Source organism: Canis aureus, chromosome 10, assembly GCF_053574225.1.
Source record: "Canis aureus isolate CA01 chromosome 10, VMU_Caureus_v.1.0, whole genome shotgun sequence".
Lineage (NCBI taxonomy): Eukaryota > Metazoa > Chordata > Mammalia > Carnivora > Canidae > Canis > Canis aureus.
The window spans coordinates 6,392,760-6,536,938 of NC_135620.1; the positions used below are offsets into that span (position 1 = coordinate 6,392,760).

Below are 144,179 nucleotides of genomic sequence, written 5' to 3' on the forward strand. Positions count from 1 at the left end.
CGGACAGTCGTGTCAACAGCCCATGAACTAAAAGGCTTTAGTGACCACCCAGAAACAACTTTCAGAAGCAATCCACACTTAGGAGATGAATCCTTGCAAGTCCTAACCTCAAACAGCCCTCAATTCAGGGAAACGTAGAGACTCGCACAAGCACATATGTTTCACGGAGAACAGACTTGCACTGGGTCTTGAAGAATGGGTAGGATTTGGATGGAAAGCTGGGAAGGCAGAGAAGCAGGAACACACATAGAGGCAAGGAGTCTGGAATAGATGTAGGGACCACAGCCTCCAAACAGATGCAGAAACCACAGCCTCTAGAAGAGGCAACACATGGGCGATTCTAGAAAGGAATTTGAGCATCCAGATTAACTCTCCATTACTGAGGCTGACTTTCCCTTTATTTAAAAAAATGTCCTCTTTCTTTTCTGATGTGTCTCAGCACAAGCCAGAGCACAAGCCAGAAACCCATGCTTTCACTAAAATGTCAGGGCTTGCAGGGGGCAGGTGTGTGCTAACATAGAGTTAAGGCACGCTGTCACCAGGAGACACGCCAGATCAGTGGGATCCCTTGTAAGCCAAGATCAGAATCCATTGTCACCCAGGAGAGAGCAAGCGAGGGCCTGGGGGATTGAGGCACAGGACAGGTAGGAGGTGGGGAAGGAAGAGCTAAGGAAAAGGCTGAGAACAAAGGAGTCTGGGAAGGGCCGTAAAATGGAAAGCACACATAGTGATAAAACACAGGCTTGGAATCCAAAAACCTCAGTTTGATTACAAGGTCCAAATTTTTAGTTATAAGATGAGATGATGGATATCTTCATTTACGTGATTGTGGTAATCATGTTGTAATATATGTATTGAATCATCATGTTGTATACCATTAAAAAAAATCATGTTGCAGAACCTAAAAAAAAAAAAAAAAAAAATCGCAGTTTGAATCTCACACTTAGTAGCTGGGAGGCCAAACTCGATCTCTTTAAACTACAGGTTCCCCATCGAGAAAACAAGGATAATCAAACCTGTACTTTAAAGCAATTAGTATTAATAAAGATGAAGGAATTATCATTGTTCTGCCATTTCCTTGCTGTGGGTCCTTGGACAGGTTGACTTCTCTGAGCTACAATTTCCTTATCTGTAAAGCAGAAATGGTAGAAATGGATCCAGGATTAAATGAGATAATTCATGTTCAAAATCAGCATGATGACTGGCAGCAGTGAGCACTTAGGGGGTGTAAGCAATGGTGGTGGTGATGCCAATGATATCAATCGTATCATGCAGGATGCTTGCAACTCTATGGGACAGAAAACCCAAACAGAAGTGACTGAAACAGTAAGAAAATATTATTCCCATGACAAGTCCTGAGGCCAAGAGGTTCCAGGTTGGGTGATTCATTGGCTCAAAAATGTCATCAAGGGTCTAAGCTCTTTCCTGCCTTCACTCTGAGTTTCTTGGTGTGTTGGCTCTTTCCCGCCTTGGGCTGTCCCCTCATGGGTGCAGGATGGCTGCCACCACTCCAGACATCACATCATCTCCTAACAAACTCCAAAGGCAGAGGAGATCACATCTTTCCTTTTTAAGGGAAAGGGAAATTTTTCTGGAAACCACCCTGTAGCAGCAACCTTTCTCTCATTACCTCATTACTCGAAACAGCATAGACACACTAAGGCCTAAACCTATCCCTGGCCTCATGAGAGGGGAATAGAATCATGGCTCTGTTAGCAAGGAAGAAGGTGAGTGCAGATGGCTGTAGAGACCACCCAACCAACATCAGTCACCTTGTTAATGATGAGGACAACGCTGGACACCAAGCACTGGGAGGGGAGAGAGAGAGGTAACCGGGGTGGAGGGGAAGAGGGTACGTTAGCTACGGAGTTCTCAAGAGAGGAGTCTTTGGAGTCACAAAGTTGGATCCCAGATTTTTGGCTCTGCCACTGTCTACCTGTTGAACCCGGCCATGATTTACCCTCCATGGCTTCTTCCCACAGCTGCTAAAAGCCAGCATCGAGGGATGCTTGAGAGGAACACTAAGCCATGTAGAGTATGTGCTCAATAAAAAATGAAGCTACCACTAGTACCTCCAGCCTGGTGACAAGCACAGAAGCCACGTCAGTTGCTAGGCCAATAATCACTGCAGCCCTTGAATGCAAATGTGTGTGTGTAGACTTTCTTCTCTGTGACTGCAAGAGCATGTTCAGAACAAGGGGGGGACATTAGGAGTGTGGTTGAACAAACGGACCAGGATCTGCTTCCGTGGCAACATTTGGATGCTTCGTAATCCTGGGAAAGTTGCTGATCCACCTCATGCCTCAGTTTCCCCATCTGCAAAATGGAATGATAGCTCATTACATCACAAGATCAAGCAAGCCCACCCGAGTGCTGCCGTATAAACTGTCAGGAAAGATGGGCTACTGTTGGCAGATTTTCTCTTTTTGCCATAAAGACGCAGCTCTTCATTCTGTCTCTCACTCACTTGGCAAGTTGGCGCTACTTGAGCAATGGTGAGAAACTTGGCTTTCAATCCTTGCTCCTTCTCTTAAAGCCACGTTGCTCTGAGCATCAGGTGTTTTTTTCAGCAATGTGATCAGCCCACCTATCTCTCCAGAGATGAGACACTCCAAATAAAAAGTTGTGAAGACTGACACTCCACCTACAATGTCATTTCGTTTATGCTTACTTGCCACAGTTCTGGTTTTTGTCTTGTTCTTTCTTATCACGCACACTTTTCTTTGACATCCTGCCTGAGACTTCTTCCTAGGCTAGGGTCACTACTTAGCATCATCCCCCAAATTTCTCTATTTTCCCTTCTACCCAAATCTTTATGCATCATTATCAGTAACCTTTTAAGTGTGCCTCAAACTTTTCATTATAAGACAGTGACAAATATAAATGTATTCTTTTAAAAGATTTATTTATTTGAGAGAGAGAGAGAGTGTGTGTGTGTGTGTGTGTGTGTGTGTGTGTGTGTGTGTGAACAGGGAGAGGGAGAGAATCCTCAAGCAGACTCCCTGCTGAGCACTGAGCCTGATGCTGGGCTCCATCCCAGGACCCTGAGATCATGACCTGAGCCAAAATCAAGAGTCAGCTGCTTAACCAATTGTGCCACCTGGGCACCCCATTAGTTATTTTAAATTTAATCTATTTTCCACAGCCCAAAGGTACTGGTACTGAATTAGAATGTGAAAAATGCCAACTACACACACAGTGCTTATTACAAATTCTAAATAAAATATGTGATTTTAGTAAATGCAAATATACCTTGGAGATATTGTAGGTTTAGTTCCAGACCAGCACAGTAAAGCAAATATTGCAATAAAGTGAGTCAAATAAACTTTGGGATCCCCAGTGCATAGAAAAGTTATGTTCTGCACTGTACTGTGGTCTATTCAGACTGTGGTCTATTCAGCGTGCACTAGCATTGTCCCTAAGGAAACAATGTACATAACTTAATTAAAAATACTTTATTGCTAAAAAATGCTAACCATCATCTGAGCTTTCAGGGAACTATAATCATTATGATTATAATGGAAAACTTTGGAATATTGCAAGAATTACCGAAATGTGACACAGACACAAAAATGGTGCCAATAGATTCGCTCAATGTCAGGTTGCTGCAAACCTTCAATTTGTAAAACCTGCAGTATCTGTGAAGTTTGATAAAGCAGAGCACAAGAGAATGAGGTGTGCCCATCTTTGCTGAGGTCCTACTGTGTGTTGCATCGGGCCACAGGATGCCTGAGACACAGTTCCTGCCCTCAGAGAGCTGACTCCAGTTTGGGAGGAAAGACCTGCTGCTAAGTAAACATTATACATATAAACACTTCTAAAATCAATATTCAAGTAGTGAAGGCCTTTTAGAAAGAATGGTGGCTTTTGAAAGCTCTGAAGTGAACATCACTGGAAAAAATAAAACATCAAAAGATGAATTTTCTTTAGCGGCCTTTAGCCACTACATTACATCACAAGATCAAGCAAGCCCACCCGAGTGCTGCTGTATAAACTGTCAGGAAAGATGGGCTACTGTTGGCAGATTTATTTTTATTTTATTTTATTTATTTATTTATTTATTTATTTATATTTATATTTTATTTTTTAAAATATTTATTTATTTATTCATAAGAGACACAGAGAGAGAGGCAGAGACACAGGCAGAGGGAGAAGCAGGCTTCCTGCAGGGAGCCCAACGTGAGATTCAATCCTGGGACCCCAGGGTCAAGACCTCAGCTGAGGCAGACACTCAACCACTGAGCCACCCAGGCGCTCCACCTCTAACATTTTAAATGTCCAAGATTCTATCATTTTCCCCAAACAGATGGATCCTGAATGATGACACACTAAAGGTATGATTACTTATCAGTTTGATTTGTTCAGGTTTTTCTGATCCTCCCTGAGAATGAAGCCAAGGCTGAGTGTGAGTCAGAGGCTGAGGGCCACAGCCTCTCCTTTAGGTGTTTAACCCCATGAAATGGGATGCTAACTAGGGTGGTGCTTTCACTGAATGGAAGGGATGAAATTTCCTTTTAGATTTCTGTTTCAGAGAGCAGTCTTCAAGGCAAAGGGCAGAAACCAACTCTGCCTCTAGTAAAAGCACTGAGAAAGTTATTAGGGGCTCACGGAGTCTACAGAAGGCTGAGGACCAGGCTTGGAAAAAAGGCTGGAATCCAGGGTGTTCCAGAGGTCAAGGCACCAGGACCACTGCCAACTAGATCTTACATTCAGAGATGGAGGCAAGCCCACAGAGAGGGCCCAGGGCCTGTGCCCAGCCCTTCCTCTACACACCACCCTCTCTCCAAAACAGATGCTCTTGGCCACCCCTAGGACTTGGGAGCATAGACACCAGTGGCTTGATCTGCCCTCACAGGCTTGGGGCCCTTTGAGTAGGGTGCCCAGAGTATGGTCTAAAAAGGTTGATACAGGCTCTGGCTGGGCAGAGGTGAAGCCAGAGGGATCAAAGTAGAGCCTTCCAAAACTCAGGGGGCCCTGGTGCCCAGGTCTAGGGGAGATACCACTTACAGCAAAGGTCTATCCCTCTGCAAGACTCATCTGGCCACCTGGCACCACTGCTGGCATGTACTTCCACTCTAATCCAGCCACACCTCTCTCTCAAGAGGCCAGGCCCAGGTGACACCATCCAACGGTCAAGCCCAAGTCACCTGCCTTCCCCAAGGCTATTCCAGATGGTAGGAAGCCCCATCTGGACCCTGGGGCTTCCTCCCAAGGCCACACACACAGAAGTGGAAAGGAAATCTACAGAAGAAAATCTGGGTGCTGCAGGCAGAGATGATTGGTCAGATAGCCCTAAAGCAGCAAGCACTTCTGGCTACCTCTCAAGATGCTTGACTTTTCAACTCATGATAGCCATGCACTCTGTGCTTGATGGAAAATCATGACCATTACCAGTCCCATCCAAAAGAAAACAAGTCACTAGTCAATAGTACATTTTTGTTGGTACCCCAATCCATAATATCAGAGGACAAAAAGTTGCTTATTTAATCATGACTGGCATCACACTAGTTGACCTTCCTGCTTCTTTCCACATGTTCTCAAACTCCACCCCAAAAGTCTCCACTTTCTTGGAACTTAGGTAAATAAGCAAGAGTACTAAGAAAGCTATCATGGACTATCAGTTTAAAAATTCCTCAGGTTGGGGGGCACCTGGGTGGGTCAGATGGTTAAGCGTCTGCCTTCAGCTCAGGTAATGATCCCAGGGTCCTGGCATCGAGCCCTGCATCAGGCTGCCTGCTCAGTGGGGAGTGTGCTTCTCCCCCTGCCTCTCCTCCATGCTCATGTTCTCTCTCTCTCTCTCTCTCTCCTAAATAAATAAAGAAAATCTTAAATAAATAAATAACTCAGATGGGCAAGAAGGAGTAATCTATCGCTAGGACAGGATGGTGCTAGAACGGCACTCAAAGCAGACACTTCTACTGTGGCACCCTCCTGATGACAGTACCTGCCTGAGGACACCTGCCTGAGGCCCAAAGCAGGGAAGACAACAGCAGAAAGGCAACTCAGAGCATCAAAGAATCCTTTCAGACACCTTAAGTTTCTAGGTCTATTCCTCTATTTATTAAAAGAGGCATTACATGTGTAAAAAGATTATTTAATAAAACCTTTGCATTCACATGCACAAGGAGGGGAAGAAAACCATCCTTATAGAAACACAGAAACCTATGTGTGCTGACTTGTAGTAATGGCCAAGGCATAGTGTTACATGAAAAATGCAAGCTGTTGAACATTGTAATGGGTTTGGTGCTGAGTGCATAATGAACAGGAATTACATCCACAGCAGACCCTTGAACAACTTAGGGGTTGGGGCATTGGAGTCCCTCCTGGTTGAAAATCCACATATAACTTTTGACTCCCCCAAACTGAACTGTTAATAGTCTACAGTAGACCAGAAGCCTAATGATCATGTAAATAGTCAATTAACACATATGTTGTATGTTCTATGTATTATACACTGTATTCTTAGGATAAAGTAGGCTAAAGAAAAGAGAATGTTATTAAGAAAATCATAAGGGGGATGCCTGGGTGGCTCAGCAGTTCGTCTGCCTTTGGCTCAGGGTGTGATCCCAGGGTCCTGGGATTGAGTCCCACATCGGGCTCCCCGCAGGGAGCCTGCTTCTCCCTCTGCCTATGTCTCTGCCTCTCTCTGTGCCTCTCATGAATAAATAAATAAAATATTTTTTTAAAAAGAAAGAAAATCATAAAGAAGAGAAAATACATTTACACTGTTGAAGTGTATTTATTGAAATGAATATGTGTGCAAGTGGACCCTCAGAGTTTAAACCCAGGTTGTTCAAGGGTCATTATACATACACATTATACTATACTATACCTACTTGTATATGCTTAAAGTGTCTCGGATGGGTATACAAATAACGTAATGAAAGTGGTAGCAGGGACTTGTGTGTGTAGGGGGGGTGCTGAGAATGGAGGGGTGATTTAAGCAATTTGTCTGGTTCAGTTCTTCCTGAAAGAAAGTGTTATGAGAACAAAAGAAACAAAAGCAGGGATGCACCGGCTTATGATATTACCCCATAGATCCACAAATGAATTAAACATGTGCATGTACTATTCAAATAGTTCAATAACTGAATAATAATTCAATAATACAGAGAATTTGAATACAATTCTATGGAAAATTGAAAAAGGTAAAAATAGAGAAATGGATTTCATAGTGAAGCAAATAGCAAAGGAACTTGCAGTGCTGAGGGGTTAACAAAGATGATTTGACCCCTTTCAGAGAACACAATCCTTTTACTCCAGCCTCCCAGGAGCGAATCTGTGTGCAAATGGGATATTTTTATTTATTATTATTAGTTTTTAAAGTCGACTCCATGCCTAACATGGAGCCCACTGCAGGGTGTAAACTCACAATCCTGACACTGACATCAAGACCTGAGCTGGAAAAAAAACAAAACAAAACAAAAAACCAAAAAACAAAAAAAGACCTGAGCTGAGATCATTAGTTGGATGCTTAACTGACTGAGCCACCAGGTGCCCCAAATGGGACTTTTTAAAAGAAAGAAATCATTGAAAAATCCCAAATGGCTTGATTGATGAATGGTTGATTGAGACCTGGAATTTGCTTCAAGAATTTTGTTTCCTTTCTTTCTCTTGCTTTCTACAGACTCTTTCTGTAGTAGAAACATAAGAGCCAGAATTATTTTCTAACAAAGAAACAATTAAACAAGGGCCAAGGAGATTCCAAGAAGCCAAGAGGCATGAGAAAGATAAAGCACACAAATACTTTAGGCGACTTCTTGAAAATTTCTGAAACATGCTCAGAAATGTAGAATTGCAGATTTGTTAGAAAGAAAGGAAATGTGGGAGAAAGGCAAAGGTGAACAAAGACCCTCATGAAAGAGAAACCAAAGTCTACATTCTTCCCAAAAGGGAAAGAGACTAGGAATTCAAATAATTGTTTGATTTTTTTTTTTAAGATTTTATTTATTTACTTGAGAGAAAGAGTGAGAAAGAGCTGAGAGGGAGAGGGAGAAGCAGGTTCCCCACTGAGCAGGAAGCCCAATGTGAGGCTCAATCTCAGGACCCTGAGATCATGACCCCAGCAGAAGGCAGATGTTTAACTGAGTAAGCCACCCAGGCTCCCCTGATTTTCTTTTTAAGCAGGCTTCTCACCAGCATGTAGCCCAATGTGGGGCTTGGACTCGTGACCCTGAGATCAGGACTCGAGCTGAAATCAAGAATTGGACACTCAGTCAACTGAGCCACCCAGGTGCACTTCAAATTGTTCTATTATTTAAATACTCTCCGTAATTGCAAAATAAAGAGTTGCAGGGATGTTGTCGACCTTCCAAATATGTTTAAGCAAATATATTTTTAATTTGGAAAAAGACAAGAGATATCAGTTAATTTGGAAAGAGACAAGAGATATCAGTTATTTGAAAAAACACAGGAGTCCTTCAGCACTGCCTGAAAAAATGTTTTAAAAGATTTGCTCTCATCTGCTAAAAATGGAATTTAAGGAATGAAAGGACCCTTGGGTGCTTTGCTTCAGAAGAAGTCATAAGTCAAGGAGGTCAAGAATGCTTCTAGAACACCACAATGGTCACAGACGAGACCACCCTGACTTGATCTTGAAGCTTCCCCAGACTCCCTGATCACCTAACCATGATTTCTACCCCTTGTCATGGTCAACCAGAACCATGGGATTTTGAGTTCAGTGTTAGCACGTAGCCCTCTTCTCTCAAGGGAATATTATCTGATGCATCCACTCTTCTTCATTCCACTGGAGGAAAATGTGGGTATAGAGAAAAGTGGAAAACACAGATAAAGCCAGCTAGGAAGTAATGCACTCAAGAAGCAAGGGGAGGGAGGAGGTAACGTTCTTTGCCGACACTCCTGTGTGTGGGCACTTCCCAAACATCATCGTCTGATTTAATCCTTACAACCACTCAGGGAGATAGGTACTTTCCTCTCCCTTCTTTCCAAATGAGGAACAGGCATCAGGAGATTAAGGACTTGCCCCAAGCCACTCAGCTCCAGCAAGTGGCTCTGTGGGGATAGGGGGAGGGGGTGCCAAGCAGTGATGATGGGGGGGAGAGGGTTGCAGCTCAAACTCTCCCACTGTCTCCTAACCTCACTTCTATTGGGGCCAACCTAATTTCACACTTGGCCTGAATTCCCTTGTGCCCAAGTTAATTTGTAAGATTGCCCTACTTTTTTTTTTTTAGACAGTGACTCTATTTGAAGGCTCTTCGTCACAAGGGCACAAACATCTTTTCTAAGTGAGTACTGTTTCTACTATTTATGGAAGACTGGAATAAGCAGGAGGGCAGTCTCTGACTCACCCTCTGTGGCTCCATCTATGAAAACAGACCCCGGAGATTCCAAAGAAGAGTGATGGTGAAAGGCATGGCTCAGGCACTACCCTCCAGTTGGCTGCAAACATGTGATCCTGGCTTCTGACTGACCCAGAAATAAGGCTTCTACAAGTGAAATCTGTTGAGACCCTCATCAAAAAATATCTCTGCCTCTCCTCTCTCACAAAGTGCCTTTGGAGCCTCAGTAGATCTCGGCTCAAATATTCCAGAACACCTCCTCCCATTGGCAAAGGAGGACTGAAGCTGTCTAATTTTAGGGTCTAACAGTTGGCATGCAATTAAAACTGTATTTATTATGGGCTTCAGAGGAGAATAATTTATTTATGGGTAAATTAGGATCATTGCAATACAAACATGCTCCCACGGATCAGGAATTCGCTATGCTCAAGCAGGGACTGTGAGAACTCTGCCATTTTTACAATATGGGGCTTACTGTCACAGAGCAGAAGATCCGACACTTCTAGTCTACTTTCAGTATCAGTCCTGAATGCTAAAGCGGGGTTCCAGTCAAGACTATTTTTTAGCATTGCTAAGGATTTGAAGTAATTCATCAGAGGAAACTATAAACAAGAAAATCTCTTCCTCTTCCTGAAACAAAAAAAAATTACGTTAGTTTTAATAGTTCAGAAAAGCAAATTGAGAGCATTTTGGGTTTGATTTGCTTTAAAAATTTTTGCTGACCAGAAATAGGTGAGTCTAATTATGCTGGCTCTTTTGATGATGCTGATTTGCTAAAATAGAGAAAATCATGCTTTATTATTTAAACAATGAGAAATCAAAGAAAAAAATTGATCACACTAAGCTACACTTCCACTGTCCTCCTGAGAACAAGGTTTCTGCATTATTCCTCTCTGTCAATTCAGTATTGCCTTCAATGTCCTGTCTCAGAGTCTTCCAACCTAGAGTATGTCCTCACCTCCACCACTGCCATTTTACAAAAAGGTATAAAGCATAAAAATACACACAAGCATGAGTCCCTTCCAACTCAAAAACTGTATCACACTGTTCTATGTGGCGTAGGGCAGTTTGTTTTTAACTTGTTTTTAAGTTCTGATGTAGAAAAAAGTCTAAACCCTAAAGCTAGGATGTAGTTGTATAGCCTTCCACTATATCGTCTACTTCCTCAGGTTGAAGACAGATTGGTAACCCGGGACTATATATATACCCTTGGGGTTATGTATTTCACCTCCTTCTTTTAGAGAGAGAGAGAGCGAGCAGGTGGGGAGGGGCAGTGGGAGAGGGAGAGAGAGAATGCCAAGCAGGTGCCATGCCCAGTTTGATTTCACCACCCAAAGATCATGACTTGAACCGAAACCAAGAGTCGGACGCTTAAGTGACTGAGCTACCTAGGGAACACTCTGTGTCTTCTTTTCCTGCCCACTCACTACTACATGGTAGCCCGGGCATGAATACTTACATATGATTTGCAACTAGTCCCTGTATGATCAAACCCATTCAGCATGAAGAGAAATGCAGAGCTGATCATCACTCCCAACTGCCTGTCCTAAATGAGTACACAGAAGACACCCTCCCCACTTGGGTCAGTCTTCATCACAGAGCATGTTTTGTTTTGTTTTGTTTTGTTTTGTTTTCATGGAAACATTCATTACTATAGGAAATGATCTTGCTCATTTGATAACTTGTTTGTTGCTGGTCTCTTTTTATTCCAACATGCTTTTCATGACATTAGGAAACCTCTCTTTTTTAATTCATTGCTGTGTTCCAAACACCTAAAAGAGAGACTGGTGCGTGATAGAGATTCAGCAAACATCTGCCAAAGGAATGAATGCCCTAATGATTTTGGAAAGGACGAACAATGAGTCTGTGAGTCCCTAAAGATAGTACTCAAGAACTCTAGAATCCTCTAGATGATAGGTCATTTAGAGTTGGCAAAGTTTTGTAAAAAGACCAGATAGCAAATATTTTAGGGTTGGTGGGCCACATGGTCTCTGCCATGACTACTCAAGTCTGCCATGGTAGCGTGAAAGCTCCATAGACATTCTGTCATGAAAGGGCATGTGTTCCAATGAAGTGGTATGAATAAAAATGGTCAACGGTGTAATTCAAAAAGGTATCTGTACCCCTACGTTTAGTGCAGCATTATTTATAGTAGCCAAGATGGGAAGCAACCTAAGTGCTCACAGACAGATCAATGGATAAAGAAGATGTGATATATGTGCACATATAGTATATAAGATGTGATATATGTAAACATACAGTATGTAGTATATATATACTATGCTGCAGTGCATATAAATACATATATATATATACACACCTCATATATACACCATATGGTGTGTGTGTATACATACACACACCCACTAGAATATTACTCAGCCATAAAAAAGAATGAAATCTTGTCATTTGCGACATGGATAGATCTAGAGGGTATTGTGCTAAGCAAAAAATATTCAGACTGAGAAAGACATACACCATATGATTTCACTTATACATAAAATCTAAAGGACAAAACCAGTGAAAAACAGACTCCTAATACAGAGAATAAACTGGTGGTTTCCAGAGGGAGGTGGGTGAGGGGATGCACAAGATAAATGAAGGGGACGAAGAGGTACACACTTCCAGTCACAAAATAAATAAGTCATAAATAAATTAATTAATTTTAAGTTTAAAAATTTGTATATGTGTGTGTGTATAAATTTTTTAAGTAGGCTCTACACCCAGCAAGGACCCCAACATGGGGCCCAAACTCACACCCCTGAGATCAAGACCTCAGCTGAGATCAAGAATCAGAAGCTTAAACTAGTACAGCACCCAGCCGCCTACCTTTGTTTTTTGTCTTTTTTTTTTTTTTAGTATCTGCCCTTCCTTTTTTTTTTTTTTTATCATCAGAACATTTCTTCAAATAAATCATGGTGATACTAAATTGATTTCGTAGTGTTAATACCCTTTTTTGGAACAACAAAAGCAGGCATGCCAAGGTATGCTTCGGACATTTTTCTTCTCCCAGAAATCCCAACAGCTGAGAAGTGCCATGATGCTCTCCCATTCATCCATCGCCTTCCACAGCCAGGGCCTCATTTACAGTCAAGAGAGCCCTTTCTCTTTGGAAGAAGAGGACTTCAGAAGTTGACAGAATCACAGAGATACTGAGAACGAAAGCACCAGGACAAAGCCGTCCCTCCCCACATGAGCGTCCTGGGAGAACACAGACTCCCCACCTGTCTGCTGCACCTCGCCTGCCTTAGCAGGGACTGAATGCCAGAAACAACCTTGTGGGCCCCATAGAACAGATGCTTCTAGTGCCCTGCATGTCAAAAGAACTGTCCCCTCCCACTCTGGTGCCAAGGCACCGCCTTACTCCATCTCATGCTCCCCTGAGCCTTGCAGAGCCCCCTGGGGTTAGCAGAAGCAAGGTTGCCCACAGAAATGAGTGTTTAGCCCTTCAGCCACTTTAAACAGCAAATTAAGACAGGAGGGGATTATGGAACGAGTGCTGAGGAAGCCAGGAAGCCAGCTAATAGCATCTTCCCTGACAATCCTGAGCTCCAGAGCTCTTTACCTTTCTCTATACACTGGTCCAGACTACTCCAGAGGACAAGGGAGCTCGGGCCTGAGGGTCTGCAGCATAATGACATTTTTTTGGAAGAGAAGTCGCCTCTTGCAAGGTTGCCAGAGGGTTAACATCACAGTGACACATTCAGTCTGTTGGTGAAAGCCACACACGTAGACAAGTGGAGAACTGGGATATAATTATCCAGATAATTCAGAAATCGAAACAACTTTGCCCAAACACTAAGGCAAAAGGTGAGAAACAAAGACCCTCACAATTCAAATGATTGCTTCAGTCATTTTTTTGCACTTGCAGACATGTCTTTAAGCCCTAGAGTTGAGTAGGGTGGGGCTGGGAGTTGCTTCTAAGCACACACTGGCTTCTACATGCAGCTCTCAGACCCGAGCAGTAATGTCAATGAAGCAACTTACCCCGGGTACAGAGAGAGGATTCTATTTAAACAAAACAAACCAAAGCATCACATTAGCTTCCTTTTATCTGTCAGTAGATCACTACGGGGCACCTGGGTAGCTCAGTTGGTTAAGCATCAGATTCTTGATTTCAGCTCAGGTCATGATCTCAGGGTTGTGAGATCAAGCCCTGTGTCGGCTCCATGCTGGAGGTGGAGGCTGCTTAAGTTTCTCTCTCTCTGCCCCATCTCTTCTCTCACTCTCTCTTAAAAAAAAAAAAAATCATTGCTTTGAGGTAAGAGCCGGAAACCGCACACTTATACAAGGAAAGTTTGACTTAAATAAAAGTTGTTTGATGGGCTACTTCCAGTAATCCAAGACCTAAGTAAACACTCCAAAATGTCAATAGTGGTTATGTCTGGATAGTGGAATGGCAATGGCATTCATTCTTTCCAAATTTTCAGAATTACGCATATACTATGTATTTAATCCTTTTTAATTCTTTATAGATTTATTTTAGAGATAGAGAGAGATCACAAGTGAGGAGAGGAGCAGTGTAAGAGAATCTTCAAGCAGACTCCCCACTGAGTGCAGAGCCCCACACAGGGCTCGATCTCATGACCCAGGAGATTATGACCTGAGCCAAAACCAAGAGTCGGATGCTTAACTGACTGAACCACCCCGGGGCCCCTGTATTTAATCCTTTTTAAAACCAGAACAATTTACTCTCAAATGGCATATCAGTATATAGGTATTTCTCCTTAATGCATTTTAAGTTTCTACCTCTTCAGTAAATATTTAGATTATCTCTAGCTAGGTTACAACGTAATCACATTAATCACTCACTTAATACTAACTAAATGGAGTGCATATGTACTGACCTAGATGTAGGCTGACCACCCCCCACACACACCAAAAAAAGGAGGCGTGTTTACAGTTGGGTTCAGACGCACACAGACAGGGCTGGCAGCCTTTGGGCTCTGCGAGAAGCCAGCTTGTGGGGTCAGAGAAGCCTCCGAGAGCAGATTCACCATCTAGAAGCAGCCTGGCCGACTTGGCAATAAGGCTTGAGCATCAGGAGATAAAGTGGTTGCAGAGAAACAACACTTGAATCCCTCCCAAACTTACGACTTGGGTGGTATATCTATGCTGTGAGGAGGAAAAGCCTTTTATTTTGGGACTGACAAAGCTCTCCCTTGAGCCCTGCAAGGTTCCAGAACTTTTGGGGTGGGGGTGGCGTGTGGCAAAGTTAGCATTCTTCTCACCTGCTAGGGGAGACTGAGAGTTAGGCTTAGTGGGGAAGACTTTTGTTCAATAGAAGGATAAATTTTTTTTTAATAAATAGAGAATAATATTTATAGAACTGTTTAATCTTACAAAGTAGTGAGTTCCCTAGCACTGGGAGAAAAGACTGAAGGATCAACACTGAATGCAAAGCAGCCGGGTTAGCCTCTGAGGTCCCTTCTGGGGTCCTATGCCTCAAGCTAAAACGTGGGCTGGAATGTGCTGGGATGTGCCATTTTTGTTTGCCATGTCTGTTCAGCTCTCATGCATATGCATGAGAAACTGTTAAGAGCATGCCAAGAAGCTGACTTTCCTACCCCACTGTATTGCTGTGCTGGTTAATTCCATGTCAACTTGACTAGGCTATGGGATGCCCAGATATTTGGTCAAATGTTACTCTAGGTGTTTCTGTGAGGGTGCTGTGGATGAAATTAACACTTAAGGCAGTAGACTCTAACATTTGATTAAATTAAAATTTTAATCAGTAAAGCAGATTTCTCCCTCTATAATGTGGGTGGGCCTCATCCAATCAGTTGAAGGCCTGACTAGAACAAAGAGACTGACCCTCCTCACAGGTGAAAGAGAACTTTCCAGCAGACTGCCTTTGGACCTCATTTGCACCAGCTCTCCTAGATCTTCCACCTGCTGGGCCCCACTGCAGCTTTGGACTTGCCACCCTCTGTAACTGCAAGAGCCAATTCCTTATAAACCTCATTCTCTCTCTCTCTATATATATATATATATGCAAATGTTACCAGTTTTGTTTCTCCAGAGATGAATACAACTTGCCTTATCAGTCTCCTGTGCTGACCGAGTCTCCGCTTTCCCATCTCTAAGCGTTGGAAGCATTCCAAAGCTCAGTCCTCAGTCATCTTTCCTATGTGCCTCTCTCTGGAGGGGAGACCAGTCAGGCTGTGGCTCTAAATACCATCCCCTATAAACTGTTGGCTTTAGAGCCGGCTCCAACCTCCCTGTGGACATGCAGACCGGACCACACTTCCGATTTCTTCTTTGATGTCCAAAAAAAATCTCAAATTTAACATATCTGAAACAGAACTCTGCCCTCCACTACCCCTTTCTTCCTTCACTCCTCCATCATCATTAATGGCACCATCCTTCGCCCAGCTGCCCAGGCTCAAAACCTAGAAGGCGTCCTTGATTCTTTCTTTTTCCTTCATATCCAACCTTTAGCAAGACGTAGGAGCTATTCCAAAACAGAGGCCACATCTGTCCACTACCCATCGTCTTCACTACAAGACTTTGCTTCTGCCCTTGGTTCCCTCTCTTTCTTTTTTCTTTTTTTTTTTCCCCTCTCTTTCTTCTCCTTACAGTGTAGTGGTATTTTTAAACAATGAACCTGATCACATGACCTCTGTACTCAACACCCTCCCATGGTTTCCTGTTTTGCTCAAAATGAAATCCAAATTCCTTCCCAGGGCCTCAAACGGTGCCTCTGCTTCTCCCCCTGACTCCACATCTTATGGCCCTCCCGCCCTGGCCTTCCTGCTATTCCTGGAACACTCAAGCTAGATCTTACCTCAAGGCCTTTACACGTGCCATATCCTTGTCTGAAATACTCTGTCCCCAAACCTTCATGCTGGTTTTCTCCTTCACAGCATTTCTGTCTCAGCTTCCATGTCACCTCCTTGGAGGTCTTCCCTAACCAAGGGTCTATCTCCTTTTCTTCCCTAACTCCCACCCCCAACTCTGCTTTCATTTCTTTACAGTACCTATATTTGGTTGGAACTAGGTTGACCTCCAGGAGGAATCCCTACTGCTCACTTCCTTGATCTGGATCTGGGGCTCCACCTGTAGAGGAGACCAGGCCTCCAGACTACCCAAGACTTACCCAGTGAGTGCCACAGGAAACGGCCACCTCATAACCCTCCCAGATCTCAACAGGAAGGACAAGGAGCCACAGGTCTCCAGAAGGTACATAGAAGTTGGGATCTGGGCCTGACCAAGGCGTGCTTGCTGCACGGGGGAAAGGAGTGTAAGCACAGTGCTCCCATCTTAGGGCAGGCTGGCCCGGGGGTGAGCGGGAGGCCTGACAGGGATGATCCACCAACTCTATCATCAGAAACAATTTTTCCTTGGGAGTAAGGGATGGAGAGAAGGCCTGCTAGTGGAAGATCCTTCATGGACACCCGAGGCCTGGGGAGGAGGGATCCCTCAATGAAAGTAATAAAAATATTATTGGAGGTAATGGGCTGAAAAGCAAGTAAGTTGACTGGTTTGTCTACCAAACAGGACTCAGTGCTGAAAGAGATGTAGGCTCGGTGGTGGCTTTCAACACCATAATTTTTTCATACGGAGCATTGCTCACTCTTCACTGGTGCCTTACCGATGGCAGATGAAAGCTCATACCTGCCTTCCTCTCACCCTCAACACCTCTTTTACAGGAATTTGGTTACATAAGTTAATTATCTTCCTACTTCTCCTGTCTTCTCATGTCATTTGCAAACTAACTTGCTTTTCTCTCTAGTGGCTTTATTATCCTTCTGTATCTCTGTGAATATCTTGCTTAAATTGTAGGTTCTGATTTCAACCAAGGAAGCAACATGGAAGCAACAGACTTGCCATGCCGAATGGTACCATGTTGGAGGTGCTAGAGAAAAAAAAAAAGGGAAAAAGAAGAAAACAGAACACCTTCTTCTCCCATCCTCCCAAATGCACCCTCATCATTTTCCACGTGTTGAATGCCAGGCTAGGCCCCACTCAGTGACTCTGCCAACATGATCACCCTGGCCCTGGTTTGATCTGGACTTGCAGCATTTCTCCTAACAGCAACTCACAGGTTAAAGAGTAGCATGTTGGGACACCTGGGTGGCTCAGCGACTTAGCACCTGCCTTTGGCCCAGGGCAGGGTCCTGGAGACCCAGGATCAAGTCCCACGTCCGGCTCCCTGCATGGAGCCTGCTTCTCCCTCTGCCTGTGTCTCTGCCTCTCTCTCTCTCTTTCTCTCTCTGTGTGTGTGTGTGTGTGTGTCTCTGATGAATAAATGAATAAAATCTTTTAAAAAGTAGCATTTTAATGAATTGTGAACATGTTTCAAGACAGAAAGGGCAACATAGACTGAATATGGGTCTTCAAAAAATGCACAAGACAGGTAGTTGTTGGTTTATTTTTTACAATTTTTATTTATGTATTCATGAGAGACACACAGAGAGAGGCAGAGACATAGGCAGAGGGAGAAGCAGGCTCCCTGTAGGGAGCCTGATGTGGGACTTGATCTCAGGACCCCGGGATCATGCCCTGAGCCAAAGGCAGACACTCAACTGCTGAGCCACCCAGGTTCCCTAGGTAGTTGTTGTTTTAAAGCTGATACCAAAAAAAAAAAAAAAAAAAAAATGTGTAGGAAAGAGAGCAGCATCACCTTGAATGGGTATCTGTATCACATCGAGTGTCCATCTGAGAAAGTCATGGGAACGGATGTGCCATCTCAAGCCATTTCTAAATACACAAAATCTCCGCACAATCACCATCTGAAGTCTTGGCTCTGAGTAGTTAAAGAACATGAGAGCTCTTCTATCTTTCTTTTGCTAAATAGTCAAGCTGGAATTTTACTAAAACCAGGATTTGCTAATAAAAAGATAATTTAACTGTTTCAGCTAGGATTCCTCCATCATAAGCCTAGGTAACTAACACCAACCAGCTTAGCAGGAAAAGGGATTTATTGTGAGGAGATGGTAGCTGATGCAAGGACAAGCTGAAGCACTAGGTCTCAACAGGGACGGGAACTGGGCTACGCTGGGGATCTAAGTAATCAAAATCACCAGGGAGTCTCTTCAAGATGCCATTGAGTTCAAGGAGTTCCAGGCATTTTTCCTTTGTATTCAATCCACAGAGACAGCGAATCTGATTGCCCTACTTTAGTCAATGTAAGCAGAACGGTCCCACGAGGGGCGGAACCAGTGAGAGAGGGGTAGGTCTCCCAAATAGCATCATGAAGCTGCCGCCAAGACAAGCACGGTGGTGCTAGAGGGTGGGGATAAGGGAGGGATGGGGGACGGGTGACCAAAGTCCATTCTAGTGCACCAAGCAACTTACTCACGGAAGATGTTTCAACTCAATCAGGTACTTTCAAGTATTAATTCGATGTCAGTGACTAATTTCATACATTAAGAAAAGCCTCTTTGGCTATGCATTGGCTCAGCAATGAGGAACAGCTGCTCTGCACGGGGACTGTCTTGAATTTGCCCCGGAGGGAATAGGCTAGGTGCCCCTTTCTTATTACCTGGAAAATTCTCTTCATCTGCTTTTCATGGTGGGCGCGCCACATACTTCTTTTGTGTTTCTCTTTCTCTGTTATATGATTCAGTGTACCTAATCCATGCACTCCTTAAAGAGCCATAAGTTGAATATCGTTACTTTTTCCCCCCTTTTGCACTTTTGTTATTTTAGGGAGAAAAATGTATTCTACACATGGATGGTTAGACTGCCTTAATATTCCTTCTCATCACTCTCTCAATAGGCCAACTTTATTTAGCTAACTAGCTATCCTCTATCTATCTATCTATCTAGCAGGCCCCAACATGGGGCTTGAACCCATGATTCTGAGATCAAGATTTGAGCTGAGATCAAGAGTCTCAATTGACTGAGCCACCTAGGTGTTCTGGCCAACACATTTTTTTAAATTTTTTTAAAGATTATTTATTTATTTATTCATAAGACACACACACAGAGAAAGAGAGAGAGAGACAGAGACACAGGCAGAGGGAGAAGCAGGCTCCACACAGGGAGCCTGATGTGGGACTCAATCCCAGGTCTCCAGGATCACCCCCTGGGCTGAAGGCGGTGCTAAACCGCTGAGCCACCAGAGCTGCCCTGGCCAACATTTTTTAAATTGGCTTTTTCAGGGGCATTTGGGTGGCTCCTCGGTTAAGAGTATGCCTCTGGCTCAGGTCATGATCTCAGGGTCCTGGGATCAAGCCTTGTGTCGAGCTCACTGCTCAGGCAAGGAGCCTGCTTCTCCCTCTCCCTCTGCCCCTGCTCCTGCTTGCTAGCTCTCTCTCTCTTTCAAATAAATAAATAAAATCTTTAAAATAAGTAAATAAAACAAATTGGCTTTTTCATTGTGCACTTTATTTTTACTCTCTCCATGAATCAATAGCATTTGTAGTGCCCATTTACTTGTGCCTTTAGGTTTCTTTCTCCCTTTTCAAAGACTCTGACAGCTGAGGGGAGAGTTGCTCTCCCCCTTTTTGCAACAAGACTACAATGGTCACTTAAGAGGAAGCATTGGAAAGCTTCAATTTTTAAGGCCCTGTCGTCACTCCCTGGCACCCAGTGTCCAGCCAGCGGCTGCTGTTGTGTTTCCATGTGAGGGCCTGGACTGGGGAGGAATCATCTGCAGGGGTGGGTTTTGTTTCGTAACTGCCGAGGAAGTGACAAGTCGCCAAGCTCTATGTTTAGAGTCCCCGGGTGAGTTCTCTTCCCCACCCACTCATCCTCCAACCATCAGCAATTCTTTAGGGGCTCCCTGTGAATGTCCGCCTGCACCCTTCTCCTTCTATCTCTGTGACCAGGACCCTGGGCATGGCCACCGCCATCTCCCATCTGGACGGTAGTGACAGCCTCCTCTTTTGAGACCTGCCCGCTCGGCTCACCACCACCACTTCTCAGGGCAGCAGTGCAGTTATCTTTCACTAACACACAGCCTGTCAACAGGAGGTCAGGCCCCTCCAGTGGCCTCCCATCACACCCAGAATAAAATCCAACCTTTCCACCACCATGCCCAACCTGCCGGCCCAATGGCCACCAGTGCACCTGACAACCTCTTCCAGTCCTGGGTGGTGTCCTTGCCATTCCTTAAATAACCAAGCCAGAGCCCCCCTCAGGGCCTTGCTCTTCAGTCTCCCAAGGGCTGGACAGTTCTCCCCTTTCTCTCTCTCTCTCTCTCTCTCTCTCATCTCAGGGAAGATGGCCCATCCTCAGAGCAGCTATAGTGATCGCCCGCCCTGAACTGCCGGTCCTCCTCACTCTCTCTCTACGTGGCTCTTATTTTTGGGGCAATAATATATATATATAAATATCCATCTTCCACCGGGAGAGGAGAGCCAGGGGATCAGTAACATTGTGCACATTACTGCCGATCCCCCAGCACCTGGGATCCCCCCCACCCCCGATCACCTCAGATGCTCTCGGTGGAGACTTGGGGTAATCGGTTCTCTCACTTCTGACTATGATGGTTTTTCCTATGAGCTACTTCGGGGCCCCATCACCCTGAGAGAAAGGAGAGTTTCTTGGGCTCTGGAAGGAGAGAAGGGATGGCTGACAGCGTGGCGGTATAACAGGAACACCATTGGCAGTCACCCTGGAAGTCCCAGTGAGGTCGCAGTGTGTCCCACCAGGCGGCACTGTCCGTGAGGCTGTTAGTCATTCCCTGCTCTCCACACCTGAAAAGTCCTCGGCAGGAGTGCACCCTCGCTGGAGAGCACTTCGGAAGCCCCTGTTCTGTTCAGCAAAGGAAACCAGAAATCAAGGCCTCCTGAAATATCCAGGCCTGCATGGTGACATGATAGAATGTGCCCTGTCTCCTCAGCCCCCTGGGGCCTAACACTGACCCCACTCCAGTCTCTAAAAACGGGGAGGCCACCAGGGGTAAGTACGATGCCAAGAACTGTGCATTTCAAGTCAGAAAATAGAGATTTGAAGTCGTGAGCACTGACATTTCACAGCCTGCTGACTCCAGCCAAGTTTTGGATGAACTTACACCCTTCTCTGCGCAGGGGAGATAATGGCACCTACTTCAGGGGTTATCCTGGGGAGTCGGCAAGAAAGATAGGGCTCTGGTGGACCCAGCCCACAGCCTGTGTCTTCCCATCCTTTAAACTCTGTACTCTTGTCTCTCTCAAAAGGATTTGGCATGCCCTGTATGCTTTTTCAAGCCTCTGTATACAGGCTTTCAAGGTTTGTTTTCTTCACCTCACATAATCAGATGAGTTAGGCCTAATCAGCCGGAGATGTGGTCTTCTTTGGATAGTAACAGCTTTAGATTTTGCAAACACTGCTTCTGCTGCATTAGAGTCTCAGCGCATCACTAAAATGACAAGCTGCTTTCCTCAGAATGTATCAGGAATTCTGTTTCTTAGCAACACCCCTCCCACAGGCAATAAAAGACGGAACATAATTCCCTTCGGGCATTGGGAGCCTGCTCAGAATACTGAAAATGTGGCCAGTTTCCCCCGTGGAGGCAGAATCAGAAATCAGTTCTCCGCCTTTGAAAGACAATGCAGTCAGGACCCTTCAAAGTAAAGCTTGCAAAAAGTTTAGCGCATTTCTCATCTCAGCACCTGCTGTTACGGGGCTTAGTTGTCAAGGTAGTACGGAATTTTAATGTATTAGCTCTAGCCTTGCTCTGCCTGATTCAAAATTAAGAAGGAAGCTTTTCTTTCTTTCTTTCTTTTTTTTTTTTTTAAGATTTCATTTATTTATTCATGAGAGACTCACAGAGGGAGGCAGAGACATAGGCAGAGGAAGAAGCAGGTTCCCTGTGGGGAGCCCAATGCAGGACTCGATCCCAGGACCCCAGGATCACGACCTAAGCCAAAGGCAGATGCTCAACCACTGAGCCACCCAGGTGCCCAAGAAGGAAGCTTTTCTAAATGCTCAGCTCTTTCCTGTTAACTACCTTCAAGTCCAACTTCCTGGAAAGTATAACAACTTACTAGCTGCCAATACCAGCTGCCCTCTTCAGTTTTATATTGTAGATTTCAGAAAATATTTTACATTTTTGGGTCAGGTATACAGTAAGCTCACTGGGCATGTCAAGTTCATTTAAAGGTTAAAATCCAAGCAGATCTAGTATTTAGCTTCTCACCTACTTTTCCACCAGACAATAATATTAGCTACTGAATTTATGAACAAATTACTATGTGCCAGGTGTGCTCCTGGGCACTTTAAGTGCTTTATTGATTCTTTGTAAAATCTTTGTGAGATAGGTATTATTAATTCTCATTAATTGTAGAACTGAGGCTTAGAAAAGTAAAGTAACCAGCTCAAGGTCACATTGCCAGTAAGAGAGACTAATGCACTTAAGTAATACATTAATCTTTACTCGACTATTTTACTCATAAGTTTCCTTTGTGATTTTTGTGTTATGCTCATTAATGCCTTTGATCTAGTTTGCTGAATCTGAGTGAATAAAACCACCTGTAATTTTACATTTCTAGAAAAGGCAGTGTTCAGTCATCACCTAAAGACACGTAAACACATGTATCATTAATACTAACCCCTTTAATGCTGCAATTGTATGCTACAGAGAGGATATATTGAATGAATCCAGGGCAGTAAACAACCAACCAAACAGGCAAAGAACTCCCAATGAGCTCTGACTTATTTTCTGAACAGATAAGTTTCTCAGCCACCAGAGCCAAACTATTTTTTCAGCTGTTTGATGATGGGGGTAATTTACTATGTCTTCTCTGTGTCTGTGCTTCTGTCATGCCCTGTGGGTAGCTAGGAGACTGGCAAAACAAATGTGGTCACAATTATTTCAAGTGTGTTCCCATCTGATGGATCTAATTTTTTCTTAGACACCTGACATTTGAATGGCTATCATATTCTGTGAGTAAAAACAGTCTTGTCATTATCATTTCATAAGCCATCCTTAACTTTAGCAGGAATACTCCAGCAAGTATGTTATCTGGTATGCTGTCGACACAATCTAACAAAGTGCATTTAGCTCTATACTAAATAGTGTCTTGGGAGGGATCTCTCTTTCTCTCTCTCTATCTCTGCATATCTATTTAGATATATCTGTAGGTCTCTCTATATGTAAAACATATGTGTGTATATATATTTACATATATATATACATTATATGTAAATTCCAGTATTCTGGCACAAATGGAATAATGAAAGATCCATTAAATGCACATTTCTTTTAGCTACCTCAAGATATCAGTCCACTGTTAGTGGCGTATGACATTCTCTTAAAGGGTCATGAGACACTAAATGCTTCACAAACATGTAAATAAGAATAAAAATAGAACTTGTACTTTGCACAAGAAAATAACCCATGAGTGAATGTTTCTAGTAAAGGAGAGAAAATGTGCTATATCAAATTTTCACCCTCTCTTTTACCCTGGACATTATAAGCAGGTTTACTTGAGCTGGGTCTACAGTCTGTGACAACAAAATGAAGACCTCTCTGTGGCTCAAAAAGTTCTTAGCCCCAGATCTGGGCCTCATTACGGGTTGTTCTAAGGAACTTTGTTTTTTCTATGGTGGCAGAGGAAAAACAATGTTTACATTCAGAAGTGAATCCCAAGGGCATTCCCAAGGTTATATTTATACAACTTTCAGCACAATTATAATTCTATGCCTTTCTGACCCACTAACAAAATATAACTGAACTCTGGAAAGAATATCAATATAAGAATGACCTTGATTCACCTCTAACTTATAAAACTTAAAACCCTCTAATAACTCTTGGACTTGTGACCCATCAGTTTGAAAAGGAGGCTGGCATCTTGCTGAGTGTGGACTGCTCTCGAATCACAAACACATGGAGATGGACGTAATACCTACATGGATGGGGTAGGAGTATCTCATGGCTGGGGACTCTGTACCCAGAAAAGGCAGCTCCTTGAGTCTCAGTTACACATGACATCAGGACCCCGAATGAGTAGTTCACAAGAAAACCTCAGCCTCCTCGTCCAGAAAGGCAGCTAGGAGCCTTTGTTGTCTGCCCATTACTCCGCATCAGGTGAAATAACTAAATGCTCTCACATGAAACTAACCAGAAGCCCACACACTGGACATAGGATCCAAATTAATTTCACCCTCTTCCTGTAGGATGATCAAGCTGAAAATTTAATGTAAAATATGAATTCTAGAATCCTTGGAACCCTGATTGCTCTGTAGGGATATTCCCTGAACTCCTAGGTCTCAGTCCTGAAGAATGGCCACCCACTGAGGACAGCTATAAAAATAAAATTAAAGGTGCACCTGGGTGGCTCAGTTGGTTAAGCATCAACTCTTGATTTCGGCTCAGGTCATGATCTCAGGGTCTTGAGATCGAGCCCCACATGAGGCTCCATGCCCAGCTTAAGATTCTCTCTCTTCCTCTCACCCTCCCCCGACCCGTGCTCTCTCTCTCTCTCTAAAATAAATAAATTTTAAATAAATAAATAAAATTACAACCTCCAGGAGGAGAGAAGGCTTATCAAGAGGGAGCACCATACACAGGAGGATTGGCAGCCCCTGAACTCGAGACAGCCTGCTGAAAAGGAATCATGAAGTAAGAATATTAGCACAGTGCTTGAGAGAAACTGAAAAAGGAACAAGGCTACTTGTACAAAAGAGAACTGCTGGAAATAAAAACAGAGGCGGTAGAAATTTCAAAACTAAATAGGCTGGACAGCAGGTGTAGGGAGAATTAGTGAAGACAGAGGAATGGTTCTGGAAGATGAGAGTCTAGGACAGAGACAGTGAAGAGTTAAGAAAACAGACAAAGAAGAAACCAGAAAAGTCTAACAGTGGGTCCAACTAGAGTCCCAGAAGGGAAGAATCCAGAGAATGAGGAAGAGTCAACACACAAAGATACAATGGGCGATAACTTTCCAGAACGGAAAAAAAGATGGGAATCCACAGATTGAAGAACCATACTGAGTCACAAGCAGGATAAAGAGATTAGTCGCAACCTAGTCACATCATAAAAGAAACTGCAAAATGCTGAAGATAGAAGATCTCAAAGTAAGTGGGAGAAGAAAAAAAAAACCAAACTGATCACCCACAAGGGAACAAAGAATGACACAACTTCTCAGCAGCACTGGACACCAGAAGACAATGGAAGAGTAGCTTCAAAATGCTGAGGGGCAGCACTGTCCATAGAAAAGCTGTTAACATACATCTTTGAAGTGTCTTCTGTATGTTAGGAAGAATTTTCCTGGGGCACCTGGGTGACTCAGCAGTTGAGTGCCTTCGGCCAAGTCATGATCCCCAGGTCCTGGTATCAAGTTTAGCGTCAGGCTCCCCACAGGGAGCCTGCTTCTCCCTCTGCCTTTGTCTCTGCCTCTCTCTGTGTCTCTCATGAATAAATAAATACAATCTTAAAAAAAAAAAAAAAAAGAATTTTTCCCCAAAGGAAGAAAAGTAGGCTGCAGGTAATGAACAGTGCTATTTGTGAAACTGGTAAATATAAGTCCCTTGGAGCACAAGTAAAATGAGAAAATGATTCACTCATATGGGAGAAGCGTTAAAATCCAGGGTGAGCCATCCTCTTAGGTGTGTAATGACCAGAAATTCAAGAGGTAAGAGAGAGGAGGGAAAACATCCCAAGGTCTGTGGAGCTCCATCAAGCCGGCATGCATGCTATATTCGTCTTCTGGGCCTACTCCAGTGGTTTACCATAAACTTGGCTTCAAATGACAGCAGTTGCAGCAGGCAAAGTCCAAAAGCCAAGTGTCAACAGGATCAGCTCCTTCGGAAGATCTGAGGAAGAATCTGTCTCCGCACCTCTCCCAACTACTGGTGGCTGCCACCAGCCCTTGGCTTTCTGTAACCTGTGGCTACAACCCTCTGATCTCTGCTCCCATCTTCACATGGCCTCCCTGCAGTGTGGTTCTGTCCTCACGTGGCCGTCTCCCTACTAGTCTCTTAAAAGGAAACACTCTTCATTGGATTTAGAGCCCATCCTAATCCAGGATGACCTCATCTTGAAATCCTTGCCCTATAAATATATCTGCAAGGACCCTATTCCAAATAAGGTCACATTCTGAGGTTCTGGGTGTACATATGTTTTGGGACTACAATTCAACCTGGTATACATGTTAAAAAATGTAAAAGTAGTCACTAACAACGTTTTTTTGTTTGTTTGTTTTTTTGTCTTAAGAATTCTAAACAAATGGAGAGAATAAGAAATAAAGAGAACAATCTCCCTGAAGGTAGGAAAGGAAGTAATATGGTAGAAATCCAAATGAATTAGAAATTACTTTAAATGTAAATAATTTAAAATGCAATTGTTAAAAGACGGAGTCAGATTAGAAAAATGAAACAAACCCAAATCAACATATACCATTGCTGATGAAAACATTTACAGACTTGAGTAATATCCTATTTACCATCTTTCTCAGGGCCATAGCTCAGACAAAAATACCACATTCTTACTGGATTAATGTCCTGAAATCATTTTCACTTGTGTCAACATTAAAAACAGATGATAAGGCCACCTGGGTGGCATAGTTGTTTAAGCATCTGACTCGGTTTTGGCTCAGGTCGTGATCTCAGGCTCCTGAGATGAAACCCCATGTCGGGCTCTGCACTCAGCATGGAGTCTGCTTGAGATTCCCTCTCCCTCCCCCTCTACCCCTCCCTCTGCAAGCTCTCTTCCCCCTTTCTCAAATAAATAATAGACCTTTAAAAAACAAAGACTATAAACAGAGGCTAGAGTACAGAAAAAAGGAAAAACATTGCTTTCAAACCAAATTTCCCCCATTCTAATGGTAGCAAAGAAGTTAATTAAGTTAAATTTTCTGGATAAGTTTCAAGGTTTTTTTAAAAGTAGTTTTAGATGACTTAAAAGATTAACAGAAGGTTAAAGCAGTGAAATATATTTTTTGATCCATCCCTCACTCATCTTTATTCTTCTTTCAATTTTATATCTTCGTTTAAAAAAAAATTCTCTGAAATTCCAGACTTCAGAGAACAGATCTTGTTATGAAACCTGGTAGACTGACTGATTTTCAATCATGGTGAGCACACATTCTGAATGCACAGTATGGGCCAGATTTAACGAGTTCAGAATACAAAAAAGGTCACTTGCCTGCATGCGCACACACATATTCAAAGGATAGCTCCTTCAATTTTCTGTAAGAAAAAGTACATATTTCAAATAAGATATAAAGTACAAATTTTAACACAATAATGGTGTCAAAAAGATGAAGAAAATTCAGCCAATGGACTATGTACGTTCTAAACCTCATTTTGATAAAAAGATGAAATAGCCAGTCCTGGTGAGGGGAAAAGGTATACAATGTTATATTTTTTAAAAGATCTTATTTATTTGAGAATGAGAGAGAAAACACAAGAGGTAGGAGGGTCAAAGGGAGAAGCAGCCAACCTGCTGAGCAGGGAGCCCGTTGTGGGCCTCGAACCCAAGACCCCGGAATCATGACCTGAGCCGAAGGCAGACATTTAACCTACTGAGCCACCCTGGTGCCCTTGTACAGTGTAATATACAAGAGATTTTAATTTAAGATTGATCTCAATTTTTATTAAACCTAAAAGTCAGAAAAACTCTCTGCCCCTCCAGAACAGCTAAAAAGTGGCTTTGTTTGCCTTTCCCAAAATACTGCTCACTCTTCAAATGGCAGGGTTGTAAGGTTCGTATTTGTAAGGTTTATACCCCTGGCTCACTGTATAGTGCCTGATGGTCAACGCATTTACTGAACGTGTGAATTCATGTGATAAATTGCCCCCAGATTTATTTTCCTTCTGCCATAAAGCCTCTTTTAACTTTTCAGAACACTGGCAGGCTGGAGTTGCTTAAGCTCTTGAGAGTCAGACCTAACTGTGTCCCTTCAAGTCATGGTGTCTACGAGGTATGCATAGCTGGAGTCTAAAGAAAAGCCAGTTCAGTCAATACAGAGCACTATGTGTTACAAGAGTTGCCAGCAACCCTCTTATTTTGGCTTTCAGCACAAATTGATTAAGGTGTGTGAACATGTGATCATGGAGAATACCATCTTAATGCAATGAAAAGCTAATGAAGGACTCTTCCATAACCTTGCCCCTCACCGACTCGTAACAGACCTCGAATCTTACGTCCTCTTTAAGGCCGATTCAAATGGTGAGAAGATCAATTTCGGAACTTGTGATTCTATTTCGGTAATTGCAACTTCTAATTTTAACGTGAAAAAGCTAGAAAATCAGCAAAAGCAGTGAAAAAGATAACTAGAGTCCGATCTGCTGAACCATCAGCTGAGACAGAAAGAGGAGAACAGTGTTAGTTGGCAACAGGTTAAATGTTTACATTTCTACGTGAGCATTTTATACATGATGTCTCTTAGACATTTCCTTGTTTTTGAGGGTGAGCCACAGCTTGCAGTCAGAATCTTCCACCACACTCAAGTTTTGTTGAGCACAAATGGTGTTGCCTTAAGTAACCTTGGAAAATGATCATTTGGATTATTATAAGGCTGAGGATAAAAAGAAATTTAAAAAGAAGTGTATATAAGCCCTGTATTCTGCTAGGTCAATTTCTTGCATGACTACTGGGGTTAGCATTTCTGAAACTACTTTAGATGGACACCAGGGTTGAAAAAATAGGCAAATAAATGATAGATAATAGGAGTCAGGTTTCTTACAGACAGAGAAAGAAGTTGCAAATAAAGCCAAGGGAGAAAGCCAGAAAGAATCCCAGGGGGCTGGATGAAGTGGATAAAGAGTTGGAGGCAGAAGCATGAACTCAGGTTTATTTTCAGCACAACAGAGAAGTAACTGTAGGTATGTGTATGTCCTGTGTCAATATACATTCAACCAGTGCATCCGACCATCAAGCCTTGCGTTCTGAGTATCATTCCCCAATAAAAGGGAACAAGGCTCCTTGGAGAAATACAAGATGAACCTGGAATATTTTGTGGTGTCAGGAAGTAAGGAAGCCTCAAGAGAGAAAAAAAGTTTAAATGATGTGGCTCCCAATGGTGAAAACGAGAATGATCTGAGGGATGAAACATTACTTTACAGTATTTGATTGTAACACACAAAAATACATATCCATAAGCCTATGCTGAAAAATGACCGATGAGGGAGAAGGGGCAAATCTCCCTTCTATTAAGAATTCCAAATAATAGCAGCGCCTGGGTGGTTCAGCCAGTTGGGCATCTAACTCTTGATCTCAGCTCAGGTCTTGATCTCAGGGTCGTGAGTTCAAGCCTCGTGTTGGGCTCCATACTGGGTGTGAAGGCTACTTGAAAAAAAAAAAAAAAGAATTTCAAATAATATATGCAGATACCCCCTCTAGGAAGAGGAGCTTAATTTCCCTTCTCCATGAGCAAGACTTGGGCTTAGTGACTTACTTCCAACAAATAGAATATGGAATGGAAAAATGGTAAGTCTCCAACAGTGAAAGAAACCTGGCAGACACCATCGTAACCAAATGTTCAAGGTTAATATCACCAGTGGTAAGTCACATTGGCATCAGGTACCCCCGGTGAGCGTAGTGAGAACAGTGTACCACTTCTGGTATTCTTCCCTAGAAAATCACAATCCAAATACTCACAATTCAACTATATATCAAATCTCTGAGAGGGCGTGGGGAACATCACTAATGTTCTCTTAACTCTCCAGGATAAACGGGTCACACTCATTTAAATTCATTCTTGACCTAATTCTATTTTCAGCATCTCCTGAATTTTAGCTACCTCCCACTATTTTAAGAATGTGCTTGTCTTGAAAGAATTGAAGATTTAAAACAGAACAAAAGACAGAAAACATACGTTAGCATTAACTGCGTATAACTGGGAGGCAAAGTTGGTGGTCTTCTTTTTGCTGATTTCCCAAAGTCTTCAATAGTAAACGGATATAAAAATCGTCATTTGGCATAGTACCTGGTACAGCAAGAAATTCATTATCAGTTCCACTGAACTGGTATGACAGGTACTGGTAAAGACTCAAGGTGGGGATGGTTCCCAGAACTGTGCCCCAGCTTCCAGCCATAAAGGACAGACCCCTGGGGGTGGGAAAGGTGCCATCAGGACTCTGGGGACCAGAGCTGATGATGCTCACAAAGTACAGCAACAAGGGAATCTCTGCCTTCCCTCCATCAGACCATCCCTGCAAATGGGTGGGGACCATCCATGGTAGCAGCTCTCCCTGGGGGTTCCCAGTGGCTGCTGTCACAGTGCGTCAGTGGGGAAAGCCCCCAGGCCCTGCAACCCCAGCCACAGGGACACCACGGTCCCTGGACATCCTGAGAAGAGGGGCCTGCCCTGTGTTAATGTCAAGGACCATCCAGCTCTCCAAGCAGAGCCCACTGGGAGGACCCAACACTGGCAGCCCTTTTGAATACAGGCTGCTAAACTCTAGAAACACAACCTTGAAGTAGCCGCAAGAAACAACTTCAGTGCAGGTGTCCCTGTAAGAGTCCTGACCCTGGCTGTCCAGCCTCACTCTGTGTTGTCTTTTATTTTTCCCTAGATGGTCTGCACAGGACTCTTGTGACTTCAAGCTATGGTATAATTTTTCTTCTTGGCTTTTTAGTAATCTCCAGTTGAGCCCTTGTAACGAATATATTGAATAAGCACATTTTTAAAAACAGAGAATCAAGGTGTCTGCTAAGTTTAATTTTTTAAAAAGATTTACTTGAGTGAGAGGAGCACATGTGTGGGGGAGGGGCAGAGGCAGAGAGAGGCGAATCTCCAGCAGGGTCCACACTCATGGCAGAGCCGGACAGGGGGCCCGATCTCAAGATCTGAGATCAAGACCTGAGCCCAAATCAAGAGTCCGACGCTTAAACGACCGTACCACCCAGGCACCCCCATGGTGCCTGCTAAGTTTTAGAACTAAGTATCATCACAAATGATATTATCATCTACAAAGACATTCAATGATAAGGATGAAAAGATTTTTAAAAATATCACTCCAAGGATCAACTAGTCCTGGTTATCTGTTCTGTGAACAAGGGAAATCTGCCAGTAACAAAGTTATATTTGGTCTTTCCAAAAAGTAAAAGAGTAAATTAAAAGGTAAGGCTCAAATAGGTCTAAAAGAACCAAGTAGACCTCACATAACAAGAGACTAATTACTGGGAAGTTTTGTATATTTTAATTTTTCTGTAATAGACACATTGTTTTTCCACTTTTGTTTTTAGTAATAATGTCAAATTCTTTAAAGCACTCTACTCCCCGACTCACACCGAAGTATACAGTTGGTTCATAAGTACCTAGGATGTTTCAGGAGAACTACTACTCCTTGAATCCTTCTTCAATATGAATGTGCATCTTAAATGTATCCTTTTTAAGTTTAAATTTTCAATTTCTTAAGGACAGGGAACTGGATTCACTTTTGCAATCAGACAAATATTAGATTAGGAAAATAAAATTTAGATTTCTATTAAGCTAAGTTAATTTTAGGAGAGCCAATCTTATTTAAAAGTACCTTTATAATAAAATGTAACAGGGTGGCACCCAGAAACCAATTATTTTACAACTCTCATGACCCCAAATTACTTAAGGAAACATTCTGGAGGGTATTGTGCCAAGTGAAGTAAGTCAGAGGAAGACGAATACCGCATGACTTCAACTCTACGTGAAATCTAAACAAAACACACAGATTCTTAAATGCAGAGAACATACTGGTAGTTGCTAGAGGCAAGGAGGGTGGGGGTTGGGCAAAATAGATAAGAAGGAAAAAAAGAACAGTCTGATAGTACAGACATGGAAAAAATAAAAATTAAAAAGTATGTTGAAGAAACAATGTCCTTAGGACTTAAGGCTTTTTCTTGTTCGAATCTTTAAAAATAGAACTTTCTTATCCTTATAAATTTGGAAGATTTCCTCTTAACTACTGGTGGTGGTGGTGGTGGTGGTGGTCAGGGGACATTGAACCAAGGATAAGCAAGACTAAGGTTGAAAAGGGTCCTGTTGGAAAGACAAGTCTGTACTTGTTACTGGCAAGGCAGGTTAATGATTCAAGTAGGGAGAGCCTATACAATTGGTTATTTCAATTTATGTTTAGAGTCTAGAAATTACAGCCAGAGTATTTTCTGGACCTACCAAAAAAACCTACATACAAGAAAAAAACAAAGACTACCCAGATGTTATGATTAAGAAGTGATGGAAATAAATCATGACACCTGCCTTCATAGTAATATAATTATTGACACACTTCTGATACCTAATACCAAACTGGTTAAAATACAAGACTTACAAGCAGCCCCTCTCCTGGTTAAAATACAAGACTTACAAGCAGCCGTCTCCTATGCACTGAATAAGTCTTTCTGTATCTTAGTTTCTGTGGTCCTCACTAGAAAAGAAATTAGAACTGTAGAAAAACCATCTTTGTTTTTAAAATACAAGTATGAACAATGTTCTAACAGTTCTGACCTTAAATTACCAAGTGGGCATTTTTTTGAAACAGGAGCACACTATCAAAGTATTAAGATATTATCAATCAAGTATTAAGAGTTAATACAAGGAGTACCCGGGTGGCTCAGTCAGTTGAGTGTTGGTTTCAGCTCAGATCATGATTTCAGAGTTGAGGGATTGAGCCTGGGGGTATAGAGAGCTCCGCACTCAGTGGGGAATCTGCTTGAGATTCTTTCCCTCTGCAACCCCCCCACCCGGTATCTTTCTAACAAAATCTTAAAAGAGTTAATACAAATACGCTTGTATTTGGTGCAAATTTAATTTTATTAAACCTTACAATGAATGTTGTGGCATATCATTTTCCATTATGTGACAATTTATTGGCTGGCATCTGAGTACAGTACTTCTTCTGAAAAATACACAATGGGAAGTGACGAAAGGGAGAAACTAGTTGTTTAGTGATATATAAGGGTGGGGGAAAAAAAGAAAAAAAGAAATAAGAAAAAGGATGACGACCAATTAGTATCTTTAGGATCTAACTCTAAAATGGTTAAAGTTCCAAGCAATAATGCTGCCGTTGCAGTGCATAAGAATATGGTTATCATCTCATCTGGCCCCCACAATTCTGATAATTACAAGGACTATTTTACCTGTAAAATTCAACCTAAGGTTTCAGCCGGGTGATATGATTTTAAAGAGCAATTTTTTCATACATAAAGAGTTTTCTCAAGTCACAGTAGATGGGGGTCTCTTAAATACTATACATTAAGGTAGTCATTTTACAAGTAAGCAATCACTTAACTTCAAAATCGTAATGGGCACCAAGTTACTTTTTTGCTGATTTGGGTTTTATGCCCTTGTCAGATTTATGGATAAGAAAATGACCCTTTTTTAAAAATCTACAATCCACTTGTCTGTATAAAGTAGACTGATATCTAATCTGAGTAAATGGAGTAAAATGACCGTTTCTTCTCCAGGAATGGTCAGTAGTGGAACATCTAAAATTCAGCAGGTCTGACAGAGCATTTTTACAGAAATGGCATCAACTTATAAATTCCAGCCAACATCACCGTGCTAAAGTGGATAGTTTAGTTCGACCCACAGGAGCACAATTAGCTCATTCAGTTTTAAAGGACTCGTAGTTTAAAAAAAAAAAAAAGTAACACAATTTTTTTTTTTTTAATTCAGTCAACAATTTTGAGAATACTTTCTAACAAAAGCCTTAACAGTGTCTGGGGTCACATTCATTAACCAACCTCCTCCAAAATAAAATCATGGACAGTTCAGAGCTATCAAATCAAATCACTTGTTAAGAACTAACAGTGTTTGGGGAGATGGCCAATGAAGTAGAATTGTATCCCAACTGAAATAAGACAGTTCAGTTCTCAACACTGACGAACAGTTTTAAGCAATCAATATTTAGTGGTGGAAGATGCTAGATGTAAAGAAATCTTTAGTTCCACTAGAGTCGTACAAGTTAAGTTCACCTGTCAAGTAGAGGGAGGTGCACCTAACCATAAAAACATGAAAGCTTTCTTATTCCCTCCCAAAAAAGGAGAGGAAAATATTAAGTCACTGAAAAACCCAATTGCTCAGCTTTTACCCTCAAATTACTGGGATCTACTAGACTAGATTTACTGAACTTACAGTTTCCCTTTTTAGAAAAAAGCAGTTCATGCATATGTACTCCTTATATCACAAGGTTAGAGGCAAATGATTTCAAAATCTCAATGTCTGATATTTCTAGAATGTGTGTCTAATCACAAACTCTTAATATATGTGATAACTCAAACATTCCAACAAATCTGCCCATGGTAAATACAGGTTTAAAGTCTCTTCATCAAAAGGCTGGAGAGTGACCACGACTAGTTACATCCCATTCTACCCTTTTTAATGGTGAAATGCAATTCACAACCTAGCAAAATAAGGATAGTTTAAAAAAGATTAAATCTCAATTATTTAACTAGAAAAGTAAGTCTAACGCTTTTTTTAAATTTACTACTATTCGTGAGTTGGGCTTTTTTTTTTTGTTTTTTTGTGTGTTTTTTTTTTAACTGAATAAAGATGAAATAAACCTAAGGTGATTCTTTGCAGTGATGACTCTGTAAATACCATGACATCAACCCTCAGGAGAAAATGCAAGCAAAAACCCAAGTGATCCAGCTCATTCAACTCACAGGTAAACTTGAGGTTTTTTTCCTCAAATAAGGAGCTTTTTATTCAGAACAATTTCTTTAAGACATTTGCAGGGCAAATGTGCTGTCATAAATTTTATTCTGAATAACAATAAAGTGCTGAATGATAATTACCTGAATCTTTTTTAGTACTTTTCACTTATCTTTTCTTAAAAGAGCCCTTTCTGTGGCATTAGCAAAGCTGTTGGGAAGAAAAAACAAAAACAAAAAACCGTAAAAAAAAAAAAAAGAAAAGCAGAGTCAAGCTAATAACTTTCAGTAGGGGAATAGGAAGCACTGCGACCTTTTTGTGTTTAACTGTGGTGACAAATAACTGAGACCAAAGTAATTCATGCAAGTTATCTTTAAAGGTATACGTAAGCTGGAAGAAAGGACACTGTTACTGACCTTTAATACTACGGCAGTAAATTGCGTACTAAAATACCTTAATTATCCTAGATGCCTAGATCTGGCTTGGCAAGCATCATGCCACTGACATGCTTTAGCTCTTTTTGTAACTAAAAGTGATCTGCGGTTCAATCACTGTGTATTTCACTGTGACTCATTAAAGCTGTGTGATAAACTTGGAGGTTAAATTTCAGCAAATTCTCTACACCTAATCACATCATCAGCACAAGCAGGACAACGCTGGTGCAGCATGAAAGGTGGGTCACTTTGTAAAGAGTCTTCCTTTTACTGCATGATATATTAAGATGACAGACCTAAATTTCAACTGGGTTAATGAGTTAGAAGAGATTTGTTTCCCAAATTTAGCACACAATAATTTCAGTGGATTAGAGAGAGAAACCTCAGAAAGAAGAAAAAAAAAAAAAAAAAACAGAAAAGCTTGAGCTCAGGTAGCCAACCTGCAGCTCTAAAAATTGTCATGCTACAAGAGTACTACTTTCAAAAAAATGAGCTTTATAACAAACTTAAGAGTGTTCTGAGTTGAAGTTGACCAACTGCTGCATAGAAAATGTGCTAACATACAACAGTCCAGTTTAAGCCGGTGCATAGAGAAGATAAAGCACTTATGGTAATTGCAAATGGTAACAGGTCCATAAAGGGTATGCAACCTAGCATGGGTCCGTTAAGAGGGGAGAAAGTGGTAAGTAGAAATGGTTAGGAAAAAAATCAAGTGGAAATAGGGAAGAAGCTTGGACAAGAGAAGCAGGGGAAAAAAAAAAAAAGAAGACCTTCAATTGTATAAAATTCACAAACCAATAAAGTATAAAGACACCACTGAAAAACAGTGAACTCTGTCCCAAACACCCAACAGCAAATAGAACCAGAACAGATAAGCCTTTGGCAGACAATTTTAGAAATTCAAATGACATTACATTTCTCAATAATTCACAAATATATTATATGGTATATTTATATTAAATACTGGGAAACCAATCCTGTAAATTTGATGCTTCTAATGCTTTAGCCAATGAGAGCACGAGGATATCAAGCTAAGTGAATGCTGGTGTTCTCACAACAGTGCTCGTTTATGAGGCAACTGTCAGCGATCCGTGCTTTAAACAGTGCTAAAAGATAGTTGGGTTATCATCTGTGAAGTGAAACAAAGGTCTCTAGCTTTTCTGGGATATGCCCTTTATAATATATTCTATGATTCACTATGACACGTGCAGCAAGACACTGCAATGTGGTATGATTTATGGGCTGGATCAAATTTTTAGCGATTTCCTTCTCGTCCAGCAAGTCACTAGCAGTTTGTTTATGCAAGTTTGTGGCATCAAAATGTGCACCTGATTTAATAAGGAGATTCATGATGTCGGGATGGTTGTTCAGAGCAGCGATGTGCAGGGGGCTGTTGTCATCAGAGTCTCTGACGTTGACGTCAGCACCACACTCTATCAGTATGGCCGTGACTTGCAGAGATGGAAATTTACACACAGGGTACCGCCCTACGCAGGTAGTATTCTTGTCCACAGCCAGGTGAAGGGGGCTGAAGTTATTCTTTCCCCTTGGATGCAGCTTAAGAAACCTATAGATAGTCTGCTTTTTGAAATGGTCCTGTTCTAGAGTACAAGGAACTTTTTCTAACAAGCAAATCAAGTGCAAAATAATGGAAAGAGCCTTATTTAACTGTAACGGGTCAGCTGGACACTGAGTTTGTTTGATGGCTCGCTCTATTTCAAGGACACTTTTGCACAGGATGCCCATGAGATCATCAAATGTAACGGTGGTGCCCAGCAGGCCTTTAGCTCTATCCTGGAGCATAAAGGAGAACAATTCAGCAAAAGACAACAAGCTGCTGGCGGTCATGGGGCTTAATGGGTCCAAATTGTTCTGCTGCATATCCAAAGCGTACTTCCAGAGGTTGATGCATCGTTTGAAATTTCCAGAATCCGCATAGACAGCGCCTCTGTATCTAATATAGTAGGAGGTATCAGGATGAGAAGGACCCAGAATACGTTCTCTAATTAATAGTGCCTGCATTCTCATCTCATCAGGGTCAGCGATAAGACCTTCTAGCTCTTCTGCACTATTAACCTCCTTGGCGTAATCATAAGCCATTATTAGCGTCTGTGGTACTGGTTTGCTAATTATGTTAGTCCTATCGCTGTACCTCATGTTCATTGCCTTTTTCCAGTATTTTAAGGCCCCAAGTAGATCTCTTTTTTTGTCTACAAATGTAGCTCCCAGAAGCTCTAGAGCATTGATCCGTTCTGTCTTGCTGGTCTGTGCATGGTGAGTCAGAAAATCCACAATATTCGTGTGACCAGTAACACTTGCTGAGAGGAGAGGAGTCATTCCATAACCATCCTTTTCCATCTTGGCACAATACATAAGAAGCATCTTCATGATGTCCAAACTTCCAGATTCTGCGCAATCATGCAATGCAGTATTACCTTAAGGAGAAGGGAGTAAAAAGAAACATACTTTGAGGGACCAGAAGACCACATAGCACATAAATGTCGCTTAGCAATCTCAAAAAAGGCAGTTCTAGGCTGACCTTCATGGGACAGGCATACTTTAATCTGAACACAAATGAGAAAAAAATGATTCTCAGCACCTAAAACTAGTGTGACACATTGCAGGGGTTACATAAGTACTTGTTGAGTTTGTTAACTAAATGGCCAAATTAGGCATATAAGAAGATCATGAAAGACACTAAGTGAAAATTCCAAATGAATCCATGGCCTCTTGGGTTTTTTCAATAACGTTTTCAAGTGTGTATTCTGTGACTAAAAAGCAATGAAATGAAATTAACCAGCTATTCAACTTTGCAGACAGTTACTTAACTTTCTGGGTCAGCTTCCACATTTATAAACGAGAAATCTAATCTATAATATCTAAGATTCTAACAGTAGTCAAACTATTTTTTCAATATTTCTGATTGCCAAATGAACCTCAGCTGTCTTAATCAAAATTCTCAGTGACAACATACTTTCCTCAGAAAGCACCCATAAGAAAAACAAGTCCAGTAAAAAGTGAAAAAATATGTGGGTGGTTCAACTGGAAGTTTAAAAGGAGCCATCTGAAGTATCCTTTCGTAATGGATTATTTCCCTTTGTAATTTAATTTTTTAAACATTCTTTTAAGATGTACTAAATGTTCCAATGCTGTCTTCTTCTTCCCACACATGGATTAAAATGGACAACAAGCTCTGACACATTAGGAAAAGCCCATATGCAACATATTAAGACATTATAACCACCCAAGTATTTTAGCTGCCCAGCTTTAATGCCAAACATTTTACTACTTTTCGTAACAAAAATTATCACACAGACCTTTGATGTTTACCTATGGTGTTTGCGGAAAATGAAAATTTCAACGGTGAGTCATTTTAGGCACATGTGCAGCAAAGAGTTAACACAGCTGGACAACAATGGCATCTTTAGAAAGAGCTACTTGCAGAGAACTCCCAATGTCAACAGATCAGAAAACTTTCCCTCCCATTATAAGGGCAGCCCACTGTTTGTATAAACAATATAGTTTGTGCTGCATACCTGCTTTTCTTCCTGGAGTATGGATTTTGGGGGTATTTCAGCAGAAGGTGCCTATGTGAACGATATCCAATAGAAACCCTGGGCTCCGAGTCTCCTAATGGATTTCCCTGGGCAGACACTGCTCTGTGTAACCTCTTACGAAGAGACAGTGTAAAAAAGCCTGCACACAGATTCTTCTAGGCCCCACCTGTGCCTTTCCCCTTAGGATCCAGCTGCACATCCTTATTATATCACTGTAATAAACATTAGCCATGGCTATAATTATATGTGGACTCACCTCCAGACACGTGAATGGCCTTGGGAGACCCCTGACACAGTATGTGTCCTAGAAACTAGTATATTTTTTTTTATTAAATTAAAGAACTTTTATTTTATTATTTTTTTAAGTTAGCTCCATGCGCAGCATAGAGCCCAATGCAGAGTTTGAACTCATGGCTCTGAGACCAAGACCTGAACTGAGATCAAGGGTTAGATGCTTAACCGACTGAGCCATCCAGGTGCCACTAGAAAGTAGTTTAAACCTCAATATTTCACACAACAAATCTATAACTAAAATTTGAAAAAGCCAGTTATTACCCATTGGGGCTTGAATCTCTCCATAGGTTCATCCTGGTTAGTCTCCCATGACACCTACAGGAAGTACATGATTATCTGCATACATTTATTCTAACTCAGGATTTCAAAGGTCTACAACAGAACAGCGTCTGATGAAATTTTTTAGCAATTTGTCTATAAGCCAAGCACTAAGAATAAGAAAGCCCAGAACTTCTGACTACTCGTGTTCATTGGTTCAAAATGATTTCAATTAAACACAGACTCTACCAAATGATTTCGATTAAACACAGACTCTACCAAATTAATCTCCTTTAGGAATCCCTTACCTTCTCCCTTTCCTCTAAGAGACAATATAAGAGAAATAGGTTTAGATGGCATTCTTCTCCATTCAGAGTCACATAAAATCAAGGGTAGGAATGCAAGAGAAGCCAGTTTTTTAATTAACCAAACTGCTGTATTAGAACAACCATACATTAGAAAAAAAGTTTTCTTAAGTAAAAAACCTATAGAATAGTTTCACATCTAGTAATGGTTGAAGTATTAGGATCACCCTCCTGGTAATAACTAAAAAGCTGAAAAATTTATTTTTAAAAATCTGACCACAGGTAGAGAGCTAAAAAGACCATACCCAGGAGAAGAAAGAAAATCAGACATGTCCAGAATTTGGGGAAGCTTCCCCCAGTGGCCTCTTCTGATTCTGGAAGCAGCAGCTAAGAAACTGAGTTTCTGACAGCTGGGCAGGGCCAGAGGAGAAAACCAGAGTCCAGAGTCCCCCAAGAAGGGAACTTTGAAGGCCCCCACACATTTGAGTTTTAGCTCTGAGGTGGCTGCACTCAAGTAGTTGAAGACAAACTACAGACAGACCAGCCACTGGAGGAACCAAAATCCAATTTAAGATCATGTTGATATTGAATTAAAGAAATTCAGGATTGCTAGTGAAAGTAGTCAAAAGGCAGGAGCAAATACAAATATTATTTACAAAAAATAGTATCTAGATATTATCTATTTATTTACTAGGGTTCAAATTACTGTTTTACATTCTTTATATATAACACTTGGTATCCAAACAAAGGAGCCACAACACAAAAAGCAAATAAGAACTGATGGGAAAGCCCTACAGAAGACCCCGATAATACAGTTATTGGACTTTAAAATAGTATTATGCTTAGCAAAGTAAGAGAGACTAAAAAACAATTCTGAGAATTAGGCAGAAAACTGGAAAATACAAAAAAAGAAGAAGATGGATGTTCTAGAACTGAAAATCTCAGTGGGTGGCTTTACAAGCACATTACACACAGCTGAATAGAGAATGAGTGACCGGAAAATCAGTCCGATGAAAATACACAGAAAGAAGCATGGAGATGACAGGCTGGCAAAGCAGAGACAGTGAAGACTCAGAAGGAAACATGTCAGAAGACTAATGCTCTCAAAGCCAGAATTCTAGAGGAAGAAACTGGGCCCAAAGCAATACACAGAAGATAAAATCTAAGAATTTTCTGAAGCTGGTAAAATATTAAAACTATAAATTTAGTAAGTTTTACAAACACCCAGAAAGATAAAGTCAAAGAAAACCACCTCGAGGCAGACTACAGCAAAACTGCAGAGTGCTCAAAGAGAAAACTACTACAGGCAGAGAATGACCTGCACAAGAGCAACAGCTGGGCTGACAGCAAAGCTCTCACCAGGAACAAGAAGCCAGAGGACAACACAATGGCATTATGAAAGCACTATAGAAAAATAACTGCCAACTGAGAATTTTATATCCACAGCAAGAATACATGTGAATGAGGGGCTGTTTCAGTTAAGAACAAAACGAGAAAAACCAATGTATTTATTACCAGCAGATCTAATACTAGAGGGTGTTCTCCAGGCTAAAAGAAGAGGAGTCACATGGAAGCACGGAACTATGATCATAAGCATCAACAAAAGCAGTAAATTTGGGAGAAATACTAACTTTGAAAATAACAAGTGTCTCACAGGGCCTGAAATTCATATAGAAATAAAATGCATGACAGCAAGAGCATAAAAGTAAGAAGGGGAATTAGAATTAAAGTATTCTAATGATTTTTGCATTGCTTGGACAGTGGTAAACTCAGAAATGTATGTTACTCCTTTGGCAAGCCAAAGTAGTATGGTAACCACTAAAATAATAGAGGGATGCATACTCTGTTACTACAGTGAAAAAATGAAATAAGGAAAAATAATCCAAAAGCCAGCAAAAAGTGAGAGACAAAGAACACAAACCAGGTAGAACAAATAAAAATCAGAAAGTAGGAGGTAAAAACCCAAATGTATCAGTAATTACATTAAATGCAAGCAAACTCAATGTTCTCATTAAAAGACACAAACCATCAGACTGAAAATAGAAATACATAAAACTCAACTACATGCTGCTTACAGGACACACATCTTTTCTTCAAGACAGAAAAAGGCTGCAGTGAAAAAAAATAGAAATAAATGTATACCCTATGTAGAAATGAACCATAATAAGTAAGGAAGCTGTCTGACAGTTAAGGCAAGAAGTATGGTTAGAGTAAAGGAAAACATTTTACAAGGATATAAAATTCAAAACAACATAAAGATACAGTATTTCCAAATTTGCTTTTACTGAAAAGCATAGGTCTGAATTATATAGAGCAAAAATCAACAGAACTACAAGGAGAATCAGACAAACCTGCCATCATGTGACTTGCACACCTCTTTCAGTAGAGAACAAAACCAATCCGGGTAGAGAAGATGTGAACACAATTAACAAACTTGATTTAAACTGACATATATATGGGAACACGTGTAGAATACCGTTTTCTTTCCAGGATATATGAAAGAATACACATACCACATCCTGGCCATAAAGCAAGGTTCACAGAAATGTCAAGGGACTGGTATCACTGATTATGCTCGAAGTCCACAATGCAAGTTAGAAATGAAAGAAAAGAAAGAAAAGAAAGAAAAAAGAAAAGAAAAGAAAAGATCTCTCACACATACACACACCAACAGCAGCAACAACAAAACATTAGGAAAATCTCCATAAATGTGAATTTTTTTTAAGATTTTTTAAATTTTTTATTATTTTTTATTTTTTATTTATTCATGATAGACATAGAGGGAGAGAGAGAGGCAGAGACACAGGCAGAGGGAGAAGCAGGCTCCAAGCCGGGAGCCCAATGTGGGACTCGATCCGGGGACTCCAGGATCGCGCCCTGGGCAGGTGCCAAACCGCTGAGCCACCCAGGGATCCCCAGATTTGAATTTTTAAGTACGTACTTCTAAATAACCCATGGGTCAAAGAAGAAATCCCAATGGAAATTTGTGGCTGTGTGAATATGAAAACCTTAAGTAACAAATCCTGTGGGACGTGGCTAAAACTGTGCTTCAAACGTGCACAATAGAAAAGAAAGGCTTTAAAAAGATGGCTCAGTTTTCATCTCAGGAAACTAAAGGCGAAAAACAGTAAAATTGAACCCAGAGAAAATAGAAGCAAATCATAAAAGCAGACATTAATGGAGAAGAAAAAGGTAGCCATACGTTAGCGCAGCATTTCTTCTTTTCCTGAATGTTACTTATTAGCGATTGCCTCCTTGTGATCTTATATTTGCAATTCTGCAAAGTAGAGAAAATACTTATTCTACAAATAGAAAGCAGGGAAATTGGTAGTAAAACACAAACCCATGTCTCCCAACGGCAACTGCAGTGTACTGCTCATTCCTGGGGTCACATTCTAAATGTTAGTTGTACTAGAATCTGATGAATAAGCTGTAGCTAATATAAGCCAAACCTCATAATGAAACTCCCCCGATCACGTTCCTTTCCAACTCCAACACTTTCATGCTTCCTCTGAAGAAACCGTTGAAAACCTTTTAGATGGCTTTCAAAATGCTACAACACTAATTCCCAAAGCACTATCCGTGGAAGGTGGGAGGGCAATGAAGAAAAATCCATAGTTTCAGAACATGTTATGTGAAGTAAAGCTTCATCTTGGTTACTGAGAACACACAGAAAATACACTATGAGAAATGGATTTTTAAAAGACTGAGATATTATTTGACTCCCTACTTGTCCAGCTTCATTTCTCATCATGTCCAATGTAAACGCCACACTGGGAGTTTCACCAGGAGTTGGCAAACTTTTTCTATAAAGGGCCTGATGTATTTTTAGGTTTTGCAAGCTGTAATTGTCTCTACTGTAACCACTCAACTCTACCATGGCAAGAAGCGTCTGTTGACAATACATTAAATGGAGGCAATCGCTTTCCAACAAAACCTGACTTACAGACATTGAAATACGATTTTCATGGCATTTTTATGTATCACTGAGTACTATTCTCCTTGAATTTTTCCCCTATTAAACTATTTTAAACTATTAAAATATAAAACATCTTAGCTGTCAGACAACACAAAAACAGCAGGTGGGCAGGATTTGACCCCTGGGCCAGTTTGCCAACACCTTCTATAAGGCATTGTCAATACCTGCCATTCACATGGCAGAGACCCTACTTACGCTTCATATTATGCTATCCTAAGTACTGCTCCTAGCACCAGGAACCGTCCTGCTCACATCCACCTCCATGCCTCTGCTTTTCATTTTTCTCTAATACATTCTCTCTTCTTTACCATTTTAATCTCTTGTCCTTCAAGTTTCTACAGAAACTTCAGCTGCCTGAAGACACTTCCTTGTTTCTACCATACCAATGTGTCATTGTGAGGATGCCTGGTGAATGAACGTGTCCCTCGTCCTGGTAGGTATTCCTATTACACCTACTATTATGGTATTATGTAACACCTTGTAATAGTCCAATGTTACTGCCACACAAATCTGTTTTCTTACCTAAATGGTCTATTCCTAGAGTACCAAAATCCTATATAATATGCCAACTAGCAGCACACTGCTAAGGCTAATGTAAGAATCTTAAATTTTTAATACTTGATTATCATACAAAATGATTCAAATTTAGCTTCTGAGGATAAGTTTAAAAAGTAAAGTCTTAGGAGAGGATTTTAACTGCTGTAGCAAGTGTATGAGCATCACACTTTCATGCCCTAGAGGCCCTAAAACAGTGCTTCTGAATTGTAGCCTAGACCTTGACTCAAAAGTTTAGATAAGCTTAAAAAACAAACAAAAACATCATTTTAAAGCAATGATAATTTTTGTCTCTCTATATAGAGGTTTTGAGAAAGTTGTAAATCAGTCCATATAAAACCGTTTCCTGCTTTTTGCCTACATCCTGGGCATTTTCTCACGTTAAGTGATGAGTACAGTCTACACAAACTCCAGATACTACAGTCATTCTCAGTGGCTTTATGGTGACAGTTCAAGTAAGGAGGCATGTCCAAGTTTACATACACACTTCCCTGTTGACATACATGTGCACTGCTTCAGAATTTTCACTATTCAAATTAATGCCTAAAAAACTAATGGTAACAGGTGATTGCTGGGGCGGGGGGATTCTGGGAGAGAGGCCAACTACAGAGGAGCATGCAGGAACTTTCCATTCTATCTTTATTATACTGGTGGATAAACTATAGTGTATGTTTACCAAAACTTACAGAACTATATACTGAGAAGGATGGATTTTATGGTGTATAAATTTTACTTCAATAACTGAATGACAAAAAAATTAATGCCTAATTTAAGACAGAATCACAAATGTGTGAGAACTTAAAATACATCTTTAATTCATCCCAAAGGAATTAGGTAATCTTTAAAAGATCTACTTTTATTGTATTCCTTCTGGTACCAGAATTAATTTTTGAATTTTAATTTATATTACTTCTGTACCAAGGCGTATAGGACATTTTTACAGGTCTGTTCACAAACTTTATTTTATGACAAGTCTATTTACCTTCCAATTTCTGGGCTTCTTAGTCTGACTTTCTCCATGCATTTTATAAAATGACAATCAGTTATCTGCTATATTTGCTCTATTAACTGTTTCATTCAAGAGAAAGATGCTTTCAGGATTAAATACAGGTTCTTGTGAAAAAATATAACAAGCTGAATTTAAAAATCAAGTTACTATGTTCTTGGGACTAGTCTGTGCTAAGTTACATGCCAAAGACCAATAAAATCACCTGAAATTTTTGCTAGGTAACATCAGTGTTAAACTTCTGGTGCACAATATCACATGCCAAGTACTACTGAATATTCAACTCAAGCATTTTCCTGAGGTTATATGCCTCTTAAAAATGTTTCCATAGTGCGATGGAAGATTTGGTATCAGTACCTCATAATGTCTTGATTTTCTATCCTCCAAGTGAGAGGGACAATTAAAAATAGAACACAAAATACAAAAATAAATACTTATTAGGCATCTTAGATGAAATTAAGGATATTTAGCATTGAAATTTAATTAATTTACCTTTAACTAAAGAAAAAAAGTAAATAAACAGTGTACTATACAATTCTCAGTGCCTGACTCAGAACACGTTCATTTGAAGAAAAAGTAAAATTTCTGACACTGAATTCATTATGGAAAATTCTCATGATTTCTTAAAAGACATGTTTGTTAAATGGACATTCCTTAAAAATCAAGCTAATGGGGGCGCTTGGGTGGCTCAGTGGGTTAAGCTTCTGCCTTTGGCTCAGGTCATAATCTCAGGATCTTGGGATCAAGCCCCCCCCCCCCAAACATGGGGCTCCCTGCTCAGCAGGGAGTCTGCCTCTCCCTCTGCTTGTACTCCCTCTCTTTCTCTCTCAATAATTAATTAATTAATTAATTCTTTAAAAAATCAAGCTAATGGTCCATGAAGTGTTAATTCAGTTCAAGTATTTATACAGAAAGTTAAAATAGTAAGCTCTAAAGATATTAATTTTCAACTACTGTAACTTAACCTTGAAACAGGGCTAAGAAAATCTGGAAGGATAAAAAGTAGCCATATTCCTTGGAAACAATGCAAATGCGCCTGCACAAAAATATGGTTATGAGGATGGATGAAATAGGTCATGGGGATTAACCAGTCACTTGTGATGTATGAAAGTGCTGACTCACTATATGGTACACCCAAAACTAATATTACACTTTATGTTTGTACTGGAATTATAATAAAAACAATAAAACAACAAATAAACAACATGGTAGTCTTTCTCAAGAAGACCTAAAAGTGCCAATCTTAAAAAGAAATAAAGGGGGCAGCCCGGGTGGTTCAGTGGTTTAGCGCGGCCCTCAGCCCAGGGCCTGATCCTGGGGACCGGGGATCAAGTCCAACGTTGGGCTCCCTGCATGGAGCCTGCTTCTCCCTTTGCCCCCCTCTCTCTCTCTCTGTGTCTCTCATGAATAAATAAATTTTAAAAATAAATAAATAAATAAATAAATAAAGGAATGAATGAATGAATGAATGAATGAATGTGCCAATCTTAGTTGCTGTTAATTCTAAAGAGACCTGTAATCTTTTGATAGTAGGCACATAAAAGACAGGAATTCGTGCTCAACTGTGAAAGTTTAGGTGCCTAACAAAGGAGTCAAGGGTTTAAAAAATCCAAAAATTTACTATTATTTTGAGTAATAACTAGTAGGAGCCCTAAGAGTGCCCAGGCTACACACAAGATGTTTTGGATTTGACTAAACAGTAAGTGACTGTTTGCAAGAAATTGCTACCAATCAACTAACTACTTAAATCCTACAAGACCTTCAACACAGAATTTATAAATATCTCAATTTGAATAGGATTACTCAGGTTCTCCAGGATCAGAATTTAGTCCATTTTTAAACCACTCCCAATTTATATTTTTTAATGAAATAAAAATGTTCTTACAAAGTCTGTAAAATATTTTACAAATACAAAATGTCTATTATAATTTAAACGTTTTCTAGAAATATCAATTCAACAGATTCTGTTATTTTGTAAAGTCCTCACACAGGTCAAGTTTTAGTGTGTTTTAGTCAAATACAGTTGTGCTTATCAAACACAGTCTGACCCACAGAAACCTTCCTGTCTATGTAGCAAAGGGTATCAGTAAAGCCCCCAATTGTCTTAAGTCAATTCTAAGTGGTCTACAGTTGAATATTTCAAAAATAAGCTTGTAAAATAAAATCCAAGTTGCTATAAATAATATCATCAAAAGAGTGGAAAAAAAACAAGGCAAACTGGTACAACCACTGTGGAAAAGAGTATGAAGTTTCCTCAGAAAGTCAGAAATAGAAATACCACACAACCCAGTAATTCCACTTCCCCAAAAAATCCAAAAACAATAATTCAAAAAGATACATGCACTCCTCTGTTTATGGTAGTAATATGTAATAGTAGTAATACGTCCAGATATGGAAATAACCTAAGTGTCCATCGACAGACTAACAGATAAAGGAGATATGCAGTGTGTGTTTGTGTGTGTGTGTGTGCGCACACATAATGAAGTAATACTCAACTATAAAAAAGAACTGAAATCTTGTCATTTGTGACAAATAGATGGGCCAAAAGGTATTACGCTAAGTGAAATAAGTCACACAAGCAAAAAACAAATATATGATTTCACCTAAATGTGCAATCTGAAAAACAAAATGAACAACCAAACCAAAACAGAAACGCATATATAGAGAACTGATGGTTTCCAGAGGGAGGCTGTGAGAGGGGATGGGTGAAATAGGCGATGGGCTGTAATAGGTACAAACTTCTAGTTATAAAATAAGTCATGAGGATGAAAACTACAGCATAGGGAATACAGCCAATAATACTGTAATAACATGGTATGGTGACAGATGGTAACTACACTCATTATGGTGAACACCGCATATGTTTAACTCAAATTACTATGCTGTATACCTGAAACTAATACAATATTGTATGTCAACTATACTTCAATAAAAAGGAAAGAAAAGAAATGGAAGACATTTTATAATTACTTCAGTTTTTACAAAAAAAATTAAGTTTGTGATCAGCACTCATTTTACTTGCTCCTCTTATTTTTACTGGTATACCTGACTCCCTTTTTGTTACTCTTAACTTCCCCCATTTTCTTAAAAAAAAAAAAATTAAATTTACTTAAAAAAAAAGTGAAAAAACAATGTACAGAATGGGAGAAAATATCTGCAAATCATGTATCTGATAAAGGATTTGTATTCAGAATATATAAATTACTCTTACAACTCAGTAATAAAATAAATAACCCAATTTTAAAACATGCAAACAATACAAAGACATCTCTCCAAAGCCGATCAACAAATAGCCAATAAACACATGAACAGATGCTGAACATCACAGCCCTGAAGAAAAAAAAATCCAAACCACAATGAGATACCACTTCATATCCAGTAAGATGGCAGTCTCAGGGAGGAAGAGTAATACCAAATGTTGGTGAGGGTGTGAAAAAACTGGAACTCTCCTGCACTGCTGACAGGAATGTAAAATGGTGCAGCCACTTTGGGAAACAGCTGAGCTATTCCTTAAAAGGTTAAACAGAGGGATCCCTGGGTGGCGCAGCGGTTTAGCACCTGCCTTTGGCCCAGGGCGCAATCCTGGAGACCCGGGATCGAGTCCCACGTCGGGCTCCCAGTGCATGGAGCCTGCTTCTCCCTCTGCCTGTGTCTCTGCCTCTCTCTCTCTCTGTGCCTATCATAAATAAATAAAAATTAAAAAAAAAAATAAAGTCCTGGTTGACCTGTGTTTAAAAAAAAAAAAGGTTAAACAGAGAGTTGCCATGTGACCTAGCAATTCCACTCCTCCATATATACCCGACAGAAATGAAAACGTACATCCACACAAGAGCTTGTAAGTGAACATTCATACCATTCTTATTCCTAACAACCAAAAAGTAGAACCAGTCCAAATGGCCATTAACTGATAAATGGATAAATGTGGTCTATCTACACAAGGGATTATGCAATGAAAAGAATAAATCAATAAAGTACTGACGCGTGCTACAAATGGATGAGCCTTGAAAATATCACACGGAGGCAAAGAATCACAACACAAAAGAGCACATATTATGATTCCATTTATATGATGAAATGTCCAGAACAGACAAACACTTAAGGACATAAGGATTAGTGGTTGCCTAAACTTCCTGCATGCAGGCTGGGAGAGGAGGGGAAATGGGAGTGAGTAGTACTGGATATGGGTTTTGGGGTGGTGGTGTGGTAACGAAGAAAAGGTGGCGGTGGTGATGGCAGCACTGCTCTGCATACACTGATTTGAACACTTAAATGGGTGAATGGTATGTGACTTGTGTCTCAAAGCTGTTTTAAAATCAAAGTACTTGTGTTTTTGATAAAAGTATAAGTTTTGACTTTGAGAAGCAGCAATTAAAGGTCCCTTACACATTTGTTGGAAATGCACAGAGAATACACAGAAACAATTCTCACCTCTATTCTTTAGCCTCCATTCTTCAACTCTGTAGCTGGTACTCATATGAGGCCCACGTGCAAAGATGGGGAAGGGCCTGCAATTCAACTGTGGAACAATGCTGACTCCAAGTACTTTATTCCTGGGATAACTAAATGGTATGAGTTAAGGGAAGAGGTGAGAAGGGGTAGAGACTTCAGGATTCTATGGAGCACTAGAAGGTTCCTCTCCTCAGGATGCTTCCCTTCCCCCATGTATATTCTAATACCAGAGATACTCAAGGACAGGAATTTAAAAAAAAAAAAAAAGAATCAAAACAGAATCAAATACAAACTGTGCCAAGGTTACCATGTACCCTCCCTTCATGAATTCTTTGTATAAGGCACTGAGTTCAGAGCATAAGGATATTTAACCATAGAGATCCCTAAAGATCACAACAAAGTTAAACACTAAAAACATCTGCATCCAGAGTTAGGACGAATTCTTTTAACTCAAGGAGAATCAGGAAAAGCCTGGGAGATGGGTCCTGACATCTAGTAGAATTTTAAGGCTAAGAGGGCCTGAGCTAAGGGATCAGGATGAAAAGCAACCAATATCAGTGTAATCTGATGAAAATTATACAACATCAGCTGCTAGAAGCATCACCATTACAATTCAGACTTCCTGAAAATTCCTTTTCCTGGTCACTCTTCCCAAAGCACTGGGGACAAGAAGAGGAGATGTTTTTGGCAGATGTGTCCCCATGTGACTTCTTTACCTGGGCCTTTGCCCACTTCTATCTTCCGTTACATACATTCCTAATGTCTCTCAACGGCGCTCGTCTCCAGAATGCCAAGGGCTCCCTGAATTTTGTTTTTAAAGAAACAATTTGCATCCAGGGAAGTCTGATAAAAATGAACTCAGCAAGGGAACCACTGGTACCCAAAGGTCAATAAGCAAAACAACCTCTGCTGTTAGTTAGTTCGTGCAGCCGCCCACAGCCCAGAAAGGGCAGTAGAGTTCAGGATGTACTCTTCTTCCCAACTTCAGTTCAGCTGTGAGGACTTGCAGTTCAAAATCCAATTTCTGAGCCTAGAGGAACACAGTGGCTCTTTCCCCACTGCACTCAACCTACACACTTTCTATAGCTTCACTTCTCCAACTGGGTACCAAGTCTCTATGGGGACACAGAGAAGTGTGCCAGGGGACCCAAGAGGAAAAGGATGAACGTGCGACAACTTGCAGGCGCAACCCAATGAAGTGGAAACAAAATGCTCATGAATTCAACCAGTAAGTCATCTGAACATTACTGTTAAATCAAAACCAATACAGATATGCCACAGAAGTTTTAAGTCCCTCTCTCCAACTCTTCTCTGATAGTAGGTGTTGAGGTTACCAACAGCTGAGAAGAATTTTGAAAAATCAAAAAAGGATGGACAACTTCTGCTTCCAACTGGCAGAGCTTACCACCCCGCATACCAACTGCATAAGGGTCACTTTCTTTATCCCTGATCCTAACATCAACCTTTCTGAATTTATGGGGGAGCTTTTCTTATCTGAGATTCCTCTGCACTTGCAATGGGTAAAAAAATATATATAATAATATAACTTATTTTTCACACTTCCTTCATTAAAATACATCTACACCACAAATTGCCTATACGAGGCTATGGCAGAGAACTAATATAACATGCTTAGGGTTTCCTTTAAACTATTGCAGAGAAAAAAATAAAAATAAAAAAAAATAAACTACTGCAGAAAACAAAAGGAGAGGAGAGAGAAATACATTTTTTAAAACTTTGGCATATGTGGATGATGGCTGAAGAAAGGTGGTTAAGTATAAAGTGGCTCAAATCATATTCTTCTCTCCCCTTATGCAGGAATAAGAACATTTCTCTAGCAATAAGTCAAATAAAACTGCTTGAACAGGCTCTCTCTCAAACCCTTTTACAGCCAGCTATACTTATGAGCCTACATTAATTTCTTCCATTTCTGAACTCCTAGAGTTCTACCTATACTGCTCATTTTTCACAATTATGGCCTCAATGTCTTACACTGTCTTCACATATGTATTTATTTCCATAGTGAAAGAACAACACAACAGTCAACAGTCCTGGCCATCAAAGAGCTTATAATCCTCTCTTAAATCCAACCTATTTTATTCATTTACCAACTACCCACTATGGGCCAGACACTCTTTCTAACATATGGACACAAACACCAGGTCTCTAGCTTTAAAGAGCTCACAATATAATAGAACTAGAATGCACACAGGTGGGTTTCTCTAGAAAGAAAGAGAGGGAAAAAATCTCAGTTATTTCTCAACTGGAAACTTTCACTAACTTACCACTGCATAAAAAATAAAAATCAAACGCCTTTACCTAGAAGTCAGTCCTTTATAATCTAGTCCTGAGTGCCCTCTGATCCAAATATGCCTACTCTTCTACTTCCTGGACTCTCCAAGCATATTTCTCAATGTGCTTTTCCTTATGTCATTTCCTAAGCATTAAAAACTTTATCCAATGCAATCTACAGATCTGAACCCTGAGAACCCCTTCAATGTCTCCGAGTTCAACATCTCCATGACATGTCTTCTAAAATCCATCAGCACAGGCTCACACTATTCCTTTAGCAGTTAACAAATATGCCATCCTGTATCTTCTTAGAGGCCTCCACAATGTCCCACACAGGGTCTTGCCTACAGAAAATGCACAGTGATTATCTTCTTACCAACTTACCTAATTACCTTGGGTATTTACAAGATTAACCTATGTAGGAGGAGAGCCTGTATTCTAGGGTCAGTCTCTCCAAACCCAACTCAGAGAAGCTATACTACTGGTCCGTAGCACTCAAATCACTCTCAGCTGTTCAATTCCCAGCAGAATCTGGGGTATAAAAGCAGAACTGAAGGGCTAAAGTAACTTTGCCATAGATTCTATTCTGAATCCAACAACATAAAACAAAACAAGCCCAAGATGACCATAACCAGGAAGTGCTGAAATCAATGTAGTAGCTCTGAGATGGGCTTGTCTAATCACTTCTGATTTGGGGTCTGTGGTTTTTACACAGCAACCCATTCTCCTGTTTCAAAAATCACCTGCTGTGTTAAATGGGAAAAGTATTCCTAAACATCTCAAAGTTTTTCTCCTCTTTGTGAATGCCACCGGAAAACAAAGAACCCACAGGCTCCCGGGGAACGATCTGAGTGGGGATAAAGTATTCACAAATATCAAATCAAGAAAATACTACTATTGCACTTACCATACTGTGGCTCAAGTATCTGCATATGAGCCTGTCTCTCCAATCAAACCATGAGCTCAAGAGCACGGAGTCAAGGACAGGCTATCTTGTCTTAATTAGCTCTGTATATTCTAAGGTCTAACAGCCTAGTACACTGAGGGACTCAGTAAGTGCTCTCTCAATTAGGGGATGAATTCCACCTTAGGTTAAAACCTGTTCAAAATGCCAACAGTCTGTTAAAAAGTAATGAAAACAAAAGTTAAGGAATATATTCAAATGCCAACTGCCTGTTAAAAAGTAATGGAATGTAGAAGTCATGTGCATTTGGTATTTAAGAAGACCAAACATAATCTACCGGGGTTTTCTTTCTTCACAACCATTTCCAACAGCTGACACATACCATTTCCTAAGAAGTTATTCCATTTTATCCCTAATCTCATCACTCTTGTCTACTTCTTGGATAGGGGAAAAAATGTTGGGGCAGGGGGAAGGGGTGGCATCTTTCCTTGATGCTGTATCAGATAGATCCTTCTCCAATGTTCCTGCCTCAGTTTCAAATGCTTTTTAATGACACATTAACCCATAAAAAAAAAAAAAAAATCTAGAGTCAGAAAAGAGTGATTATCAAAGAATGGAAGCTTCAGGATCAGAGTGGGGGAGGGGTACATATACACTTTAAGCTGCCCCCAATTTTCATTAAGAATCACTGTAAAAATTAAAAGGCACTATAACAAATGTACTGCACACAAATATATAAATACACACACACATATGACATACATCTGTATGTATATAAAACTGAGAATACGTGAAAACAATTTCTGGCATAAAACTGTTTTCTTGGGATCCCTGGGTGGCGCAGCGGTTTAGCGCCTGCCTTTGGCCTAGGGCGTGATCCTGGAGACCCGGGATCGAATCCCACGTCAGGCTCCCGGTGCATGGAGCCTGCTTCTCCCTCTGCCTGTGTCTCTGCCTCTCTCTCTCTCTCTGTGACTATAATAAATAAATAAATAAATAAATAAATAAATAAATAAACAAACAAACAAATAAATAAATAAAAATTAAAAAAAAAACTGTTTTCTTGTGTGTAATTTTTTTGAAAGGCACAAGTACTAGATACTGATAAAGGGGCGGGGGTGGGACAGAACTACTCTAGAATTAGATCATTTGACCAAACCAACTCCAGAATTAGATCACTGGACCGTATTCTCACATACAAGGCTGTATGATGATAGTGATAAAAGAAACATTCTTCTGAAACAGCAAAGGTTATCAAGTTATATACCATTCAGTTCATCAGGGGGAAATGCTCACAAAAATATGAGCTACTTATAGTGAAGCTCTCTCGTACGTTATATCTCCAGAAGCATGGAAAGCAATTTTGAAAACCATAAGGGAAGCAGTATCAGTACTTATCTCTCCAATGACCTGAGTTTAAAACAACTTCACTTAGATATGTTAAGTTCAACAATCTGTGCATTTGGCTAATAAAAAGCCCAAAACAAAGAAACAAAAAAATCCAACAAACCTAAAAAGGTAGACGTAGATTTAACGCTTTTTCTGCTAGTTAATGGATTGCAAAGCATTCCCAATGGTAACATGGTCATGTAAGCAGTAATTGCTCCCTTTAAACAGGCATTCTTTAAAGGAATGAATGTTTTAAACAAACAAAAATGCCACGCTGTCCTCTAAGCCAACAACCCACCTCAAAGATAATCAGGAACAAACAAAAAATTTTCTAAGAATGTCCACAGAAACATTCCTTTATCCTACTGAAAAGCCAGAAGCAATAGAAAACTCTATTAGGAGAGTACACAGCTACTGAAGTTAAAGGACTATAATTAATGTAATTAAAGATATTACTGATTAAAAAAAGGTTATAGAAGAGCATATACAATAAAATTACAAATATACATAATAAATTCAGAAGTATTTTGGAAGGATTATCTCTAAGTGGCATTTTGTGAGATTTTTATATTTTCTCTAAAAAATAAATTTACAGAAAAATCAGTGAGCCCACACGATTCTAAATTAAACCTTTAAAAAAAATACTAAAATCAGTCAATTATGTCCAACAACTATGTTGTGTCTCATAACCCGTTAGCCCTTCTGAAAGGCAATCAGACACCATCACAATGATAAATACACACTTTGATTCAGCAATTCCATTTATAGGTTACCTAGCATATAGCTGTTGTCACACAAGTGTGACACACTTCTGTTCGAGAATATTTACAGAAGCATTGCTTATATTGGATGTGACCTAACTGTCCATCAACAGGGCCTAGATAAATTATGTACATTCGTACAATGAAATACTGTGTAACCGCTAAACAGAGTGAGGCAAGTTCTGTGTGTTGCAGTTGAATGACAGCCAAGATAATTTAAGGTTAAAAAAAAAAAAAAAAAAAGAAGAAAGAAAAACCCAAACAGTATATATCAACCAACAGAAGGGAAAGAGGGAGGAAGAGACATAAACAAGTGTACCTGTCTTTGCACAGACCATCTCCAGAACACACAAAAGCCCATAAACAGCAATCAAACAGTGGCTCCCAGTGGGTGGGAGGTCTGGAAATCAGAGGTGGTTAAGATTTCTCATTGTAAACACTGTCCACCAATTTGTATTGTTTGAATTTTTTTACTGTGTAGGTAGGCTACTTTTCAGTTTTAATAGTTTGGTTTTTTTTTTTTTTTTTTTTTTTTTTTAATGGGGCAGTGAATTACTCTGTTGTATAAATAAATATGCTGAAGAGAAGAGAAAAAAAAAAGGTTTCCAAGTATCAAAATACGCGATCAAAAGAGTTGTTTTTAAGAGTTTCCAAAAAAGAAATTCTCAACTACCATTTGCTGCGTTAGGTTTATTACAATCCCTGAAAATTACACACGAGAGTCAACCTGAGCTCCTCTTTTGGACAAAAATGTTTATGTTGCTAGCCACCAAATCCCCGTCTGTTTAGCCTAGTCCTTGTTTGGCTCTCAGGGCTGTAGCAGCTTTTAAAATCTCTTTTCTCTCTTGCTATGTTTAATAGGTGTTCTAGGTGAAAGGATTTTTCTACTGGCCACACGATCAATTAAGAACAAGAGGACAGATTTTCTCCTTTCCCACTGATATTAATCCTTCCAGGTCAGTGTGGCCTGGCCTTCCCTGACTGAACAACAAATGAAATGCCTAACTAAGACACATAACACAATGACTCACTAAATATAGTAGTTTCTATTCTACCAACGCTCTTAGAAAAAAAAAAAAAAAATCAAAGCTAAGACAAATACATTACATTGAAGTATATTCTCAAATGGATTAAATGCAAGCCTAAGGGCTCAGACTGACTGCTGCTAACATCCCCTGTAACTCTGGGGAACCCAGGAATTGGAAGGTACTCGAAACAAGTGACAGAAAAATGCTCCTTAATGTCGTGACTGAGGTCTTTTCATCACACTTGTTCACTGTGTTATGGGGTATCAGAGAAACGACCAGCAAGGTTAGGATGGAAGGGACACATAATCAAAACAGGTCTGTCGGTGTTGGCTGACTCAGCGCCCACTGTTTATATAGTTAGGGACCAGACTTCCTGAAAAATAATGGTAAACACTTCAAAAACCGCAACGAAGAAGGTGAACTCACCTTTAACACTTTTTCTATTAACATCCGCACCCTTTTCAAGTAAATACTGAGCAATCTCTTTGTGTCCTTTGTAGCACGAAATCATCAGGCACGTATGCCCGTGGCGGTTGGACACTTCCAAATCAGCTTTGTGTTCCACGAGGTACTTCACTATTTCCAAATGGCCATCGAAACAGGCAGCTCGCAGAGGAGTGGAGTTGGTCAGAGTTGTGTTGTTGACAGACGCTCCATGATTTAACAAAGACTGCACCACCTTCAGATGTCCTGCTGCAGAGGCGGCCCACAGCGGGGGAGCCCCCTCAATGGTTTCGCCATCAAAGTTGACAGAGCCCCCCACTTCTATGGAGGCGCTGCAGTGCTCTAGGAGGAATTCCACCATGTCAAGGTGCCCGTACCTGGCGGCCATCAGGAGCGGCGTGGCTCCATTTGTTTTTTCAGAGATCAAGGAGGAAACCTCCTCTTTGGATTTGCTTGCCAACAACTTGGTGAGAAGCCGGAGTTTGCCATCCCGAGCTGCGTTAAATACTGCTGTCTTTAGATCCATTTATGTCCGGTGGAGAGGCTGCGCTTTCTTTATCCTTCAAAGCAAAGCTCCAGCTTCACTCTATCGACACAGGCAAGAGTCACAGGAACCAAAGTTCAGTGTTAATCGCTGCACCCCGAACGGATATAAAACCACGAAAAGTATGCTGTCTTACCGCCTCCCAACATCTGACAACCAGAGCACCAAACTAGAAAGGAGAGAGAAGGGGGAAAAAAAAAAAAAAGTGGCAGTTTTGACATTTCCATAGGTAAGGGCAAAAACACTACTTAGGTCTCCTTAATTTCTCCTCCTCCGCGGCGGGAGTCGGCAGGGGGAGGAGGGGAGAGGCATACTCCAGGGACTACTCAAGCCCCCCAGACACCAGACACGGCGGGAGGAACACAAAGGGTGCACACGGGCCCTAAGGGTCCGGGGGAGGCAGTCTCTCTCCTGCACACGGTCAGCGTAAACACTCCCGGCAACCGGCTTTCTCGCCTCCTAAGCAGCCAAGCTTTGTTCTAGTTTCGGCTTCGCACACGCCCAGAGTGAGTACAACCGAAAAGAGGCAGGAGACGCGGGTTCAGAAACGTTCCTCTGGCTCCCAGCTGCAGGGGAGAGCGGGCCAAGCGCGAGGCTGAAGGCCTCACGGGGGCCAGAGGGGGTTTGGGGACGGAACAGAAAGGTCGGACACCACAGACCCGGCCGGCGCACGCACAGCGGCCGCCCCAAGGCTGCTCTGCGCTTCGCAAGTCCTCGAGCCTCTCAGGAAATCCGGCCGCCGTCCGGCTTAGCCAACTTGGCCCGCCCCACTTGGATGCCCCGGCCGCCCCCAGACCGCGGCCGCCCCTCCGTAAGCTTCCCCGCCGCCGTCTCCAGGCCCGGGCGGCCGCCTCCCCGAGCCCCCGCCACCCCCGCCCGGCCAGCCGCCGAGCCCGCGGCCTCGGCCCGCCGCCGCCTTCCCCTGCCCGCCCGGGCCTCCCCGCCGAGGGCCCCGCCGCCGCCGCTACCTGCCCGGGGGCCGGGCCTCCCCGCCGCCGCCGGCCGCTCACGCTCGGGCCGCCCCCCTTAAATGGAAACCGTTGTCCGCGCCGCCGCCGGGGCCGGCCTGCTCCGCCTGCAGCCGCACAGCTCGTCCATGCCCCGCGCCCCACAGGAATGAATCCGGCCGCGCCGCTCGCCCCGCCCCGCCCCGCCCCGCCGCGCCGAGCCGCCTCCCGCCCTCCCCGTCTGCGCGGGCTACAGCAGCTGCAGCGGATGCCGCGGCGGATGGTGTAATGGGCGGCGGGCCGGGGGCCGGACGAGCCGGAGCGAGGCTTCACATCACTGACGCGGCAGCCGCGCCATTGGGCCGGGGGAGGGCGGCGGCCGCCGCGAGCAACCGCGTAGGGGCGGGGCGGGGCGGGGCGGGGCGGGGCCGCGAGCCCGGCGGAGGACGCAGCGGCGTGAGGCACGCCGGGGGGCGGGGCGCCACGAGGGGGCGGGGCCACGCCGCGGCTCGGCTCGGCTCGGCTCGGCTCGGCTCGGCTCGGCTCGGCTCGGCTCGGCTCGGCTCGGCTCGGCGGCCCGGGGGGCGGGGGCGGGGGCGGGGGCGGGCGCCGCTCCGCCGCCTCGGGTTCCCCGCGCACGTGTCGGGAGGCTGGTGTGCGGGACCTCCGGGTCCCACGGCCAGAACTTCAGGAGCGCGGTGGCTGTGGTCACTCCCTCGCACCCACCGACGCTCCGGGAGCACCCTCTTCTCTCCTGTTGGTGGAAATACACCGAGCTCTCATGGTTAGATGTCGGAAAAACAGAACAAGAAAAAACACGGGAAATCTCAGTAAAAGATTAGTGTGGGGCGCGCTGCCAGTCATGACTTATGCCTTTTTTTTTTTTCTTTTAAAGTAAGGGCTCTAAAAAACTAAAATGTTATGAAGAGTGCTAAAATTTCAGAGCAGTGAGTCAACAAGGTCAAGCTCTTCAACTCTTTGAACAATAAAACCAGAAAATGAAAGAAAGCCAAAAAGCTAATCTGAATGAAGATCACATCATACCGCAGGGAAGGAAACTTACCAAATCTGTGGCGTTAAGGCAAGGGATGTATTAAACGAGATTGAGGAAAAGTGTAGGTATGTTTGGGGAAGAACACCCAGAGCGAATCATGAGGAGAAAATAGTGTTTGAAAAACTGATCATCAATCTTGTGAATACTTTATTTTGTACCAATTCCTTGGGTACCACTGGGGGAAAGACTATTAGGTTAGACGTTATCAGACCCCGCCTCACAAATGTAATCATTATTTTTAAAGTCAGACATTTCACACACGCCCCAAAATCACAACTTCATGTTTGCTTCTTGACTTATAGTTTTGTCTAGAAGTTTATGTAGGTTTGTAGTTGATGTAATTTTGCATAATTGAAGTCCTAATTTTCTTTTTTTTTAAGATTTTATTTATTCATGAGAGACCCACAGAGAGAGGAGATACACAGGCAGAGGGAGAAGCAGGCTCCCTGCGGGGAGCCTTATGGGGAACACCATCCTAGGACCCCGGGACCCCACCCTGAGCCAAAGGCAGATGCTCAACCACTGAGCCACCCAGGTGACTTTTGAAGTCCTAATTTTCATACAAGTACATACTTTGTTTTGTTTTTCCCTTACTGTCCTCTAAAGATTTATTGTGTCCTTATAGTCTTAATAATCCTCTTTTATTAAGTAGTCAGTATACAGGTTGCATCACAGAACCCCAGAATTGAAGCTCAGGTTACTGGCATTGAGAAGAAAATACAGAAGAACAGAATATAAAGGATCAGAGTAGTCATTTTTAACAATCCATCAACCGAGAGGTTGAGCTGCTTTATCCTTAGTGTGCAGGTCACAGGTCTATACTCCCAAGACACAGATGCCACTGTACAGAGTCCTGACCAAAGCCTAGCCTGAGCTCTTAACAAATTCAGTAAGACGACGTGAAAATTTTTATCAGTGGCCTGCAAACTGAGATGTGCACCCTCGCATTCCCTCCAAGGGATTTTCAAGGGGTAGGTGCCTACTTAAGATCATTTTAAGGCCACTTGTTTCTGAATCTTCAACTTGCATCTATACTATTTCCTGAAACTGATTTGCTGGTTTAAAGAATGCAGTCAGTGTGTCTCCCTGCTTCATTTCCCAGCCATGCCACCATAGCTATATATTTTCCAAATTGCAAAAAGAGAGGGCATAACTCATTCAATGAGATCTTAGAAGGGTGCATTATTCCAGCGTGTAAAAACTCGAGGAAACTTTTGTCAGTTTTTTATCAACTTAAAATATTGGGCTGTATTGAGAAAGTGTATACTTCTAATGGCTCTGTAACAAATTCTTCTGCAAGTCATATGATTTCCAAATAATTGCTTTCAATAAAGGATGACCTGAAGATCACTATATGAGTCTATAAAGTAGGAGTTCAAAGAATTTTAAAGTTCAAAACCTTACAGCCCCATCTACTTATTAACGGTAAAAACATTCTTACAATTTACTAAAATGAAAAATAGAAAAAACACTGATGCTAAACTATATCTCTTTCTTCTAAGAAGTAGTATTTAACAACAAACAAATGCAGTAATTGTAAAAAGTTACTTATGTCTAATACTTTAAAAGCTTTGTAATATATTTTATATTATTTTGAATAATTGATTATTTTTAATATATCTCAATCTAGAAGAAAATATTTCAGCACTTATAGTCTTTCAGACACAGGAAATGTAAAATATTAAATTTATTTATTTATTTTTTAAGATTTTATTTATTTATTCATGAGAGATACAGAGTGAGAGAGAGAGAGGCAGAGACACAGTCTCAGGGAGAAGCAGGCCTCACGCAGGGAGCCTGACATGGGAATTGATCCTGGGACTCCAGGATCATGCCCTGAGCCGAAGGCAGGCGCCAAACCGCTGAACCACCCAGGCATCCCCCAAATTTATTTTTTTTTAAGGATTATTTATTTATTCATGAAAGACACAGAAAGAGAGACGGAGTGGCAGAGACACAGGCAGAGGGAGAAGCAGGGAAGCCAGATGTGGGACTCGATCCTGGGACTCCAGGATCACACCCTGGAATGAAGGCAAACGCTCAACCGCTGAGGCACCCAGGCGTCCATCCCTAAAATATTAAATTTAAATGTATATATCTTTTCATTGCAGAGAAATATAATAGGTGATAGATAAAACACATTCAAACACAGAAATATGTGAAATTAGGATATAATCCTGAGGGGTGAGAATGTGGAATGGAGTTACAGTGTAAAGAGAAAAAATAAGTGGAATATACTGTAGATAAACAAGAGTTTTTTCATATATTTTAAAAATGGTGAATGGTAGGCATAATTGCTATGGTGTTTAGATTTCACTGGATTCATTTAAGAGAGTGACTATTCCATTTTAAAGTGTGAATGTTTACGGCATGAAGGAAATTACATCCTTTGCAAAGACTTAAACTTACGATGAAAATTTTTATTTTTTATTTTTTTAAAGATTTATTTATTTATTCATGAGAGACACAGACTGAGAGACAGGCAGAGACACAGGCAGAGGGAGAAGCAGGCTCCATGCAGGGAGCCCGATGCAGACTTGATCCCAGATACCCGGATCATGACCCAGGGAAGGCAGGCGCCCAACCGCTGAGCCACCCAGGCATCCCTATGATGACAAATTTTAAATGTTAACCTAAAAAATATGCAAGAGGGTAAATAGTACTTCATGTACTAAGCAAAAATGTTTGAGGACCACTAATTTTAGTCATCAATCCCCTATTGGAATTTGTCTCCATTTCTAAAGATTTTGGCAATGTTTGTTCTTCTAATCCTTTTTTTTCTTAGTCTTTTCTTTTCTTAAAGAACCTCAACTAAAATTCCTGCTGTTTTTTTGTTAAATGATCTTACATTATTTTTCTAAATTCCTGCCTCCTTTCTACCCTCTCTGAATGGGAAGGAGAAGGTTTGTGTTTGGCTGGGTTGGTTTGATAGGGATTCGTTCAGTTCCTAAGGCTTTGGATTCAGGTTGAATCAGCAATTATTGTCTTCCTAGAAGCCTCAGAATGCTCTGGGGGGTATAACAAGACAAACCATGGACTCAAGTCTAAGAAGTCTCTAGATGGTCCAAGTGGGAACTAGCAGACTGGAAAAATGAGGAGGGGCTGGAGAAATGGTACACAAAATGAGGAAGCCATTGCCAGGAGCCAGGGTGGATACTCGGTCTGCTCTGAGGGGAGCCTGGTGTCACTGTATCCATAGCTCTGATTGATCGGCCTTGCTTGAGACCCAAGGCTTTACCAGTACCTGTGAGAGGACCTCCCTGCGAGGCCCCCAAGACACTGGGAGCCCAGATGCACCACTACCCCATGCCTGAAAGGGTGGTAGGGACCAACTGGAGTATCAGAGAGAGGACACTCTTATGATGAGAACAACACACGTTTTCAAGCATATGCATTTTCTTCTTTTCATGTATTGCCTTTGGATAAATTTCCAGGTGTTGGATTACAGAACTTCTTTCTGGTTTCTCATACATATTGTCATTCCACTTTCCCAGAGAGTTAGGTTAGTCTGCTATACTAGCAGCAGAAGGGTATGCTGAATTCACCAAACCATGCGCCCACTGGATATTACATTTTTAAAATTCTCGCTGGAATGTGTAAAATGATGCATCAAATTTTCCCAAATTTGCCTGGCCACCCTTGTGATTTTTTTTTTTTTTTTTGTCTACATAAACTCCTGTAATTAGTAGGGTATTCTTTCTACAGTTTTCCTCCTGGGTTTTTTTTAAAAGTTCATTTATTTTTTAGTAACGTCTACACCCAACATGGGCCTCGAACTCATGACCCCAAGATCAAGAGTTACCACTGACTGAGCCAGCCAGGCACCCCTCTTCTAGGGATATTCAAGTATTTACTTCTTGCTGGTCTCTGCTTAAACTAGAAAGCTCAATGAAACAGTCTGCTTGCATGGTTTGGTAATCTTCCTTAACTTGGTCTGATTTGGGTGGAGGAAATGTTTTTGTTTTTAGTAACTAAGTGGGCAACAGTTTAATTTAGAAAAGTGGGAAAGGACCCTCCTTTAATGAATACAAAAGTGACACAAATATAGCATGTATACTCCCCATGCCATTTAGAAACGCCTTTTTTGTGTGAGAAACCTATTAACAAAAAAAAAAAAAAAGAAAGAAACCTATTAACACTGATAATTTGTTTCACCAAGGTCATGTCAACAGTTACCGAATCCGATTGTGTCCTGTATTAAATGTTAAATGAATATATGATCCCTGCTTTCAAAGAATCCATGGTCTGTGGGAGAACTGCAGCTATAAACAGATCAGAGTGAAATATGTATATAAACAACCACAAGGGCCCAAAGAATGGAGCTGCCAAGGCTCCTTTGGTGAGTCTGGGAAGGAGGTGTGGTTCAACTACATCCTAAAGAATGAGTGGGTGTAGGCCTGGCCAAAAGGCAGTGGGAGAAGGGAGGGAGCTGTCAAACAGAGGCAGATGGCTCCTCCCTTCTTCCCCACTTGCTCCTCAGACACAGGGTGGTACCTAGGCAACCTTTTGATTCTGCAAAGCCCCCATTCCCCTCCCTCAAAGTGCATCATAACTCACCATTTCCTATTTCTGCAACTGAACCAGAATTCACATTCTCTCCTTCAGCTGCCCTCTTGGAGGTTTTAGGAGGAGGGCACCCCCCCCTCCATCCTCGGTGGAAGTAATCTACTTAAAGCAAGAAAACATCTTGGGGATACTTGGCATTTTACAAAGGAAACCTGTGAGCTCCAGAGAATCTTCCAGATTCCCCCTGTGTGTGTTTTGGCCTAGCCTCTCTTTGCTTCCCCGAACAATTCAAAATGAGGGAGCAACTCGGTCACCAACACCTGATCGTTTTCTCTTGGCAGTCTCCCTTGTTGGTATGGTGCCAGCATTTTACTCATCACGTTATCACAAGCTAGAAATCTGGCATCATTGTAAAAGTATCTGGTTCTTTTCTTTGTTATCCTATTTCCTGAAGTTGTCAGGGCCCTGACTCTAGGTCTCTAGGAGCAATAGATGAGAAAGATTCTGAAGCTTCTTGGGAACTGCCTTCCACCCATTGGCAGTCTCCCCTGAGACATTCCAGCCCAGCCCACCCAGTAATGTCCAGCAGTTCCGGCACAGAAGCCTACATTTCTCGAAGACATGAGGATGTGATTGGTCACTCAGAGCAGGAGATCTGTTCTGAGATCTCGAATAGCTTAAAGGAGTCTTCCAGGTGTGGGGAGAAGAAAGAGGCCAGAGTCAGCCCAGATATGAGGACACCGTCACAAGTACAGCCCAGTTGACACATCAAGCGCAGATGGCAATGATCCCAGTGTGTTCATGACCTTTAGACTCAGCCTTGACCTTTGTCCCTGTGCCTGACTGGCTGCCCATGCCTGTGTGGGTGGCCATTAATCAACAAGGAATAGCTGCTATCTCACCAGTAATTCGTTGGCCTCAGCCCCAGTCTGTCTGACGAGTCTAGCAATTATCCAACCTGAACATTTATTCATCTTCTCTTTTTTCTTTTTCCGATTTTGGCATTTTAATTTCTTCTGGATATCTGAATATCTCCTCTTTTGCAAGCTAGACAACAGAATTAAACTCAGGTGTTCTGATCCTCTGGGATCCAGACCGAGTCTGGCTGTCTTCAGCAGAATGACATCATAATACGAGGTGCTAACAACAGGCTTCAAATCTGTAAATAATAACCACTTATTTACATTTTTTCCCCTTAGGAAACAACAAAAAGTTCGGTCCTAAAGGCATGATATACAGAACATCTTGATTTACAAAGAACAGAATGACCCAAATTATATGCTGGCTAATTTAGGGGCGGACCAAATCAACACTGACTGAGGACTGGTGAAGAGAGAAAGTGTTTACCCTTGGGAAACTCACTCTGAGGTTGAACAAAGTCCTGGCTGCTGTTAATAAGAAAGCACGTAAAAGAATAGTATAGATCACCCACACTGACACTTGATTTTGCAGACGTCTTCCACTACAGTGCAAAGTTAGTGATAAGAGTGGGGGGAAGATACTTAGATTGTTCTGAAAATAAATTACTGGTGATAGGAAATAAGACCTATTGAATTCTTCCATTTGCCACCAGAACAAACTGACCATGAGGATGCTGTAAAAGAAATGGTGCACTCTAGGGGCACGTGGGTAGCAGGCTGACTCTTAATTTCAGCTCAGGTCATGATCTCAGAGGTCTGGGATAGAGCCCCACACTGGGCTTCCTGCTCTGTGGGGAGCCTGCTTCTGCTTCTCCTTCTCCCTCTGCTCCTCCACCACTGCTCCTGCTCTCTCTCTCTCGCTCACTCTGCTCTCTCTCTCTCAAGTAAATAACCACTATTTTTTAAATCTTTTTAAAAATAAAGAAAAATAGAGCATGTCCCATTAATTAATTTGTAATTGTAAGCTCAGTTGACATCTTGAGGATGGACCCATAAACTCTGGCCATTCTTTTGTTTAACATCAGCAAATCGCAGAATTCCTTAGCCCTTCACCGTGGTTCCTGCTCAATATCTTCCACCTGGGCGCAGTCCCACCTGTGACTCTCCTCCTCAGGGTTGAAGATGGTGCTTGCCATCAAAACCTCGACTAGTGTTGTGGGAATAACCCTAGCCGCCTTTGGGTGCATAGTAGGCAATGCCCAAGTGGTAAAATCCCGGCAGGAACACCAACATGCCAATGATCAGGACGGGAATGGCCGGGCCTGCCTCCTCTTTGCTGATATAGCCCCCCCAGCAGAAGGGAGCCAAAGATAATGACAAAGGTACCAATCAAAAAGAGCAGTGTAGGGATCCCTGGGTGGCGCAGCGGTTTGGCGCCTGTCTTTGGCCCGGGGCGTGATCCTGGAGACCCGGGATCGAATCCCACGTCGGGCTCCCGGTGCATGGAGCCTGCTTCTCCCTCTGCCTGTGTCTCTGCGCCTCTCTCTCTCTCTGTGACTATCATAAATAAATAAAAATTAAAAAAAAATTAAAAAAAAAAAAACAGCAGTGTAGCAGGAGCAGTGGCCTTGTATGGGATCTTAGGAGGGCTCTTCTTTTCTTTTTCAAAAAAAGATCCATATAATAAAAAAAAATTTTTTTTAATTTAAAAAAATCTATTTTTTATTTATTCATTTATTTTAATTTAAACTTCAGTTAGTTAACATACCGTGCAATATTGGTTTCTGGAGTAGAATTCAGTGAGCTGCTTACATACAACACCCAGTGCTCATCACAACAGGTGTCTGCCTTAATGCTCATCCCCCATCTAGCCCATCCCCCACCCACCTCCCACCGTCAACCCTCAGTTTGTTCTCTATCATTAAGAGTCTCTTATAGCTTCTTTCCCTCTCTTAGGAGGGTTTTTCTCAAATTGAAGGTCCATGTAGCTATGGTCTGTGCTGGAGAGTCTTGAGTAGTTCACTTTCCTATTGGGGATTCCAGTAGCCAGGTTGGTAGGAGGTAGCATCCTAACACAGTGACACAGCTACAGTAGGAGCCCCACACCAGGGCCCTCATGCTGACAGCTCACCCATGGTGGGCAGCAGAAGCGCCGGGGGCCTCACAGTGTGCCTCACCTAACTGCTACCCCACCCCTATCCATCTTATCTCATTTTTATCAATTGTCACACAGTATGATGACCACATCTCTCCAAATCTCCTTATAGCCACATCCAGGCCATTATGAGTGAGCCAAACACAGGACAGATTTCATCCAGGCCTCATAAGATGAAAAATCCGTCTCTACTTGCTGAAGCACAATGGGCCTCTACATCAGTGTTTCATAGAATATGGTGCCCAGGTCTTTTTTTTTTTTTTTTTTTAAGATTTTATTTATTTATTCATGAGAGACACAGAGAGAGAGAAAGGCAGAGACACAGGCAGAGGGTGGTGCCCAGGTCTTAAGAATACGAACCACCAAAAAAAAAAAATTAAAATTAAAAATAAAAGTAAAAGATTACGAACCACCTACAAAGGTTATTCAAAGTAAAGATTCCTGGAATGCATTCTTGGAAATTCAGATTCACTAGCTTCGATGTGAAACACAAGAGTCTGCATTTTTGACAAATCCATTAGATGATTCTTCTATCCTCTAGATTTGAGACTGTGGTCTCAAATGAGTTCTTGTCCTCCAATTTTGGAAAGAGAATGTGACATCACCAGTGTTATGTCCTGGCCCGGTTTCTTCTGATTACTTTAGTGTCTGCTCAGTAGGACTCACTGGACAGGAAACCCAAGACAGCCATTAGCCAAGAGCAAATTCAGCCCAGGCTCATGGATGTGGCTATATGACTGACCCATGACCCCATCAATGTTGTAAGAATTGCTTATTGAAGAATTTACCAACCTGGTTTACATCTCCATGAATTAACCCCCTGGTTTATGTCTCACCTTAAGTGAGAAATCCTGCTGTTGAATCCTGGCACTGCCCAAACTGATGTCAGATAGACAGGTCAAGTTCTTGTCAGTTGTAAACATATGAGACTCCACCCAAAGTCTTAGGAGCCACACTTCATTAGAGAGGGAGGAGTCAGACAATTTCTCATCCAGTAGTCTACCTAGGTCCCCTACAGCCACCCCACCCTGGGTCTAGAGCAACTCCAACTCCCTCTCCCAGCCCCAGGAACAAAGCTACCACTCCCTAAATGCCTGCCCTTAAATACCCAAATGATTTCTGGTACCTTCCCTCTTATAGAACCTTGGAAATTAATTTGGCTCTCACCACCCTCACCCCTTTGGTGTTTTCACATCTCGCCTCAGTTCTAGACTCCACTTCAAAGCTGCCTTCTATCACACTCACGGATGCACCCCTACACAGGAGCTCTGGGGTGCCTCCTTGGACACTCAGCTGAAAGGCCCTCTTCCTCCATGCATTGGGATGACTCATTAGTGATGATTCTCTGCCAAGGTAACAACTCAAATTCCAGGGTATCTTCAACACCACCAGGTGCTCACAGCTCTAGAAACCACATGCCATCTGTCCCGCGGGTGGAACCTGCTATGTCCTAGTGTAGAATTCTGTAAGATGATTCTGCCTTAGAATCCGCCCCACCTCATTTCCTATCCCTGTGAGTGACCATGTCCACTGATCCTGGGTCTGCCACTCTGTCTTTGGGTCCTTCCTGCATGGGCCTGGATATTTCACTGCTGACCTCTCTCTGAGGAGGCCAGGGCTACAACACAGTCACTTTCCCTGACCCATCCCACTTGTTTCTGGCTTCTTTCTCCTGCCACTTACTGGTAGTTCCAACATGAACTTGTACCTACCCAAACCCTGAACTCAGCCTGGAGGCGAAGGATTCTGTTTCTTTGACTCTTGCTGAAGCCACTCATGAACACACCTTGGAAACACCCTGGCCATTGGCTGCCTGGATTGTAACCAAAGCTGCTGTGTTTCCTCAGAATAGCCGCCCCTGTCTTGCTCTCCTACTGGCATTACTCTCTGCAACGACGTTAGTTCTTCAAAGCCTGGCCCATGCCGCTAGGTAGGTCCTGTGCTAAGTCTCGGCCAGAGTAGCCTACTGTACTTACAACCCAATCTTGGGTTATGTTTCCTGGTCAGAAGGGGAGAAGGCCCTATGTGTCAGTTTTGTGAGCTCAGGGCTTTTGTGGAGCAGCCTTGAGGAACCATCTGAAGACCACATTGGTAGTAGATCTGTGCTAGAGATGGAAGGTTCTCCCATTAAGAAGTACATGTTGAATCCTCAGGAGCAGGCTGGCAGATGTGTCCTTGAAGCTGAGTGCTACTGGGCATCCATCCTATTTAGGCTCATGACAATCAGTTCTCTAGGATTTATTTTATTTTGGCTAAAATTGGTTTATAATTTATTTTATTTTATTTTATTTTATTTTATTTTATTTTATTATTTTATTTTATTTTATTATTTTATTATTTTATTTTATTTTATTTTATTTTATTTTATTTTATTTTATTTTATTTTATTTTATTTTATTTTATTTTATTTTATTTTACCTACATGTTCTCCCATGCCTTTTGGACAGGCTTCAATTCCTTAGTCTAGAACAGTCCAAGAACACCCACACACCCCTCGTCTTCTAGGTCCTTCCCTATTGAAAGTAACCCTCTGATCAGTCATTCGTGGAGGATAGGTATATTTTGCCCATCCATTCATTTATGGCTTCACTCAGTCTCTTCTTCTCTCAAGATGTATTTTTTGCTGATAAGCACTATGCCTAGTGACAAGTTCTGGGAACAGACTGTGGCATGAATAAGATCATGTCTTATGCGTCCTCCTGGAGCATCTAAAGCATCTCACTTGGGCTAGGGGTGGGCTTGGGGTAGAGCTTTCCAGAGGCAGTGATGGCTAAGCACAAGTCTGCAAGGTCAGTTGGAATTTTCACAGATGAAGAGGTGAAGAAAGTTCCAGGAAGAGTGAAAGATTCAGAAACAAGAGAGAACTCACAGAAGTTCCATATGGCTAGGAAACAACCCAAAGGGGAGTGGTGAAAAGTGAAGGTAACATTTTGAAAGAGTCAAGGGCGTGGAGCAGCTTGGGAAACCACGCAAGAAACGCTGAACCTGATGCTGTGGCCATGCAACTCTCCTCAGGGGGAAGGCAGACCTGAGCAAATTGGGTGCTGCCATGTTTAGTTTCTGCTAGCCTAGTGTGCCAGGTAACAACAGACTTCTGGTTTTTCTCAGAGCAAGCTGGACACGATGATAAAAACACTGGGCTAAGTCACTGGCTCCACAGCCAAGGGGTTGTCCCAAGTCCAAGTGGTTCACCTAGATTGGTGCTTCAGAAAACCCAATTTTTCCATATTCCACATCTCTCTCAGTCAACAACATGCTGATAACAAGCCCCCACCCAAAAGCATTTGTTCAGTAGGTTCTGGTGCTAGAATCCCATATTACTCCTGCCCAGAAGAGCCTTCTGCTTCCAAACTCTGCCTCTTCTGACCTTAGAATAAACACCAATATCCAGGGTGTGGGGTTTTGGGGTAGGGGGAAATCAGCAGACTGGGTCTCCTAGTTATAACAATGTAACTCATCTGAGTCTGAGTCTATTTCTACAGTAGGTACTGGCTGAACCATGGGCAAGGAGACCCAGTCTTGGCCCCAGTTCCCAGCCCAAACCAGATATGGGGCAGGCGAATCCAAACATCCTCCACTGAATCATCAGGAGAGGGCAGGCCCTGACCACAGGGAAGGGAAGGGACGTGGGAGCGGACATGGGAAGTAGGTGAGGAAGCTGTAGTCACGCCTGGAGAGGAGGCTGCTTCCAATGAGTACTATGGTTCGGTGCCGCTGCCCACAATGGTGGGCCTTTGTTTATTGTGTCTCAGTGTAAGGGGCTGGCCAGAAAAGCTGGCAGATGGGTGCTTTATTGGTTTTCCTAAAGCTGTAAGCACTGTGACACAGATGGGGAATCAAGAGGTAGAGTAGCTTGTACGAAATCCCATGGGCAGGAGCGCCTGGGTGGCTCAGTCGGTTAAGTGTCTGGCTTCGGCTCAGGTGATGATCCCAGGGTCCTGGGATCGAGGCCCCAGGCGCAATGGGGAGCCCATTTCTCCCTCTCCCTCTGCCCCTCCACCTTCTTGTGCTCTCTCTGTCTCTCAAATAAATCAATAAAATCTTGAAAGAAAGAAATCGCATGAGCAGTCAGCCATTGCATCAATTGGCAGGTGCAATTGATTTCCGGACAATCTGATTTCCAGATTGCCACTCTCCCTGGCCCCTAGGTGGTGAGGTCCTGGGCCTGAGCACCTGCTTTTGAGGACTGCTTCTCCCACCCCTCAGGGACTCCACCGTTGGGGGCACACCAGTGAGAACTGGCCCTCCATCTCAGTCTTGCTTGTGCTGACCCTGTCCTAGCCTCTCTGTTATGTGAACCACTGCATTCCTACCTGCCACCTCTTTTGTTTTGTGCTTCAGCCAATGTGAGCAAGATTTCATTCATTTGCTATTGAAAGAGCTTTGAAAAACAGTAACAAATACATATAACGTATGCAAGTGGAGATGTGCGCTAGGAAGGAGAAACACAGGATGTCTGTGAGTGGAGTATGACAAGGACCTGACCTATTCTCAGGTGCCAGGGTGGGCTGCCAAGGGGAAATGACATTTGATGAGAAAGCTGGAGGAACAACAGCCAACTAATGGGAACAAGCAGAGCAAGGAGCAAGAGTGGTCTGGGGGGCAAGTAAACATCATGTATTAAGGGCCTGTTGCAAAGTTAAAAAAAAAAAAAAAGAAAGAAAGAAAGGAAAGGAAAGGAAAGGAAAGGTGGGAAAAGAAAAGAAAAAAAAGAAAAGAAAAAAGAAAAGAAGAAAAGAAAAGAAAAAAGGAAAAAAGAGAAAAAAAAAAGAAAAGAAAAGAAAAACTCAAGACACCAGTGAAAGTCAAAGGAAGTCAACATGGGTGGAACATGGTGGAGGAGAGAGTCTGGAGGGACAGGCCACAGGAGTGGGCAAAGCCAGCCTGCCCACCACCCACCTCATTCCACTCTCAGGCGAAAGTGGCCAGACTTGTGATGGATGCAAAGTAGGTGTTGTCTGGCAGAGAATTAACCTGGTGATGAATGTGGTCCCATTAGCCCTCCCAGACTGAGGCATTTGTCCCCTAACCCCTAAAATGGCTCTTGCCTCTTTCGACTTATGCTCCACTCAGCTGCCCAGAGAGGCAGGCACGTAGATTAAACTGCTCCTCTATGCTCAGGAGCTTCTCGCTGCTCTTAGGGAGAAAGCTACCATTGGTGACATGGTTGATGAGGCCTCCCAGGATCCCGCCTCCACTTGCCCCACATCCTTGGTTCTCCTCCAAGTGTCCCTACCTGTCATCTTAGTATGGGGACCCCGCCTCTCGGGCACACTGTTGCTCACCATTTGGCTTCAGGCCTCATACACAACCCTTTTCCAGTTCAAGCCCACTTCACCATGCTGCCTGTAGGCCTCTTAATTGTCCTTTGTGCTTTCTCTAACTTGAAAGACTCATCTGGAGTGGGGATTCCCACACACACTCCTCGCCGTTGGCAGGCCTTCGTTACCATCTGCTGCTAATCAGTGCCTTCCGTGGGCCTCTGCCCCATGCCCTTCCATTACCTGGTGCCAAGCAGCAATGGCAGGAACATAGAACACATGCAATAACTATTTGCCCAATTTCTCTTGTTATTCTGTGTGCTCTGGAAGGGGATGGGGAGAGGAAGCTAGAAAAACAAAGAATTTCTATGATGGTGTCTCTGAATGATGTTCATGCAGTCTAGTTTCTCCTCATCAAGAATTTGCGGGGAAGAGGGGCACCTGGCTCAGTGCTGAGCGTCTGCCTTCAGCTCAGGTCGTCATCCCGGGGTCCTAGGATTGAGTCCCACATCAGGCTCCCCGCAGGGAGCCTGCTTCTCCCTCTGCCTCTGTCTCTGCCTCTCTCTATGTGTCTCTCATGAATAAATAAATAAAATATTAAATAAAAGAATTTGGGGATCCCTGGGTGGCGCAGCGGTTTGGCGCCTGCCTTTGGCCCAGGGCGCGATCCTGGAGACCCTGGATCGAATCCCACGTCGGGCTCCCGGTGCATGGAGCCTGCTTCTCCCTCTGCCTGTGTCTCTGCCTCTCTCTCTCTCTGTGACTATCATAAATAAATAAAAATTAAAAAAAAAAATAAAAATTAAAAAAAATAAAAGAATTTGCATGGATGAAGAATTCTGAGAATGACATCCTCTGAAGAGAATACAGGTCATTTCTAGAAGGCTTTCTAAAACTGTGTGCTCTGCTTACCTCCAGGCCCTAATGGTGTCCCTGCCACATTTGTACAATATTCCTACGGCTACTAAGTTTGGGAGTTGGCGCACCTGCCAGATAACAGGAGCACAGGATTTACAGGCAGACAATTCAGTTTTACACAAAATACAACAGAGTCCCCCTCCTGGGGACCTGACAGTCTAGTGTGGGTGGCAGACGTATAAACAGGTAATTTGAATTTAATGGACAAGCTATGAGAAAACCACGCAGAGCGCAACACCTCTGACTAACTGTGGATCCTTGGGCCCAACAGCAATAGCTCTCAGAGCGTCAGTCTTTTCCACTGTACAATGAAAATTCCTACTGCCAAGGGATTGTTTTGAGAACTAAATGAGAAAACATTTGTAAAACACTCAATATAGTGTTTTTCCCATGGGAGGGACTCAATAAAGAGTATCCACTGGATTATCTAAGAAGGCCAGACCCAGAGTTCTTGAGCTGGCCGTGCTGGCTAAATATGTGTGCATCTCCAACCCCACACCACATCTTCACGGAACCCTATGCCCTCTCATAATTGCAACAATAACTCACTGTCACTCTTGCCCCTGTTCATAGGAGACACTGGACCAGAAATGACGGTTATGTTAGCACCAATCCACAACTGCTACTTGAGAAATGCGTCAGAGAACATTCTGTGCTGACAATGGGCCCAGATCATTGTTTTAATATGCGAGAAACAAAATGTCCACGTTATTGCTGTCTCCTCCCCCCATCCTCTCACTCCGTCCACTGGTCCATTTTCTGCTCTGTTGCTAATGTTATTTCTGGCCTGTTATTCCAACATCATGATGCTCTCTATTCTATTCAGAAATTGTGAAGATTCCCTCTAAATCAGAATCAGATTCATAACTATATTCTAGGTTTCACTTACTAGGTGGTTCTTTCCTTCACTCTGTCTGCTCCAAATCATTAGACTAAAGATCTCTCTTTTTTTGCCTGTATCAGCCTTCTTGTGACTGTGTCCAAGGGTTCCACCCAAGACAGCTTTGCATGGAAGTGCTTTCCAATGTTATAGGATTTAAATTAATGCCACTGCCAAAATTCACCCCTAAGAGCCTTCCACGTGCTGGACACTGTGCCTAGATTAGGTCTTGATGATTTGTTATTTTATGTTAAGAAATTAACTACCCAAACTCAGATGAGAGTCAGTTGGCTTTTTCTTATCGATGATATTTCACTATTCTAGAGAAACCCTGGCTTATAGAAATGTGGAGTGGACTTTGTTTAAAGCATTTATTATAGGGACGCCTGGGTGGCTCAGTGGTTGAGCGTCTGCCTTCGCCTCAGGCCATGATCCTGGGGTCCTGGGATCCAGTCCCACATCAGGCTCCCTGTGGGGAGTCTGCTTCTCCCTTTGCCTGTGTCTCTGCCTCTCTCTCTCTCTCTCTGAATATCTCATGAATAAATAAATAAAATCTTTTAAAAAAAATAAAGCGTTTATTATAAACTTTTTTTTAAGTCTTTGATTTCCTTATGTTTCATTCTTGAAATAATAATCATCTATCAGGTGACCACTCCTGATGGATGTTCCTTACTTCAAGTCATCATCTTATGAGTATGAGCTCACTGCTGGGGGAATGACTCATAACCTGACATGGTTAATATCATTGTACTTAAAAACTAGAGTACCAGTTTATTAGCTTTATAAACATCTAGGTTGTATTCTGCTTATCACTATATCATATGTTCCTATGTCCCTGGATAAATTCCTCAAGACACCTGAAATGTGGGCTACACAAAAAATCAAATCATTGCTATGGGAGGCATCATTTCAATAATGATCTCCAACGACCCTCACCCAAAAGGGCAGAACCATGAGCCAGAAGGGAAAAATCCAGAATCTGGAGAGTGAAATAAAGTCAGGGAGGATTCCTTCCAACCCTTGAAACCCAATGAAGTTGATCAAGTTGGAAGTCAGAACTGCTTTAAACTGGGTGCCTTGGTAGGTCAACTGGTTAAGCACCTGCCTTCAGCTCAGGTCATGATCTCAGGGTCCTGGGATCGATTCCTGCATTGGGCTCCCTGCTCAGCAGGGAGTCTGCTTCTCCTTCTGCCCCTCCCCACCCTGCTTGTGCTCTCTCTCTCAAATAAATTTAAAAATATTTTTTAATTATTTTTTATTGGAGTTCAATTTGCCAACATATAGCATAACACCCAGTGCTCATCCCACCAAGTGCCCTGCTCAGTGCCCATCACCCAGTCACCCCAACTCCCCACCCACCTCCTTTTACACTACCCCTTGTTCGTTTCCCAGAGTTAGGTGTCTCATGTTTTGTCACCCTCACTGATGTTTTCACTCATTTTCTCTCCTTTCCCCTTTATTCCCTTTCACTAATTTTTATATTCCCCAAATGAATGAGACCATATAATGTTTGTCCTTCTCCAATTGACTTATTTCACTCAGCATAATACCCTCCATCCAGTTCCATCGACGTCAAAGCAAATGGTGGGTATTTGTCATTTCTAATAGCGGAGTAATATTGCATTGTATACCTAGACCACATCTTCTTTATCCATTCATCTTTCGATGGACACCAAGGCTCCTTCCACAGCTTGGCTATTGTGGACATTGCTGCTTTAAACATTGGGGTGCAGGTTCCCGGCGTTTCACTACAACTGTATCTTTGGGGTAAATCTCCAGCAGTGCAATTGCTGGGTCGTAGGGCAGATCAATTTTTAACTCTTTGAGGAACCTCCACACAGTTTTCCAGAGTGGCTGCACCAGTTCACATTCCCACCAACAGTGCAGGGGGGTTCCCCTTTCTCCACATCCTCTCCAACATCTGTTGTTTCCTCTCTTGTTAATTTTCCCCATTCTCACTGGTGTGAGGTGGTGTCTCATTGTGGTTTTGATTTGTATTTCCCTGATGGCAAGTGATGCAGAGCATTTTCTCATGTGCTTGTTGGCCATGTCTATGTCTTCCTCTGTGAGATTTCTCTTCATGTCTTTTGCCCATTTCATGATTGGATTGTTTGTTTCTTTGTTGTTGAGTTTAATAAGTTCTCTTCACAGATGACATGATACTGTACATAGAAAAACCAAAAGACTCCACTCCAAAACTGCTAGAACTCATACACCAATTCGGCAGTGTGGCAGGATACAAAATCAATGCCCAGAAATCAGTGGCACTTCTCTACACTAACAATGAGACTGAAGAAAGAGAAATTAAGGAGTCAATCCCATTTACAATTGCACCCAAAAGCATAAGATGCCTAGGAAAAAAACCTAACCAAAGACGTAAAGGATCTCTACCCTAAAAACTACAGAACACTTCTGAAAGAAATTGAGGAAGACACAAAGAGATGGAAAAATATTCCAAGCTCATGGATTGGAAGAATTAATATTGTGAAAATGTCAATGCTACCCAGGGAAATTTACACATTTAATACCATCCCTATCAAAATACCATGGACTTTCTTCAGTGAGTTGGAACAAATCATCTTAAGATTTGTGTGGAATCGGAAAAGACCCCAAATAGCCAGGGGAATATTGAAAAAGAAAACCAGAGCTGAGGGCATCACAATGCCGGATTTCAGGTTGTACTACAAAGCTGTGGTCATCAAGACAGTGTGGTACTGGCACAAAAACAGACACAGAGATCAATGGAACAGAATAGAGAACCCAGAAGTGGACTCTGAACTTTATGGTCAACCTATATTCGATAAAGGAGGAAAGACTATCCATTGGAAGAAAGACAGTCTCTTCAATAAATGGTGCTGGGAAAATTGGACATCCACATGCAGAAGAATGAAACTAGACCATTCTCTTACACCATACACAAAGATAAACTCAAAATGGATGAAAGATCTAAATGTGATACAAGAATCCATCAAAATCCTAGAGAAGAACACAGGCAACATCCTTTTTGAACTCAGCCACAGCAACTTCTTGCAAGATACATCCATGAAGGCAAAGGAAACAAAAGCAAAAATGAACTATTGGGACTTCATCAAGATAAGAAGCTTCTGCATAGCAAAAGAAGCAGTCAAAAAAACTAAAAAACAACCTACAGAATGAGAGAAGACATTTGCAAATGACCTATCAGATAAAGGGCTAGTATCCAAGATCAATTAAAAAAAAAAACTTAAAAAAACAAAAACTGCTTTAGGGATGCCTGAGTGGCTCAGCAGTTGAGCGTCTGCCTTTGGCTCAGGGCGTGATCCCAGGGTCCTGGGACCCGGTCCCACATCGGGCTCCCTGCATGGAGCCTGCTTCTCCCTCTGCCTGTGTCTCTGCCTCTCTTTCTCTCTCTCTCTCTCTCTCTCTCTCTCTCTGTCTCTCATGAATAAATAAATAAAATCTTTAATAAATAGATAAGTAAAATTTAAAAAATTTTAGAAACTGCTTTAGACTAATAGTTCCTATGTGCCTTCATTTACCTCCTTGTTGAATAGAGATGCCTGTAACTGGCATCTACTGCCTGTGTCACCACCAGGGTGTGTGGGGGCACATTACTTGTTTTTTAAATTTCACAGATCCATCAATACAAAGGAATTACACTCAGAATGAATTACATGCAGGAGGTTCATCAGCATCTGATTTAAATGATGATATTTTGGGCTTCTGAGTTGGCCTTTTTTAGATGGGATTTTGGACTTTGAAGTAATGTGTAAAGGAAAAGAGCCCCCAAAACCCTTCGAAGGAGGTACATGTATTTTGCGTGTGGGATGGACGTGAAGGACTGGAGGTTGGAGGGTGACCAAAGTAGTCAGAATTCCCACCACCCCTGCCAGCGTCCCCCAACCTTGCATGACCATCTCACCTTTGAGCGTGTGTGGGGGACGTGAGTATGATGAGATGTCATTCCCATGATTATGGTGCTTTAAATATTGACAGGGGGATTATCCAATGGGCTTAATCTAATTGCATGAGCCCTTTACCAGCTGAGAGTTTCCTCTGGCTGGTGGAAACCAGAAAGATTTGGAGTTCGAGAGATTCAAAGCAAGAGAGGATGTGATGCCAGGAAGAGTCTTGCTGACCTCAAAGGGTTCTATTGCTGCTACAACTCCAGATCGCCTGTGAAAGGGAACGCCAGCGGTCCCAGGGAGAGGAGAGTAGCACCTGGCTGACCACAAGAACGTGAGGATCACAGTCCTACAGTCACAGGGCAGTGACTTCTGCCAACAACCTGAAAGAGCCTGGAAGCAGATTCTTCCTCCAGGGAGGAAGCATGCAGCCAGCAGACTCTCTGAGGTCAGCCCTCTGTGGCTCTGAGCAGGGGACCCAGCTCCCCAGTTGGGAGCTGACACGTGGGTGTTACTTTCAGACACTCAATTTGTGGCAGTTTTTTATGCAGCAAGAGAAAAGTGACCCAATTCTTAAATACGCCTCAACTCTGCTCAGTGTAAGTTTGCCTTTGTAGAACGCAAGTCAGTTATTACTCAAATCATTCATTGCTCACTGTCCTGAAGTTATAATGATTCAACAGCTAATAGTCACACATCCTTGCATCCAAACTCAATCAAATCACACATTTCTATTTGCTTGAAATCCCCCAGGAAATTCTAATTCATTATAATAATCCCCAGAGTGGAACTGAACAGAGTCAGAATTCGATAGATGAGAAGCTCCGTGAAGGACTTCAGTGACAGCAGAACATGGCAGGCCACACATGGTTGATGCCAACAGAAGAGAGAGTGGCAGGCACCACAAGTCACGTGGGTGCAGGAGACAGGCTGGAGGTTAAGGCCAAGGGAAGACAGTTCAAGGATCCAGATCTCCAGGGACGCCTGGGTGGCTCAGTTGGTTAAGTGTCTGCCTTTGGCTCAGGTCATGATCCCGGGTTCCTGGGATAGAGCCCCACATCGGGCTCCCTGTTCAGCAAAGAGTCTGCTTCTCCCCCTCCTACTCTCTCCCCAGCTCGTTTTCTCTCTCTCTCTCTCTCTCTCAAATAAACAAATAAAAATCTTAAAAAAAAAAAAAAAAAAAAAAAAAGGATCCAGAGCCCCAGCTAAGAAATTAGAGAAACAAAGGGGCAGGACATGAGCAAAGAGCCTGCAAAACCAATCAGGAACCAGCCTGTGAAGCCTGGGATTTGGGACTCAGCCTCTAGCCAGGAGGTCCAGGAAGCCGACCCAAGGACCAGTCCAGCAGGAGACTTCACACCGGTCACCCCGAAGTGGTCTCATCATGGGGAAAGGTTAGATTAGAAAGGAGGAACATATTGCTCCCCCCCAGCTGGGGGTTTCAAGAGATGGAAATTCACCAAGGCCTTGAAGGTTTCCAAAGTGTGATCCCTGTACCAGTAGTCTCAGTACCACCCAGGAACTTGCTGGCAGGGCTACCTGCCACCTAAGGGATCAGAAACTCTCAGGTGTTGGGCTCAGCAGCCAGCATTTTAGCGCACCCATTGGGGCATTCTGATGTGCAACAAAGTCTGAGAACCACACAATGGTGTCCTCACCCTTACCTTCCACTGACAACCGACTTGAGGTCTGCAGAGCCAAGCCATGTGCCAGCTTCCTGTGTTTTCCCACTGAAGGCTTTCTGTCAGGACATGTGGAAGCGGAGGATAGCAGTCGGAGGCTCTTCATTTTGCCTTTCATCTTGGGCATATCCTAAAGCAGACTGCTGTTGAGCTGCATGCATGCATATTAATTCAAGACAGGTTTATAAGGGCTTATAAATTATTACTGCAGGGACAAGTCTAAAAGGAAGATGATCCAGAAGAGAAGGGGTGGGGGACTGAACCATCAGCAACTTACTAGATAGCCAGGCACAAAACAAACAGAGCAATGAGACAGCTCGAAGATAATCCTCGCCCTTGAGGATCTTGCATGAAAAATAGAAAGATTTTATAATATGGGTGTTCAGGTTTTCTGAATGAAGAAAATGGTTTTCGCAACAAAAATGAAATAAGAAAGGCAGCTGGATGGCTCAGTCGGCTAAGCAACCGATTCTTGATTTCAGCTCAGGTCGTGATTTCAGGGTTGTGAGATCGAGCCCCACGTTGGGCTCCATGCTCAGCTCAGAGTCGGCTTGAGAGTCTCTCTCCCTCTCCTTCTGCCCCTCCCGCTGATTGCACAAGTGGTCTCTATGAAATAAATGAATCTTTAAAAACAATTGTCCAAGTTAAAATCACATATATTAGGAGTGCTGGATGTGTGTGAGAGAGACAATTTGTGCCTATTCTGCAAATATCAACTCCCTTTATTATCCAAATACCATCTTAAAAAATTTTTTTGTTCAGAAATGACATTGACTAAAATGCTTTTATTAAGGGTCTCCTTGAATAGTTCCCAACTTGCAATCCAGAATCAAATCATAGCTTTTATTATAACTATTACTCCCATGTCCTCATCGTTCACTCTCTGTTTCCAAGTGGCCATGTGGCACTGAAGGATTACTAGAACTGAGAACTGAATTCACATCGATTGAAGCTCATCTGTGACCCATAATACCGTTCCCTATACATTAACTAACAAATTACTACTATCTTTTGTCATTTTTGGTAAATATACAAACAATAAAAACAAAGAGCAGTCAAGAACAGGCAAAGGATTTTCAAAAAAAGTAATGGATTTTTTAAAGATTTTATTTATTTATTCACGAGAGATGAGAGAGAGAGAGAGGCAGAGGCAGAGGCAGAGGGAGAAGCAGGCTCCTTGCAGGGATCCTGATGCAAGACTCGGTTCCAGGACCCCGGGATCATGCCCTGAGCCAAAGCCAGACGCTCACCCACTGAGCCACCCAGGCACCCCTGGATTTTTTTTTTTTTTAACTATGAATGACAACTGAGATTTGATTGCCAAAAACAAAGTGTGGATGCATAACATACAAATTGGGAATTCCTTTTTTATCTTTTGTACCAGGATGAAGGATATGGCCAGTCTGAGACTATACCCGTCTGAGAAAAGATCTTCATGCTCTTGTTGGGGTATTCCCAGCCTCACCTCTTTAGATCAGCCAAAGAGAGTTCTAGAATTTCCCCAGCAGGAATCAATAGAAACAACATATTGTTTCCTTTATATTAAAGTATCATTGTTTTACTGCCTTTCGTTCTGAATTTCAAAACACAGTATTACATAAAGAATGGCACGTGTGTGTCTTCTATTGTTGCACTTGGCACTGAGAAAAAAACACAGAAATGACAGCCCCTGACATTCAGAAGCTTGCCTGATGTTCACAGTGAGGCCAGGCTATTCCCCTATGAGACATAAATCATCCCACAGAACATCAGCCTCAGACAATGTCATTCTAAGATCATGATAAAGTGGAGACAAAATATAACCCCTCCATAATTTTGTCTAAGCACAGACAAAAATAAAGTCAGTGTGTTGCCTAGAAAATATCAAACATTGGGATGCCCAGGAGGCTCAAAGTGCCTCCAGCTCAGATCATGATCCCTGGGTCCTGGGATTGAGCCTCACATGGGGTTCTCTGCTCCGCAGGGCAGCCTGCTTCTCCCTCTTCCCCGGCTTATGCTCTCTCTCTCTCTCTCTCTCTCTCTCAAAAAAAAAAAAAAAAAAAGAGAATAAATAAAATTAAAAAAAAAAGAAAAAGAAAGTATCAAACATCTCCTCACCTGGCTAAGATGGCCCAATTGCTACTTATTCCAATTGCAAGTTTATCCTTGTATTAACCTCTCCTCTCTCCAGATAAGATTTATTGATTCCCAATTCTAGAATTAGCTCTGCTTTCTTACAGCATCAACCTAGGACAAACCCCTGCTTTTTAAAAAATTCTCCACTTCTTGCATATTACCCATCCCTAATCCCAGTCCTATAACAGAGTCTTTCCTTTTCTTTTTTTCTTAAAGATTTTTATTTATTTATTTACTTATTTGAGAGAGAGAAAGAGAGAGAGAGACCCATTAAGAGAGAGCACGAGCAGGGAGAGGGGCAAAAGGAGAAGCAAATTCCCTACTGAGCAGGGAGCCTGATGCAGAACTCGGTCCCAGGATTCCGGGATCATGACCTGAGCCAAAGGCAGATACTTAACTGGCTAAGCCACCCAGGCACCCTTAACAATTTCTTTCAAATACACTTTTACTGAATGAAATGCTCCATCATTCCCTAGGATGTTCTCCCTCTCTGCGGCAAGCAATAAATACAACCTAACTACAGGTGCATTTTTTTTCTCATAAACAATGCAAATTTATTTCTTACAGTTCTGGGGGTGTGAAGGCTGCTGGGGGGTGCCAGCATGGTGGAACTCAGGGGAGAGACCTCCTCTGAGTTGTAGACTGCTGATCTCTCACTATTTCCTAACTTGACAGAGAACAGAGCTACAAGTGCATTCACTTTTGTTTTTACTTTTAAGGATTTTATTTATTTATTCATGAGAGACACAAAGAGAGAGGGGCAGAGACATAGGCAGAGGGAGAAGCAGGATCCCTGCAGGGAGCCCGATGTGGGACTCCTAGGATCACACCCTGAGCAGAAGGCAGACGCCCAACCGCTGAGCCACCCAGGCATCCCTACAAGTGTGTTCCTGATGGTCAACTAGGATGTCCATTATCCTTTAACACCAATCACAGAATGAGTCTGGAAAGCAATTAGGGATTGATGCAGTGATTCATCTCATAGTTCAATACTCCGTGCCAACTCACCTAGTTGATACTGTGCACTGTTTAAGCCTTAAGAAGTCCATCAGCGTTGATTATTTGCTTCATACATTACCTACATGCTTAGATTTGGTCATTTAGTTATTAGGAAATATTAGAAACTATACTAATGGTCAAATGCTATGAAATAAAAATCATGCTAAGATAACTTTGACCAAAAAGAATATAAAAGCCTCTGTTACTGAGCACTTACTACAGGCAAATGTTATACTAAGCACTTCATACAATTTAGCTCACCTAAAACTCAGAAAAAATTTGCAATATCTATGAGTAACAGAATGCCCAAGTAGAAGTGGGCAAAAAGTTTAAAAAATGAAGAAAATGTTTTATTCACAGAGTCCATAGAGCTCCAGGATGTCAACAAGGACTGCTTTGCTTCCCTGCTTTTCTGAAGCTTTCCTCAGTGTCAGTGGCATCCCTCTTTTTGACCACAAGTTGGCTAGAGTAATTTCGGGCTTCACACCACAATGAATGAAAGGGGGAGAGACAGAGGGTGAGAGAGACTCCCAAGTAGACTCTGTGCTCAGTGTGGAGCCCGACTTGGGGCTCGATCATGACCCTGAGATCATGATGTGGGCCGAAATCAAGAGTTGGACTCTTAACCAACTGAGCCACTCGGGTGTTGCCCTAGCTTTAATTTTTATTAAAGAGAAACTCTTCCTCCCACTGATGTCCCCCTCAGGTCCCACTGGCCAGGATTCGGTCATGAGTTACCCCTAGTGGCACCGGGGTACCTGAGAACATGAACATCTGGAATTTTCAGCTTTAGTGATGGGAGGTAGGCTCCATCAGCAAGGGAGGGAGAGGGAAGAGGGGTAGGAAGGGGCAGCATTGTTCATGGGTGTTATAATTATCTCCATTTTACAGAGGAGTAAGCTCAAGCTTCAAGCTTCAAGCTTCAAGAGGTGAAGTGGTTGACCCTTGACCCACAGCAACTGGGTTAGAACGTGCATTGCTAGAATTCAAATCTAACTCTGTAGCATTTCATAGCTCTCACCCTACAGGCTGGGATGTCATGTCAGAAGGACCCAGGTCAGTCGCTCAACCTTGTGTCTTTTGGTGACTTTGTACTACGATTATTGTCCTAACCTACTTCATTGTCTGTGGTGAAGATTAAGTAGATGGTGTCCAACATGTTAGGCACAGTGTCTGGCCTTGTCACCACTGTCATCCTCCTCACCAGGCAGCAGCAACATTATTACCACAGTGCACCGAGGATGCACCCCACTGAGTGTGATTTCTAGGTGGTCATTCAGAGCCCAAGAAGTCCTCTTCTGAAGTTTTCCATAGTACTGGTACATGGCATTTACTCTGTTACTGTGGTCATACTTCCACTTGGCTTGTATTTCACTCCTACAAACACTCCTTGAGAATAGAGACCACATTGTATTTATCTTTCTATTTTCAGCCTCTGGTATAATGTTTGGCACGTAGTATGTGCTCAGTAAAAGATTCTGAACATAGGTGAGGGTAGGAATAGTTTTCTATTACAACAACTGGGAGCTCAGAGTCCTATTTCTCAACCTTAGAAAAATCATCATTGGGGCACCTGGGTGGCTCAGTGGTTGAACATCTGCCTTTGGCTCAAGTTGTGATCCCAGGGTCCTGGGATCAAGTCCTGCATCAGGCTCCCTGCAAGTAGCCTGCTTCTCTTTCTGCCTGTGTCTCTGCCCCTCTCTGTATCTCTGTCATGAATAAACGAATAAAATCTTTAAACAAAAAAAAGAAAACGAAAAATCCTCACTTCCCAGAAAATATGTGATTACAAATATCTTGTACAGGAACGTCTAAAAGACAGGCTCAGCACCGGATGAAACTACGAAACTACATATGTTCAGAGAAAATTTTTATCCTCCCAAATCCACAAACAGAAGGGCTACTGTTACATAAATCTTCTTTCATTTTAAATCTTGATGTATGTTCATTGATTAAAATTTATAATGATGCGTCAACAAAATTTTAGCTCAAAACAGTCATTCAAACTTTTTTAGGAAAAACCATGTGTATTATAAATTGAAATTATTTTTTTTAAGATTTTATTTATTCATGAGAGACAGAGAGAGAGAGGCAGAGATACAAGCAGAGGGAGAAGCAGGCTCCCCGTGGGGAGCCCGATATGGGACTAGATCCCAAAATCCCAGGATCACGACCTGAACCAAAGGCAGACGCTCAACCACTGAGCCACCCAGGCTCCCTAAATTGAAATTCTTAGAAAAATTAGGAAGAACACTTAAAAACTCAGCAATGAAATACTTTTGGACAAAGAGGAAAATGCATTCTAGAAATATTTCAAGGAAAACCAAACTTCAGAGAAATGTTCATTTTTAAAAAGATTTATCTATTTGAGATAGATCTCGCACATGAGTCGGGGAGGGGGGAGGGCAGAAGGAGAGGCAGAAGCAGGCCTTCTGCTGAGCAGGGAGTCCTATGCGGGTCTCGATCCCAGGACCCTGGGATCACGACCTGAGCCTAAGGCAGATGCCTTACCAACTGAGCCACCCGATGCCCCCAAAAATATTCCTTTCTGAAAGCTGAGTTTGAGTTCTCATGTTTCCCTGTGTCTGAGGATAGCAAATGTAATTTCTCAGCACAGGAATGAGTAGCAGACAGTTTACAACACTCAGCCCGAGAGCACAGAGACACTATGGGAAGCAGATGCTGCTCTGCATGGGATCGATATATCAAAGGTAGTGAAAGGAAGGCGGACATACGGGTATCCTCACCTGCTCATGATGCACATCACAATCAACATAATTAGCCTCTTTCTCTTTATGGATGGTTAAAATTTTCTTTGGACAGTAAAACTGTAGCAATAATTGATTTCTCTTTCTTTGTTGTTTTGTTTTGTAAGAAATACACAGAGGAGCTACTGGCAGATAAAATTGCCTAAGGGTTACTTTTCATTCTAATTATGCACATTTAATTTTACTACAGTGTTTCTTGAAAAAAAAATTTCTGTAAGCCACCATATTTAAAACTGTGATTTGTATGTATCGGTCATTAATTAATGGCACCATGATCTCAATAAGAGTTCATTCAGGAAGGACAGGTGTGTCATGAATAAAATGGAGGGTCACCCAGCATTTGTAGGCTGTTCTGACTTTAGAAAATACCTTTCAACCAGCAAAATACCTTCTGTGGCTGTTATCAACCACATTATTGTTATGCAAGAAAATTGTTAAGAATTCCATTAACAATTACAACATGTATAAAATTATACTGCCTCTTACAGGAAAGTTGGAAAATACAACAAAACTTTACCAAGAAAAATTTTAAATGATCCACAATTCGACCTTGGAGATGGCTCATACTAACATTTCAGTTTATTAAATTATTGTCTTTTTTTCAAAGTATATATAATATACACACAGTTGACTTTTCCCCCCATAGTCAACTTTTTAAAACAGAGTAGAACCATACTAAATATACTTTGATTTCCTGCTTTATAACTTAAAATTATAACTGGGATTTTTAGGTTAATAAATATCTGAGAAGAAAAATTTGAATTACTGAATGTACTTCAAGATAAGAATTACCATAATTTAATCAAACTTCTGCTGTGCATTTACATAATTTCCAATTTCTGTTATTATAAATATACTATAATAAGTGTTTTCACACTTTACAACATTTTCTATAGATCTCTATATTTTCTTGCTTTGGAACATAACTATTAGAATGGGAATTTTTGAGTTTTTTAATACATATTTATTTTTTATTTTATATATATATATTTTTAGAGACAGAGTGAACAAGTGAGAGAGCAAGCTGAGGGCAGAGGGAGAAAGAGAATCTTAAGCAGACTCCATGCTCAGCACTGAGCTCAAGACAGGGCTCCATCTCACAACCCTGAGATCATAACCTGAGCCAAGATCAAGAGTTAGATGCTTAACCAACTGAGCCACCCAGGAATCTCTTAATACATATTTTTAAATTTAAAATGATAACTATTAATTTTAGAGACATAATCACAAAACACAGATTTGAAAACTTTTCCCCAAGTCCTAAAGTAAAAATTTATGGTGCACTAGTCCAAGACCTGCTTTAGACTCTGATATACACACTGCATATAAAACTTTGGCATTTTTGCTAAAAGCTCCCAGGATGCTATATCCATGTTGCTCTTTGGCATAAGATGTTCTTAAATGGGAAGACACACATCAAATCTCCTTAAACTAACCCATAAATGTAATGAGGTCCTCATAAAAGTAATAAAAGGATTTTTGCAGGATGATAAGCATATTTTAACATTAATCTACTAAAATTAATCTTTCACACTTAGATGAAAGAGTAAATATGCATGTATAGAAGAAGAAAATTCTGAAAATGAAGAGCAGTAAGGAACTTTTGTAGTCTTATCAACATTTACTCTAATCCCTTAGCATCAGCTAGCTCTTCCCTAAAGAGTATCTGAGTTAGGATTTGCAGCATTAATGAAAGCAGGTAACTTGTATGTAGTGGATATAAGGTAACTTAAATTTGGGTTCAGGAAGCAGGGAATGCAACTGTTATACTAGAGCTGCTATGCCATACACACAGTATCTTTCTGTATCTTAGCTCTCTCAGATATTAAAGCATATTATAAAATGACAGTAATTAAAATGGTGGAATGAGTATGCGTGAATAAATTGACAGATTAACAGCAAACACTATGGAGTCTAGGAATAAGGCCCAAATACATCTATGAACACTTAATAGGTGAAGGGATAGCATTTAAAACTATTGGAGAGAATGGGGGTGTGCCTAGCTCGCTCACTCAGTAGAGCATGTGACTCTTGCTTGACCTTGGGGCTGTAGGTTCAAGCCGATTGCAGGGTGCAGAGATTACTTAAAAACAAAATCTTAAAAAAAATAAATAATCAAAATAAAACTACTGGGGAAAGATAGATTATCACAAAAGGATGTTAGAGCAACTGGAAAAAAGTTATTATACCAACATTTCACACCTTATACCAAAATAAATTCCGCAAGAGTCAAAGACTTCAATGTGAATGATAAAACCCTTTAAAGGGACTAGAAGAAACCAGATGACAATGTTTTTAGTTTTTATTTTTTTTAAGATTTTATTTTTAAGTAATCTCTATACCAAACCCAGGGCTCAGACTTACAACCTGGAGATCACAAGTCACATGCTCTTCTGGCTGAGCCCGTCAGGCACCTACAGAGGATAATTTTAATAATCTTCATATGGGGAAGTTCTTCCTAAGAATTAGAAAACAAAATAAAACTAAACAAACCTAGGGAGAGAAAACTCAGGGAAAAAAAATAAAGGAATAAATAAAGGAAAAAATGATAAATTCTATTACTTACAAATAAATGTTTACATGGGGAAAAAAATGACCATAAGCAAAGTCAAAACCTACACTGAGAAAAAATATTTTCAACTTCAGTCACAGACAAGGGCTAATTTTTCCAACACATGAAGAGCTTCTACAATCCATATGAGAGACCAATAATCCAACAGACACTTGGGCAAAAGGTGTACACAGATAGTTTACAAAAAAGGGAATACCCAAGACGCTTCTTACACATGGAAATATGTTCAACCATTTTTTAAAAATACAATTAACACTTCAATATGACAGTATTTTTAAAGATTTTTTTAACCTATTATAGACTGGCAAATATCGAAAAGTTTGTTGACATTCTTAGAAAAATCTGGGGAAATAGACCCTCTCGTATACTGTTGATGAGAGTATAAATTGGTGCAGCCTTTGTGAAGAGCACTTTGGCAGCATCCGTAAGAATTCCACATACACATGCTCATTAACTCAGCAAGCCTACTACTAGGCTTTTATTTTACTGATACACCCATTCATACATGTGCAAAATTTCACATGTATAAGATTGTCAAAGGAGCATCAGAATAGCAAAAGACTGGAAACAATTTAAAAGCTCATACATAGGGCCTGGCTAAAATAAATTCTGATACATCAAAACAATAAAATATTAGACAGTCAATAAAAAGAACAAAATCTGGAAGCTCGGGATCCCTGGGTGGCGCAGCGGTTTGGCGCCTGCCTTTGGCCCAGGGCGCGATCCTGGAGACCCGGGATCAAATCCCACGTCGGGCTCCCGGTACATGGATCCTGCTTCTCCCTCTGCCTATGTCTCTGCCTCTCTCTCTCTCTCTGTGTGACTATCATGAATAAATAAATAAAAATAAAATCTTTAAAAAAAGAAAAAATCTGGAAGCTCTTTGTGTATTGACATGGGATGACTTCTGAGCTGGACTGATTGATAGCTATGGGTAGATCCATGTGTGATATATGTAGGCATGTACATGTGTTGATGGTGTATGCATACAGTATCTTTGGAAGAACTCACACAGGGCTAGAGCTGGTGATATTAATTGGCTTCAAGAATGGAAACCAGATTGCTTCATTGTACTCTTTGCATTTGGAAGCATTTGAATGTATTATCTATTTTAAAAATTAAGTGGAACTAAATTAAACTTTTTTTAAAGAGTTTATTTATTATTTATTTGACAGAGAGAGGGAGAGCACAAGCTGGGGAAGCAGCAGGCAGAGGGAGAGGGAGAAGTAGCCTTCTCCATGGAGCAGAGAACCCGCCCTGGGACTCGATCCCCTGAGATCATGACCTGAACTAAAGACAGATGCTTAATAGACTGAGCCACCCAGACACCCCTAAAGTAAACTTTTTAAGTTGAATAGGCCTTTGTTTTTTGTTTTGTTGTATTGTGTTGGGTTTTTTGTTTTGTTTTGTGTTTTGTTTTTTGTTTTGTTTTGTTTTGTTTTGTTTGAGTAGGCCTTTGTAAGCAGAGAAAATAGCCTGGGTTCTAACAAGACAGCCCAAAAAAGAATAAAAGAACTATCTCAGCAACAGGAAATTGACCAGGACCTATTGTTCCCCTAAGTCCCTAAGTGTTGGGTTGTCTGAGTTATCTACTGCCCATGCCAACCATGTAGCGGGACAATGACCAATGCCTGAATGTTCCTGACAGCTGAAATCAGGCCTACGGCTGCCCTCACAAACCTCTCCTGATTTGCCAGGAGAAGCTACTATAGTACACACTTAGCCAGACCCATGGATGAATGGCTGGGAGCCTTCCGGGCCTTTAGCAAGTATAAAATCCAGGGAAACAAAGAAAGTGTTAGAGTCCCTGGAATCAGTGACTACTGATTCTTCTGATTCTTTGGTCGCCTCTCACTTTAGAGCATGGCCCCTAGGTTCTCTCCCTTCGCTCCGCTCCAGTGAATGGATGTCGGGACTGCATCAGCCACTAGACCCGGCAGCATAGATGAGGCCCACAATAAGGGGGGGGCTCATCTGAGACATCTTTTTTTTTTTTTTTAAGTTAAAAGCAATAAATCTGTTCTTGTTTAAGTGGCAGATGGATTGTTCCTTGGCTTTTGGCAAACTTTTCAGAGAAAAGTGAGCCCATATGGTCTGGAAGGGGGAAAAAATAAGGCCTCAACCAAGATCCAGATCTAAGTGCTTAGCTAATCATTTAGCAGTCAGCCATAAATAATGGGCCAGGTCAGGATGAAAAGTGACTTCCTAGAATGCCTCGCCCACCCTGAGCTGGGCGCTTAACCTGCGTCGCCTCACATACCTTTCACAGCAGCGCTAAGCCCCATTCATCACTATGATATCCATCTTACCCATGAGGCATCTGAAGCATAGGAAGTTGAACTCATTTGCTGGAAGTCACCAAACGAGTAAATGGCAGAACTACAGGCAAACCCAGATAACGTGGCCTCACAGGCTGTACTACCATCCCAACACATGGGCGTTCTGGGACGTGGCAGTTTTACCTACAGTGTGATCTACTCCTGAAAAATAATTTGTGTTGAAACTAGCCCGGCTTGCAGGACACCTGCACCCCAGTCGGGACACCTGCACCCCAATGTTCAGAGCAGCAAGGTCCACAATAGCCAAACTGTGGAAGGAGCCTCGAAAGATGACTGGATAAAGAAGATGTGGTCTATGTACACAATGGAATATTCCTCAGCCACCAGAAACGACGAACACCCAGCATTTGCTTCGGCATAGATGGACCTGGAGGGCATTATGCTGAGTGAAGTGAGTCAACTGGAGAAGGACAAACATCATATGGTTTGGTTTCACTCATACGGGAATATAAGAAATAGTGAAAGGGATTATAAGGGAAAGGAGGGGAACTAAGTGGGGAAAATTAGAGAGGGAGACAAACCGGGAGACTCCTGACTCTGGGAAACGAACAAGGGGTGGTGGAAGGGGAGGTGGGCGGGGGGGGGGGGTGACTGGGTGGCGGGCACTGAGGGCGGCGCTTGATGGATGAGCACTGGGGGTTATGCTCTATGGTGGCAAATCGAACCTCCCTAAAATCTACGCGCATATATACACAACTAGCCCTGCCTGAAACTCACAGATGATCGTCTACGTGAACGCCTCTGTTTCCCCATTCAACGTTTCACGACACTGCAAAAGCACCTTTTCTCCCGAAGGGCCCGCCCACGCCGCCACGGGCGCCGGGATCCCGGGGTGAGCGCCGCGGCCACTGTCTCCTCTGCCATCCGCCGCGTCCAGCGGGCGCAGAGAAAGCAAACTAGACGAGGGAGGGAAGCAGGAGTCCTAGGCCAAACCCAAGACAGCGTCTCAGCCTGATGAAGACAGAAGATGAAAATGCCAGCAAAGACAGCTCTGTGGAGTCAGGACACTATTTCCTGACTCCCAGTCATGAGTTACTCCCAGTCGGCAAAGAAGACTAAGAATAGGGCAGCCTCACCGCACACAGACACCGGGTTCTAACTCAGAAATTTCTAAAAAAAAAAAAGTTTTTTTTTTTTTCCTTCGCACCACTGACCTCTCTCCTGAGATTCTCCAGAGTGAGAAAGCAGGCAGATCCAGGGCAGAGAAACGGTTATGGAGCCTAAGAACCACCAGGCTTTGGAACCAGACGGTGGGACATTTGAATGACTCCATTGTCTTCCAGCCTTGATTCTGGGGCTTAGGACCTAATGTCTCCAGCTTCAGTTTTCTGGGATTCATATTGCATATGATCAGACTAAGCATATAGAGGCTACAGAGTATTGCACATAAAGTAAGTTAGGTGCCTGACATAGTAGGTAATAAAAAATGAAACCTATTGTTACCAGCAGATATTTTTCTAAATAACCTGTTGAGTCTTTTTTTCTCATTCCTCAAATCATTATATGTGTAAGGAAATTCCTGTAACAACATGACCACAAGTGCGTCCTAACTGAAAATAATGAATACTAGCTTTTTTCTCTTTTTATTTATTTATTTTTTTCTCTTTTTTAAAAAAGATTTTAATTATTTATTCATGAGAGACACAGAGAGAGAGGCAGAGACACAGGAAGAGGGAGAAAAAGACACCCCCCCCCCCCCCCCGCCCCGGGAGCCTGATGCAGGACACGATCCCAGGACTCCCGGATCACAACCTGAGCCAAAGGCAGGCGCTCAATCACTAAACTGCCAGGTGCCCGGATTACTAGCTTTTTCAAACACGCAGGAAAACATGGAAAATAACATACCATCACCTATGTGTGTATCCACTAAGAAAAATTATCATCTTGTGTGTTTTGAAACTTTATATAAATGGTTATTAGATGCTCCGTTATTCTATAGCTTGCTGCACACTCCCTACAACTGTTTTTGAGACTTACACATGTTGATATACGTCGCTTCGTTAGTTATTTTAAATGCTCTACAGCAGTCAATTGTAGGAACCTACCATAATAGATTTCTGAATTCCCCCACCGTTGGACATGTAGATTGCTTCCAGTCTTTCACTAGTACAAAGAATATTGGGCTGAGTGAAGTAAGTCAGTCAGAGAAGGACAAACATTATATGTTCTCATTCATGTGGGGAATATAAATAATAGTGAAAGGGAATAGAAGGGAAGGGAGAAGAAATGTGTTGGAAATATCAGAAAGGGAGACAGAACGTAAAGACTGCTAACTCTGGGAAACGAACTAGGGATGGAAGAAGGGGAGGAGGGCGGGGGGTGGGAGTGATTGTGTGACGGGCACTGGGGGTTATTCTGTATGTTGGTAAATTGAACACCAATAAAAAAATTAAAAAAAAAAAGAATATTGGAACAGACATCCTCCTTATATGTGCTTCTTTGAGTACCTGTGGGAGACTTTCTCTAGGGTGCAACTCTCCAGCTCCAGGGGAAAAATTGCTAGGTTCATGAGATAACCTCATTTTGAACATCACTCATTACTGCCAAACTGTGTTCCAAATGGCCATAGCATTTTATTGTTGCAATTTGTAGGCTTTTTTGTTTGCTTTTCATTCTTTATTAAGCTGTATCTCACACACCAGAAAATGTATGAACTCATGTAAAGTGTACAAACTCAGCAGCTTTAGTATATTTGCACAATTGTGCAACCATCACCACAATATAATTTCAGATTCATGGGATCGTGTTTTTAATGTATAAATAGAGTTGAGAAATCTGTAAAGTTGGTTATTTGTCCCAGCCAATGTAGCCGCAAAAAAATCTCCTGGGAGGAGCTAGTCCGTTGAGATTTCCTTGTTTTAAACCTGTCCTTTGAGGAGGTAGCTGGTGGGGACATTCCTAATTAGATTACAAAAAAAAAAAAAAAAAAAAAAAAAAAACCTCTTTAAATGCAGGTTCCTGTTATTTGCTTTAAAAAAGCACTTCTATTTATTCACCTCCAGTAAAGTGACTCAGAGTTAACTCTATTTGGAGACAAGGAGCGGAGTGCTACACCAGAGGAAAGCTTTATTCACCCCCCCAACCCTCCCCCCAACAATTCCTGCTCATGTCAGGAAGGGAAGGAGGTGTGAGCCGATTATGGATGTTGAGTAAACAGTTGTGAAAGCTCGTGCACCGGCAAAGAAGAGGGCAACTCTTTTATTTCTCCCCACAGCTTCACTCATTTGATCAAATAGTTGTCCATGCTCCGCGCTACTAGTTAATGGCACTTTCAAGTACTATTTACTCCCACTAGAAAATAATGTATTAACAACACGGATTGCCCAGTATGACTTAGAACACAACTTACTTTTTTTTTTAAGATTTTATTTATTTATTCATGAGAGACACAGGGAGAGAGGCAGAGACACAGGCAGAGGGAGAAGCAGGCTCCCTGCAGGGTCCCCGGGATCACTTGGGTCAAAGGCAGACACTCAGCCACTGAACCTCCCAGGTGTCCTAATACACAACTTTCTATCATCAGTATATTGTTCTTACCGGCTGCGGAAAGTTCAAAATCGAAAGTTTCTATCCGCTTGGCATCCTGGGGTTCAAGGGCGTCGGATTCTCTTGGGCACGTTCATTCCTGTCCGTCACTGGCTCAAGGATGTCAATTCTCAGACGCTCTGGTTTCACTTCATCAGGTGCTTGGCAGCTTTCTGCAATTCCCCCCTGGCCCCTTCTGACCTCCCTGAAGTACAGAGGGACAGTCACGGTTCTGGGACGGTCCCCACGGCAGGTGGCAGGACACCAAGACTGGGGCACAGACACAGGACAAAGGACGCCAAACCCCACCTCCTTGTTAGTGGCAGCTGTGGCCGCAGCTTCTCACATGTCCTGCCTGGGCAGCCCCGGCCCAGCCTTGGGTCAACAGATTTGATACCTAAAGTGGGAAATAGCTGCACTCAAGACGGTGACGTTGACTTGGGGCTTCTTTACCTGCACCAGGACAGTGCCCCGCAGTTGGATATTTTATGCTGAGCCACCACCCCTCCACCCAACTCAGATTTCTCCCTACTGAGTCTGCGAAAACCACTTGGGCCTCTCCCTTGCAGGCCATCCACTGAGGGAGGTGGTTTGGCAAAATCTCATCTGCATATGAGTTTAGGATTTTCTACTTGGAGATGAACTAATGGGGCTTTTTCAAGGCTGTGGGATGATGGCCACCATGAGTAACCGGCCTTGGCTTTAGGAGCCAGCTTTGATCCCTAAGAGGACCCAGGGAAGTTGTCCATAACTCCTCTGAACTAGTTGTATGGATCCCTTCCCTACACGCTGAGGTCCTTGCGAGAGGTCTGGGTGACCTCCAAGGCTCTGGAAAAATGAAGGACTCAAGTGGGAAATAGCTCTGACCGCCCGGCCGGGAATTACGCCCAGCCAGCAGCCTTGAACTCGGGGTAGAAATCCTTAGGACAGGAAGCAGCAAAGCAGAGGAGTGCTCTGTGCTCGCCACCCACTCTGCCCACCCCAGTGGAGAAGAGTCTGAGCTTCACGCAGCCTATAAACTCCCAAGCGAGGCTAAATTCTCGGGGAGTTCCTGAGCCCTGGAAGGGAGCTGAGCTGAACAGGGCCACCCCCGCAAATTCAAATGTATGTGAAAGTCGTCCACGTCTCCGGTGGGGTAGGAGCAGGAGAACACAGCTGGCAGCAGGCAGGCCCGGGCGGTCCCCTGACCTGGCTCTGGGTGGGCACTCCCGGGGCTTCTGGTAGACGGCCCCACTCCCCGACTGGCCTCTCTTGCCTCCTGCCTGCACCAGCCTGTCCACAGCCACGCCTACCATCAACGGCTCACACACTCTCCCGTCGGGGGCTTCCTCTCGGTTTGGGGTGAGATCTGGAATGCACGTGGACACAAGGCCTGCTTTCTTTTTAAAATCTGCTCCCCACGGGTTGCCAGGGTTCCAAAAGTAGGGCCACAGGCAAACACATTTGCCCCCCACCCGGTGTGTGCTTCACATGCATGGTTTCATTTAATCCTCAGAATAATCCTGCCAGTGAGGTATTACTATCTTACTATCTCTAATTTTGGATGAGGACAGAGATGCAGGATGGCGGGGGGGCGGGGGTGGGGGGGGGGTTGGCTTGCTTAAGATGACAATTTATAGAGGGCAAGGATGGGATCCAATCGCAGAGATCTGACTCCATAGCAGTGGTGCTTGAGGGTGTGGGGGGAAGGGGAGCAGAAGGAAGGGTCCACCTGGAGAAAGTGGAGAGAAATTTTTAAAAATAATAAAACCAGGGCACCAGGGGGTGGGGGTGGTACATATTTGGTTAAACGTCTGACTCTTGGTTTCGGCTCAGGTGGTGATCTCAGGGTTGTGGGATCGAGCCCCACTTTGGGCTTCAAGCTGGGCATGGAGCCTGCTTGGGATTCTCTCTCTCCCTCTCCCTCTGCCTCCCCCACCCACGTTAGTTCTCTAAAATCTTAATAATAATAATAATAAAACCAACGAGAAGTCAGATGGCTTATCACCACGTATGAGCAATTTTAAATAATGCAATGAGGAAATATTTTTCCTCCCGTGGGTGAGCACTTTAGGAGGCTGATGCCGCCCTAGTCATATATATGGTGCCTGACACGGGAGCGGCCAGGGCACAACTCTTGAGAGGAGTTCCACTAGAACGCTGAGGGTGGCAGGACAAAAAGGCGGTAAGAACCTGGTTTTTATTGTGATAAAATATACATAAAATCTACCATTTTAACCATACAACTCAGTGGCTGTAAGTACATTCACAATGTTGTACAACCATCATCACCGTCCATTTCCAGAATCTTTTCATCATCCCAATAAAAGCACGGTACCCATGAAACATGGCTCCTGCTCTTCCCTCCCTCCCACCCCGTGGTCACCTCTGCTCTTCCTGTCACCATGATTTTGCCTGTTCTAAGTACCTCATATGGTACAAACCTATACTATGTTTGGCTTTTGTGTCTGGCTTCTTTTTTCCACTCCACATTTTCAAGTTCATCTAATGTTGGCGCACATATCGGAATTTTATTTCTTTTTAAGGCATAGTACTATTGCATTGTTTAGAAGACCCTGGGATTTTTAAGGACACCCTGGAGATACTGTATCTTAGGGGACCTCTTGTTAAGTTAGAGAAGCTTACCTTATGGTATAGGTCATGTGGCACTGGGTTTTGTTTCTTGTGGCTAGAAGAATCCTAACTGATCTATAAGGCACAACTCAAGCACTTCTGTGGGCCTCCAGGGTGGGCGATGAGGCCCAGAGAGGACCCAACATAAAAGCTCTCCAGTATGTGGCAAAATGTTACAGAAATTCCCTGTGTGTGTGTTTAAGTCTAATCTACACATACATGTACACACACACACACAAACATATGACTATGACTAAGGCCACACTTTTACTTCTTACCATCCTCAGTTTAGTTATTTTGATAATTCTTTTCACAGCTGTTAATGTCAACAGACACAGTTATTCAGTATGTGACATTTTTCATCATCACAAAAAATATATTTAACTCCAGATTGAAGGAGAGATGTTGTGCCTGGTGCTCTATGGAGTACAGATTAATGCCTTTTTTCTTTTCTTTCTTTCTTTTTTTTTTTTGATTAATGCCTTTTTTCAAAATACGTTTCCACAATCTTCCCTAGAGTTGGAAATAATCAAGTGTAGTCAAGGGTAACAAATAAAAAGATTTATAAAAAAAAATTAAAAAAAAAAAACCACAAAAAAAACAAAAACACCATCCAGCATCAGTAGCTCCCACTTTGGTAGTAAGCATGAAGGGTGGGTTAATGTTTTTTTTAACTATATGAAATTGGAGATATATATATGTGTGTGTGTGTGTGTGTGTATAGAAAAGTGAGTAGGAAGCTACTATGATAGAGACTTTAAGTAAAGAGAATGTCATTGCGCAATGAAAAAGTCTCTTCTTCGGTAAGTACTAGTAAGAGGTTTGACTTACTTGCAGGATTGCAGAAGTTCTTCATGGAACATTTGGTCATGGCTATGAAGAGGTGGATGCAGAAAGAAGAGAGCAGACACTAGGAATAGGAAGAGACATGGAGAAGTGAGGATAAGGAGAAAGAAAAACCAAGCAGAACGTCTTTGCTCAATGGTCCTTACAAAAAAACGTATTTTAAAAGAATCTGAGTAAGCAAGTGCTGTAATTCTTTTGTGACTATGAGTGTAACGGATACCACTAGAAATCAATTTATGCTGTCAACGCATTCGAATATCCTTCCACTGTGAGCCTGTCCAAAGCCTCCTGCAATTTATGACACATCACATTACAAAACTGTTGTGTTTGTTTTGTTTTTGCTTGTACCCTTTTCTGGTTCCTGGTTGTTCACATTCTGAGAGAGGACAAAGGCCCTTAGAAATCCATCAATTCAACCCTTTCATCTCACAGATAAAGGAGGGGAAGATCACACTCAGCCTTGGTGGCAGAGATGGGACTGGAACCGGGTCTCCCGATCCCGCAGTGGGTGCTTTCCTCACTACAACATGACGTGATTCACACTCCATCCATCCCCAGTCTGTACCCCATGGGCTCTCCTTCAACCTCAGCCAGGGCAGGAGAGCATGAGGGAAAGCAATGGGGCTTTGTGGGCCTCTCTGGTGTGCTGTGAGTGTGGGACCCAGAAGAGGAGGTGACAAAATGCATCTTCCACTTCCATCCTAAGTCTACAAATAATCTAACCCCCCCGCCACACACACACACACACATACACACACACACACACACACACAGCCAAGCTACTCCTATCACCAGCTGAGAAATACCTCCGGGGTAGAGCACTGTGAGTGAGAGGAATTTTTAAAGGCTGCCATAAGAGGGATGGAGAACATGTGGCCAGGGACACATACACCTTTCAGAAGCCCTGCACACAGAGCCCTGGTTACAGATGACCTAACAAGAGCTTCAGGCTCCAGGGGACCTCACGACATGGCTCCCCGGAGTCCCTAACCACAATGCCATTGAACAGGTGGCTCATCAGTGGTAGGCACTGTCCCCAAATACTCAAATTCCAGCATAAAGCCACACAACAGTTGATTGGATTCCCCCCCCCGCCCCCCGCCGCCCATTCTCACATCTGCTCATAATTTCACAGTTATCATTGCTCAGCATTCTAAATGTTCCCAGCTGGCCCTCTGTGCTTCTGGGGGGACAATGCCAGTCGTGCTCTACTGTGACATTTCTGAGAGGCGCCTCCAGAGGAAGGGAGGTCAGATCCTCCAGAGACATTTCCTCCTGCGTGTCCTCTGAGAACCCAATGAAAGTGTCGTATTTTTAAAACGTCTCTCAGAAGTCTGTGTTCAAGGACTGGCGCAGGGAATGTGAACTACAGATACGCTGCCTAAAATTCACGGGCCAGGCAAACTGGGAGAGGAACGTTCTTGAAAGCCAGACAATCTCAAGTTTAACACGACATCAAAAAGTCTCAGTCTATGCAGTGTGCTGCAGAATCAATCAAATCTTTGTCATGCTCCCAGGCTTCTGTCAAATCCTTGCCAGAAATGTGCTGCCTCACGGAGGGCGAGGCAGCCGTGGGTAGTGGGCTCCCTCTCAGGAGACGAAGTGCCTCTGGACAGAACTCCTGGCCTCTCTCCACACAGACTGCTGGATCTTATACACAGACTCCTGGAAGATCCTTTCCACCTGGGTAGGGAAGCCCCGGCTGTCTTCCTCCAGGGCATTGATGGTTCGCAGGGCAAAGGGGGTCCGCTCCCGGGGCAGGGGCTTGTTGAGAGGCCGCATGGGGATGACGGAATTGTATTTGTGCCGCCTGTTAACGGAGTTCATCAGCGACGTGTAAAACTGGAACTTACACCACGTGTCTCGCAGGAAGTTCTCGGTCAGCAGCAGGATGGTCCACGCGGACCCGTTGACCGCGTCATCCAGGTTCTGTAGGTGCTGCCGGCCACACGGCATCTCAGCAAAGATGATGCCGGGTCGGATGCCAAAGTCATTCTGCAGCAGACTCTGGACCCTGAGGGCTTCGTCTGTGTCATCCTCTGCGTGCAGTATCACAAACTTGAGGAACACCTCTTCCTCCTCTTCCTCTTCCTCCCCCAGCGTTGTCTCTCCCAGGCCCATCGCTGCCTCGCACTGGCCTACAGGTCGCAGCGTCGTGGGGCCAGACTCCGGCAGAGCACGCAGCGACAGGTCTTCAGGTCTCTTGGAATCGGACTCAGGACGACTCTGACGCACCTCCACACTGGGGCTTTGACCCCAGGAGACAGAGAGTGGGCGGGGATCTATTTTCGACTTCCTGACACCCATCGTAAATCTCCCGGTCAGAAATGGAGAGCGCTCCTTCTTTCTTGACACTTGTTTTCATTCTACAAAGAGAAGAAATAACAAGGCAGACACGTGTTGTGAATGTCATCCAAACATTAAGAACGGAAAATACGGAGTGCCTGGGTGGCTCAGTGGTGGAGGGTCTGCCTTCGGCCCAGGGCGTGATCCCCAGGGATCAAGTCCCACATCGGGCTCCCCACGGGGAACATGCTTCTCCTTCTACCTATTTCTGCCTCTCTCTCTCTCTCTCTCTGCCTCATGAATAAATAAATAAAGTGTTTTTTAAAATAAATAAAAACGGAAGATACTTTTTTCACTTAACCTGAAAACCTCAAAGAGATTGTAACATACAGGTTTTCAGGAGGAAATGCCAGTTGGATCTTGGGGAAGGGAAATCCCTTGTCTTCTGGGAGCTTCACAAGGACTACCATGGGGAATCAAGGCGGGGACAGAGTCAGTTTAATGTAACGGGAGACATTTGGAAATCTTACGTGGTATGCTAGCACTGTAAACTTCCAGAATAAAGTCAACTGCTCTGGTATTTTAGTGAGAGGGTACCATGCCAGTCTATCCATATGGAGCTAAAATCCAACTTCTTCATTATCGAGTTATTGTGTAAACTATAAACAACAAAAACGAGAGCAACAGAATACTCAAATATTAAATCCAAACTTATTTTTATATCAAACACAAATACAAAACAGAACACAAATACAGAGAAGACTAGCTGGCAGCTCTGCTAAGTCAGCACAACGGAAGATCTGAAACATCGAATGAAATGATGCCTGCGGTTCACTGGCTGGGAGCTCTTCTGCCTTGCGGGGGTCAGGCCCTGGTGTTGGGGCTGGCAGGGCAATTATGATAAGGGTTGTGAATAGTAAGGAATACCTTTTCCTAGGTAATCCTGGGAATGCTTCAGAAAACTGAGGATTCACTTCAGGAAAAATTAACATCGTGGTTTGGGAATAAAATCTGGAAACAAAGGCTAGTGATCTTCACCAGAGAAATCAACAAAGAATCATTATAGCCCATCCTCATGCTGTTATTTTCTTCACTTATTTATTCATTTTTATTTTGAGAGAGAGAGAGAGAGAGAGAGAGAGAGAGAGAATGAGCGGGGAGGGGTAGAAGGAGAGAAAGAATTCCATGTCTGGTCCACACTGAGTGGGGCTCAATCTCATGACCTGAGATCATGACCTGAGCCAAAAATCAAGAGTCAGACACCCCTCGCTCTGTTATCTTAAAAATTCTAAAGTCAGAGTGGAAGAATTACATCAGCTATGAAAGAAAAGTGCTTCATGCGAAACTAGTTTAAACAAATCTTCAGATAATGTTGGCAATGGTGTCAATAGAACCCCTATATAGGCAGTTTCAAGAGGGATTCTTTTATCAGAAGACTATTTTCTTCAAAAAAGGCTCTATTCCAGAGCTTTTAAATTTATTTTCATGAAGAAAGACCAGAATTCAAGAATTTAATTAGGCTTAAAATCATAATAGCATAAATAACATAGCTCACATATACCAAAATAATTCAAGGTTAGAAGAAACCGTTGAGCAAAAATGATGAAAAACTGATGGGAAGAAAAGATAAGTTAAAACACAGTGAATTTCTTTCTAGAGTACCTAAAGAGCGAAAGGGTTTGCTCCTGCCTCTGAGCAGTGAGGGACTTGCTAGCTACTGCTTGTCATTTATGATGTCAACTTTAGGTTCTAATCCACAGTATATGCTGACACCTACCAAGATGTACATTAAGGCATAATTCTAAAATGCTTATACATCCACCTCAAATAACAAAACTGAATGAACTTGGATTCTCTTCACTGGTTAGGATTCACTGCAGACTGTGTTGTGGTGTTACGGGAAAAGGTGCTACTCTGCAAAGCTGCAGAAAGAAGCTTCTCCTGTATGTATATTAAAAAAATAATTTTTTTTTAAATTTTTTTTTTTTTTTTTTTTTTTATGACAGTCACACACAGAGAGAGAGAGAGAGGCAGAGACACAGGCAGAGGGAGAAGCAGGCTCCATGCACCGGGAGCCTGACGTGGGATTCGATCCCGGGTCTCCAGGATCGCGCCCTGGGCCAAAGGCAGGCGCCAAACCGCTGCGCCACCCAGGGATCCCCTAAAAAAATAATTTTTGAGTGATGTATAGAATTGTTGAATTGCTTTATAGTTTGCATGAAACTAACGCAACGCTGTATGTTGACTATATTATACTTCCAAAGAACACTGTTAAAGCATTTGGAAGAATCTATTTATAGCATCCTTTCAAGTGATCTTCACTTGGTTGGTTAAACCAACTTAACACCATTACCTTAACCACTGGCTGCTGCAGGAAGTACACTTGGATTTACAGAACAGATACTCATAAAGAGTGTCCCAAACTACTAGGGTAAAATGCTCTGTCAAGCCAGACTGACGAAATCTCTTGACGTGAATATGGATAAATAACAAAAGAATAGAACTGCAACTTTATGTCACATTTTTCTTAAATACGGGTCAGCAAAAAAGAGCAAAAGCCTCCAGAAGTCTATGATGGTGCCGTTCCAACTCCTGAGCCCTCCTACTCAGCCCCACCCTGAGCAGCCCAAAGGGAATAAAGTGAGCCACAGTGTCTGGAAACTTCACTATAACCTTCTAATTTGGAGGGAGGGAGTTAGGGAGGCGGCGACCAAGGGGAAGAGACACAGAAAGCTGTGTGCTGGCGGCTGGCCTCTCCTACCACCGCAGGGGTTCCTGGAGGGGCAAAAGGTCTCTATCCAGGGCTGTGGATGCTTCAGGAGGGAAGGACCAGAGAGAACATGACCAGAACTGCGCCCCCGAGCTGCTGACTCCATCCACCAGGGGGCTTTCCCACAACACTAGCTAGGCATGGAAGGCTGAAGAAACCCAGGAAGCCTTTGGAAGGTCCCCTCCCCATCAGGGACAGGCAGATGCAGGGTGAAAGCACCTTCTTCCCTTCCACGAAATGGGACAAGATGGAAGGTGGCCGCTGGGGAGAGGCACGTGAAATCATTGGTCACAGGAACATCTCTGCATACATTTTTTTTTTCATTTGCTTTTAAAGAAAAGGTAGTGGCTGAGATAACTAATGACCTTGAAAATGGTTATGGTGCAGGGCGGCCCAGGTGGCTCAGTGGTTTAGCGTCACCTTCGGCCCGGGATGTGATCCTGGGGACCCGGGATCGAGTCCCACGTCAGGCTCCCTGCATGGAACCTGCTTCTCTCTCTGCCTGTGTCTCTGCCTCTCTCTCTGTCTCCCATGAATAAATAAATTTTTAAAATCTTAAAAAAAAAAAAAAGAAAAGAAAAAAGCAAATGGTTATGGTGTAAATTCTCACTTTCATCCCCGGAGTCCTCCCCATCCATCCAGCTCCCTCCACGGCCTCCTACAGGTGACTGCTTTCATCAGTTTCTCCTATGTCCTTTCACTGTTTCTTTATGGATATATATTCTTTTTTTCTTTCCTGATCACAGAAAAGTATCATTATTTATATATACATATGTAAAATACACACATCCACTGCAAAACAGCAGTAGCCAGAGATCCAGCACTGTCCCCAGTAGCACGTAACTTCCTCCCTGTTCTTTATAACAAAATCTTCCACCACGTGGTTGTGCCATAATCGTTTCTTATTCTCGGGTATGTGAGTTGTTTCCAGTCTACTACCTTTAGGAGCAAAGCAACAGAGAATATCTTTGTATAAAAGTAACTTCACATGTGTACAGGTTCGTCTGCAGAATAATTTCCCCAAATGGGATTTCTGTATCAAAGGACAAATGCATTTGTAATAATGATAGATGTGGCCAAGTTACTTTCTGTAAGACTGAAACTTTTTTGTGCATGGGCTTTTAACTTGAAGGAGTGACAGCCCTACCTCCACCTCTTGTCCCAGAAAAGATCTAAAACGGAAGCTACTGATTGCCACCACTGCCGACAGCCCCCACTGAGCTAATGACATCCCCTCATGGCAATAATTATGTGGGGAAACTCAGCCCATCAGAATGGAGCCTTTGAGCTGAAGTTCTGAAAGGAATATCAGGTCCTAGATAAGAAGAAAAGAGGGTCCAGAATGCATCCACCTTTCATCTAGTGAAAGAGGATCCCAATAGGATTCCCCATATAAACAGGAGTAGGGTGAAAAGAACAGCATAACAAATGTGCATTCTTGGCAAGCAGGCACACAGAATGCAAGAAATAAAAACAAGTATTAAGAAAAATAATAGGCAAAAGACAATTTCATTTTTGTTATGACTATGTGGTCTGGTGGCATCTGGGTGGCATAATTGGTTAAGTGGCCGGCTCTTGGTTTTGACTCAGGTCATGATCCCAGGTACCTGAGATCAAACCCCACGTCGGGCTCCCTACTGAGCAGGGAATCTACTTGACATTCTCTCTCTCCCTCTCCTTCTGCCCCTTCCGCTCATGCTCTAAAATAAATGAAGAAATCCTTAAAAAATAAAAATAAAAAACTATGTGCTCTGGAATCTGACTGCCTGAACCTAAATCCCAATACCTGGCTATAAAAATACTGCGTGACTTGGTCCAAGTTACTAGGTATCTTTCTGCTTTAATTTCATCATGTGTAAAGTGATGATAATTATAGTACCTTCCCTGAGGATTTTTATGAGGATCAAAATGGCTGAGAACAGTTCTCCACACATGTTAGCAGCTGTTATGGTTATTACATACCTAGCCAAGGAGCTAAAGAAAAATTTCCCCAACCAGCTCTAGGATGGGGCTATTCCAAGTGTGGTCTACAGACAAGCTGCCAGTCTCTGAGCCATCTGGTGCTGGTCCAGGACAAGATGGGTGGGGAAACTGTGCCAGGATGTGAAATAATCATATCAGGTAAGTATGCTTTTCAGCTCAGCTGACGTTTTTCTCATAGCAAGACACTTTCTTTCTCTTTCTTTTCTTTCTTTCTTTCTTTCTTCCTTTTTTTTTTTTTTTTTTTTTTTGTAAGATTTTAAGTCATCTCCATACCCAACTTAGGGTTTGAACTCATGACCCTGAGATTAAGAGTCACATGTTCTTTCAACCAAGCCAGCAAGGTGTGTCCCTGCAGGACATTTCTGATGAAGGAAGTCAAATGGTTTACCTTCAGTGCACCCTTCTTTTATTATCATTCATGAATATAAGTGAGTGGCACTGTCCTAGGATGCACTAAAGAGAATCCTTAACCAAAGAAAAAGATCAAAGCTGGAAGAACAGAATTACCTGAAAAGAGAGACTGCAGAAGAATCAAGGGTCCAACGCCATTAGGGAAAAAACAGAAAAGGCAACCAATGGAATAAACATTATCGAAACCAAATCAGATGAACATGGTGGAACGGCTTGGAAAAAAAAAAAAAATCAGGACAGCCCAGGTGGCTCAGCGGTTTAGCGTCGCCTTTAGCCCAGGGCATGATCCTAGAGACCCAGAATCGAGTCCTACCTCGGGCTCCCTGCATGGAGCCTGCTTCTCCCTCTGCCTGTGGCTTTGCCTCTCTCTGTCTCTCATGAATAAATAGTCTTAAGGCCACGAGAGTAAAGTAATTTGAAGAGAAAAAAACATAGCTATGGAGATTGGGGGAAAAAAAGCAGAGTAAAAACCGATGCATTTGAAATAGAAAATTCGATGAATGTAACACAAAATTCAAAGATAGAACAGATTTACCACCCTCAATCAAATGCTCAGCTTTACCGATCACAACCAGACATACTGTGCCTTCTGATGTAATTCAGTATGATGTATCATCATGTGTCAAGCAGTCTTGCCAAAAATGTTTAGCCCGACTCCGACCAGGTCTTTAGATACAATTACCAGGTTACAGTAATGAGGAGGATGTGAGACATGTCCACCAAGAGGGGAATGGAGAAAAAAACGGTTTGATGTCCATGGAATACCACTCGGCACTGGAGTGAGCTACTGATAAATGCACTCATGTGGATGAATCTCAAACTCATTATGTTGTATGAAGGAAGCCAGACCCCCCAAAAAAGTACAGATTTTGATTCCATTTATATCAAAATCCAGAAATGGAAATTGATTTACAGAGACAGAGAGCATTCCTTCAGACTTGCTCAGAGGCAGCTTTATCACCCTTCTTTTTCGTAGCATTTCTTCCTTGTCCACACGGCATTTCTGAGAAACAGTTTGCCCTTTATTTTTAAAAATCTGTTGTACTTACAGAGCTATGTTCTAGACCGTTATGACTTCTAAGATTTAGGCTGCTTTCTCACAAGACTTGGGTCTATCCCTTTAGGACTACTGGGTGAGAATTTATAATTTGATGATGTGCCGAGGCTGAATCTACAAAATACAAACAAGGGCACTTGGCTGGCTGAGTTGCTGGAGCACGGGACTCTTGAACTCCGAGTCAGGAGTTCGAGTTCTTTGTGGGGCATAGAACTTACTAAAAAATAATAAACTTTAAAAAATACAAATTCCCAAAGAGGATGCCTCTTGTTCTTTTTTTAAAAGCTATTTTATTTCAGAGAGAGACCATGTGCACGTGTGTGCATAAACAGGGGGCGGGGCAGAGGGAGAAGCAGACTCCCCGTTGGGCAGGGGGCCTGATGTGGGGCTCAATCCCAAGATTCCGGGATCAAGACCTGAGCCAAAGGCAGATGCTTAACCGACTGAGCCACCCAGGTGCCCCTGGATGCCTGTTGTTCTTAAGAGTGAAAGAAAAGCATCCGTCCTGGTAAACAGTACTAGAAAGGTACTGTCTGCTTTCATTCATTTAACAAATATTAGGTTAACTATTTATGACATTTTAGAAGCTGAAGTTCAGCAGTAAACAAAGCAGAAAATAACTATGCTCTCATTGAGCTTAAATTCTGGTATGAGGAGATAGACAATAAAAAGAGAGAAATATGTGTATCGTATAACAAAGTATAAAATACTCTATAAATACGCACTCATATAATATACAAGGAGATGGTAAGTGTTAGGGAAAAAAAGATAAAGAAGAAGCTACTAAGGACTGTTGGAAGAAGTTTTATTTGTTTTTAAATGCGTTTGTCAGGGAACAAGGGACGTCATCTAAATAAAGACATGGGTGAGGGAAGTGATCTGTGCAAGTGTCTGCAGGGAGGACTATGGCCCAGAGACAGGAGAGTGCTAAGGCCTGATGAACAATGGAGGCGGGGGGGGGGGGGGGGGGGGCGGGGAGCGGGTACAGTGGGGCTGATGAGCAAGGCATCAAGAAGGAGATGCCAGGAGGAGGTTTTGAGCAGAAGGATGACAAGAGAGGACTCATCTTTCATAGGACCATTGTGTCATGTTGAGAACAGAACGAAAAGAAGCAAGAACACCAGTGAGGAGGCTGCTGCAAGAGCCAGGAGGATCATGGTGAGTGGTGGCCTGGGCCAGGGCACAGTGAAAGTGGTGACAAGTGGCTGGATCTGGGGCGTATTCTGGAGCAGAAGTGATAGGATTTACTCACGATGCTGGGTAGGCAAAGAATACAGGAGTCTCGGGGGGTTGGCGGGGAGGTCTAGCCAGGAGATGTGTATTTGGCTTTTATCAGTGTCTAGGCTGTATTTCAAACCTGAAGACTTTTTAAACCTGAAGATCGTTAAGGGAATAAGTATAAATAGAAAAAGGAAGTGGTCCAGGGGCTGAGCCCTAGGGCTCCCCCAACACTATAGGGTCAAGAACTGAAAAAAACAGCAATAAAGATAGAAAGTAAGTGGTTAGGAGGGTCGGAGGACCACCAGGAATGTGATGCTACCAAAGACACTAAATGAAGGCATCAGTTCAAGGGAAAGCGAGTGTGTGGTTGTCTTCCAGGGCTTCCAGATGCAAAACGGGCCCAGCTGCCAAAGGAGCTGTGGATGTAGGATACGGACTCAGAGAAGTGCAGCTTTGGAGGACTGGTGCTAAACGGGAGGGAAGGGGGAAAACCTCATTACATGGACTTCAAAAGAAAAGAAAAGAAATTCGAGACTGAGTATAGAGACTGACTTGGAAATATTTTGCCATTGAGGGAGAGAAACTCTTACCAAACAGGTAAGAGTTTGGGGGAAGTCTAGTACCCTAAGAGGACTCGCTATAAAGAAGACTGTTGGCGAAGGACAAGGAGCTCATGGAGAGAACAGTTCAGGGATGTTGGAGAAGGATGAGGACTGCTGAAGGGATGACCCAGGTAGGCAAGGGGTCAGGGGTGGGATCCAAGGTGGAAAGGGAGGGGTCTGCCCTTGCAGGGGAGGAGAGACTGTTTTTCCTACTGAAAATAACACACAGCGGAATGAGATGGGACAGGGACAGGTGGGTGGGTGTGGTGGGGGAGGCAGGGGACACCTGTGGACATTCCCTTCTGTCTGCTTCAACAGTCTCAGTAAAATAAGAAGCAAAACACCTTCCCAAGGACTGCCCCAAACCTCCACCTAATTCTGAAACATAAACAGTACAGGATGGAACCTGGTAGGGTGAAACTGCAGTGTCCCCACGGTTATCATTCTTTCCGAGCCCCAGAGGCAGTAAGACCTCCAACAGAAGACTTCCGGGGCAGAAGCAGAGCTGCTGGCAGCAGCTAGTGGAACCCATCCCAGGACAGCCTCTCTTCCAGCACAGACTGCCCAGGGGTGCCTCGGGGAGGTTATTGCCATCAGATGGCTCATCCTTGTCCCCAGCTAAATGCAAATAAAACTTCTCTTCCAAGCAAAGTTGACTTTTCTCACCTAGACCTCTGTGACACACCGCTATGTGTCTGCCTGGCTGGGCTCTGGTGCCCAGCTGTTGTTCAAATGCCAGCCCAGATGCTGCTGCAAAGGTATTTTTTAGATGGGATGACCAGGTAAAGTGGTATACTGTGAGTAAAGCAGGGTATCCTCCAGAACATGGGTGGGCTCCTAATCATTAGGTAAAAGCCTTAAGAGCAATAGAGGTGGTCCCCACTTTATGATGGCTTGACTGACAATTTTCTGAATTCACAATGGTGCGAAAGCAATATGCATTCAGTAGAATCCACACTTGGAATTGTGACTCTAGATCTGCTTCCAGGCTCCCAATGCGCAGTATGATCCATCCTCTTTCCTTCTCTCTCTCTCTCTCAGCTGGGTGGGGGCAGCACCACAGCTCCCAGGTAGCCACAGCCACAGCCACGTGCAGCCACAAGACTAGACGATAGATACACTTACACAACCACTCCTACCCCTGTGACCCTCGTTTCCCACTCTCAGTACAGCGTTTGAGAAATCGCGCGACCTGTTCAACATTTCATTATCAAACAGGGTTTGTGTGAGATGATTGTTCTCAACTGTAGGCTGACATAAGTATTATGAGCACACATGAGGTAGGTTGGGCTAAGATACAATGTTTGGTAGGTGGGGTGTGTTAAATGTGTTTTCGACTTAGAGTATGTTCAATTTACAACGGGTTTATTGGGATGTAACCCCAACTCGTAAGTGTAGGAAGAGCCATGCTGAGGTTCCAAGAAGAAAGAATTCTTGTCTCTAGGTCAACACAGAAGTCTGCAGAAGTCCCTGCAGACTTCAGACTCAAGGCCCTGCAGTCACTGGAGTCAATTCCTTAAAATAAATGTCCCCTCCCTGCACTCTCTACATACATCCTATTGGTCTTCCCTCTCTATAGAGAACCCTACTACAACCTTCCTTAGAAGTGTGCTGCTTTCGACTTAGGAGTTCATACTTGCATTTTTAAAACATGTTGGCCACTTGGGAAGAGGCTCCCAAAGAGCAGTAACTGAAATAACGATCAGTAATCATTTGCACATGTATGATTTTCAGTCTGTGATTTTACCCGCGGAAAGAACTTGCTGCCTCTGAAAAGGGACACATTTAAGATAAAGACATTGAGGGCTTGAATCCTTCAGCCTTGAAGAGCCTCCTTCTTTCCTATTTGAACAGCACCACCTTGTGGTGAATATGAGTAAGAGCAATGGTTTCTTGTTCAACTAGTAAGCTTCGTGGTAATGATTCTGTTTTGGAAAACTTACTCTCCACCAAGACCTCTGGGTTTTAGGGATGTGAAGCCAGAATGAGCAGACAGTACTTGGACAACTACTGCACTGGCACTCCATCCAGGACGATGGGCGCTACAGAGGCACTCGGGGTACACCTGCAGCAGAGGACACTTGCATGATTAAGGCCAAGGGAGGTGGATGCCTTCCCAGCAACGGGAGCAGCATTTGCAAAAACACCAAGGCGCCACAGAGTAAAGTACATCAGGATAGGTTCACTTAGCTGCTTATAAGGCTCCAGTGCACGTATGTGGGGGCGGGAGAGGCAAGGGTACCAGTAAGACATACAGATGGAGATAAACAGGATTAGCGGGTGAGGGGCCTGACATATTGTATTGAGGGCTTTGAATGTGATCGGGTCAGGTGGACAGAGAGCTCCTGGATGGTGGTAATTAGGAGACACGATCTAACTTGTTCAGGACAGGTTAAAATAGCTGCAGGTCAGGAGGGCAGGCTAGGGTGTGTCAGGCTCTAGTCTGGGAGAACCACCAGCTAAGAGGCACTTTGCAGTAACCCAGGGGAGGGAGTAGAGCCCTGTGCCAAAGAAGTGACAGGAGGACCCAAAGATACATCCAAAGGGAGTCATGGGGGCTCACAGAGAAGAATCAGGTATGCCTCCCAAGCCAGTGCCTGGTGTACCCTGGTGGGTGGCACTGCTGTTCGCTGATGTGAACAGGATGGGAGTGGAGGTGTGTGTGACCTGTTCATCTAGTTTGCGACCAGGGAGCTTGTCCCATGACCTAGAAGAGAAGCTGTCAGGAAGCACTCACACATGCAGGTCAGGGGCTCAGGAGATCAAATCTTGAGCACCTGAGAATAACACAGAGAGAGAGAAGAGCAGAGAGCTGAAGACAGAAGTGATGTCAGAGGGGCATCTGGAGGGAGAGGCACCATCCGGGACAGGGAAGAGTGGCAATGGAGCAGCAGGAAAATCAGACCCAGAATGGTCCTGGGAGCATGAGAAGAGTGCCTCAGGCAGGGCTCATTAGCACCTCCAGGTCCACGGAGCAAATACAGAGGAATGGTGGCATCACCAAAGTAGACTGGGGTGTCTTCAAGTGTCTCCAGCAGGTTGGGGAGCAGCCTAGCTGAGGAGGAGAGAGGAGGCCAGTTGCTACAACAGAACGCAGGGGCAGGGGGAGAGATCATAAAAAGAGAAACTTGGCAACTTCCCAGAAATGGAGGGAATTTCCTAGTAGAGAGAGGATGGCACACGTGGGCATGAGCTTCTTAGAGCTGAGCTGTTAGGCTCTTGATTGCTGAGCAGCTTGGTCTCTCCTATTCTCCACTTCTCTAGGAAAAGGGAGAGGCCACCTAATTCCCAAGTATGTGAAGTCCCAGGATAACATCTGTGATGGACACTGCAGATGATGTCGTGACCTACAGGACTTCCGGGGAGAGTGCGAGCACCCTTCTGTTTCTACGAGGGGTAGATGCCGTCCACTGGGAGATGGCGTCCTCTTATACTAGACTGCAGATTTGCTCATCCAAAATTCACTCCACCTTCCTTAGTGGACCTTCCTATATGTCCTGTAGCACAAGTGCTGAATTTCCTCGGCTCCCTTGAAGGTCAGACTCCAGGTATAATTTAAGTTCGGCCAATCAGATGTCTTACATGTCGGAGTCAACTACGGAGAGAGGCAGAGCGTGAGGCTCTGCTCCAGCAGAGATGGTGTGACTCAGGAGCTGGCAGCTTGCTGATTTGGCAGGAGCTTTCATGGCAGAAGCCCAGCTCCACTAGACCAATTCTGCTAAGTGGTGCTAGTAGGTATTCCTAGAAACTCAACCTAGAGTCTAGCTCTTCAACTCTCTAACGATACTGTAAATCCTGTAATATCCTTGAATGCATATCCTTCTGCTTCAACTAGCCAGAGCAGATTCTGTTCTATTCAACTCAACTGCAACAGATACAGCATCCAAATTCACAAGGCACTACAGGAGAGATCTGCAGTGAAACAGGACCTGCCACCTGTTTTTGTAAATAAAGTTTTATTGGAAGAAAGCCATGCATATTCACTGATGTGTTGTCTATGGCTAATCTCATGCTAGAGAAGCAGAGGTAAGTAGTTCCAACAGAAACTGTCTGGCCCATAAGAGCCTACAATATTTACTGTCTGGCTCTTTCCAGGATGAGTTAGCTGAACTACAGCAAATTCCCTCAACTACATATAGCACGGGAGTGTCAAGCTCCATCAGGTTGTGAGGATGCAAAAGAACAGACCTATGCCAGCTGGAAGAGGAACACGTGGACTTTTCTTTGACTTCTTTACATGGGAAATATTTTTGAATCTCACTAGGGTATTCAATAATTTCAGGGATACAATAAGTAGAATTTGAGGCCACTTGATCTTACACTGAGATAACATTATTGACAATCGGCTGTCTTTTATTTATTTTCTTCATTAGGGGTTGCGCAGAACCCATAAGGATGGCAAAGGCCGACATAAATAAAAGGATTAATGGTCAAATCCCCCCGTTCACATTTCTTAGAATATGTACCACCCACTGATACCTATTTATAGTCAAAGTAAACCAGTGCCTGCATTTTTTCATTTTAGGTACCAGGGTTTTTATTACAAAGGTCAGGGTTATGGGAGCCTCACACCCTGTACCTTTGTGTCATAGCACTAATCACAACTACAATTAACGATGTGTATGATTATCTGCTTAGTTTCTTTTTCCCACTAGAATGTAAACTCCACCAGAATGACAACCAGATCTGTCCTACACACCACTGTTGTTTCCAGGGTCTAGAGCATGGACAGCAGTCAAAAATACCTTCCAAATAAATGAGACAGTGTTCCAAATATAAGACTAACACAATCTTTTATTTTTAGAGAGACAACTGAACCGAGAGGTCTTCATCATCATCATCACTATCACATAAATTACTGACTTAATCAGAATAGGATCTGGCCAATCCAAACATACTTTGTTGGATTTTTTAACTGAACCATTATGTTACTTAAAAAAAAAAAAAAGAAAAAAAAAGACGTGAATATAAATGTGGTACATTCGTGTTAAGACACAGCCCAAGCAGCATATTTGGCAGAAAGCATCTCCTTTTTCCTCCAGGTTAATTATTGCTTTTTTGGATGCCCAGAATACCCCGTTCGCATTTCTTAGACTGTGTATCACCTAGCATTCTGATTTTTTTTGCTGGCCTGGGAGGTACCTCCTACCTCATCTACCCATACCCCAGACTTCATTATGGTCAGAGGCACCATCACTTGCCCAGTGACCACAGCCAGGAAGTGGAGGCATCCCTGACACCTTCCCCTTCCTCTCCTACATTTTCACTTCTGAGCTATCCCCACGTCCTGTCTGTTCAACTTCCAAAATACATTTCAAGTTCTACTTTCCCTCTCCACCACACTTTCGCTCTGGATCAACATCTTTCTACTACACTGCTTCCCGCTTAGCCTTGGTATGTGTTCTCCTGGTCAGTCTCACCCTTCCTCAGTCCAGCAGCAACAATGATCTTTATGAATACAACCATCTGGTCACATTACTCCCATTTACTGCTCTTAGAATAAAAAAAAAAAAAAGTTTTAATTATGAAGGTATCAGGTATACTGCATTATAATTCACTTCAAAGTGATCACCCCTGAAAGTCTAGTTACTGCCCACAAAATTTCTTAATATGGCAAATGAGAAGCTTCAGCTCCAACCTCATTTCATGTCTTTCTTCCTTTGCTCCTCCAGCAACCTACATATGGCCTTTTTTTTTTTTTTTTTTTTTTTTTCTTTTTTCAGTTCCTTAAGCTTGCTTAGCTCTTTCCTGTCACGGGATCTATGGGAACATATTATTGCAATTCTGAAGTCTGAAGTATAAGACTATATATATTTTTTAAAATATCTGTTTGAGAGAGAGAGAGAACAAGAAGCAGGGGGAGCAGCAGGCAGAGGGAGAAGCAGGCTGCCCGCTGAGCAGGGAGCCCAATGTGGGGCTCGATCTCAGGACCCTGAGCCAAAGGCACATATTTAACCAACTAAGCCACCCAGGTGCCCAGGACTATATTTTCTTATTATTAGAGAACATACATGTTCATAGGCTAGCCAAAATTCTATTGGAGGTAAACAATCAAAATGTCCAAACCCTAGGGAAAGACAACATAAACTATGCCACAGTGTTCATACAAGTGGATCCTATTAAATCATTAAAAATGTTTCTTAGAAATACTTTGAGAACCAGGGAAAATGTTTCCGTGATAAGTGAACAAAAGTAGACTGCACAGTCTGGTCTCATAGACAGTATGATCTCAGCTTTGTAAAACTGGCTGTAGAGAAAATAGATTGGGAAGAAGTATACCAAAAAGGTAATACTGGTTATCCGTGTCCAGGGAATGTGTGAATATACATGTTCACTAAATGCATCTCTCTATATATATCTTCTTCTATGATGATACTGCAACCTGGAAAAAAAAGTTTTTTAGTAAGTAAAAAAAAAAAAAAAAAGAAGTTTTCCAGGTTTTTTATTTTAAATAGAATTCATGTTAACTTGATGCCAGACAGTATATTCCTCATGTGCCGTATCTGCACATCCCAGATGGCTTTTAGCCCAACTCCATGATTAACTGTTTGATCTCCTGAGTTTTAATCTATATACAAACTTCCCAAGCGTCCAGGTTTGCTAATTCTAAATGCAAACAGGGTTCCTCCACTTTCTAGTTTATTGTAAAGCACTAGAAGGCAGACTATGTACCTCCCTAGTACCTAAGACAGGTATGGTCATTTAGATAACAAGAGAAACAAACACAAAAACTTTGACTTCTGTGAGGTATACACAAAATACACAGACGGATCTTCACAGGCACCCGGTTTTTCATCCGTGGAGCCTCCTTACTCCACCGCTGGGAAGCGGTGAGTAAGGAGTGAATGAGTGGGCTCACCATACAGCGGCCCGTGGCAGGTGTCCTGATCTTAACTTCACTCCCGGCTTCTCCTTAACTGACCTGCTCTTATCTCCAATTTATTTCAAATGCCCTCATTTTAAATGCTTATTCGACTTTCTATCATACATATTTATTCAAGCACCTGAAATCTCAATTCTGAAATGAGAAAAATTTTTTTCTTCTCTTTTAAAAGAAGGGAAGGTAGTACACATGCTACTAATAGCATCAAAGAATGAGTTCCTTGAGAAAAAAGCGAAAAAGCAGCATTATAAACATCTGTTATCCCTCAAAAGCCTTTCACAAAAATACTGTTTTTCACTTTAATCCTTGCATACTTTAAAAAGAGAAGTGAATTTTGCTATAAAATCTTGCTATTCTGCTAGCAACTTAGTCACCACACAACTCAAACTTGAATAACATTCCCTGAACAAGCGCCTTCATTCTTCTTCCCATTAAAACTACCTATTCTTGGTGCCATTCAGAAACAATCTCCAAGTGAGAGACTATGGTTTCCTAATGAAACAATGGAATTGAAAAAAAAAAGAAGAGGAAAAAAATTTACTGCACACTCTTTTGGGTAAAATGACGGTTTTTCTTTCATTTTCTATATTTAAAGGGTAAATCTTCTCCAAATCAGGAAGAATATTTTATCAAAATGCTGAATGTAAAAGCAAACTATATGTCTTATCAAAATGAGGCTCAAGACAAAGACGGTTGCGCATTTTTAATATTGGAGAACCCTAAACACCAACAATGATTTACAGGTGCCATAGGCTTTGTGGAATACTAGAGAATAATATTCAGTACCTAACAGCAACCTGCACCAAAGGGCAGTAGTAGCAAGGGGCTGTTAAAACCTCAAAAAAGGCAGGAACCCCTGAGATGGTATTTCAATAGGGAAGTGAGGAGAGTGAAGGTGTAAGCCTGTGATGGTCCAGCCTAGGCCCACTGCAGTCAAAAAAAAAAAAAGAAGAAGAAGAAGAAGAAGAAGAAAGAGGAGGAGGAGGAGGAGGAGAAGAAGAACAACAACAGCAGGGATCAATGGTGCTAGTGGAGTAAGCAAGGGGGAAGGTGAGAGAGATCAGAGAAGTTCTTGGAGGTTAGATCACAAAGGGCTTTGAAGCCATCCTAAGAGTTTGGTTTTTATGATTCTGATGAGAAGCTGTCAGAAAGTTTCGAAAGGAAGTGAAAGTTCTGATTATATTTCTTAAAAAAAAAAAAAAAAATCACTGCTGTTTGGAGAGAGAGCACAGAGGAACAAGGACAGAAGCAGGAAGGCCTAATCAGAGACTTACAGTCATCTAGGTAAGAGGGAACCAGAGTTGTTAGAGAGGGGTTGAGAGGTGGTCAGATTTGAGAGATCTTTTCAAGGATTGAAAGGAGTTTCAAGAGTTAACAGAATTGGCTGGATGCTTGGATGTCTGGTCTGAGCTAAAATGATGCCAATGCCGGTAACCTCTACTGTGATAAGATAAGGTCAGTGAGGAAAAGCAGAAGGGAGGACCGGGTGGGTGTGGTATCACTGGACATACTAAACTGAAATGCCCATCAGACCTTTAAGTGGAGATGCTGAGCAAACAGCTGGAAACGTGCATCTGGAACTCAGGACAGAAGTAAAGCTAAACATTTGGAAGTCACCAGCTTAGAGATGTCATATTTACAGCCATGGAACAGGGCTTGGGATGGAAGCTGCCTTGGGAGAGAGTCCGGCTAGAAAGACAGTATGTCCAAGAACTGCGCGCTGTGGCACTCCAACATTCAGCGGCTGAGAAAAGAAACAGAAACCCGGAGACACAGAAGGAGGAGCCAGGGAGATGGAAGGAAATGAGGGAGAATGTGGTGGCCTGGAAGCCAACAGAAGAAAAAAATGTGGAAGATGAGGGAGCAGCCACCTGTGGCCTGTTAGAAGAAAACCTGCCCTGACCCCAGACTTCCACAAGGGCCTTGGGGGGGACGAAGACAGCCGGAGGCAGAGGACGGAGGATGGGGGGAGGCGGGAACTACAAACTTGGAAGCAAGGCTTTCATTTAAAGACCTGATTTGTGTTTTGTTCTTAAAGAGAAGTGAGCAAAGAAATGGGTGGGACTTAGGAGGGGCTGTCTGGCCCGGGGGGTGTCAGACAAGAGATGTATTAGCAGGTGTCAGTTCAATAAACAAGAACACCGGGAGGAGCAAACGACAACAGACAAGGTGCCAAGGACCCCGCGGCCCAGACACCATTTGTTCCCAGATCCACAGGGGTGGGCAGGTGACATGTACTGCGCTTCGGAAGGAGATGACGGAGTTTTCATCTACTTTTTCTGAGATAAAGGAGACTGAATACGGAGTTCCTGAACGCCACTTATAATCAACACACTACTGCAAGTCTTAAAATGTACCATATCTTTAAAGATTATTTTTTATTTTTTTAGTTGACTGCCTAAAACCCAGCTCACAGCGGCCGGCCCCAAATTTGCTTTTAACCAAATCAGCTTTTGGCCAAGATGCCAAAGACAAAAACCAAAACCGAAAGTTTCAGCCCTGGCTCCCAGGGTCCCGCAGACGCTTCACGCAGAACCTCTCGGCCACTTGCTTACGTTCGGAGGTGGTTTTTCCCCAGAAACAGGTTTTCTGGTCAAAGGGAAACCTACGAGCAAAGCAGAAGGCTGCCCGGACTCTCCCTGAAGAGGGAGAGGGTCCGCCGGCCTCAAGCCCGCCGCAAGCCCCGCCGCAAGCCCCGCCGCCGCTCCCGCCGCCGCTCCCGCCCGGGAGCCCGCTTACTCGCCTGCACCGCGGAGGCCCGCGCCCAGGCCCGCGCCCAGCCCCGCGGCTCCCGCGTCTTCCTCTCCCCTCGGGACACCTCGCGGGCCGCGCCTTCCCCGAGACTGTGCCGGGCGCCGCGGCCCCGCCCCTCGCGTGCCCACGCCCACCGCCCGCGGGCCGCCGGGAGGAGGGCCCCGGCCCGGAGCTCAGGCCCCGCCCACCACGTGCCCACGCCCACCGCCCGCGCGCCGCCGGGAGGAGGGCCCCGGCCCGGAGCTCAGGCCCCGCCCCTCGCGTGCCCACGCCCACCGCCCGCGGGCCGCCGGGAGGAGGGCCCCGGCCCGGAGCTCAGGCCCCGCCCACCACGTGCCCACGCCCACCGCCCGCGCGCCGCCGGGAGGAGGGCCCCGGCCCGGAGCTCAGGCCCCGCCCCTCGCGTGCCCACGCCCACCGCCCGCGGGCCGCCGGGAGGAGGGCCCCGGCCCGGAGCTCAGGCCCCGCCCACCACGTGCCCACGCCCACCGCCCGCGCGCCGCCGGGAGGAGGGCCCCGGCCCGGAGCTCAGGCCCCGCCCCTCGCGTGCCCACGCCCACCGCCCGCGCGCCGCCGGGAGGAGGGCCCCGGCCCGGAGCTCAGGCCCCGCCCCTCGCGTGCCCACGCCCACCGCCCGCGGGCCGCCGGGAGGAGGGCCCCGGCCCGGAGCTCAGGCCCCGCCCACCACGTGCCCACGCCCACGCCCCTGCGCGCGCAGACCTCTGCGGTTAGGCGCTGAGCTGGTCTCGCGGCCGCCGGCCCCAGGAACCCTCCGAGGCCTCCGCGCAGAAGGGAGGGAGGCCCGGAAGGGGCCGACGACCGGCAGTGGCGCAGGGGGACTGTCACCGAGGCAGAGGCACGCTCCCTGCGCTGCTGCTGCTGCTGCGCCTTTCACTGTCCCCGGACGCCTGGGTTGGAGGCGGTGGACGGGGTCGCCGCCAGGGTGTTTGCTCGGTGCAGACTTGGGTGCTGGGGTGAGGGCTGCAGCCGCGGCTTCTCCGTCCCCGACTGGAGCGCCTAAACCCTGAATGAAGAAACCGCGGGCTTAGCCAAACCCGGCTCCTGCCGCTCCCCCTGGCTCCTTCCCGCCAGGGCCCTTCTCTGAGGTCGTGGGCCACGTCCCTGGGCAGGGATGCGCAGCGCAGCGAACCCTGCGAGAAAGCCACGCCGACAGTTTCCTCTCTAGGGCTCCTTCTGCCCAACCCAAGAAGACTGGAGTTCCGCTGAATAAAAAGGAAGAGCAAAAAGGCAATCAAGTAAAAAGTATTAAAAGCCTTACGAAGGGCAGCCCCGGCGGCCCAGCGGTTTAGCGCCGCCTTCAGCTCAGGGTGTGATCCTGGGGACGCGGGATCGGTCCCAGGTCGGGCTCCCCGCAAGGAGCCTGCTTCACACACTCTCTCTGTGCCTCTCATGAATAAATAAATAAAATCTTAAAAAAAAAAGAGGGGGGGGCGGAATCCCTGCTTCTCCGTCGGCCTGTGTCTACCTCTCTCTATATATGTCTATCATGAATAAATAAATAAAATATTTTTTTAAAAAAAGCCTTATGAAACCAAATACCTAATTCTACCCTATCAATCTCAAGTCCCCCCATCCTAGTTTTATCCTACCAACCCAGTTCAGAAATTCTGTCCACCTCCATATTTTTAATTCCCAGGCAGTCCCTACTCCCTGCCAAAATTTCCTCTGCTTGTACTTCATCTGACAACGCTTCAAATCAGTGCTTTTCCATTTATTCACTGAAATAATGCGAATTACAAGTGCGATAAACATTTCCCCATTCACCACGCCTGTGGCATGCATAAATAAACCCAGAGTCACCAACGTCAAGGGCAAATTTTACTGGAATTGCTCCATTTTATACTTTAAATTGATTCAAGGGGATCCCTGGATGGCTCAGCGGTTTAGCGCCTGCCTTCAGCCCAGGGCGCGATCCTGGAGTCCTGAGATCAAGTCCCACATCGGGCTCCCTCCATGGAGCCTGCTTCTCCCTCTGCCTGTGCCTCTGCCTCTTTCTCCCTCTAAGTCTATCATGAATAAATAAAATCTTTGAAAAAAAAATAAATTGATCCAAATTTTGCATTGTTCTTCATATTCACATGGTGTGCGAAGAAAATATGTTAAATTGGTTATGAGTTTAAGTACTTTAATTTTCTTCCCAAATTATCAAGTATACATTTCAGGAAAATGCACCGATCATTTATGCCACAAATATTTGGTATCATCTGTGTGCTCAGCAGGAGGGATATAGTGTCAAGAAAACACATGTGGTTCCAGTCCTCATGGAGATTTTGCCGTCTAGTCCAAGACAGACATAAGAACAAGTAAGGCAACTTAAGATCCATTCATTGGTAATGATGAATGAATGAAATAAGCAAAGTGGGGAGAGTGCTAATTAAATGAGAGAAGAGATGGTTTCTGTGACATGTAAAATGTTTTTCCTGTGGCTTCACACCGTTGAAATGCTTGGCATTAAATGCTGCTGTTTTCAAGGTCTTGAACCTCTGACTTCTTTAGCTTTCTCTACCATTTCTCTGGATATCTAACATATGCTCAGCACATGCACACATAACTCAGTGAAAGTAGAAATGACTTGAACATGATTAATGAACTTGACCTGATTGACCTACCTTTAAATTATAGCATCCGGGGATCCCTGGGTGGCGCAGCGGTTTAGCACCTGCCTTTGGCCCAGGGCAGGATCCTGGAGACCCGGGATCGAATCCCACGTTGGGCTCCCTGCATGGAGCCTGCTTCTCCCTCTCCCTCTCCCTCTGCCTATGTCTCTGCCTCTCTCTCTCTCTGTGACTATCATGAATAAATAAATAAAATCTTTAAAAAAAATAAAATAAATTATAGCATCCAATACAATTTCAGAACGCGTATTCAAATACACAGGGAACATTAACAAAATCAGACATTAACAAAATTAGACCATATTTCTGGCCATAGGGCACATCTCAACAAAGAAAAATCAAAACAAAAAAGAGTGAAATACAGAATTATGTTCTCTGACCACCTAGGTATTAGTGTGAAAAACAAAAAGATAACTAGAAAAATCCCTGTGTTTAAAATTAAACATTTCAAAATAACTGATGGGTCAAAAAAATCATAAAATATTTTGGTCTGGATGTTACTTAAAATACTATATATCAAACCTTGTGGGACATAACTAAAAAATATAACTAAAGGGGAATTTCTTGTCTTAAAAGTACATATTAGAAAAACAAACCCAGAGAATCAACTATCTAAGCATCTATATCAAGAAGTTGGGGAGGGGGGAGGGACAGGAAATGAAATCAAAATAAAGAAAAAAAAAATGGAAATAATGAAAATAAGACCAGAAATCAAAGAAGCAGATAAAAGTACCCGAGGATCAACAAGAGCAAAAGATGGTTCTTTGAAAAGACTAATAAAATCAATAAGCTACTGGTAAAAAGTACTCAGGAAAAAAGAGCAGAAAGGCACAAATAATACTAGAAGGAAAAAGGAAATATTGCTAAAGATCATAAGAAATTTAAAAGATGAAAGACATTAAAAATTTTATTCCAAAAAAAAAATAAATAAATAAATAAAATAAAATAAATTTAAAAAAATTTTATTCCAATCAACCAGGTAAAATGAACTGGGAGAGATAGCTGTCATGTGTCTCTTGTGTTCCTCCACGTCTTGCTGGGTGTTAAGTTTTTTAGTAACTAGATGGAAATGAGACCGCCAAGGCAAGCGAGGGTCCAAGAACAGATTTTATTGCAGGCACCCTCGGGCGAGGTTCCACGACTCACGGGGGAAAGAGAGTGAGTCGGGGAAGTCGCGCCAAGACAAGGTGGTCGGGGGTTTACATAACGTTGTAAGGCAGAACGGTTTTCTATTGGTTGGCTCATATGCAAAGGAAGGATTGCAATCCAACCAGTCAGAGTGACCCTCACTATGCAAAGGAAGGATTGCAATTCGACCAGTCAAAGGTGACTTCCTCCTCTGGGGTTTGAAGGGCATTGGGTTCGGTTGGGGAAGTCCAAAGGAGAGGTGTAAGGGTCTGCTCAAGCTGTCAGCAGGTCATTGGTCCATTGGCGTCCCAAGTGGAGGTGGTGACAGGAACCTCAGCCATTTTGCCGTATCCGCCACCTTGAGGAGTTTCCCTTCCCGCCTGGCCCCAACACTGGGTACATCAAGAATGCAAGACCATGACTGCTCTTTACCTGAACCATTTCCCAGGCTGCTGTTTTGTTGTTGTTGTTGTTGTTTTTAAAGATTTTATTTATTTATTCATGACACAGATTGAGACAGAGGCAGAGACACAGGCAGAGGATCCATGCTGGGAACCCAACGTGGGACTTAATCCCGGATCTCCAGGATCACACCCTGGGCGGAAGGCATAGCTAAACTGCTGAGCCACCGGGGCTGCCCCAGGCTGCTGTTTATAGTGAGCAATCTTGTGATATGAGGTGATGCCTACCTCCAGGACAAAGAACAGATTTGCTTACTGCTTGCTATAAAAGTGGTGGGTTCCTCAAGTGGTGGGTTCCTCAAGCTCTGTGTTCCTCAGATATGACACCCACACAGTGCATATGGAGCATCCACCTACACCTCTTCATGTCACCCCCACAGGACTTGTGAACAAGAACCACTGCAAATACACTGACAGTAGTGCTCTTTGCTGTGCCATGGGTAACCAAGTCCTTTGTTTCTGTTCTGGGAGTCTTGTGTTTTCTGCCAGCATCCATGAAACAGTAACAGGCTAATTTATTAGATGGTAAATGCGGTAAAATCAAATCCCAGACCTGACAAAATGGATAGGTGGGATTTTAGTCATGATGGAGTGAAGATGTCAACTCTCACCGCCCCACTGCCTGCACCATCAAAAAAAAAGTAAACCGGAAAAAATAGTCAAACCAATCATCCGAGGACTCTGGAAAATGACCAAAGGCAAACAACAAATTGAGGATCACTTATTCATTTTATAAAATAAATCCTGAGAATTTTGGGCAGGAATAGTGGGAGCCTAGGTATTTTGATCAACCCCTGCAGACTCCCCATTGGTGCCACATTGCTACCAGACTGAGGCTGACACTGAAAGCCAGGAGCTCCAATGCTGGAGAGAGCTAACTTGACTTGCCATGGACGGCAAAATAAAAGTCCATTCCTAATGGTACTGGTAATAAAAATTGCAAAGTTGGGAGGGAGGAATAAATAAATAAATAAATAAATAAATAAATAAATAAATATCTCTGTCAACATGGAGTCATGGACTCATTTGAAGTGAGCAGTAGACCAGTGGACTAGCCAGACATTTAACAGATCCTGGAAATGAGAGCCACTGAGGGTCAGGATAAGCTCTTCACATATCTCTGCATGACTGAGAAGCTACATATACACAAGGAGACACAAGCCTGTCCCTGTAGATACCTGCACCTCCAACCCTGGTTCTAGTGCTAATTCCGTGACTATCTGCAAACCAACTTAACTGTTCTGTGTTTCGGTTTCTCAATTGGTACAATGGTGGTCAAGCACTGTTCGGAGGAGAAAATAAATTATATAGCATGAATGTAGAACCTAGAACAGCAGGCACACGGCACCTGGGTGGCTCAGTGGTTGAATGCCTTTGACTCAGGTCTTGATCCTGGGATTCTGGGATCAAGTCCCACACTGGGCTCTCCACAGGAAGCCTGCTTCTCCCTCTGCCTGTGTCTCTGACTCTCTGTGTCTCTCATGAATAAATAAATCTTAAAAAAAAAAGAACAGTAGGCACATAGTATTACAAAAGAGTTTACTATTCTCAGAATGTAGTATAACAACACTTCATCAGAATCCTTGGGGAGATTTCTATGATTCATTCTAGAACTACTGTATCAAAGTCTCAGGGACTTTCCTCAGGAAGGAACCTGCGGAAAATCAGTATTTTACAAGTAGACTAGTTGATTCTTATATCATAAGTGTTTGAGAACTACTACTTTCAGGTAAGATAACTTTTAGAGTCTGTGCCCAGATGCCTTGAGGATAGAAATGATCATATTTATGTCAGGACCCCCATTGCCTAGCACACAGTAGACATTTAGTCAAACATCTATTGAATGGTAGAAATTTCATGTAAAGCTAATCAACACTCAGCCCTCCAATTCCCACAATGCAAGATAAATAACAAATTGGGCGTAGAATTTAAATCTTTTTATTATATGAGAAAGCTAAAATTACTCTAATATCACATAGAGCAGTGATTTTTTAAATGTACTTGAGTCACGGACTCCTTCCAGAATATGATGTAAACCACAAACTCTCCAGAAGACTGAAGGTGTATGTAAAATCTTGTCAGTCATTTGAAGGGTAAATTACCCCAGGTCAAAAACCTCTCATATGAAAACTGATTTGTCTGTCTCCTGGAAGAAAACAGGAAGCTCTTGTTTATCTGTGAATCCCTATTTCTAGGGAAAAAGCATAGAACATACTTGGCACTGAATAGTTTTTGAATGAATAAATGAGTCACTCGTTGATAAAAGGGTATGTATCATTAGGGGATCACCTGGAACTCCTTGAGTCACCTAACATTGAGGTGGAGAATCCAAGTACAGGTGTTGCACATTTGATTCATATCCGAGATGCCAAACAAAACCCAAGTGGAAAAATAAAATGAAATCATCACTTAGACACAGCATAATAAAACTGCAGAGAAGTAATATAAAGAAAACAGCCAGAGGAAAAAGATTCCATTAGTTTCAATGAACAAGAGACTAATAGTTGGTTTCTTCATAGCAACGATACAGAACCCAGAAGACAATGGGAAGAGATCTTCAAGATCTTCACCCAAAGAGAATTTTAGGCTCAGAAAAAATTTCCTGTTAAGAATGAAGGTAAAATATAGACATTAAAAAAAAAAATTTGAAGTGAATCTGCCACCAGCTGAACTGCACTAAATTATTCCAGACAGTAGCTCAAAGACACAGCCAAGGAACAGAGAGCAAAAAAGATGGCAAATATATGGGGAAACCTAAATGAATGCTGACTATACAATAGTAATGACTTATATTTAAAGATACAGAATATATGACAACATATAAATTTTTTTTAAGATTTTATCTATTAATTCATGAGACACACACACACACACACAGAGGCAGAGACACAGGCAGAGGGATAAGCAGGCTCCATGCAGGGAGCCCGACATGGGACTCGATTCCGGGTCTCCAGGATCACGCCCTGGGCCAAAGGCGGCACTAAACCGCTGAGCCACCCAGGCTGCCCGACAACATATAAATTAAGAGGGAAGTAAATGGAGTCATAAGGCAACAAGTGTCAAAGAATTCTCACACAGAGAATATGTTCTCCAATAACATTGCAATTACAGCTTAGATAGCTATCTCTGGAAATTAAGAACTATACTTCCAAATAATATCTGTGGGTCAAGTTACAAGTAATGATGAAATCAGAAAATTCTTTGAAATAAGTAACTAAAACAGATACCTAGACATGTAGGAATGGAGTTTATGAAAGGCAGAATTTCTAGGTGGCCTCTGCATTCCCTCCTCATCCCCATAACCATCCCCTCGTGAGGGCAGAACCTATTAACTTGCTTCTTACCAACAGATATGGCAAAGGTGAAAAGATTCTGGAGATGCAATTACTGTTCCTATTCTGCTGGTGTTGAGTTAGTCAAAAGGAAGATCATGGGTGGTTGTGACCTAATCAGGTGAACCCTGGCTGGCCTATCTGAAAGAGACTCCAAGCAGAGTCTCTCCTGATGGTTTGGAAGCAGCAGTCAAGACATGATCTACTTATATGGAGAGGCAGCCTCTAGTGGCGGAGGGCTGCAAGGAATTGGATTTTGTCAACAACCCAATGAGTGTGGAAAAGGGCCCCAAGCTCCAGCTGAGAACCTACCTGATGAAGCCTTGTGAGCCCCTGAACAAGGACCCAGCTAAGCCGTGGGCCGACTCTAGACCCATAGGTACTGGGTCATAATAGAAGAACGCTGTTTTTAGATGGGTAGATTGATGGTCAGACACTTGTCACAGAGCATAGATAAATGAACATACAGCTAAAGTAGCATTTAGAAGGATATCTACAGGTTTTTAAGATTTTATTTATTTATTTGAAAGAAATAGGGAGAAACAGGTTCCCTGCTGAGCAGAGAGCCTGATGTGCGCCTTGATCCCAGGATACTGAGATCATGACCTGAGCTGAAGGCAGATACTTAACCTATTGAGCCATCCAGGTGGATGGATATATATATATATATATATATATATATATATATATATATGACTAGAAAGTTGAGAACATGAGCTAAATATCCATGACAGTAATACAGAAGTGTGACGGAATATTTTGTTTAGTTGAAACTTGCACTGGGGTGCCTGGGAGGTGCAGTTGGTTAAGCATCTGCTTCTCCTCTGCCTCTCCCCACTGGCTTGTGCTCTTTCTCAGTCAGTCTCTCTCAAATAAATATATAAAATCTTAAAAAAAAAAAAAAAAAAGAAAGTTGCATTAATTCCAAACGTTGTACAAATATGCAAAGGATAGATGACAGCTCAAATCTTGGAGAAAAAGGTATAAAGACTTGTTTTACCAGACATCGAGAATTTTAAAATTTGTTGTAGTTAAGGCAATATGTTACTGATGTACAGAGAGATGGACCAATGTAACAATGAAGAGCCCAGAAACAGACTCAGGTAAAATGGGCATTTATAGATAGATGACAGAACTGGTACGGCAATCAACAGAGAAAAATGAGTTTTCAAGGAATTAAAAAAATAATAATAACCATGTTATTTACCTTATCCTATAGAACATAAAACTGTACATATTTTAGAACACAGTACAAAAGAAGATAATCATGACTCCAAGATGGAGACGAATTTCTTCAGCAAGACATAAAAATACCAACAATACAGAAAAAAACTGAAACATTTCATTAGGATTAGAAAGATAAACAGACTGAGAAAATATTTGAAAGTTATAACCAAAGGATTGGCCTCCTGAATTTATAAGGGCGTCCTGTTAACCAAAAAAGTCTCGAACAATCCCATTTTTTAAAACAAGCAAAAGATTTGAACAGGGACTTTATAAAAGAAAATCAAAGGGTAAGCAAAGCCAGGAGTAAACAAATGAATCTCATGGAAATGCAAATTACACAACACTGAGGTCAAATACACAAATGACAAATGTTGTCTTTCACAACATATACATGGCTCTAAAAAAGTAACTGAAATACATTAAAATGGTGGGATTATGGTGGATTGTATTCTTTGCATTATTATTTCTCAAATTCTTTAGTTTTGCCTTTTCATTTTATGCCCTGGAGATTTTCCAAAATCTTCAAGTCTGAGAATACCAAATGCAGAGCCTTCCCATTGCTGCTGTCAAGGCATCGATTGCTATGAGAAGAGTTAGTTAGGACCAGGTGGAGGTGAAGATACACACTTCGTATGCAAACAGTTCTACTCCTGGATGTATTCTCGAGAGATCCTACACATATGCAATAGGAGAGATATGTAAGAATGTTCTTTGAGGGGCATCTGGATGGCTCAGCTGGGTAAGTGTCGGCCTTCAGCTCACGTCATGATCCTCTGGGTTCCCAGGTCAGATAGAGCCCTTTGCTGGGCTCCCTGCTCAGTAGGGAGCCTGCTTCTCCCTCCTCCCTTTGCTCCTCCCCTCCTGCTCATGCTCACTCTCTCTTTCAAATGCATAAAATCTTTAAAAAAAATGTTCATCACTTTGTGACAGTCTAGGTGCTAGCACAGCAGAAGAGACACACACTGCAGTGTCCTCATATAATGGACAGATACACAGTAAGAGAAAACCACCACAGCCATGAGCATCAACAGGGATGACTTAGCAAAACAGTCAAAGGAAAATACATGTACTATTCTAATTATTAAATAGGATCTAATACTCTATTAAGCTTCATTAAAGGGACCCTGGGTGGCTCAGTTGGTTAAGCATCTGCCTTTGGCTCAGGTCATGATCTGAGGGTCCTGGGATGGAGCCCCAAATCAGGCTCAGCAGGGAGCTGGCTTCTCCCCTCCCTCTGCCACTCCCCCCTGCTTATGCTCTCTCTTTCACCATCTCTCTCAAATAAATAAAATCTTAAAAAAAAAAAAAAAAGAACTTTACTGAAGTTTACTTTTGCCTGATATTTTTCTTAGACTATCTTTCAGGAGCATAAACTTCAGGACTATTCAAAGTGTGGTCTACAAGGCCATACTGAACTGTTACTGGTTGAAGAAGAGATAAGCACAAAAAGAGAACAGAAATATGCCTAGAAAGTAGGCAGTTAAAAGGCTAATAGTAATTTAATAGTGCCAAAATATTCAAGCATGTGATTTTGTATTTACAAGGATCAGCTTGTGATGGTTTGGAAGTTTTTTTTAAAAAGTGGTTTCAGGGGCGCCTGGGTGGTGTAGTCACTTAAGTGCCTGACTCTTGGTTTTGGGTCTGGTCCTGATCTCAAGGTCATAGGGTGGGAGCCCCTCATCCGGCTCCTCACTCAGCACAGAATATGCTAAAGTTTCTCTCTCCCTCTCCCTCTGCCCTGCCCCCCTTCATGCTCTCTCTCAAATAAGTAATCTTTTATTTTTTTTTAAAGTATGTAACAGATTTCTTTTTTATTTACAATCAAGTTCTGTTGGGCAACATAAATAAATAAATAAAAGATGCGCCCTGGCCTGTGAATTCCACCTCCCTTGAGCTCTTGGAACAGCAGGCTGGAAAGTGGGGGAGGAGGGCTGGGGATAGAGGATGGACAGGGCGCTTCTCCTCATCGAGCTCCAGCACTCATACCCACAGCTGTCCAGAGAACAATTGTGGAAGGAAAAAAATAAAGTGCAAATTAAAAAGTCATGAAAGTATTGGTGTTTCAGTCACTCAGGAACTAAAAGGATATACACAGGTAAAATGGTAAAGATAAATGTAAAAAAAAAAAAAAAAAAAAAAAAAAAGCCACAGGCCAGTTTTTCCCTGGCCTTGATCCTAACTCCTAAAACCTAAAGAGGACATCCCCATGCTTCTTGGAATGGGCTTCTCGCACTAAAGCACCGAGGGGGTATTGCACATAGGCTTGGCAAAGGGGCAGTGACGTGGAACTGCTGGCTCCAGGCTAATACACTCGAGGCCTCCAATCTCTCGTTACCAGTGACTGTAACTGAGGTGCACCTGGGAAGAAGGTGGTGCACGCCCCACCACTTTCTGGAAGTCCACGGAAGACCCTCCACTCCTGCTCAAATAAGTAATCTAAAAAAAAAAAAAAGTAGTTTGAGAAGAACTACTACACGTAACTGATAAAAAAAAAAAAAGAAAAATAAGAAAATTATTTCTATTACCAGCCAAACATCGTTATGTCTAGTGGGGAAGTTCAGGATGTGATCAAGAAAGGACACACAGAAGCCTTCTATGGTACTGGCAATGTTGCATTTAACCTATGCATTGGTTATATGAATGTGTGCTTTATGTTCTCTTTAAATTATACATATTTAATAACTTCTGTATTATGTCAATTTCACAATTTTATGTTTAAAATTTGATTCAGGGAATATAAAACCAGTTCTTTAAAATACATACAAGTATCTATAAAGGTAACCAAAATACATCTAGGTGGATGGTGGGATTGAGTGGATTTTACTCTTTGAACCATTAATTCTCAAATTCTGGTGTTGCCTTTTCTTTTTAAAGGAATAGTAATTAACATCTAGTAATTAACATCACTAAAACAGATTGTGCCAGACCAGTGTTACTTCTATATATCTTGATTCCAGCCAAGTAATATGATCACTTCTAATATCTTATGGATAAAATGGAGAAATGGGAACTGAAAGACAGCACATTTGCTAGTTTACAGATAACATCCTTGTATTTTCCCCCAGAATCTGGAAACAACCATGACAGAGAAGTTTGATCAAACAACACTTTTATTATTAACAAAGTTAAAGAACAGTTTTTTTCAATATGTAGCAATGGAGACTGGCTAATAGTCCATATCCCTGAATTAGAGATTAATCCACTTAATCACTGGCCTAGCGAGACAACCACGGGTTCCCCTATGAGGAGACAATGTTAAACTCCTTTCTCGGGAGTAAGTCTTCTGATCCATATATTCTCTTTCACATCTAGCATCCTAGAATGTCTAAAGACTCTCCCAGTCGATTCCGCTTCACTACTTATGGAATATAAGTTGCTCATAGAGCTATCCTATCTCCCTCAACTAAGTTCCCGGTGGTCAAGACTATCTTATTCATTTTTGAAACTTCTAGCAGACTACTGAGTACATGATCGATGAATGCTTTCACGTTTGTGTTACATATTACTTAAGAGCCATATGAATAGAACCTACAGTAAAAACTTTGGAAACTAAAGATCAAGAGACTAGAATTTGACCCATGAGAAAAATATAGCTATTTATTAAGTGCTTATATTTGATAGGCACTGATCCTAAGTGTTTCATAAACACCTCATTTGATTCTCATTATAGTAGATATTACCTTAGTGATAAAGAAACAGAAATAGTTGTTAAAATCATTTGTGTGAGGTCATACAACTGTAATCTGAACTTGGCTGTGACTCTAAAGCCAAAGCCCTGAACTTCTGTTGAGCTATACTGAAATCAAGATAGCTAAGCCTTCTGAAATCTACCCTTAATTGGTGCTTGTAAGGCAGTGCTGCAGTGGTTGGAGGAGAGGCTCTGGAGCCAGACTGCTATGGTCACACTGCCTCTGCTCATTACTGAGGTGTACGAAGGCTCCTTAACCCATTTATGCCTCTGTCTCCTCATCTATGAAATGAGGAGGATATCCTTAATTCACAAGATTATTGCAAAGATGAAATGTGTGGATACAGGTAAAATACTTAGCACAGCACCTGACACATGGTAAGCTTTCAATAAATATTAGCCTATATTTACTGGGACTTCTCTGCTACTTTTGTTGAATTTTGGCCAGGAACCAGAATGTCCCGTACGACTACATTATGAAGGGAAAGAAAAAAGCTTGAGGAAACTTGGTATTAAACAACCTAAGGTTAATTTCCTTAAGAAAACAAAGGGCTTTTTAGGAACTGAGGGCTTAACTCCTATTCACCCAGCCTTTCAGTAAGAAATGCAAAAAGTTTAAAAAGGAGGTAGTTTCAAGGTGGTATTCCTCTTCTTTATCTTTCTTAGCCAGCCCCTGAGATGTTTAAATGAAATACCAAATAAAAATCACTCTCTCGGGGCACCTGGGTGGGTTAAGAGTCCAACTCTTGATTTCAGCTCAGGTCTTGACCTCAGGGTTGTGAGATCCAGCCCTGAGCTGGGTTCCACCCTGGGCGTGGAGCCTACTTAAAAAACAAAAAAACAAACAAACAAAAAACCCCACCACTCTCTTGCTACAAATTGTATCCCAAGCTGCAAGTTTGTAAGGAGCTTTACAAAGACAAATCCTGACAGAGACAAGCGAAGTTGGTTTGTTGAAAGATTATTTTTATTCTACAAGAATTGATTGGTGCAATCCTGCAGAACCAACATCTGTTTAGAGAAATTTTTCTTTTCGAAAGTAAATGAAAACCCCCTTTGAATTATTTATATATTAACTTGCTTAACTTTTTAAAACAATAGTCATAGGGTCTGCTTTGTCCTACTTAACTATAAATGTTACACATTTACAAACCAAAGCAAAAATGGATGTACAGAGATCTAAATGAAACCTTTCAAATAAAACTTCACTGTATTTTCAAAGTTGATTATCAAGTCAGGAAGAAAGCTGTGAACCACAAACCATTTGTTTCTTTAATAGAAAAAAGAATGTTCTGATTATTAGCAAAGTAATATCTTAAAATGGATCTTCACACAGTTGAAATTTTAGTAATAAACTTGTATATCAAGTCCCTTTCCATTATTTATTTTACTTTAAAAATATATACAGCTAGTGATGTTAAATATATATTCTGAGCCATCTGTCTAAACATAAATATTTGGGAACTTCAAACTGTTCCAACAACTTATGAAAGGATTAAAGAAAAAAGATGAGCTACAAATTATACAGTAGGAGGAAGAAAAAAAAAGCTCTTAACATTTAGGTCTGGATAGAGATGTATTTTCTCATTTATATATACATACTCGGTTGAATATAGACAGCCATCAAACTTGAACCAGTTACATACAGACTAGACGAAGTCTCTACTATTCTACAGTAGGTTAACCGTGGTGATTTCGAAAAATTTAATAGATCTCAATAGTTTCAAATCAAAAGTTATTTGTAGTATGATTCTAGTGAAGTTTTGATAGGCACAGAACAAATGACTGCATTACCTATGCTAAACTTGGTGCATTGGTCATACCTGACTCTGCTTAATTATGGTGGTAAGTGTCTGAATGTGACAGAGCAGACAGGCAACCAGAGAAGAACATGGAACATGCCCATGCTTATCGATCACATTACCACCAGTGTTGAAAATTTTCAAATTTAAATCTAGAGGGACTGATAAAGCTGCAGGACAATTCCATGACAAGAACCCAAGAATCTTAAACTTCAGTTCCTAATCCTCTGATAAACAGGTTAAGGAGTCACTTTTTGGTCTTCAGAAATTTTAGAATTAAAGGACTGAAAACATGTTCATTCCCTGCTACACTGTGGCATCTGAAATTAGTAAGCATGACCTTGAATCTGTTTTGCTCTTATATGCAGAAGTGTATATGCTTTTTGAAGACTGCTAGAGACAGCTTAGCATTAAGAGTTAACTTTCAGTCCATAGTGATAAATGACTAGAAATACTATCTAATCAGCATTCTACGTACCACTTATCAGAATCTCTACAATATGCCAGTCTTGTTCAGCACTCATCACTCTTGGGTGGGGGAGGGAGGCATGGCAAAAAGCAGCTGTAGTTTTTTTTTTTTTTTTACCAGCAGAAAAGCTTTAAACACCTATACAGTTTTGCATTTGTCTTGTATTCTCTTCTGAATACCTGAACAAAAATCTTATTTCAGTCAGCTCAGTCTACGCAAATTATAAAATACAAACACAGTCTAAACCCTATAGTGTATGGAATATGCACTGTTTAATATTCATTAAATGCAGTACAATTGATGAAGATTATCAAATAAGAAACACATGGCATTCTAAAGTTTTAAATCATTTTAGGGTGGCTAACCAGATTGTACAAACTACATGAGCAAGACAACAAATGAAAACCAAAAAACCAAAACAAAATTAAAGAAAGAAAGAAAGAAAGAAAAAAAAAAAAAAAACAAAGAAACTTCTCAGTGCATCACAGTCATCAGGACAAAATATATGGCACTTTTACGATACAAATACTACAAGTATTAATTTAAGCCAGGAATGACTCAGACATTGAAGCCACATTAGGGCATGAATCAGCCAATCAAAATGTTAAAATTAAACAGATCTTTTTTCTTTGTAAAAGTACTGAAAATGTAGTATGTGCAGATAACTTACTAAAACTTTTCTCATTTCATCTGCCTCCCCCTGTAGAATCTTGTGTTATTCTGGAATTGTTCTACCTCTTTTAACAGTCTGATTTTTAAGGCCTGTCATAAACTGTTATGCTATTGAAACATACTATTTTCCCTGTGGTAAGAATGTCTTCATGAAAAAAAAAAAAGAACATATCTGCTTATAAATCATAGAACAAACACAAAAAAAAACAAAAATCTGACATTTTCCAAGCTAACAAGAAATAAATTATACCATGATGCATCAATTTAAAATTATATCAATATTAATTAACATTTCCATGGTGGCTCCCCCCACCCCCAAATTAAACAGTGCAGAATAGGGCCTGGGCTTACAGTTAATCACATTTGGTTTTCGGAAAAACAAAACTTTACTATAAACAATTAAAAGGCAATTTTCTTCCTCCACAACACACAGACATTGAATTGAAGGTTTTTAAAATATCCACTACCTATAAGACAAGTACTGTTAAATGGCTAAAAGGAATCAAAATACCAAAGTTTAGTGTGCGAAGAGTAGATACAAACAACCAAGAAAAGATCATTGGTGCTGACTATTTAACATGAATAGCCCAAAATAAGTTCTGAAGTTTTTCTACCTTTACAAATAAAAAAAAGGTGTCCTTTCCACAGTTTGGGGATATGCACTGTACATCCCCCCCCAACAAGTGTATGAGTAAGGTTTAAAAATGTTGCCAATGTTAAGTTCTTCAGTACCTAAAATTAATTAGAGGACAGCAATAGTATGGTGGCAATGGTGCATCAATTCTCAAAACGTAGTTAGGATCCAACACGAGTTGTGGTGGTTCTTTTATCTGAGAAAAAGCTTTTCAGGAGAAATACCTGCCCTATGCTAACCACCAGGAGAATGAGTGCTTCTCCTACTGACCAGTAGGCCACTCTGGTATTTAGATCTTCTGCTCGGCTTCGGCCCTGAGCTTCTCTCAAACGGAAATGAGTCTGATAGTCGATGACAGACTTTAGAGCTTCGTGAATGGAGACACAGGCAGATTCCATCTAAAAAGAAATGCTTCCAGTTAGTATGTCCAATTGATCTTTCAATTTGACCTCAATGCCTCCTCTGAGTGGCACACACTACTCAGCCGGCACTTGCTCATTTACTCATGTATGCCTGTGGTCCTGGCAATGCCACACTCCTGTTCGGCCCCACTGGGATGACTTGCCCCCCAACTTGGGAAGCCATAGCTGCAGCACCTGTAAGGTCCTAACTAGATGGATGAAACGCTAAGCTAACAGTTGCAGAAACATTTTCTAGTTAAGGTTGGCGGTTACAGAGTTTCAAGTTCAGGTTCCTCAACCAGGAAAAATTAGGAGGAAGACAATGGCAGGTCAGTAAATTTGATGGATAAGAAGAATACAAACCAAAGCCCAAATACCTACAAAAATAAACCAAGTAGGACACCAAAACAAGATTGAATTAGGCAAAGTTAACTATTTTAAAAGTACTTGGGTCTGAACATGATAGGTCAGAGCATCAATGTCTTTCATGTTTTAATTTACCAATTTGCTAAATAAGTCTCCCCTCTCCTGCCATCAACCAAACCAACAGAACTACTGTCAATAGGATGGAAGTTTCAGTTTCAATGCGTCATCAGTCTGAGCCTTCACCAGGTGGCACCTTACCTTTTTACACACTGATCACACGATCTGCTTTCAGAAAGGTTAAGTGTCTAAACTTTTTTTTCTATATACATCAGAGTTTATTATTTTTCTACTGCTGAAAAAATCCTAGTGATGAAATATATACTTTATCATTAAATTATACTTATTCTCCATCACAAACCATGTGTTAAGAATTTTTAAAATAATCTAAGTGTTTTTTTCCTTATCATTAAGAAAGGAACTATTGACATATTTGTGTATGGCCATACAAAGGAAAAACATTTTTATGACACAGGACAGTGATGAGGGCCACTGAGGGTGGAAAGCAGGGGAGAAAGATGGTCAACATAACTACTTTCCTGTATTCTGAAAATTCTCCAGGAAATGAAGTTTATCTTAGCAAATCTTCCAATGTTCCTTTCTGCTTCTCTCTCTCCTTTTGGATGCCAAAACTCATTAAGCCAACTCAGTCACTATAAGACCTCTACGTCACAAAGTTATTTGGACCCATTTCTCCTAAAGTGCTTATGACTTTTACAACTTTTTTCCTCTTTTTACTAATAAATCCACAGAATCTCTCAAAAGATTCTGGGAATATTTTTTTCCTTAATTTTAGTGAAGGAATATAAACACTAGAAAAGAATTCAAGCATTTAATAAAGTTCTACCAAAGTAAGTACGAAAGCAATCATTTATAAAAATATTCCATTAAAATACATCTAGAAAGTGAGAATTATGTGGTCCATAAACTGCATGGATCTGTTAGAACACTCACGTTTTTGCTGTTCTTCCTTTTGTTTAGGTCCCTATGAAGCAAAGATTAACAAAACTGTGCCATAATGAATGATTTCTAATTTGTTGTAGAAGGCTACAGAGGTGCTTCTGGCAGATCTCTACTTTCTATGCATTCTTAAAGTGGTATGCATGCTAACCCTGGAAGTATGCATAAAAGCAAGGACACAAATTCTGAATGTTTAACAATTCCCTGAAGCCCAACATGGAGTAAGGGTTAAGATGTGCTGGATGAAAGAAAATGATAGAAATTAAGGGACTAATTGCATGGATGTATATGATTTTTGAGATAGAAAATGTAGGCAGGGGGTACCTGGGTGGCTCAGTGGTTGAGTGTCTGCCATTGGTTCAGGGTATGATCTTGGGGTTCTGGGATTGAGTCCCACATCGGGCTCCCTGTAGGAAGGCTGCTTCTCCCTCTGCCTGTGTCTCTGCCTCTCCCTCTCTCTGTGTCTCTCATGAATAAAGAAATAAAATCTTTAAAAAGAAAAGAAAATGTAGGGAAAAAGGGAAACTCTAGGTGGCAATGTCCAGAAGAGCACGGTACAATGAGGGGTCATGTCAGTAATTAACGGATGGCTAACCTTGTTTCACCAACATGTATTTTCCTATTTTCCTCCCTGTTGCAATTAACTTAAGGCAGCTCTCTGGTGTGTTACCATTTCAGTAATACTCTTATACTTTATAATTATTTCTGAAAGGCAACACTATATAACCCCAGTAGCATTATCAACATATAAAATAATAAAAAATATTTAAAGTTTTCAATATAATGTTCAAATTTCCCCAAATATTTCAAAAGTTATTTCCAAATCAGAATCCAAACAACTTTGACACAATCATTTGGTTGATGTGTCTTTTAAGTCTCTTTGAATCTTTAGGTTCTCTTCCTGCTTATTCCCTTCCCATCTGTTGAAGAAATCGGGTCCTTTGTCCTGCTGCATTTCCACTTCCTAGATTTTCCTGACTGTATCTTCACGGTGTTCCTCCATCTTATGTTTTTCTTATCCACTGCTAGTTGGAGCAAGAGACTTGAAGGAATTCAGATGTAGTGCTCTGGGTAGGAACACCTCCTGGGCAATGTTGCATACTTCGATAATGCATATTATCAGAAGATACACAATGCCCCATTCTCTCTCCATCTGGAACAGTCATTAGATTTAGGTGATATTGGTCTGATCCAGTCACTGTAAATCTCCTCCTCAGCCTTTCACCTAGGGTTTTAGCAGTGACCAGTTATCACAGTCTACCCTAGATCCATTATTTTATTAATAGGTGAAAAATGGTGATTTACAACTCTATACGTTTTCTGCATTTACCAGCTGGTAATTTTCTCTACTTTAAGGTGTGAACAGCTGCTTTGTAAGTATCGCTACCACAGCGACTTATTAGCTAAGGAGAAAAATAAGCCTAAAGTAAAGAAATGTGATATTAATAAAGGAGATTAACAGATACTAACTGCTGTATTACCACTCATTCCTTTTACCTATTAAGGTTTTTTAGGGTAAGCTACCTTCTTATACCATTAAAACTCACAAAGGTTAAGTTATAATCAAGGGTCCCAATGAAAAATCTTTTTACAAAGCAAAGTGCCATTCATACAGGATGCTAACATAAGAGAACATTTCTGAAAGTAAGAGCAAGTGAATACATCCTGCTAATGCTCACAGTAGGTCTATGAATTAAGGCTCTTACATATTATTAAAAACTGCCTCTATCACCACATGACTTTGCCAACAGACTAACTAGAACCCAGGAACAATGTAATACCTAATTTAAGGTTCTAACAAAAGGGGATTAAAAGTAATTCCTCTGAATATTGAGTATCTTTTACATACAATCTAAGCTCAGACTATATTAAAACTGAAAATAGCCGTTTTTATCACCTGAGCAGCATCTGTTCATTGACTTCGAACTTCTTTCCTTATCTTTTTGTCATTAAGGTCTTCCTCAAAATAAAATCCAATCTACCTTTACCTTAATTATTTTTTTAAAGATCTATCTATCCATCCATCCATCCATCCATCTATCTGTCTATCTATCTATCATCTATTTATTTATTTATTTAGAGGATTTAGAGGGGAAGGGCAGAGGGAGAGAGAGTCCTTAAGCAGACATCCCGCCTGGCATGCAGCCTGATGCAGGGCTCTATCCCAAGACCTCAGATTACAACCTGAGCCGAAATCAAGAGCTAACCACCCCAACCAACCGAGCCACCCGGTGCCCTTTAACTATTTGTTAGATGACTTCCTTCTAATCATTAGTATTTTACTTTAAGTTACATCAAACATTATTCTAATAGCAGCGTGAATTAACACTAAATCTTGGTTTAACACTACCCTGTGGCATATTTATTTATCATTAAAGGCATTATTTTGTTTCCAGTTATAGCAACCTGCCAGGTTATGAATTCACATTCCTCCATGAACTAAAAACAAATGTTTCAGAATGCTGGAGCACTATCCAGTCTTCCTCAACTTCCTTTCCCATTGAAGTGATCCTCCTATTTTAAGGCTTATTTTCTTCAAACTGAAAAGTTCATAAACTCTTTTAACGATTGTCTTTTTTTTTTTAGAGATTTTATTTATTTATTCATGAGAGAGAGAGACAGACAGACAGGCAGAGGGAGAAGCAGGCTCCCTGCAGGGGAGGCCTGATGTGGGCCTCGATCCTGGAGTCCAGGATCATACCCTGGGCCAAAGGCAGGCACTTAACTGCTGAGTCCAGCAGTGGATCCAAACATGCCCTAAGTTCTCTGTGAAACGCTTTTAATCTACTGTAAGAATTAAGATAGATCTTAAAAATTGTGTAAAAGTCTCAAAATTCTGTGTTCATCAATAGTGAATGCACATTAATTTATGCTTTCCCCCTCTTCAACCACACCGCTATATAGCTGACTTTTTATTTACCTGGGTAAGAGCGCTGACTCGGTTCTCGCTAGGAAACAAAGGTGGGTCTTCTCCAACTTGAAAATCAAAATACACGGTTTTGTGTGTGAAAGTAGAAAATTCATTGCTAAAACAAAATTTGTATGTCCCATTTTTGGAGGCTGTGAAGGTAAAGCTATCATACTGTTTCTTCATCTCTTTATACAACACATTACCATCGGGATCTTCTAATCGGCAGTCTACATCATAGTGACCGCCAGTAATCACCTATAAAGAGAGAGAGGAAAAAGGAAGATATCACTGCAAGTAACAAGTTTGAGAGAGTAACCAAATTTCCTCTTAAAATAACAATAAGGCTATGGGCAACAGACTTTCCTATCACACAGGCAATTTTACATTTTTTAATTTCCAGCAGTGGATGGAATGTAAGAGGCACAAGTCCGTTTAACTAAAGCTTTATAGAAACTGAACAAATTTCCTCATGACAGGAAGGAGGGAACTAGCTAATCAGCCAGATGACTGTTCTAATTAAGGGAGGTGTCTTACATCAATTGCTTTGCCCAATGACCCTACAAGAGAGGGTTTTCACCCTCCATTTCACAAACTGAGAGACAGAGTTAAGATAAGCAACCTCCCCAAGACTGCTCATCTAGCAAAAGGCGGAGGCAGAACCTGAATTCCAAAGTCATACTCATGACCCTTAAGCTCATCGTCTAGAGTATTTTCCCTCCCCAAATGTTCTCTCCTAGTTTCCTATCAGCACCATCCAAGTACACACGCACAGTGCGGTGAAGTGGTGAATTAGGTCAGTCCTTGGCTTAACACCCCAAGCATGTTTCTATCAGAGAACTTTAACTCATTTGATTGCCAAATTACAGTCAGATTTGTTTCTTCAGTGATGCTATAGGTCAGTTACATGGAATGTGACACATATTTTGTTTTGAACTACATTATGAACTGAACAGACTTGTGGGCTAGTCTAAGAGTATTACCATTATTTTAAGCTTGTTTCCCTGAGAAACATCAAGGACTAAACCATATTGTTTGTATACTTGTGATTAAAGCAAAAACAAAACCAGACAAAACAAAAGCAAACACATCTTCTGCTTATCTGGAGAGCTTGTGTTTTCGGGCAAGCACGTTTGAAAGGAAAGCCAGGGGATAAATGAAATGTTCTCAAGAGGATTCTAGAGCTGTTTTTCAAGCGCTTATGCTTAATCACTTACAATTTATAGGCCACTTGGGTTGCACAGAAGAAGCAGAGGGAGATCTCTCCTGAGGTAGCAGGGACAGGTGCAGTAGTCAGGGAGAAAAGTGGGGAGAGGGAGGGAGGGACAGGTAGGAAATGAAAAGGCACAGGGTGAAAAGCTGGGAAAGATGTAAGGAAAAGACTCGTGGTTCAGAGGGTTCCCAACCACTCCGAGATGGGGGAAGGCCACAAGTTTGTACTTTCAGGCTTGAACTCTTTCCATTAGCATAGTATTGACATTCTAGGTCCATAGAACAGGGATCAAACTGCACTTCAAAGGACTGGCTGCTAATGTGACCTTTTGTCACTTAGGAGACAGGATGAACAACTGTACTATGTCACCAGATCACCTTGATAATTAAATGAAATATAATTATGTACTTAGGAAGCTGCAAAAATATGTAAATATTAACATATGGATATAATGTTTCGACATAAAATGTGTCTTAACAATTGGGCATTTACCACTTCTCCAAATGTCAACAACCTTTCCTCTGGGTGAAGATCATGACTTCATTTTTATATACCCAAGTGTTCACGCTTGGCTGCTGTACTCTGAATAATCAAATATGTACACATACTGAACAGGACCAGAACTGATCACCATGTCACTTTTCCTCCATCAACCTTTAAAACAAATCATCTTGTTTCAGATAAAAATGAGAAGCCTTCATAATCTGTCTGGTCACGTAAATTAGAGACCAGGAATCATCCTGAACTAAGTGTCCGTAACTGTCCAGCTCTCACATTGACATTACCACCTCTCTCAAATTCAGCCATCTCTTCCATTCCTAATCCACAGTCTAGACAAGACTAAAGCCACAGCTTCCTAAAAGGTTTTCCCACAACCTGATCTCTCTTCTCTCTAACCCAGGGGTTCTCAGCCTCAGCTAACATAAGGCTGGATAATTCTTTGTGGTAAGGGGCTGTATTGCCCTGTGCATTGCAGCACATTCAGCAGCCTTTTGGGTTTCCATCCTCTGGATGTCAGTAGTGCCACCTCTCCTCACGTGTCTGGGGGAGGAGGGGCAACCTCCCCACCTCCCCATCCCCTTAAAACCTTTCACAATTCCTGTGGCCTACAGAAAAATCCAAACCTGTTAACAATGCTGTACCACTCCTCTGCACCTCCTTCAAGGGAGCCTCACCTCTCTTACTCTGTGTTCCAAAAATAGCAGACTGCCAGAAGTTCTCTGAACCAGTCTTTGTTTTACACCTGCACGAACAGCAGCAGGCTAAACAGGTCTTGTCTGCTACAGAATCAGGACCCAAAATGACAATGCTTACAAATTTACAGCTTGTTACAGGAAAAGAATATAAACTATCAGAATCGAAAGCTGTCTTACAGAAAGAGGTTGGGAGGTTAGGAGTGGGTTCTTCTGTGCTCCCTCTGTGAAGATTGGAGATTGAGCCAGACACAGATTCTCAGACTGTGAACTACCCAAGTGTGCAAGAAACATCTTGCAACTAGCAAGTCCCAAATTGAGGCTTGGCTGGGTTTTTTCTATCTGGCCGGTCACATAGATGTATTCCTGCTATATAACCAGTCTCAACAGCACTCGGGGGGGGGGGGGGGGGGGGGCAGGCAGGGTGTCACCAAGGCCAGGTGTAAATCATCAATATCACTATTACCAATTAACAATGCTGACAAACCTCTAAAGCCCCTGGACCCACAGTTACAAAGCGGCACTATTACTGTATTTCAGTGTGGGCTCAAGCTGTTTTCAGGAACTGAGTCTCATAAACATCATCTACTTGCCTATGCTGCCCTTTCCCCTATGCCATCTTGTAGAAATATGCCTATTTCTCCTAGACAAAGCTCAAACATGAGCTCAGCCACCTTTCCCTTGACGATCCCTCCCTGTTTGGCCAGCACTGTACCCAGCCTGCACTGTCGCTGTTGCATTGAACACTGCATGTGTGTTCATGGAAGCTCCCAGAGGGCAAGTTCAGTTGCTCCCACGGCAACATCTCTATGATGTGGTACATATAATAAAGGAATTAAGAATTTACTCTAGGACTGCATACTGATTCTGCTACTTGCTAAGTTTTGTGGCCTTGGGTTTAAAGCTTTCAAAGCCTCAGCTTCATAAGTAAAACAGAAGTACTACATCTATTTCCTATATCGAGTTGTCCTGAGAATTAAGTAACATACCTGAAATACTTAGCATACTGTCTGCTACGTAACAGATGCTATTTTTTTTTTTAGCCCAGAATAGAAGTGGTAGTATTCTCAGCACCAAGCACAGCGTCTGATGCTGACACTTGAAATACACTCATATTTTTATATTACAATTCCTATTCTCTTCTTTTCTGTCCATGGCTCCAGTCCGTGAAGTTAAACAAACTGAAGGGTGATCTGTAGCCTCCCTCTCTTTACTACCAGTAGCCAAATCATCATGAGGTCCTGTTGATTTCACTTACTAACTTCTCTCCAATCCCTTTACTTTTTTCTTAAAGATTTATTTATATATTATTTATTTATCTAATGCATGTATGTATGTATAATTGATTGACTGATGATGCATAGAGAGAGGCAGAGACACAGGCATAGGGAGAAGCAGACTCCCTGCAAGGAGCTCGATTCAGGACTCGATTCCAGGACCCTAGGATCACATGAGCCCAAGGTAGATGCTCAACCACTGAGCCACCCAGGCATCCCCCCTTCACATTCTCCTTCCTCACAGCTACCACGCTAGAAGCCTGGACAACTACAGTAGTCTCCTCATCAGTCTTCTACAGCTACTCTTCCAACACTCTAACACACACTCTACTTGCACAAGTTAATATCCATACAGCTACCAAAAGTACCTGGATCTCAGCACTGCACTGCTTACAACCCTTTGACGGCTTTCCTATGCTCTTACGAAAAACCAAAATTCTTAACTAGGCCAGCATGGCACATGGTCTGGCCCCTGACCTCCCTCCCTCTGACTCCTTATTCCCAACTATACTGGATTTCGATGGTCCTCAAATACCCAGTCACTCCTGCAATGGGTATTCCCGCACTCCCCATACCAAAGCATTAACCACTGATCCTTTATAATTCAGCTTAAAATCACTTCCTAAAGGAAGCCCTCATTGATCTCAAAGATCAGACTGCTTCTCCCTATTTTCTGCTCTTAAAGCACAGTTTCAATGAATGAGCAGGTACAACTAAAAGGGTACAATGGGTGGGGAATCAAGGATGGCAGTGACCCAAACCACTCAAACCACTTTTGTATCATCAGCACCTACCACTCAACAGCTGCTCTGCTATGTTAAGTCAGCTACCGAGAAAGATGGAAATAAAGAGTGTTTCACACACGTAAGAAACTACATTCCATTAAAGTGTGTTTTCTGGGACGCCTGGGTGGCTCAGTGGTTGAGCGACTGCCTTTGGCTCAGGTTGTGATTCCAGGGTCCTGGGATCGAGTCCAGCATCAGGCTTCCCACGGGAAGCCTGCTTCTATCTCTCATGAGTAAATAAATAAATAAAAATCTTGAAAGAAAGAAGGAAAGAAAGAAAATTTGTTTTCTATAAAATCCCCCAAACGAAAAGGGGCCTCTCATTTATCACAGCTCTTCGTTCTACACCTTTGGCAGGTGGTCATTCAACCTCGAGGGGAGCTCTTCCTGTGACAGGGACAGAATCAACCAAAGTCCTAATAGCATCAATGGAGAAAGTGAAAAGCAGTGGAATGGGGTATTGGCAGTACTTCCGATCTGATCAGAGCGGAGGTGTGGAATCAGTGGGAGGAACGGCCGGGACACTGAGCACCAGAGAACAGAACTTTTGTTAAAAGGAGAGTCTGGTAAGGAGAAAGTTCAACAGGCGTTAAAGTGAAGGGCATTCGAGCGTGGAAGGAAGAAGTCACAGCGACACGAAGCATTTCTGGAATTCACGTATTTTCCTATCTGGTCTAAAATGGCTCTCGCCCCACGGTTAGAACAGGAAAGGCAAACGCCCCACATCAGCTCGCTAGAGGGGATTCCGGGCTCAGCCAAAGAACGGAAAAACCTAGACAGGAGGGAGTCGGCCAGCGGGCGGCGGCCCGGACCCTGGAGCCGCGCCCTGGGGGCCCCGCGCTGGCAGAGCACGGAGTACCTGGAACTCGAGGGTGCACTTGGTGCCCTGCGTGATGTCCTCGTAGAAGCACTGCTTGGCGTTGTCCGGCAGCTCGAAGGTGATCTCTGAGGCGCCGCCGGGCCCCGGCGGCAGCAGCAGCAGCAGCATCGCGAGCAGCCTGCAGCCCCAACGGCCCGCGGCGGCCGCCCAGCGCTGCGCGGACCCCGGCCCCGGCATCCCGAGGCGACGGCGGCGGCCTCAACGGAGCTGCGGGGAGGCGCGGGGTCGGGTCTGCGCGGACTCCCGCGCGCGGCAGGCCTCGGCCCCGGGAGGCCCGCGAAGACGCACGGCAGAGCCGCTCCGAGCCTCGGAGGGATTCGGGACGCGGGGGCGAGCCGCTGGGCGCCGCCGAGCGGTGCGAAGGGACCAGGGCCCGGCGCCACGAACGACCTACGGGGCAGAGGTAAGGCCGGCAGGGTTCGGGCGGAAAAGGCCTGAGACGGCCGGAAGTGGGGCGAAAGCCTGGGGAGAGGGGGCGGGGCCTGAGGCACCTGCTCCAGCAACCCGGATGTGCTCTCCCCCGGCCGGGGGGAGAGGCGTTGCAGTGTGTACGTGGAAGCTCGCGAGACGTCCGCTCGGCTCGCGTCGGCGCCGGAGGCGGGGGCGGGGGCGGGGGGCGGGGGCGGGGCCGGAGCGAAGGGCGGGGCCTGCCGGGGTAGAGGCGGGGCGTGCTGCGCCGCAGGTGCGGCTCCGAGAGAGCATCACCCAGGGAGCGGCGGCGAGCGCGTCCCGCCCCAGGGGGCTAGTGACCGGTGGCAGGGCGCTTTGTTGTTGAGAGCTGACAGCTTTCTCATAAATAACAGCAAATATTTGGGGTGAGCAGTTTAACCATGAGTTTGAATTCTGGGACCGCTACAATTACAGGAATTTTAATCCCTGCTGTGCAATTCGCTGGCTGTGTGACCTCTCAGCTTCACTTTTGCATCTGTAAAATGATAATACTACGTAACCCAGAGGGTTATTACAAGGCTTCAGGACTTGCAAAAAGTACCTTACTTTTTTGATAGAGTAGGCACTAAGTCAGCTTTTTTTAAAGAAAAATAAACATCATTTGAGCCCTCCTTATCATCAGGCACTGTGCTAAGCGTATTACGCAAGTCTTTTGATCCTTCACTAGTCAGGTATTATCACACCTACTTTACCTATGAGGAAACCGAAGATCCAAAAAGTAGAGGTCATTGCCTGTGATCACACACTGGTTTTTGTCGGACTGCTTTAAAAAATAGTAGGCCAAAAAATAGGTTAAAAAAAAA

General features: G+C 42.6%; 3 protein-coding genes, 3 long non-coding RNA genes and 1 pseudogene across 15 annotated transcripts; 2 read left to right on the top strand and 5 right to left on the bottom strand.

Moving 5' to 3' along the window:
• Nucleotides 1–902: 902 nt before the first annotated feature.
• On the bottom strand, nucleotides 903–26,463 carry LOC144321917 (uncharacterized). Its single transcript, XR_013387412.1, has 2 exons — nucleotides 24,699–26,463; nucleotides 903–2,316 (listed from the first exon to the last, which is right to left on the bottom strand). It is a non-coding gene; the product is annotated as an uncharacterized LOC144321917 (long non-coding RNA).
• On the top strand, nucleotides 21,453–35,010 carry LOC144321916 (uncharacterized). Its single transcript, XR_013387411.1, has 2 exons — nucleotides 21,453–21,871; nucleotides 28,019–35,010. It is a non-coding gene; the product is annotated as an uncharacterized LOC144321916 (long non-coding RNA).
• On the bottom strand, nucleotides 32,882–58,230 carry FEM1C (fem-1 homolog C). 2 transcript variants are annotated; one of them, XM_077911261.1, is made up of 3 exons: nucleotides 57,915–58,230; nucleotides 56,385–56,988; nucleotides 32,882–37,616 (listed from the first exon to the last, which is right to left on the bottom strand). In XM_077911261.1, the coding sequence occupies exons 2-3, from the start codon at nucleotides 56,926–56,928 to the stop codon at nucleotides 36,307–36,309; spliced, it is 1,854 nt and encodes a 617-aa protein (XP_077767387.1). In that variant the 5' UTR covers nucleotides 56,929–56,988; nucleotides 57,915–58,230; the 3' UTR covers nucleotides 32,882–36,306. The 2 variants fall into 2 exon arrangements, with proteins under 2 accessions (XP_077767387.1, XP_077767386.1); XM_077911260.1 differs by having other exon boundaries at nucleotides 56,385–57,115; nucleotides 57,915–58,229.
• On the top strand, nucleotides 57,286–64,996 carry LOC144321915 (uncharacterized). Of its 5 annotated transcripts, none has more exons than XR_013387409.1 (5): nucleotides 57,286–57,757; nucleotides 58,793–59,012; nucleotides 59,328–59,512; nucleotides 63,107–63,286; nucleotides 64,653–64,996. It is a non-coding gene; the product is annotated as an uncharacterized LOC144321915 (long non-coding RNA). The 5 variants fall into 5 exon arrangements; XR_013387410.1 differs by having other exon boundaries at nucleotides 57,523–57,757; nucleotides 59,328–59,482; XR_013387408.1 differs by lacking the exon at nucleotides 59,328–59,512 and having other exon boundaries at nucleotides 57,540–57,757; nucleotides 58,789–59,012.
• Nucleotides 64,997–65,483: 487 nt separating this feature from the next.
• Nucleotides 65,484–66,381, bottom strand: LOC144322809 (transmembrane protein 230 pseudogene; annotated as a pseudogene).
• A 29,190-nt stretch (nucleotides 66,382–95,571) lies between these two features.
• TICAM2 (TIR domain containing adaptor molecule 2) lies at nucleotides 95,572–116,987 on the bottom strand. Of its 5 annotated transcripts, XM_077911265.1 has the most exons (3): nucleotides 116,827–116,961; nucleotides 113,480–113,582; nucleotides 95,572–99,236 (listed from the first exon to the last, which is right to left on the bottom strand). In XM_077911265.1, the coding sequence occupies exon 3, from the start codon at nucleotides 99,175–99,177 to the stop codon at nucleotides 98,461–98,463; it is 717 nt and encodes a 238-aa protein (XP_077767391.1). In that variant the 5' UTR covers nucleotides 99,178–99,236; nucleotides 113,480–113,582; nucleotides 116,827–116,961; the 3' UTR covers nucleotides 95,572–98,460. The 5 variants fall into 5 exon arrangements, with proteins under 5 accessions (XP_077767391.1, XP_077767389.1, XP_077767390.1 ...); XM_077911263.1 differs by lacking the exon at nucleotides 113,480–113,582 and having other exon boundaries at nucleotides 116,827–116,987; XM_077911264.1 differs by lacking the exon at nucleotides 113,480–113,582 and having other exon boundaries at nucleotides 116,823–116,962.
• A 13,267-nt stretch (nucleotides 116,988–130,254) lies between these two features.
• TMED7 (transmembrane p24 trafficking protein 7) lies at nucleotides 130,255–143,376 on the bottom strand. The gene is made up of 3 exons (XM_077911268.1): nucleotides 142,906–143,376; nucleotides 137,591–137,836; nucleotides 130,255–133,284 (listed from the first exon to the last, which is right to left on the bottom strand). Exons 1-3 carry the CDS (start codon nucleotides 143,101–143,103, stop codon nucleotides 133,048–133,050), a joined length of 681 nt encoding a protein of 226 aa, XP_077767394.1. The 5' UTR covers nucleotides 143,104–143,376; the 3' UTR covers nucleotides 130,255–133,047.
• Between the last annotated feature and the right edge of the window lie 803 nt (nucleotides 143,377–144,179).

Excerpts from the sequence above, each read along its gene's own strand:
- FEM1C (XM_077911261.1), bottom strand. The coding sequence starts at position 56,928 with ATGGATCTAAAGACAGCAGTATTTAACGCAGCTCGGGATGGCAAACTC. Across the intron at positions 37,617-56,384 it reads TAATAGAAAAAGTGTTAAAG|GTAATACTGCATTGCATGAT; the intron begins GTGAGTTCACCT and ends CTTCTCCTTAAG.
- TMED7 (XM_077911268.1), bottom strand. The coding sequence starts at position 143,103 with ATGCCGGGGCCGGGGTCCGCGCAGCGCTGGGCGGCCGCCGCGGGCCGT. Across the intron at positions 137,837-142,905 it reads AGTGCACCCTCGAGTTCCAG|GTGATTACTGGCGGTCACTA; the intron begins GTACTCCGTGCT and ends CTCTCTTTATAG. Across the intron at positions 133,285-137,590 it reads GAGTCAGCGCTCTTACCCAG|ATGGAATCTGCCTGTGTCTC; the intron begins GTAAATAAAAAG and ends ATTTCTTTTTAG.
- TICAM2 (XM_077911263.1), bottom strand. The coding sequence starts at position 99,177 with ATGGGTGTCAGGAAGTCGAAAATAGATCCCCGCCCACTCTCTGTCTCC.